Genomic DNA, 144,179 nt, shown 5'->3' with positions numbered 1-144,179 from the left:
AAACTCGCAACTCAGACATTCATCTCTATGATCACATCGTAGACATTTCATCCTCTTGTCACGACGGTCTCCAACTTCACTCTGAAATTACTTGAACCTTTCAACAATTCAGACTTGTGTTTCATCAAGTAAATATACTAGTATCTACTCAAATCATCTGTGAACAAAGAACATAATGATATCCATTGTGCCTCATCACTCATTGGATTGCATACATCAAAATGTATTACTTCCAATAAGTTACTTTCTTGTTCCATGTCACTCGAAAAACGAGGCCTTCAGTCATCTTGCCCATGTGGCATGATTTGCATGTCTCACGTGATTCAAAATCAAGTGAGTCCAAATGATCCATCTGAATGGAGTTTTTTCATGCGTTTACACCAATAAACATGGTTCACATGTCTCAAACGTTTCAAAAACGAGTCAGTCCAAATATCCATCAATATGGAGCTTCTTCATGCGTTTTACACAAATATGACTCAAGCATCAGTGCCACAAGTAAGTGGTACTATCATTACTACTTTGTATCTTTTGGCATCAATATTATGAACAGGTGTATCACTACGATTGAGATTCAACAAACCATTGAAGGTATTTATTCAAGCAAATGGAATAACCTTTATTCTCTTTAAATGAATAATCGTATTGCAATAAACACGATCTAATCATGTTCATGCTAAACGCAAACACAAAATAACATTTATTTAGGTTCAACACTAAGCTGGATGGTGGAGGGAGTGTGTGATGTTTGATCACATCAACCTTGAAATTTCTTACAACACACATCATCACCTCACTTTTAGATAGTCTCCGTTTATTCCGTAGCTTTTATTTCGAGTTACTAACACTTAGCACCCGAACCGGTATCAATTACCCTGGTGCTACTAGGGGTACTAGTAAAGTACACATCAATATCATGTATATCTAATATACTTTTGTCGACTTTGCCAGCCTTCTCATCTACCAAGTATCTAGGATCGTTTCGCTTTAGTGACCGTTCCCCTCATTACAGAAGCACTTACTCTCGGGTTTGGGTCAACCTTGGGTTTCTTCACTAGAGCAGCAACTGGTTTGCCGTTTCATGAAGTATCCCTTCTTGAAACTGGTGGTTTTACCAACCATCAACAATTGATGCTCCTACTAGATTTCTACCTTTGCGGTGACTAACATCGCAATTAGGTCAAGGATCATCTTCTCTATCCCTGATATGTTATAGTTCATCACGAAGTTCCGTAGCTTGGTGGAAGTGACTTTGGATAACTATGTCAATCACTATCTTACCTGGAAGATGAACTCTCACTCGATTCAAGCGATTGTAGTACTCAGACAATCTGAGCACATGCTCAACGATTGAGCTTTTCTCCCTTACTTTGTATATAAATAATCTTGTAGGACGTCTTATACCTCTCAACATGGGCAAGAGCATGAAATACGAATTTCATCTCGTGGAACATCTCATACTTCCCATAACGTTCAAAACGTCTTCGACGCCTCAATTCTAAGACGCTAAGAATTACGCACTGAAATATCACGTAGTCATCAAAAACGCGTATGTCAGATGTTCGGAACATCCACACACGACGTTCGGGGTTTAGCACACCGAGCGGTGCATTAAGGACATAAGACTTCTGTGCAGCAATGGAAACAATCCTTTGTTTATGGACCTAGTCGAATAATTTCTACTATCATCTTTGAACTAAGTTTTCTCTAGGAACATATCAAAAACAGTAGAGCTACAGCGCAAGCTACAACATTATTTGCAAAGACCTTTTAACTATGTTCACGATAATGAGTTCAATTAATCATATTGCTTAAAAATTCCCACTCAAATTGACATCCCTCTAGTCATTCGAGTGTTGCATGATCCAAATTCACTAACTCAAGTCCTATCATCACGTGAGTTGAGTTTAGCTTCAATGGTGAACATCTCCATGTTGATCATATCAACTATAAGATTCATGCTCGAACATTCGGTCTCTTGTGTTCTGAGGTCATCTCTTTACATGTTAGGCTCATCAAGTTTAACCCGAGTGTTCCGCGTGCAACTGTTTTGCACCCGTTGTATATGAACGTTGAGTATATCACACCCGATCATCACGTGGTGTCTCGAAACGACGAACTGTCACAATGGTGCACAGTCGGGGAGAACACAATTTTATTTTGAAATTTTAGTGAGGGATCACCTTATAATGCTACCGTCGTCCTCAGCAAAACAAGGTGCATAAAATGATCAACATCGCATGCAAATCATAAGTGACATGATATGGCCATGAACTTGTGCTTCTTGATCTCCATCATCAAAGCATTGGCATGATCTCCCTTGTCACCGGCGCCACACCATGATCTCCATCATTGTGCTGCCATCGAGGTTGTTGCGCTAACTATGTTGTTAGTACTAAGGCTACTACTAGAAACAAAGCAAAGCATCTCCAAGCGCAAAACTAATTAAAGACAACCCTATGGCTCCTGCCGATTGCCGTAGCATTGACGGTGCAAATCAATATTTAAGTATTACAAGATGATCATCTCATACATCCAATCTGTCATATCAATTGTTTGGCCATATCACATCACATGCATACTCTGCAAAAACAAGTTAGGCGTCCTCTAATTTGTTGTTGCATGTTTTACGTGGTTTCTATGGGTACCTAGTATGACCATGTCTTACTTACGCAAAGCCACAACGGGGATATGCAAATTGCCATTTAACCTTCTCCAAGGACCGCCTCGGTCAAATGCGATTCAACTAAAGTTGAAGAAGCTGACACCCGCCATTCATATTTATGCAACAAGATGCATGTTAGTCGATGAAACCGCTCTCTCGTAAGCTTACGAATAAAGTTGGTATGGCCCGCTTCAATCCAACAATACCGCCGAATCAAGAAAAGACTAAGGAGGGGAGCAAATTGAACATCAACGCCCACAAACTCTTTTGTGTTCTACTCGAGTTTTCATCTATGCATGAACCTAGTTGTGATAACACTGAAGGGGAACGTTACATGGGAAACAAAAAAATTCGTACGCATACACAATACCTACCCATGGTGATGATCATCTATGAGAGGGGGGGTTGAATCTACATACACTTGTAGATCGCTAAGCGAAAGCGTATATAACGCGGTTGATGTAGTGGAACATCATCGCGATCCAAATCACAGCCCGTCCCGCGATCTCATCACGATCCATCGCGCGATCCCATCACGATCCATCCCGATCTAGTGTCGAACAGACGGCACCTCTGCATTCAGCACACATACAGCTCGCTAAGATCATCGCCTTCTTGATCCAGCAAGAGGGGCAGAGTTTGCACCAACTCTCAAGATGAGAAAGGGCAATGCACTATACCGAAGAGGCTAGAAAAATATGGATGGTGGAAGTGCCAACAATCGAATACTCGAATTAGTATGAAGAACTCATGCACTTATTATCGGTAACTATCTATCTAGTCAGAATATTCACAAAGAGACAAGTACCCCGACGAGCAGTGTTGGGGGTTTGGCTATCCTTGCGCATCCTCGACCCAGGATAACGTGAGGGTACTCTATATATTCCAAACCCTCGAGAGGTTAGCGATCCGTCTAGTAGCTAGAGTTCTCAACTAATTTTTTTTAGTTTTGAAAACACACACGAATTTCCCAAAATAGGACACCTATCACTAATAGGCTCAAACTCTTAGCACCAATAGTCCAAATATTACACAAATCAATACCTCAAAACTATTGCAAGTTACTACTATACTTAAATAGCAACCTGAGTTACCTACTCATGAAAGACACACAACTCAGTGCAACAAGCCAACTCTCTAAACAAGATAAGCGTTATTACTCAAGAGAGTTCCAAAATAAACCTAAATAAAAGCTTTTAAAAAGATAAAGCATGAAAACTAAGAGCTAAGCATGACAGCAGCTATGAAAATATAAAGAACACGCATAAAAGATAAGCATGAAAACCTATGTTGTGTTCTAGAGTGGAGTGGAGCGTGTTTCTCTCCCAAACAAACAAGACCAATTTCCGACTTGTTATGAAAAGCAAGCAAAACTAAAACAAACTAAAAAGTAATGAGCGGGACGCTCCAAGCATAACACATAACATATGAAGTGATAAAAATATAGCATGGAGATGGACGAACTGATGATTGTTGATAGATAAGGGGATGCACGGGGGCATACCCAAGCTTAGACACTTGAGTATCCTTGAATATTTCTTGGGGGTGCATGGGGGAATCCACAAGCTTCATACCTTGACACTCCTGGATCTTCTTTCATCATCTTCCACCGCATACATGAAAACTCCCTTCATACGATACTCATCATAAGCTGATTAGAGTGGTTAGTGCCAATGATAAAATAATTTAATCCCTACTGGAAATAAAGATTTTCATGAAAAGCTACTGTTTCTCATGATTGACAAAACATTTTTCAAAGGAAAAGCAAGCTTACCATTTGCAAAACGATGAAAACGCAAAACATGGGAGAATCTATGAAAAACAGAACAACATGTAGTAAATATTTTTTTCGGGCAATTCTGCAACTCAAATAAAAAAACTCAAAACTGACGCGAGAAAGACAATTATATAGATCATGCTGTGAAAAACATTCAGATGAAAAATATAATCTAGTGATTTTTGGCGAATTTTTCCGTCAAGCATACAGAATCTGTTTCTGGACAGCATGTCACAACTTTTGAACTTTCTTGCAAACGGAGGCTAAAACTTGGCACAAATCTTGAAAATAAAGATACAATGATGTTGCTACAGTAGTAACAAGCATCAAGACCATGAAAACTGAAAGTAAAAACAAATTGGGTTGCCTCCCAACATGCGCTTTCTTTTATGCCTTTGAGCTAGGCATGATGCAAAAAGATCATGTATTATCAACTCCATAAGAATAACTTGCCAGAATAATGGACTCATAAGGTAACTTAATCTTCTTTCGAGGGAAGTGTTCCATTACCTTTTTAAGGGGAAATTGGAATCTAATGGTCCCTTCTTTCATGTCAATGATAGCACCAACGGTGCATAGAAAAGGATGTCCCAAAATAATTGGACATGAGGGATCACACTCAATGTCCATAATAAGAAAATCAACAGGCACATAATTATCATTGACAACAATAAGAACATCATCAATTCTCCCTAAAGATTTCTTTATGGAAGAATCAACAAGATGAACACCAAAAGAACATTGATCAAAAGGTTTCATATCAAGCATATCATACATTCTTTTGGGCATAACGGAGGCACTAGCTCCAACATCACATAAAGCAAAGCAAGAGATATTATTGAAATTAATCTTGACCATAGGATCCCAACAATGTTCTAGTTTCTAGGAATAGAAGTCTCTAGCTTGAGCTTCTCCTCCCTAGCTTTGATAAGAGCATTGGTAATATGCTTGGTGAAGGCAATATTGATTGTACTAGTGTGGGGGTCTTTAACCATTCTTTGCAAAAAAGTGATAACTTCGGAAAGACTAGGATTGTCAAAATCAAGATTACTACCATTAATTAAAGTGGTAGTGATGTAATCTAAGCTCATTCTTTTGGTAGTCTCTAAATTCAAAGCACCTTCTTGTCCTACAATTGAGGTATTAGCAACACCATTAATGGGTCTATTGGGACTAGGGGTGTGATGGGTGCTAAAAGTTTTGAGATCCTCAACAACTTGTATACTAACAATGGCAGTATGTGTAGGAAGGCTCTTAATCCTATCTTCCACTTTTTTTTCTCTAGCCCATCTATCCTTAAGTTTGGCTAGCATTCTAATGTTCTCATTAATTTGGACTTGGATAGCATTCATGGGTGTAGTGTTCCTTTCCTCAAGGGGGCAAGTTCTAATTTTAAGCATCTCTACATCATGAGCTATGTTGTCCACCTTCAAAGAGAGACCATCTAATTTTTCTAATTTCTCTTCTACACTTTTGTTGAAGGATTTTTGAGAAGTGATAAAGTCTTTAAGCATGCTCTGTAATTCAGAAGTGGAGTTTTTGGTGCTAGGATAAGTGTTGTTGTTCCCAAAGTTGTTGGATGGGGATGGTCTAGGATTGCTACCAAAATTACTCCTATAAGCATTATTAAAGTTGTTCCTAGAGATAAAATTAACATCAACTTGCTCTCTTTCTTGAGCAACCAAACAATTTAAAGGAACATCATGAGGATCAACAGGAGCTTGCTTAGTGAGTAAAGTCATGATCATGTCAACCTTATCTTTAAGGGAGGATATCTCCTCAACAGAGTTTACCGTCCTACGTGTTGGAGCTCTCTCGGTGTGCCATTAAGAATAATTTTTCATCATCTCATCCAATAGCTTCGTGGCAGCACCAGGTGTAGTTGACATAATGGTTCCTCCCGCGGCCGAGTCTAACAGATTCCGCAAGGTAAGGTTTAATCCTACATAGAAAGTTTGGATAACCATCCAAGTAGTCAAACCATGCGTAGGGCAATTCTTAACAAGAGATTTCATACGTTCCCAAGCTTGAGCAACGTGTTCATTATTTCGTTGCCTAAAATTCATAATGTTACTTCTTAATTGAATAATCTTAGCAGGCGGGTAATACTTCCCAATAAAAGCATATTTGCACTTATCCCAAGAATCTATGCTATTCCTAGGCAAAGATTGAAGCCACACTTTAGCTCCTCCTCTCAAGGAGAAAGGAAAAAAAGCTTAAGTTTAACAATATCACCATCTACTTCTTTATGTTTTTGCATATCACAAAGCTCAACAAAAAAATTCAAGTGCAAAGCAGCAACATCTCCAGCATCGGAGAATTGATCTTTCATAACAAGGTCCAGTAAAGGAGGTTTAATCTCATAGGAAGTAGCCCTAGTGGCGGGAGCAGCAATAGGAGTGCAGATAAAGTCAATGTTGTTGTGACTAGTGAAGTCACACAACTTGGTGTATTTAGTGCAACCCATAGCAGCAGCAACAAGCAAGAACAAAGAAACTAATTTTCTTGTGGTTTTTGTTATAAGACTCTAAAGAAAAAACTAGGAAGCAAACTAACAAGACTAAAAAGAAAAGGTAAAAGATAGCGTGTAACTCCCCTATCTTGAATACTGGAGTCCCCGGCAATGGCGCCAGAAATTTTCTTGATGACGAGTTGATGGATATACTTCTCGGCCCTCGTTGGTTACCCCAAGTGTAAGGTGGAGATGTAGTCAGCAGCAGATTCCCCTTACACGAGGACTGTAAGGTTTATCGAACCAGGAGGACTCCAAGGATCAACAAGTAGGTGTCCGCTGCTCTGGCGCTAGCAGAAGATGTGGACCAGCACACAGAACTAATAACTTCGATGCCAACGAGTACAGAGCGGTTTTCAATATCTGTGTCCTTGTAGTTTGTAAAGGATCAAAACACAAGTGGGAATAGTGATAGTGATGGCAATGGAAAAGTAAATAGAAACAGTAAATGGTGGATGTGTAAGCAATGGTGGTGATATGGACCTGAGTCACATGATGTTCACTAGTGATGTCTCTCTCCCAAAAGACGATAAACAACTATGCATGGGTAAACAAATTACAGCTGGGCAATTGACAGAATTATAAGCGCACCACAATGCTAGTTATGCTACTTGAAAGTTAGAGGCTCAATAGTAATGGGATGTACGCAAAGACAAGTAGTCCGTTTATTCATCAACATCTACGTACTAATCATCCACCTTGAGATATCTATCAAGAACATATCGATGGTATTAAGTTGCGAGCCCCACCGAAAGTGTAAACTCAAAGCAACGGGCACCTCCATTAACGGACTTTGCGTAAGGTAAATAATCCTTGCAACCGTGGTCACAAGCACTGTTGTTTTCTTCCTGGTGGCAACATCACATCCCCTAGTCTCATGTTTTTGTCACTCAAGCTAGACATCAGGGGGCATGAACCCACAATCATGCAGAACGCTCCCTCTTGGAGTTACAATCTACTACCACTACTGAAATTCAGAAATTTGTCGTCTGCCAAGGCGGACGGCAAAGGGTGCAACCACGGACGGCAAAGGCTTTGCCGTCGGTCAGCTGACGGCAAAGTAGACGGCAAAAAAAATCCGGTGAAGAGGTTCTTTGCCGTCTGCTTTCCCAAAGCGGACGACAAAGAATCTTTGCCATGAGGGGGCAGACGGCAAAATAAATGGGACGACACATATTGCAATGTCCCCGTTAAGTGTTAACGGCAGGCCTCCTCCCTTTGTCGTCTGCCTTCCCCCTTTGCCATGTGGGGGCAGACGGCAAAGAGGGGAGAAAGAGGGGGCAGATTCCCCCTTTGTCGTCTGCCTTCCCCCCTTTGCCATGTGGGGGCAGACGGCAAAGAGGGGAGAAAGAGGGGGCAGATTCCCCCCTTTGCCGTCTGCCTTCCCCCCTTTGCCATGTGGGGGCAGACGGCAAAGAGGGGAGAGAGAGGGGGCAGATTCCCCCCTTTGCCGTCTGCCTTCCCCCCTTTGCCTTGTGGGGGCAGACGGCAAAGAGGGGAGTGAGAGGGGGCAGATTCCCCCCTTTGATGTCTGCCTTCCCCCCTTTGCCATGTGGGGGCAGACGGCAAAGAGGGGAACCAGCCCCTTTTTTATTTATTTTTTGTTATATCCAGCATTTTTAACAATAATCAGGATATATATATATATATACATAAATAAATTTCTTTCCGTACTCATAACCATATTAAAATAACCTCTTATATCCAGCTTTCAAGTTGCATCCGTACCAAACCATATATTACACCAGTTTCATCCACGTGCATACAAAGTTTCATATATTCTTATACTACAATAGTTTCAATACAACGCATGGTACAAGAAATCATCTTCAAGCATTCCATCAATATTTTCCAAGCTTCCCGTGAAGTGAAGGTAATCTGCAAAATGACAAATAATAAAGTTAGAAGAATAATACTAGATGAAGTAGTGTATATATAGGTTATTTCGGAGAGAAATTAGCTAAGTATAGACCATTTAGGAGCTAACTAAGCTAATTATGTCATTTAGGTGGAACCCTAGCTAACTATAGGTCGTTCTGGAGCTAACGTGGGTAAAATAGGTCATTCCGGAGCAAACTATGCTTATTAAGCCATTTTTGATCTAGCTAGGCTAATTATAGGCCATTTAATACCTAAGTTAGGGGGAATAGGTCATGTTGTAGCTACGTAAGCCTTATTATGTCATTTAGGGGATAACTTAGCTAAGTATAAGTCATGTTTTATTAAATAGACCATTTAGGAGCTAACTAAGCTAATTATGTCATTTCGTAGGATAATTAGCCAATTTAGCCTTTCTTGGATGAGTCTAAGCTACGTAGAAGAAGATAAAGAGAAGAAGAAGTAAAGGAAGGAGGAGGATGAGGAGGAGGAGAAGGAGAAGGAAGAGGAGAAGAAGAAGAAAAGAAGAAGGAGAAGGAGAAGGAGGAAGAAGGAGGAAGAAGAAGGAGAGGAAGAAGGAGGAAGAAGAAGGAGAAGGAGGAGCTCCTTCTCCTTCTTATCCTCCTTCTTCTCCTTCTTCTTATCCTCCTCCCTCTCCTTCTTCTTCTCCTCTTCTTCTTCCTTCCTTTCATGTTTCCTCTTTCTTCTCGTCTTGTCCCCTTCTTCGAGCTAAATTGGCTAAGAATGCCTTTTTGGAGCTAATTATGTCATTTCGAGGATAATTAGCTAAGTATAGGTCATTTTTATTAAATAGGTCATCTTGGAGCTAACTAAGCTAATTATGTCATTTAGATGGATAATTAGCCAAATTAGCCTTTCTTGGATGAGTCTAAGCTACGTAGAAGAATAGAAACATAAGAAGAAGTAAAGGAAGGAGGAGGAGGAGGAGGAGGAGGAGGAGAAGGAGAAGGAAGAGGAGAAGAAGAAGAAAAGAAGAAGGAGAATGAAAAGGAGGTAGGAGGAAGAAGAAGGAGAAGGAGGAGCTCCTTCTCCTTCTTCTCGTCCTTCTTCTCCTTCTTCTTATCCTCCTCCCTCTCCTTCTGCTTCTTCTCCTCTTCTTCTTCTTCCTTCCTTTCATTTTTCCTCTTTCTTCTCGTCTTGTCCCCTTCTTCGGGCTAAATTGGCTAAGAATGCCTTTTTGGAGCTAATTATGTCATTTCGAGGATAATAAGCTAAGTATAGGTCATTTTGGAGCTAACTAAGCTAATTATGTCATTTAGATGGATAATTAGCCAATTTAGCCTTTCCTGGATGATTCTAAGCAACGTAGAAGAAGAGAAAGATAAGAAGAAATAAAAGAAGGAGGAGGAGGAGGAGGAGGAGATGGAGAAGGAAGAGGAGAAGAACAAGAAAAGAAGAAGGAGAAGGAGAAGGAGGAAGAAGATGGAGAAGGAGGAGCTCCTTCTCCTTCTTCTCCTCCTTCTTCTCCTTCTTCTTATCCTCCTCCCTCTCCTTCTTCTTCTTCTTCCTTCCTTTCATTTTTCCTCTTTCTTCTCCTCTTGTCCCCTTCTTCGGGCTAAATTGGCTAAGAATGCCTTTTTGGAGCTAATTACGTCATTTCGAGGATAATTAGCTAAGTATAGGTCATTTTTTATTAAATAGGTCATTTTGGAGCTAACTAAGCTAATTATGTCATTTGGATGGATAATTAGCCAATTTAGCCTTTCTTGGATGAGTCTAAGCTACTAGAAGAAGAGAAAGAGAAGAAGAAGTAAAAGAAGGAGGAGGAGGAGGAGGAGGAGAAGGAGAAGGAAGAGGAGAAGAAGAAGAAAAGAAGAAGGCGAAGGAGAAGGAGGGAGAAGGAGGAAGAAGAAGGAGAAGGAGGAGCTCCTTCTCCTTCTTCTCCTCCTTCTTCTCCTTCTTCTTATCCTCCTCCCTCTCCTTCTTCTTCTTCTCCTCTTCTTCTTCTTCCTTCCTTTCAGTTTTCCTCTTTCTTCTCCTCTTGTCCCCTTCTTCGGGCTAAATTGGCTAAGAATGCCTTTTTGGAGCTAATTATGTCATTTCGAGGATAATTAGCTAAGTATAAGTCATTTTTTATTAAATAGGTCATTTTGGAGCTAACTAAGCTAATTCTGTCATTTAGATGGATAATTAGCCAATATAGCCTTTCTTGGATGAGTCTAAGCTACATAGAAGAAGAGAAAGAGAAGAAGAAGTAAAAGAAGGAGGAGGAGGAGGAGGATGAGGAGAAGGAGAAGGAGAGGAGAAGAAGAAGAAAAGAAGAAGGAGAATGAGAAGGAGAAGCAGGAGCTCCTTCTCCTTCTTCTCCTCCTTCTCCTTCTTCTTATCCTCCTCCCTCTCCTTCTTCTTCTTCTCCTCTTCTTCTTCTTCTTCCTTCCTTTCATTTTTCCTCTTTCTTCTCCTCTTGTCCCCTTCTTCGGGCTAAATTGGCTAAGAATGCCTTTTTGGAGCTAATTACGTCATTTCGAGGATAATTAGCTAAGTATAGGTCATTTTTTATTAAATAGGTCATTTTGGAGCTAACTAAGCTAATTATGTCATCTAGCTATCTTTTATTAAAACACTAGAAATAACATACCTAAGTTAGGGTCAAGCACGGTGGCTCTGGCTTGTTTCACCTGGAGAAGGCTGCCCTGGAGAAGGCTCGACTGTAGAAGGGTCGTGCGATGCGTTTCGGGAGATATTCTGCACCAAACATCGTTTGCAATGTGTAGTTAGCATGAGGACACTCTTAAGATCAGTCCACTGAAATGAAACTCACCGTCCCCGCCACGTTAATGGCTGGCATCGGCGGAGGGACTTGGCCATTCTTCTCGCACATAGACTATACATTTGGTTTCGACAAGTCAAACTTTTTATTTATTAATGAAACGGACATTCAAATGCAAGATTTGAAATAACATGAAGAAGAAACTTACCACGAAGAGCTCGTATATGGCCCTGGTAGACGCATCATTTCGTGCCCTCTCCGCCTCCACCAATGCAGTCGTCCTCTCCTCCAGCTCCCTAATTTCCTTATCCTTCTCCGCCATAGCCGTCTGCATTGCCTCTCTCTCTTTCTGAATAGCAGCCTACAACACAACTCATTGTTAGCAATGTAATCATATTGGTTCCAACGCACAACATAATGCGGAAAGATAGTTGAGTCCATTAAACTAACCTCGATGGCGAGCTCGACTGGCCGTGGACGACGTGTTATCTCTGAACAAGAGCTCGTTTGGCGTGCCTTTATCTGCCGGAGAGTGCTAGGACAACGTATAAGGCCGTCTCCAATGGCGATCGAGCCATGGGGCCTCCCGTTGCCAGCTATCATCACCAGCTCTGGATCAATAGGCCCCTCGCTCGGGTTAAAGTCCTCCCCTTTCCTCGCCTTCCCGTGATCTCTGTACTTCACGAGCTTGTCGTGGGAGGAGATGTTGGTGAAGTTTTCTGGATGCTCGAGGTCAGACTCAGAGAATGCCTTGACCTTCTTGTACGAGGTAGTATGGGTCATCGCATACAGGTCGTACATCTGTGGCACCTCCGTCTTATTGTGACGCGCCTAAAAGAGAGAGAGAGGAAAATTGTATTGGTAAATGGCTCAAGATAGCATTAAGAATGAATTGCATGAGGCATGAAGCAAACCACATACCCAGTTCTCGCCAAATTGGATTAAATTGACACTCCCTTGATGGTGTGGCCCCTCGCTCGGGTTATGACCCCGTGGGCCTCTAGAAGGTCGAAAAGCACCTTCTCGTTCAACAGAAGGCAGAAGAGGTGTCGAGGGTCGGGGCTTAGTGGCGTCGGGAGTCAGTGCCGTCGAGGGTCGGTGATGTCGGGTGTCGGTGGTCGGTAGTCGGGTTAAATGCGTCGATGGTCGGGGGTCAGTGTCATCGGGGGTCGAGGGTCACTAGCGTCGGGGCTTGGGGTCTTTTCGATCAACAAGAGGCCAAAGAGGTGTCGGGGGCCCGGGGTTGGGGCTTAGTGGCGTCGGGGGTCGGGGGTAGGGGTCGGGGTCGAGGGTCAGTGGCGTCGGGGGTCGGGGGTCGGGGGTCGGGAGTCGAGGGTTGGAGGTCGGGGGTCGGGGACCAGTGGTGCCGGGCGTCAGGAGTTGGGGGTCGGGGGGCAGTGGTGTCGGGCGTCGGGGGTCGAGAGCCGGGTGTCAGTGGCGTCGGGGGTCGGGAGTCGAGGGTCGGGGGTTGGTGGCGTCGGGCGTCGGGGGTCGGGGGTCGAGAGTCGGGTGTCGGGGGTCAGTGGTGTCGGGTGTCGAGGGTCGGGGGTCAGTGGTGTCGGATGGCGTCGGAGGTAGGGGGTCGAGGGTCGGGGGTTGGTGGCGTCGGGCGCCGGTGGTCGGGGGTCGCGGGTCGGGGGTCAGGGTCCTCTTCTTTCTTCTTCTCCTCTCTCCTCTTTTTCTTCTTCTTCTTCTTGATCATCTTATTATTATTATTATTATTCGTCTTTTTTCTCCTCCTCCTCCTCCTCTTCTTCTTCTTCTTCTTCTTCTTCTTTCTTTTATCTTTCTCCTCCTCTCCTCTTTCTTCTTCTTCTTCTTCTTCTTCTTCTTTCTTCTAGTTTATTATTCTCTTATTTTCTTCTAAGTTTTTTTTCTATCTATTTTTTTCTTTTCTATCTATTTTTTTCTTTTCTATCTACTTTTTCTACCTAATAAACTAACTATATAATTTAACATAAAAACAGAAAAAAAACTAAACCTAGCACTAAACTACATATTCTTCTTCTACTTTTTCTACTTTTTCTATCTAATAAACTAACTATCTAATTTAACATAAAAACAGAAAAAAAAAACTAAACCTAGCACTAAACTAACTATCTAAGTTTCTTTCTATTTAGAGCAAATTATTCGGATAAAACCTAAGAACACTAACCTAATATTATCTACACTACATACATAATTTAATCTATCAATTAAACAGCAAAAAAAGAAGAAATAGGGACAAAAACAAAAAAATAGAAAAACACTAACCGAAGATGCGGGCGCTGGTGTCGCCGGCACACGGGAGGTTTGGCTGGGGCGGCGACCGGGAGGGAGGTGGGAGGGGGCGGCGGCCGGGAGGGTGGTGGGAGGGGGGCGGGAGGTAGGTGGGAGGGGGAGGCGGCCGGGAGGGAGGTGGGAGGGGGGAGGCGGCTGGGAGGGAGGTGGTAGGGGGCGGCGGCGGACGGGAGGGAGGTGGGATGGGGCGGCGGTCGGGAGGGAGGTGAGATGGGGGTCGGCCGGGAGGGAAGGTGGGAGGCGGCGGTGGCGGACGGGAGGGAGGTGGTGGGGGGCGGCGGCTGGGAGGGAGGCTAGAGGGGGGCAGCGGTTGGAAAGGAGGTGGGAGAGCGCGGCGGCCGGGAGAGTGGCGGCGCGTGTGGCTGGGGAGGGGAGCTACGGCGGCGGCGGGTCGCTGGGGAGGGCGGCGGCGCGCGAGAGAGAGAAGGTTAGGGGAGGCTGTCGGTGGGAGCCGTTAGGGAGGGTCGTGGGGTGGGGGTGAGCCGTCAGGGGCATGTCCCCTTTGCCGTCTGCAAGGGGAGGGTGGCGGACGGCAAAGGGGCGGGGTGGGTGGGGGTGGGGTTTCGGCCGTGTGTGGGGATGCTTTGCCGTCCGGCCGTCCTTTGCCGTCCGCATAGGGCTTCTTTGTCGTCCGCCAGCACACGGCAAAGAGGTGGCCGACGGCAAATAAAACCTTTGCCATCAGCCACCTCTTTGCCGTTAGCACTGTGCCAACTGAAGGCAAAGAGTACCTTTGCCATGCGTCAGCAGACGGCAAAGGCAAGGCAGACGGCAAAATTCTCAATTCCAGTAGTGTACTCGGCCAAAGCAATAAAGAGCAACGATGAACATGCATGAATCACTAAAGAACATAATATAAAAGGATAATGGAACATATAAATCATCACAATCTGAACATAATCTCATAATCCATGGATCCCAACAAACCAATCATAGCAATAGCAGGAATATTACATAGGTGTCTTGATCATGTACGGCAGCTACATGGCACGTCTGGGAAGCGTCCATGGCGGTGAAGAAGCTCTTGGAGGTCAATCCTCCCTACCACATGGTGTCGGGAAGAGGTCTCCTGACGCTCCCGATCTCGGAAGTGCTGCGGCGGCGGAACGATGGAGAAAATCGAAATTCTGGATATTGTGAAAGGGTTTCCGATCGGAGGGGTAAATATAGGCCAAAGGAGGACGTCAGAGGAGGTGGGCCCCACCCAAGCGACCTGTGGGCGCGGCCAGGGGTCGGGCCTTGCAGGGAGGCTGCCTGGGTAGCCCCTGGCTCCCCTCTGGCCCATCTTTGGTGCTCCGGAAGCTTTAGTCATGCTGATTTTTATATATTTTTCTCGGGATTTTTGGGACTCAATAAATTTGGGTAAAAATCCATACAAAAAAGACATCACCAGACAGAAACTGCCACTAGGTCCACTGAGTAATAGGTTAGTCCAAATATGTGTAGAAAGGTATGAAAGTGTAGCAAAACATATAACAATGTCACCCAAAATATCATGGAACAAGCAGAAATTATGGATACGTTTGGGACATATCATCCACTCACGTACTTGACCAGTCAAATCGGAAGTACAACCATAGTGGTTCTCCCTTTTCACACCTAGCCGAACAAAGTGGAAGTAGGAGGCAATCACAGGAGCCGAGCAACCGAACTATTGGCCGAAGACACAATTTGAAACTAATGCATATAAATAAAATCTGAGAAACCGAATTGCATGTCGGCAGGGAAGATGCCGAAATGTGGGACGGTAAATATTTCCTCAGCTGAATTATTACGTAGGTCACCTCGGTGAAGAGGATGTTCCTTCTCTTAAAAACATCAAGAGGTGAAAGTTCCATAAGCTCGAGAAACCAAAAGCTTATGTACGGACCTGATGTCTTTAGTTAAATCGATTTTTTTGGTGTTAATCCCAAATAGGTCTTTTTTAAAATTAATATGTGCTTCGGTTGTGCTTTAATAGGATACATCCTATCTCCAGACTTCAAGTGGCTCAGCCTTTGGCTTAAACATCCATATCCCGAAGGCGGCGTGTTTCTCCGAGGCTTGTTTACCGAACTAAACTTGAGTGGCTTAATAAAGAAACCAGGTTATCTGGCTATTGACCACACACTAGTGTTAGAAAAAGGAGTACTAAAAAGGGACTTTGCAACGACCAAGAAGAAAAAACATTTATTTATAGAACAGCTCACAAAATTTAAGATCCCCCACTTAACACGAGCAAAGGAAGTGTCTGAAACAAACAACACTTTAAAAAAGCTAATGTTTTATCAAACAGCTTTTCTAGTTAACACAAATATAATGCTTGGTTGAATAGCACAAAAAATAAAATTGAAAAAAGTTGAGCATGAAATCAACTTATCTGGTTAATGTGCTCAGTGTGACGTGGTCCGAGATTGCAGCGGTCCAAGGTCGCAGCTCCCAAGCCTGTAAAGAGGTAGACGATGAATAGTCTAGCTTGATGAAGCGACATCACAATACTTAAGAAAGGCTGAGGAGAAACCCCCAATCCAGCAGAGGAGACAGAGTAGTTTGACAGTGTGACCGCAAATCCCCCACGTTAATCGACCATGTCGACGACGCAATTCGGTTGACGAAGGCTTGCTGACGACGTCAACGCGCCGAGGTGATTGTCTAACACGATCAGAGACAATCACCTATGCACATAAAATAGTGCAAGCCAAAAGTAATATCTAATAGTAATTAAAATCCTCTACTTAATGAACTTAAGTGAAGTTAATATTTAGAAAAATATTCCTTGAGCATTGAGGTGCGCGAGCAAAGAGTTTGTCTTGGTGTAGTCGCTATGCGGCACGACCGATGTGGCGAGGCGAAGACCTTGGTCCAGCCGAGGTGACGAAGTTGTTCGGCTAGTGACACTGAAGTCCTCGGAACAGGTTGATGAAGAGGTGGTGAGGCCCCCAGTCTAGCCAAGGTGACGAAGTAGTTAGGTAAGCTGGCGCTAGAGTCCCCATGCGAGCCGATGTGTCGAAGCAGGTCGGCGTGTTAAACGTTGGTTTGAAGAAAGCAACGGTGGGGCTATGCCAACGCAGGTCGGAATTTGTGACGCAAACAATGGTGGCTTAATGAAGCAACGGCGTGCGTGACCCGTGCAACCTGTGGGAGACAAGATTCTCCAGAGATTATTCGTCCCTCGCAATGCCGAACTCTTGGTTGGATTGCCTAGGTGTTGATCCGATGAGGTTGACCTCGGCTCGACGAAGCAATGTTGTATCGAGTGCAGAACAACCGTGGAGCAACGTTATCGAGCCGGTTTGACACCAATGTAATGATGAAGATTGCCTTGAAAAAGGCTCAAAATTTATGGACGTTTGTTTTAGAACAACACATAATACCTTTTTTAAAATAATTCCTTCAAAAAGGATGTCCAAAACCCCGTTCATGGAGAAAGATGAACTCGGGCAGGATTAGTTTCGTATTGAAAACAGACCCAAACTTTGTAATACTCATCGGATGTTTCCCGGAGTTTGGACGGTCGGATCAGGATGATATTTGCACAGGGGATCGATATAGGAATTCCACAGCCTATGAATGGTGGGGTTTTCCAATGGATCTCCGAGCTGGATAGTCGTCCCCTTCCCTAAACTATCCTGATTCCCGTCCAGATTTGACAAGGCTCCAGTATATCGGAGATCGTCGGAGATTCCTCCATCCTAACACAACGAAATTTTTCAGGATTGTTGTAGATACAATTCCGCACAATTCCACTGAAGCAATCATCAAAGAGGTGCTCGAGAAAACGGGGAAAATGAACACAAATTTTTTTTCCAGAAAAAATTATTATCAATCTGCACACGAGCCATCAATCCTATTGTCGATCACATAGCAAATCTCTCAATGAAAGCACTAATGTCGGTGTCAAAATCGGTGGATCTCTAGGTAGTACAAACTATGGATCTTGCATTGATTGGTAACAAGAGATGGTGGAGACAATGTTTTACCCAAGTTCAAGCCCTCTTCATGGAGGTAAAACCCTACGTCCCGCTCTTATTGTATTGATGATGAAGTATAGAATACATTGTTGATCTACCTCGAGCTCGTATGTTGTGATCTAAATGCTAATGATGTTGACTTTGTGTCTAATGAATATCTATCAATGACCCTGGCCTCAGCTTATATAACACACCGGAGGCCTAGGATAACAAGAGTCCTAGTCGGCTACGTCGGTGGGGATGAGTCCTTGTCTTGATCAACAAGTCTTATGAAATCTTCCTCGTATATGTCATCGGCTGCCCAAAATAGCCCAGCAGTCCGGCTCGTAGAGATAGGCCGGCGACCCGAGGAACCCTTAGTTTCGGACTCCCTTAAGGGGGTTGGCTTGCTCACCCATGGGCCATTCGGGCCAGCTTAGGGCTGGGCTGGCATGGGGGCTCGGCCGCAGGGGACTAGCCTGGCCGACACAGCGCATCCGCTGCTGGGCTGGAGGTGACCTGGGCCGGCGCGAATGCGGAGCCCTCACGCTGCTAGCGAGTGCCAATCGTGCTTCTCCTGATCCCGCCTCGATCGAGGGAGCCACGCTGACAACGGCATGGTCAACAACAACGGGGCAGACGACGCGGCGAGCCTCGACAGCAGGGACGTGCTGATCCGTGCGGCGGAGGCCGTGGGCGACGGTTCTCGGTCGGATCCCGCCGGATCCAGGCTGAAGTTCGATGACAGCACAAAGTCGAGGCCAAGTGGTGCTCCATCGTATCTACTTTTCCAAACTCTTTTGCCCTTGTTTTGGACTCTAATTTGCATGATTTGAATGGAACTAACCCGGACTGATGCTGTTTTTAGCAGAATTGCCATGGTGTTGTATTTGTACACAAATAAAAGTTCTTGGAATGACCTGGAAACTTACGAGGATTTTTTGTGGAATATATAAAAATACTGGCACAAGAATTACACGAAGACACGGAGCTAGGGGCCCACTAGCCCAGGCTGGCTCGTGGGGCCCACGTGGCTCCACAGCCTCCAACTCCAACTCTATATAGTCTCTATCGCCCGGAAAGAAATCAAGGGAGAGCTTTCTGGAAGAAACGCCGCCGCCACAAGGCGGAACTTGAGCAGAACCAATCTAGAGCTCCGGCAGGGCCATCGTGCCGGGGAAACTTCCCTCCCGAAGGGGGAAATCGTCGCCATCGTCATCACCAACACTCCTCTCATCGGAGGGGACTCATCTCCATCAACATCTCCATCAGCACCATCTCATCTCCAAACCCTAGTTCAGCTCTTGTAACCAATCTCCGTCTCGCGACTCCAATTGGTACCTGTAAGGTTGCTAGTACTGTTAATTACTCCTTGTAGTTGATGCTAGTTGGATTACTCGGTGGAAGATCGTATGTTCACATCTTTAATGCTATCCAATACCTCTCTGATCATGAACATAATTATGCTTTGTGAGTAGTTATGTTTGTTCCTGAGGACATGGCATAAGTCTTTCTATAAGTAGTCATGTGAATTTGGTATTTGTTCGATATTTTGATGCGGTGTATGTTGTCTTTCCTCTAGTGGCATTATGTGAACGTTGACTACATAGCACTTCACCATTATTTGGGCCTAGAGGAAGGCATAGGGAAGTAATAAGTAGATGATGGGTTGCTTGAGTGACAGAAGCTTAAACCCTAGTTTATGTGTTGCTTCATAAGGGGCTGATTTGGATCCACTAGTTTAATGCTATGGTTAGACTTTGTCTTAATTCTTCTTTCGTAGTTGCGGATGCTTGCATGAGGGCTTAATCATAAGTGGGATGTTTTTCCAAGTAAGGACAGCACCCAAGCACCGGTCCACCCATATCAAATTATCAAAGTAGCGAACGCGAATCATATGAACATGATGAAAACTAGCTTGACAGAAATTCCCATGTGTCCTCAGGAGCGATTTACCTTATATAAGAGTTCGTCCAGGCTTGTCCCTTGCTACAAAAGGGATTGGGCCATCTTTCTGCACCTTTATTACTATTGTTACTTGTTACCCGTTACGAATTATCTGATCACACAACTATCTGTTACCGATAATTTCAATGCTTGCAAAGAATACCTTGCTCAAAACCACTTGTCATTTCCTTCTGCTCCTCGTTGGGTTCGACACTCTTACTTATCGAAAGGACTACGATAGATCCCCTACACTTGTGGGTCATCAAGACTTTTTTCTGGCGCCATTGCCGGGGAGTGAAGCGCATTTGGTGAGTGGAATTTGGTAAGAAAACATTTATATAGTGTGCTGAAATTTATTGTCACTTGTCACTATGGAAACTAATCCTTTGAGGAGCTTGTTTGAGGTATCTTCACCTCGACTGGAAGCACAAAGATTTTCTCCTCAACCTACTGCACCAACTTAAAATATTTATTAGAAAATTCCTTCGGGTATGCTACAGAAACTGTTGGCTAATCCTTTTACACGAGATGGAACATCACATCCCGACTTGCATCTAATCTATGTAGATGAAGTTTGTGGTTTATTTAAGCTTGCAGGTTTGCCCAAGGATGAGGTCAATAAGAAGGTCTTTCCCTTATCTTTGAGGGATAAAGCATTGACATGGTATAGGCTATGTGATGATACTGGATCATGGAACTACAACAGATTGAAATTGGAATTTCATCAAAAGTTCTATCCTATGCATTTGGTACATCGTGATCGGAATTATATCTATAATTTCTGGCCTCGTGATAGAGAAAGTATCACTCAAGCTTGGGGGATGCTTAAGTCAATGTTATATTCATGCCCCAACCATGAGCTCCCTAGAGAAATTATTATTATGATCTTTTATGCTCGGCTTTCTCATGACAATCGCACCATGCTAGACACTTCTTGTATCGGTTCTTTTATGAAGAGAGATATTGATTTCAAATGGGATTTATTGGAAAGAATTAAACGCAACTCTGAAGGTTGGGAGTTTGATGAAGGTAAGGAGTCAGGTATGAATCTTAAGTTCGATTGCGTTAAATCCTTCGCTGAAACAAATACTTTTCGTGATTTTAGTGCTAAACATGGACTTGACTCTCAGATAGTTGCTTCATTATGTGAATCATTTGCTGCTCAAATTAATCTCCCTAAGGAGAAGTGGTTTAAATATCATCCTCCCATTGAAGTCAATGTAGTAGAACCCAATCCAGTTGAAGAGAAAGTTATTGCTTATAATGATTCTATTGTTCCTAGTGCTTACATTGAGAAACCACCTTTCCCTATTAGAATAAAGGATCATGCTAAAGCTTCAACTGTGATACATAAGGGCTACATTAGAACACCTACACCCCCTGAGAAAATTAAATTTGAACCTAGCATTGCTATTATTAAAGATCTCTTGGCCGATATTTTTGATGGGCATGTTATTCAATTCTATGAAGATGCTGCTAGAATTGCTAAACCTCATGCTAGAGACCAACATAAACCTGTTGTTGGCATGCTTGTTGTTTCTGTTAAGATAGGAGATCATTGTTTTCATGGTTTATGTGGCATGGGTGCTAGTGTTAGTGAAATACCTCGATCTTTATATAATGAAATTAAAGATGAGATTGCACCTGTTGAGATGGAATTTATTGGTGTTACTATTAAACTTGCTAATAGAGATACTATCTGCCGTGTGGGAATTATTAGAGATGTTGAAGTCTTGTGTGGTAAAACTAAGTATCCTGCTGATTTTCTCGTTCTTGCTACCACACAAGATAGCTTTTGTCCCATCATATTTGGTAGACCTTTCCTCAATATTGTTAATGCTCAGATTAATTGCGAGAGACGAACTATTACTGTTGGCTTTGAAGGTGTGTCACATGAATTTAATTTTTCTAAGTTTGGTAGACAACCTCATGAAAAAGAATTGTCTAGTAAGGACGAAATTATTGTTCTTGCTTCTATTGTTGTGCCTCCTACTGATCCTTTAGAGAAATACTTGCTTGAACATGAAAATGATATGCATAAGGATGAAAGGAATGAGATAGATAGAGTTATCTTTGAACAACATCCTATCCTTAAGAATAATTTGCCTGTTGAATTACTTGGAGATCCACCTCCACCAAAGGGTGATCCAGTGTTTGAGCTTAAACAATTACCTGATACTCTTAAGTATTCTTATCTTGATGAAAAAGAGATATATCATGTTATTATTAGTGCTAACCTTTCAGAGCATGAAGAAAAGAAATTATTGAAAACTCTGAGGAAGCACCATGCTGCTATTGGATATACTCTTGATGATCTTAAGGGCATTAGTCCCACTCTATGCCAACATAAAATTAAAACTAGTCCTGATTCCAAACCAGTTGCCGATCATCAGCGAAGATTAAATCCTAAGATGAAAGAGGTGGTAAGAAAAGAAATACTAAAGCTCCTGGAAGCAGGTATTATTTATCCTGTTGCTCATAGTGATTGGGTAAGTCTGGTACATTGTGGCCCTAAGAAGGGAGGTATTACCGTTGTCCCTAATGATAAAGATGAATTGATCCCACAGAGAATTGTTACTGGCTATAGGATGGTAATTTATTTTAGGAAACTAAATAAAGCTACTAAGAAAGATCATTACCCTTTGCCTTTTATAGATCAAATGCTAGAAAGATTGTCTAAACATACAAACTTTTTCTTTCTAGATGGTTATTCTGGTTTCTCCCAAATACCTGTTGCACAATCTGATCAGGAGAAAACCACTTTTACTTGCCCTTTCGGTAACTTTGCTTATAGACGTATGCGTGATAACCCACAAGTATAGGGGATCGCAACAGTTTTCGAGGGTAGAGTATTCAACCCAAATTTGTCGATTTGACACAAGGGGAAGCCAAAGAATATTCTCGAGTATTAGTAGTTGAGTTGTCAATTCAACCACACCTGAAAGACTTAGTATCTGCAGCAAAGTATCAGTAGCAAAGTAGTGTGATAGTAACAGTAGCAACGGTAACAGTAGCAGCAGTGACAGCAGTAGCGGTAACAGTAGCAGCAGTGACAGCAGTAGCGGTAACAGTAGCAGCAGTGACAGCAAAGTAACGTAGCAAGGATCAGTAGGAAAAACTCGTAGGCATTGGATTGGTCATGGATGATTATGCCGGATGACATTCATCATGCAACAATTATAACATGGAGAGAAATGTAACTAGCTCCAGTTCATCAATGTAATGTGGGCATGCATTCCGTATATAGTCATACGTGCTTAGGGAAAAGAACTTGTATGACATCTATTGTCCATCCCTCCCGTGGCAGCGGGTTCCTAACGGAAACTACGGGATATTAAGGTTCTCCTTTTAAAAAAGAATCGGAACAAAGCATTAGCACATAGTGAATACATGAACTCCTCATACTATGATCATCTCCGGGAGTGATTCCGGCTATTGTCACTCCGGGGTTGCCGGGTCATAACACAAAGTAGGTGACTACAACTTGCAAGATAGGATCAAGAACACACATATATTGACGACAACATAATAGGTTCAGATCTGAAATCATGGCACTCGGGCCCTAGTGACAAGCATTAAGCATGGCAAAGTAGTAGCAACATCAATCTCAGGACATAGTGTATACTAGGGATCAATCCCCATCAAAACTAACTCGATTACATGATAGATCTCATCCAACCCATCACGTCCAGCAAGCCTACGATGAGATTACTCACGAACGATGAAGAGCGTCATGGAATTGGCGATGAAAGAAGGTTGGTGATGACATTGGCGACGATCTCCCCTCTCCGAAGCCCAGAACGTACTCCAGATCTTCCCTCCAAAGGAAGAACGGGTGGTGGCGGCGCCTCCATATCGTAAAATGCGACAAACTCTCCTCCTTGGTTTTTTTCCGGACGAAAGGGACTAAATAGAGCTGGAGTTGGAGGCGGTGGAGCTCTGTGGGCCCCACAAGCATGCTAGGCGCGGCCAGGGGGGCCGCGCTTTGTGGGCTTGTGGGCTCCTCGCTCCACTCCTCCGGTTTATTCTTGCGCCAATATTTTTTATATATTCCACAAAAAATCCTCGTAAATTTCCAGGTCATTCCGAGAACTTTTATTTCTGCGCAAAACAACACCATGGCAATTCTGCTGAAAACAGCGTTAGTCCGGGTTAGTTCCATTCAAATCATGCAAGTTAGAGTCCAAAACAAGGGCAAAAGAGTTTGGAAAAGTAGATACGATGGAGACGTATCAATGCCTTTTGGTTTATGTAATGAACCTACTACCTTTCAAAGATGTATGATGGCCATATTCTCTGACTTTTGTGAAAAGATTGTTGAGGTTTTCATGGATGATTTCTCCGTTTACGGATCTTCTTTTGATGATTGCTTGAGCAACCTTGATCGAGTTTTTCACAGATGTAAAGATGCTAACCTTGTCTTGAATTGGGAGAAGTGCCACTTTATGGTTAATGAAGGCATCGTCTTAGGACATAAATTTTCTGAAAGAGGTATTGAAGTCGATAAGGCAAAATTTGATGCAATCAAGAAAATGCCATGCCCTACAGATATTAAAGGTATAAGAAGTTTCCTTGGTCATGATGGTTTCTATAGAAGGTTCATTAAAGACTTCTCTAAGATTTCTAGGCCTCTCACCAATCTCTTGCAAAAAGATATTCCATTTGTTTTTTACGATGATTGTGAAGAAGCATTTGAAATACTTAAGAAGGCCTTGATAACTGCACCTATTGTTCAACCACCTGATTGGAACCTACCTTTTGAAATTATGTGTGAAGCTAGTGATTATGATGTTGGTGCTGTTCTAGGACAAAGTGTTGATAAGAAATTAAATGTTACTCATTATGCTAGTAAAACTCTAGACAGTGCCCAAAGAAACTATGCTACCACTAAAAAAGAATTTTTAGCAGTTGTGTTTGCATGTGATAAGTTCAGATCTTATATTGTTGATTCCAAAGTTACTATTCACACTGATCATGCTGCTATTAAATGTCTCATGGAAAAGAAATGCTAAACCTAGACTTATTAGATGGGTTCTCTTGCTACAAGAATTTGATTTTCATATTGTTGATAGGAAGGGTGCTGAGAATCCCGTAGCAGATAACTTGTCTAGGTTAGAGAATGTTTTTGATGACCCACAACCTATTGATGATAGCTTCCCTGTTGAACAATTGAATGTCATCAATGCTTCACGTAGTACACCTTGGTATGCTGATTATGCTAATTATATTGTTCCTAAATATTTACCACCTATTTTCACATACCAACAAAAGAAAAAGTTCTTCTATGATTTGAGACATTACTTTTGGGATGATCCTCACCTTTACAAAGAAGGAGTAGATCGTGTTATTAGACGTTGTGTACCTGAGCATGAACAGGGACAGATCCTACAGAAGTGTCACTCCGAGGCTTATGGAGGACACCATGCGGGAGATAGAACTGTACACAAGGTATTGCAATCCGGTTTTTGTTGGCCCACTCTCTTCAAGGATGCTCGTAAGTTTGTCTTGTCTTGTGATGAATGTCAAAGAATAGGTAATATCAGTAAACGTCAAGAAATGCCTATGAATTATTCACTTGTTATTGAACCATTTGATGTTTGGGGTTTTGATTATATGGGACCTTTTCCAAAGTCCAACAGGTATACTCATATTCTAGTTGCCGTTGATTACGTTACTAAGTCGATAGAAGCTATTCCAACTAGTATTGTTGATCATAACACCTCTATTAAGATGATTAAAGAAGTTATTTTTCCTAGATTTGGAGTCCCTAGATATTTAATGACCGATGGTGGTTCACATTTTATTCATGGTGCTTTCCGTAAAATGCTTGCTAAGTATGATGTCAACCATAGAATTGCATCTCCTTATCATCCTCAGTCTAGTGGTCAAGTGGAGTTAAGTAATAGAGAAATTAAATTAATTCCACAAAAGACTGTTAATAGGTCTAGAAAGAATTGGTCTAAGAAGCTTGATGATGCACTATGGGCTTATAGAACTTCTTATAAGAATCCCATGGGCATGTCTCCTTACAAAATGGTTTACGGTAAAGCATGTCATTTACCTCTTGAGCTAGAGCATAAGGCTTATTGGGCAATCAAAGAGCTCAACTTTGATTTCAAACTTGCTGGTGAGAAGAGGTTATTTGACATTAGCTCACTTGATGAATGGAGAACTCAGGCATATGAAAATGCCAAGTTGTTTAAAGAAAAATTTAAGAGGTGGCATGATAAAAGGATACAAAAAGTGAGTTCAATGTAGGTGATTATGCCTTGCTATACAATTCCAGTTTAAGATTTTTTGCAGACAAGATTCTCTCTAAATGGGAAGGTCATTACATTGTTGAGGAAGTATATCGTTCCGGTGCCATAAAAATCAACAACGCGGAAGGTAATTTTCCGAGAGTTGTAAATGGGAAAAGAATCAAGCATTATATCTCATGTACTCCCATAAATGTTGAAAGCAATATTATTAATACCATAACTCCGGAGGAGTACTTAAGGGATATTTACCAGCTTGTTTCAGACTCCAAGAACGAAGAGGTATGTGATACGGTAAACCAACTCTAAAACTTTCCAGCATGCTTAGTGGTAATTAAAAAGAAAACCCAAAAAGTTTTCTCATTCTTATTTTGGTTGTTGGGAGCTTTCCCGTGTAAATAGTTTACTTTTTCTTTGGGTCGAGGTAGAAGAACATGATTAAAATGATTAGTGGCTCTCATATGCATTATTGTATATCCATCAAAGAGCCATATTACTTTGTATTCTCCTCTGAATTTGCTTGCACATTCCAGTTTAGTCCAATGCACAAACACTCTTATTATTATTCACATCATTCGGTCATGCAAGTGAAAGGCAATAATGATGATATATGATGAAGTGACTGAGCCTGGAAAAGCTGGTATGAACTCGACCTATTTTGTTTTTGTAAATATGACTAGCTCATCATTCCTAATTCAGCATTGTTATGTGAGAAACATGTTTGCAATGACAACTTAGAGATCATAGTTTCTGATGCCATGCTTAATTAGCTAGCAGCTTATAATGGTTTGTCTTGGATGCCAACATGAATTTCAAAATGATTATGATGTAGTATGATAGGATGGTATCCTCCTTTGAATGATTCAAGTGGCTTGACTTGGCACATGTTCACGCATGTAGTTGAAACAAAATCAACATAGCCTCTACGATATTCATGTTTATGGTGATTTATATCCTACTCATGCTTGCAGTCAACATTGGTTAATTTCAATGCATATTGAAAACTATTGTCGCTCTCTAGTTGGTCGCTTCCCAGTCTTTTCCTAGCCTTCTCTTGTACTAAGCGGGAATACTGCTTGTGCATCCATTCCCATAAACCCAAAGTTGTTCCATATGAGTCCACCATACCTACCTATATGCGGTATATACCTGTCGTTCCAAGTAAATTTGCATGCGCCACTCTCTAAATCTTCAAATAATAATCCGTTTTGTATACCCGAACCGCTCATGTGGTGACAAGGGGCGGTCAGTATCTTCCATGCTAGGCGTGTTATCCTCGATACGTGTTTATTCACTATCACTCACGAGAAAGGGGTCGGTAATCGGAATGCCCAGTTTCATGCTCAAATCAAATTGAAAATATAATGGCAAACAAAACTCCCCTCGATTGTTGTTGGTATGGACAGCACCCGAGGATTCGGCTCGTCGTGGAGTGTGATTGATCGGTGGTGAGGGAGTCAAAAATTTACTATTCTGTTTGGGAACCGCCTATAATATGTGTAGCATGGAAGATGGTGAAAACTCTTGGTCATCGCGTTGACAATGAAAGCATGCCACCCAAAATTATTTATCTCTGTTTTAAAAGCTTGAGCTCTGGCACCTCTGCAAATCAATGCTTACCTCTGCGAAGGGCCTATCTATTTACATTATTGTTGAGTCATCCTCTTCTTATAAAAGGTACCAATTAGAGAGCACCTCCATCATTTTTATGCTTTGCTATTAATTGATATTGAGTATGACTGTGACTGGATCTTCTTTGCCATGAATTACAATGTTCAGTCAACCCTTGGTATTTGAAGGTGCTCTGCATTTATGTTTTGCGGTCTCAGAAAGGGCTAGCGAGATACCATATGTTCATATTGTATCATGATTATTTTGATTGAAGTGTTTACGTTTGAAACTCATTATTATTGCTCGCTAGTTGATTATGCCATTGATATGAGTACACCATGAGATCTAAATATTATTGCTTATGTGGTTAGCTTATGATCTTGCTGAAAATACGAATATGAGTTAGACATAATTACAACAACAAGATCAAACAGAGTTCGTAAAAGTTTTATTTTGTCTCTTTTAGTTTGTCAACTGAATTGCTTGAGGACAAGCAAGGCTTTAAGCTTGGGGGAGTTGATACGTCTCCATCGTATCTACTTTTCCAAACTCTTTTGCCCTTGTTTTGGACTCTAATTTGCATGATTTGAATGGAACTAACCCGGACTGACGATGTTTTCAGCAGAATTGCCATGGTGTTGTTTTTGTGGAGAAATTAAAGTTCTCGGAATGACCTGGAAACATACGAGGATTTTTTGTGGAATATATAAAAAATACTGGCGCAAGAATTACCCAAAGACACGGAGCTAGGGGCCCACGAGCCCACGAGGCGCCCCTCCTAGGGCGCGCCTGGTAGGCTCGTGGGGCCCACGTGGCTCCGCAGGCTCCAACTCCAACTCTATATAGTCTCTCTCACCTAGAAAAAATCAAGGGAGGGCTTTCGGGAAGAAACGCCCTTCGCCACGAGGCGGAACTTGAGCAGAACCAATCTAGAGCTCCGACAGGGCCGTCCTGCCGAGGAAACTTCCCTCCCGAAGGGGGAAATCGTCGCCATCGTCATCACCAATAGTCCTCTCATTGGAGGGAACACATCTTCATCAGCACCATCTCATCTCCAAACCCTAGTTCATCTCTTGTAACAACCTCCGTCTCACGACTCCGATTGGTACTTGTAAGGTTGCTAGTAGTGTTAATTACTCCTTGTAGTTGATGCTAGTTGGATTACTCGGTGGAAGATCATATGTTCAGATCTTTAATGCTATTCAATAACTCTCTGATCATCAACATAATTATGCTTTGTGAGTAGTTATGTTTGTTCCCGAGGACATGGGATAAGTATTGCTATAAGTAGTCATGTGGATTTGGTATTCGTTCGATATTTGGATGTGTTGTATGTTGCCTTTCCTCTAATGGTGTTATGTGAACGTCGACTACTTAACACTTCACCATTATTTGGGCCTAGAGGAAGGCATTGAGAAGTAATAAGTAGATGACAGGTTTCTAAAGTGACAGAAGCTTAAACCCTAGTTTATGTGTTGCTTCGTAAGGGGCTGATTTGGATCCACTAGTTTAATGTTATGGTTAGACTTTGTCTTAATTCTTCTTTCATAGTTGAGGATGCTTGCATGAGGGGTTAATCATAAGTGGGATGTTTGTGCAAGTAAGGACAGCACCCAAGCACCGGTCCACCCACATATCAAATTATCAAAGTAGCGAACGCGAATCATATGAACATGATGAAAACTAGCTTGACGGAAATTCCCATGTGTCCTCGGGAGCGCTTTACCTTATATAAGAGTTCGTCCAGGCTTGTCCCTTGCTACAAAATGGATTGGGCCATCTTACTGCACCTTTGTTACTATTGTTACTTTTTACCCGTTACGAATTATCTTATCACACAACTATCTGTTACTGATAATTTCAGTGCTTGCAGAGAATACCTTGCTGAAAACCACTTGTCATTTCCTTTTGCTCCTCGTTGGGTTCGACACTCTTACTTATCGAAAGGACTACGATAGATCCCCTACACTTGTGGGTCATCAGGGCGCCATGGTGGTTCGAGGCAGCGGGGAATCGGGAGATGTGGCGCATCGGGTGCTCGGAGCACGCGGACATGGTCGCAGCGGAACAAAGTGGGCCGATGGTGCGCGGTGACTACGTCCAGCGAGAAGGCACGGAGAGAACGGCGGGGATGATGGGCTCCGACGATGCTATAGTTTCGGGAGCAGCAGGCGGCAGAACGCATGCGGGCGGCGGCGGCTCCCCTCGAGCCCGGTTCGGCCTGGGGCAGGCCTGCTTCGGGCCCTAGCGGGCCACGACAGCTGAGTGGTGGGAGGAGGAGACAAGTGGCAGCTAGGGTTAGGGTAGGCAATGAAAATGATGTAGGGGTAGGGTTTATCTGATTTAGACAAGAAGGTTGTGTATTTTTAAGCAGGGAGGGCTAGCTGGGGTAGTGGGATGTGTAGGTGGGTGTTGTGCTTAGAAGAGAGGGAGTTTGTGACCCGTGAACAAAAAATATAACCAAAAATGTCTAACAATTTGACCTGGCTATAGTGTCGCTATATGTTTAACAGTTCGGGTATCAAACCACCTCCGAATGAGACGAAATTTGGCAGGCGGTCTACCTACAATGAAATTAGACTACACGCCAACTTCCAACCCATTCCTAGAAAGTTTTATACACACTCTTAAAAACAATATTTTAATGATGCCTCGGGCACGCGCGTGTGTGGTTGGTCCCAAAACGGTCATCGACGAGAACTGAAAGAAATGACAACTAATAACGGATGCAAGTTTGAAAAAACTGACAACAACGGAGTGTCGATGCTATGCAGATGATGCACATGATGCGATGATGAATGCGACAACCAATTAAATCACACGGCGACAACCAATTAAAAAGGGAATCTTCTGGAGCGGCAGTCACGGGCTGTAATGTTACTATTGTTGTATATGCTCTCACACGTGCTACTCAATTGCTACCATTACTACTATTAACAAGTTGCTGCTATCACTTCTACTCTTACTACTATCATTTGTTGTGCTACTAAAACCTTGCTGCAGAATGATATTCCAGGTGCAGTTGGATTGACAACTCAACTATCAAGGACAATAAATATTCTTTGGCTCCCCTTGTATCGAATCAATAAATTAGGGTGAAATACTACACGTGAAGACTGTTGCGGTCCCCTATACTTGTGGGTTATCAAGACCATTTTCTGGCACCGTTGTCGGGGAGCATAGCTTTATTTATTGTGCTGACTTGAGGATATCCAATTGCCACTATGAGGAATCTGAATGATAATCGAGCTAAGATCATGCCCTCTCGCACAAGAGGAGGTAAGGAACTGTCTTCTAGCTCCGCTTTTGATTCACCTACTGTTTTGAATCAGATTTTTACACCACCACCTATTGAACTTCCTGATATGTCATAGAAAATTGATGATGCTACTTCTGAAACTAATCATGATACTATTGCTACACATGTTGAAACTAAAACTGTGTCGCTGAGTGAATTACTTTATGCTCATATTTCTACACCTAGTGAACATGAAAATGTTGAAACTGATGAAATCTTTGCATCACCTATTACACCTCGTCCTCCAAATATATATTTACTGCCTTATGTACCTGAATGTTATGTTATGGATGGTGAAGTAGCTAAGTGTTTTCTTGCTTGTGAAAATGGAGATGATGTGAAGAGATTACTATGCAAACTAAAAGAAAAATTTATGATGGAGAAAATGAAACATGATCCTAAATTTTCTACTTCTCATATATTCGTAACTCATAAGGACTATGAATTTGCTATAGACCCTAAACTAATTCCTACAGTAGACTGTGATCCTTTCCTTGGCTATGAAAATTAAATTGTGGTTGAACACCTTATGAAACTTAATGATATTGCTGACTTCTTTACCAATTATGAAAAGATATGCTACTATTATATCGTTAAGATTTTTCATTTCTCGCTGAAAGGCGGGCCAAGGAATGGTTCCTTTCTCTTGCACCTGGTTGTATGCGTAGTCCCGAGGATATGATTTATAACTTCTTTGAAAAATATTTTCCCGCTCACAAGAAACAAGCTGCTTTATAGGAAATATTTAACTTTGTGCAAATTAAATAAGAGAATCTCCCTCAAGCTTGGGGGAGGCTTCTCTGCTTACTTAGAGCTTTGCCTAATTGTCCTCTTGTGAATAATGAAATTCTTGATATCTTTCATAATGGACTAATAGATGCTTCTAGGGATTTTCTAGATAGTTGTGCGGGATGTGTTTTCAGGTAAAGAACCGTTGTCCAAGCAGAAGAGTTATTAAATAATATATTGCAAAATGTCGATGATTGGACACTTCATGAACCACCACCGGAACCTATTCAAAAGAAGAGAGGCATTCTATTCCTCAGGCCTGAAGATATGCAAGAAGCAAAAAGATCTAGCAAAGATAAAGGTATTAAAATTGAGGATGTGAAGAAATTACCACCGATTGAAAAATACATGGACTTGATACTCCAACACAGGTAGTAGAGGTAAACTCTCTGTGTCCCATTATTGAAAATTATAGACCTTATGCTAAGACTCCTGATCAATGCATGGACTAATTTGATAATTACATTGTTAAACAAGAACACTTCAATAACTATGTTAAGGATCAATAGAAAAATAATGCCATGATGATAGACCGCTTAAGTGACTTGATGTTTAGAATTACTAATGATGTCAAAGGTCTATGTAAACATGCCACTATGGTTCACATCCAACTAGATTTAGTAGCTAAGTCGCAAAATGATTTGCTTGCTGAAATGAATAATAATATTAATGATCATGATGTTAGAGTAATGACTAGAGGAGGTAGAATGAGTCACGAACCCCTTTACCTTGAAGGTCACCCTAAAAGAATAGAACAAGATCCTCACAGAATACATGTTGATACACCTAGTCCCACTAACAAGAAAAATAAAATAAAAATGATAGGGCTTTCCATGCACCTAGTGAACCTGATATTGAGCAACCTAATGAGAATCACAATGATGTTTGTATTTCTGATGTTGAGACACAATCTGGTAGTGAACATGATGTTCATGTGGAAGGTTCAATAGGTAGTAATAAGGAACCTAATAATGATGTGGAGATAGAACCTGTTGAGGGTCTCGATAACCCACCTCCTAAAAATAAACGTTATGATATGAGAGACTTTGTTGCTAGAAACATGGAAGGGAAAGAGAACCATGGGTACAAAAACCCATGCCATTTCCTCAAAAGCCTTCTAAAAGTAGGGACGATGAAGATTTTGAACCCTTTGTTGAAATGATTAGACGTGTCTTTTTGCGCACTCGCTTGCGTGATATATTGAAAATTCCTCTCAATGCTCAGAATATGAAGGATATTATTACCAATAAAATAAAAATACCCAAAATATTTGCATGGCATGTTTACGTAATTGAAACTGCAGATGGCATGAGAAACCTACTAATAGCAACTAGACATAGCATACTACAAATCACTCCATTGCAAACATTTAAAAAAGGCATAGTTTTCTTAATTCGGGCTTCGCAAAATGGAACTTTATGAAAACAGATTATATATTTTATGATGATAGCACTTTTCGAGAAACATATGAACATGATAGAGATTATTTATATGGAAACTAGAGTCATGGCATCAAAGTAGACATCACATTGAGCAATCCCAAAAAGGAATCACATGCAAAAGACCTACGGATTAGTTGCAATCATCCACCAAGATTGAATAAAATAATAGTTTAGACGTATTAATGAAGCACTTGCAACAAAGACTTGAGCATTTAGATGCAACCTATTATGAATGCAAATGCCACAATCATGTAGAGCACATCAACCACAACATTTTTATATAAAGTTCATTTAAATCAGAGGTCGGTTATTTAGTTAGGAAATAAATCATTTTAACATGACATTCACGCAAATCAATGCAAACAATAGGTTTAACCATGTTTATCATGCATGAAAGTAGGATATTGTGAATCTAAACTAATTTGTAAGCATTTAATATATATATAGTATTGTAAACGGACGCACGGTTATTTAAATATGAGGGATGCAAATTAATGGGTTTTTAAAATTATGAAATTCACTCGTTAATTAGCAAAATTTGTAGAGAGTAAAAAAATGAACTCGGCCGAATCTAAAACACGCCATGAGTGCAGGATAGCTATATATCACACTGAGCGTCACATAACAGAGAGAGGGGCTGGCTTGCTCATCCATGGGCCATTTGTTGGGGAACGTCGCACGAGAAACAAAAAATCTCTTACGCTCACGAAGATCAATCTATGGATATCAACAACTACAAGAGGGGGAGTGCATCTACATACCCTTGTGCATCACTAAGCAGAAGCATTGATAATTGCAGTTGACGTAGTCAAACGTCTTCATGATCCAATCATGATCCGTCCCTAGATCCAATCACGAACATCCTGATCAAGTGTCGAATGGACGACACCTCCGTGTTCAGCACACTTTGTCACAGCCCGAGACCGACGCTCCTCAAGATTCCCCTTTTATTCTGTTGTCACCGTATGATCTATTTGTTTGCCGCATTTATCATCGCATCATCCGCATTGTATCGGCACTTTATTGCCGTCAGTTTTCAAAACTTGCATCCGTAATTAGTTGTGGTTCTCTCTGTGTTCGTCGTTGACCGTTTCGGGACTAACCACGCACACACGCGCCCGCGGCATCATTAAAATATTGTTTTTAAAGTTGTGTGAAAAACATTCTCGGATTGGGTTGAGACTTGGCGTGCGGTTTTGTTTTAATATAGGTAGGCCTCCTGCCAAGTTTCGTCGCGATCGGAGGTTGTCTGATGCCTGGACCGTTATAGGTATAACGGCACTATACCCGGTTAAATCGTCGGATATTTTTGGTATTTTAAAATCTTGCCACGAGCCTCAAACCCATCTCTCATCTCAGCCCAACCTATTCTACACGGCCACTAACCCACCTAGCACCCCTTGAAATCGGGACCGTCGGATCGCAATCCAACACTCCAAGATCAGACTGAAATTCCCTATCCCTAGCCCTCTCGCCATATATTGTTGGGAAACCCTAAATTTTAGGAGAAAATCGGCTATTTGCCACTTTCAATACCGGGCTTCGCAAATTTGCCACTTTCAAGATCGACTTTGTACAAATGCCATTCAACTTGTGTACACTTTGATTATCATGCCATTTTTTATTTTTATATTGTTTTTATTTTTATTTTCCATTATTTGGCAACTGAAAGGACCAAAGTACCCTGGTACTATCTATATTTATTTGGGATCAGATCAGGCACTTGAAGTGGACGACTGCCATCCTTGAATATCTTGCTTGCGACATTCCTGACGGTCGCCATCAGGCCGTTGGTGCTGATACGCCTCACTACTAGGGCACTTATCTAGCATGTCAATGGGCGAGCTGCTCCAACACGGGGCAGGGAAGTGTGAGCTGGGTTGTCGAGCACAGGGGAGGCCGAGCGCGCAGGTGTGGGCGAGCACCGGCGGCGAGGTGCGGGGGCTCGCGCAGGCATCTGCGAGGCGAGCTGAACTGCGCCGGTGCGTGCAGACGTGGAAGAGCAGCAGTGGCGGCCTGAAATGGCTCAGGCAGGCATCACCAAGGCGAGGCCAAACTGCGTCGGGGGGGGGGGGGACTCGTTGCTCATACATGTGTGGGCAAGCTAGGACTAAGAGCTGCGGTGACTCGTGTAAACATCCGCAACGTACGACGGCGAGCAGCCGTGATGGCAAGAACGAGCTAGTTTCAGGGCAATCAGATGCAACCTATCCATAAACGCATCAGATTAGTTAGATTAGTTAGATTGCATTAAGGGTACTTTGGTCCTTTCAAGTGTCAAATAATGAAAAAGAAAAGGAAAAGCAATGAAAAAAAAGGAAAAATGGCATAGTAATCAAAATTTACACGAGCTGGGTGGCATTTTTACAAAGCCAATCTTGAAAGTGGTAATTTTACTAAGCCTCATGTTGAAAGTGGCAAATAACCGATTTTCTCAAATTTTAGGGATCTTGTCCCATCCATCCTTGCTGCGCGGCCGCCCTCTCCATTTCCTCCTCGTGTTCTGCACCACGCCAACCAGAGAGGATCCTCCCAGATCCCATCTGCCCAACCAGTGTCGGTCCCTCCCAGCCAACCACTGAGCTCCCATGTGCCGAGCCAACCCAATCGCGCAGCCGGATCCGTTCGTGGCTTCTGGAGCACCAGCAACAGCACAGCCTGCCCGAGCTGCTTCTCGAGCGTGCCTGTCGCCGTGCGCCCGCCAGAAGCAGCAGCCGCACCAGCGCGTCACCCTAGCCCCTCATTGGAGCTCGCCTCGTTGGAGCAGCCCGAGGCCACCGTTGGTGACTACCTGGGCCGACCTTTAGACTCGCGCTCTGCTCTCCTTCCTCCCATCTCTCTCCTTCATATCATCCCTCTCTCTGTCTTGGGGCATCGGCATCGCAGGAGCGCCCAAGCCAGTGCCTCTCCTTCATCTCCATCGACTTCCCCTGCAGCCACAACCGCCGGATGCGTCGCCTCCGACCATCCCCATAGACCGCGCATGCAGCTTCGGCGACCAGCAGTTGGGCACCACCTCGCCGAAGCACCTGCAGGTCCATGGCCATGCCCTGCTCCTCTCTTCTCCTTCCTCCCATAGTTCGTCTCTCCCTCAACATCAGGTCTGTCCTGTTTTCTTCAGGTAAACACAGAGATGTCTTGCTGCCATGGGGATGAGCTCCTCAAATGGCGCCGCCAGGCCCTGCCATCGCCGGGAACGGGATGCCCGCCCTGGATCCAGCCTCCCCAAGGTCTGTCGTGACCTTCCCTGGCCTCTGCGCCCACTATTGTTGCCGGAGCAGTGCCAAGGCTGCAAGTCTCTGTCCCCGATGTGAGCATTCCTCGTTCTGAAACTATTGTTTCTTAGATCCATTCTGGCACATGAGTTAATTAGTGGAGCCACTGTTTTCCTCCATGATCGCATAGCCAGCTGAGCTGGATAGCACCAATTGGTTCCATTCGATGTGTGTGGGGTTTGAATCCCACACACCCCTATTTTCATTTTTGTTATGCTATTGGTTTAGGTTGGCTTCTTAGCAGATTCATGTTGAGCAAATCCCATATTTTGTGAGTGGGTTTGTAGCCCAACTGGTCAGTGAGAAGCACTAGCACTAGGAGGTCTTTGGTTCAAATCCCACAGGTCTCCATTCAAGCTCATGTATATTCTTTTCCCGTGCTGCGATTTTTTTATTTTTAAGGCATGCACTATAGCAGTTTTTGTCACTGTTTTAAAATGCCTTTAGCTAAATAACCGTGCGTCGGATCGTGAAAAGTTAGATATGTAAAACGTGTAGAATTTTGCGTATAATAATTTTTCCAACTTTCATGTATATTTAGAACTTTTGGTTATGCATTTTGCATTGGTTTGCGTGTCGATGGGTTAAAACGGTTTAATTCGTACCTAGTGATCCGTAGCTCCGTTGGAGATGAACCATATATGTAAATGGACTAGAACGACGATATATGTAAATGGACTAAAACGACGAGTAGAATCATTTGAACCACTTTGTTTTTTCATTTAACAAACATAAAATGTGATTAGGACAGATCTGAACAGATTGCAAAGTTAACGTGCGGGGCCGTTTCGGGAATGCTATATGTCGTTTCTGGCCATATTTAAAATGCCTAGATAGGTAGTTTAATTATGCTTCATCCGTTACCATGTTTAACAACATTTAATATTTCCGTGTTAATAAACGGAAGTGAGCTAAATAATTAAATATGGAGTTTCGTCAATATGCAACTCGTTGCATATTGAGCTTCATTTAATGTGTAGTATTTGCGTGATGTGAATTTCCATGTCATATCTTGCACATTTGAAATGGGCATGCATCATATTAGGGTGTGCATCATGTCGTACATTTTTCGTGGTGAATATCATGTGTTGATTCTTGTTTCTGGTTTGCTTCGCCTCGATAGGGTTCCGCAAGCGTGTCGGAATGTGAGGATCCGTTCGACTACGTCGGTTCGTGTGCTTCATGGATTCGTTCTTCTTCCAAGCGGGAACTCAGGCAAGATGACCATTTTTCTAGATACCATTACTATCATTGCCATGCTAGTATTCGTTTCTATCGCTATGTATCGTTGCCTATCACATGTTACAATGTCTAGATCGTGAATGACGCGTATTGTCGTGCCCGTTTATTAGGAATCTTAAATAAAAAAGGGTTGCAATGTTACAAACATGGAGTTGGTTTTATTTCTTGACATAATAAAGGTGACATTGTTTCAGTTTGGCTGGCATGGGTCTTTTTGTGCGCTGCACATGCAACCAGCCCAATCGAAAGCAGTGCTTCAAATTGAATAAATTCGTTCTGGACAAGTGAATTGATAATCCTTTATCTACAGGTAAATTTTAGTACATGAATTATTTGTTGATTCCTTTTGCACTATCCCTCAGTTTGCCTACAGGTACTACTTGGCTATAGACCAATTATAAATTTAAATCTTTGACGAACATCTATACTGAATCTGTCCACATGATTGATTTTCCGTTAATCCGATGACTTTATTTTATCTTCCCTATTGACATGGACGTTGCACACATAGATAGAACACTTGTCATGGCCAGCTGATGCATGAAACAAAAATGATAAAATAGTAAGAGAGTGTAGGTTGAAGATCCTAACACGTGCACCTGGGTACATAAACAATTCAATTAGGGATTCAAATTTACATTATGTCGGAGAACAAGAAAGAAAACATACGTTACATTTAGAATACACATGGCCCGATAAAAGTAAAAAAAGAAGAAGGAAAAGGTAGCTAGGTAAGACAAATGATCATCCCGAGTACCACATTACATGCACGAGCCTTTTTGTTGGATGAAGAAACTTGGATTTTTTTTCTACACCTGAAGAAAGTGAAATATGCATAAAGTTAGTGAGAAAATAATTTTAAGCAATGTTGGTGAACGCCTACATAATTTCTAATCAAATGAAGGTAATAAAACTGAAACACACTCTCACACACACACAAAGTTAGAGAGCTTGCCTTCAAACTCACATATATAGTCATTGATCCAACAAAAGGAAATCATGATGTGCTTTGGCCACATAACAACGTTACTGACAAATAGGAACCAAAGTTGCGATCCAGCAAAGCATGGTGTGAACCACACATAGACGATAGCATAAAATTTAACTAACTAAATCCATTCACGCACTGAGAGATCTTGAAGTAGGAAGATGACATATTGCAGTGGATACATACTAACCTGGTTCGACAACCATTGCAATTCCCGAGTCAATCCACCTGAATCAGGCTCCAACACCATAGATGAGGTCTGTGGATTACAATGAACATGAACAAAGAGGAAATTGTGTTGTACAAGTTTACCAACATAAATACCATTAACAAGTGCTTGGCTCTATGTTTTTTCTATTCCCTCGTTTTGACCGCTGGGCTTATCCTTTAGTTCTGATGAGTAATTCAATTTTAAAAATCACTCTACAAGCAATCCAAATACGTGCACCAAATGAGAACTAAGTTAAAACAACTTTGCATCCATAGAAAGTGAGGTGTGGCGAAATACAGAGTGGACTTGAAAATTACAGGACAAATAAGAGTATATCTATGTATAAGAAGTACCTTCAAATAGAAGACGCTGATATGCACCGTCCTCATGTCGTTTATTTAGAATAGAAAAACTGAATAGAACAGGGTTACTCAAAGTCAACTATGCACTGTGTGAAAGAATATTGGACCCGAACAAAAACTCTCACACTGTAACAATTAGCACTATGAGCAATTGGAAGATGTTGTGTTTAAGCATATTAATCTCACGCAAGAAATCATTGAATATGAAAGCAGGGACTCACCTTGCAATGCAGTAGAATCAGCCAACCTATTGGAACCGAGGTCTGATTGACCAAGAAAGAGAACCTGCATTTATTTGACAGCACAAAGAACAATATCCATAAAAAACCTATAACTCGATGCAGAATTGCGGGAATTGTGGAGAGACCATTGGCACAAGAGGAAAGACGAATCAGCGACCAGAGTGAACTGTCCACCATGGTTATCGTATAAAATGTTTTGCGGGAGCGAGGAGGGGAATGTGGAAGGAAAGCAAAGATGATGGAGATTATATGGATGCGAGATTAAAGGAACAACGTGAATCGACAGCGTAACTGACCCGAACACATCGATTTCCATTAACTGGCCTCTTGTAACCGTGATTCAATTACTGAATCGACGGAATCGAATCGACAACGGACGGTCTGCTCCCCTGGGCCCTAAATCGAGACCCTTTCGGCTAGATCTGGAAGACCGAGCAACGACTTTCTCCACCAGCATCCTGCGCCTCCATTGATCCCCCTCGTGCAACTCGGGTGACTAGGCCCGGAACCTGCTCCTCCGGCCTATCCCCTTCACCAAACTGAATGGGCGCCTTGCCTCGATCCCGCACCTCCTCCGGTCGATCCAATCGACCTCCTCGCAGCGGGACTTGAGAGATGAATGCTCACGGTCACTCCTCTCTATCCCTCCCTAGTCGATGGATAGAGAACCGCACCACTCGACCTCATTCACCGAACAACATGCCTGGAATGGGTTGTCTTACGACCTAGTTAACCACAGGGGACTGTTTCGGCCCCTGGAGCAGCAGCCCACAAGACAGACGGGCTAAATAAAAAAGACCGCGCGGATCAGCTTCAGGAAGGACGTAATCCAACGGCTAAAACTCCTAATTAGCGAAATCAAACGGTCAAAAACGTCTAATCGCTGAAAGGGGAGGGATTAGGTGCAGTTTTACTGTCCTTAATATCAGCGTCTCAACATTGTCATATAAACCTTCAACCTGTTCACAACCTAGCAAACCACTGATTGGCTATGTTACCGCTTGCTTAACCATATGTTAGCGTTGCTAGTTGTAGGTGCAGTTGCTTCCATGTGATAACATGGGTTCCTTGTTATATCACCATATTAATGCTATTTAAATTAATGCACCTATATACTTGGTAAAAGGTGGAAGTCTTCGCCTTTCTAGCCTGGTGTTTTGTTCCACCTTTGCCCCCTTAGTTTCGGCTACCGGTGTTATATTCCATAATTGAGCGCTCCTAACACGATCGGGGTTGTTATGGGAACCCCCTTGATAATTCGTTTTAGACTAAGACTGGTCTGGCAAGGCCCAACTTTGATACTACATTTGCCTAATTAACTAATGAACCACATAGGGAGTAATTAACCCGAGGAAACTTTATCAACCCCCGGGCCAGTGCTCCTCATGAGTGGTGGTCCGGAACGGGTTGCCTGCGGGGCCACCGCGAGGAAACTCGAGGATTGGTTTTACTCGTAGCTAGTCCCATCCGGTCATGTTTTGAGAACGCGATACGCGGCTCCTATCGGGTTCGTCGACACGTCGGGCGGCCTTGCTAGATTAGTTTTACCTTTGACGAAATATCTTGTGCATCGGGATTCCGGTGAAGCATTGGGATTTCTCAGAGTTGAGATTTTCCACTAAGAAATCCGACGAAGTCACGAGTTTCATGATCAAGGCTTTCTATGCGGCTTGTGGTAATTTGTGATGGACTAGTTGGAGCACCCCTGCAGGGTTTAATCTTTCGGAAAGTCGTGCCCGCGGTTATGTGGCAACGTGGAAACTTTGTTTAACATCTGGTTCTAGATAACTTGAAGTAACTTAATAAATAACTTGCCAACTGTGTCGAGCTCCTTCTCCGATCGAGGACACGGTGGGGTATGTGTGACGTAATTAGGTGATCAGGACCATTCTTTTGATCATCAGTATTTCACGTCTGCTATGCATAGATATTCCCCCTCTTATTCTTGTACTCGTAAGTTAGCCACCTCATATAAATTCTTAGTCGCTTGCAGTAGCGTCACCACTTAACCTTACCTCACCTATTAAGCTTTGCTAGTCTTGATACCTTTGGAAATGAGATTGCTGAGTCCCTATGGCTCACAGATTGCTACAACGCCGGTTGCAGCTACATGTAAAGTGATATTAAGACGTGAGCGCGATGATTGTGCATTTGGAGTTTCTTCTTCTTGTTCTTCGATCTAGGATGGGTTCAAGGCCGGCATGCTGGGATAGCAAGGATGGACGTCGTTCTTTTATCGTTTGTTTTCGTCCGTAGTCGGACCCTGCTTTTCTTCATGATGTTTATGTACTGTACTGATGTGACTGATGTTGCTTGGGCGAGTGTAAGCCAATTCCATATACTCATATTTTCAGTACATGTACTTGTAACAATATCCATTCTTGCAAAATGACGAGATACACTTCTATCCCTATCGAGGCCCTCGTGCCAAAATAAGGATAGATTCGCATCTTGGGCGTTACAACTTGGTATCAGAGCAGTACCGACCTAGGAGCCCCCTTGATTGATCGAACTTGGCCGAGTTGTGTCTAGTGAAAAACTGATCTGAGTCTAGTTATATATCGGAGAGTAGGATTATTTTGTTTCTCCTCTTCTATGCTCTGGTGAGGAATCTTGACGTAATAATTTTATTCTACTCCTCTTCTCACTCAAATTTTTTTTAGGATCACGCGGATACTTTTGGTATCTATATGATGCCGATGTGATGGAGTTCTGTCTTGGTGCTCCTGTCTGACTTGATTTCTTCCGAGAAGTTGAGCTCGAGGGAATTCTCGAGCACATCGTTATCATTCAGATTTCTTAGTATCTCAGGATGAAGGATGTTCGAAATTGCTTCAATACTAGTAGTGGCGAGAGGAGTTCGGCTTCCTCGGTACTGGTGCAGATAGGTCCGGATATATTACCATACTTTGTAGCGTTGTGATTACGAGTGTCTGAGATAGATGAGGTTCCGAGATTCTGGTGATGTGTTGACGGATGTGATACACTTTACGGGTTAAATGCTAGGAGTTGTGTGCAATTTCTCTTTGTATCCGTGAACCAGATTTCATGACCAGAAATTTTGGGAGTTCTTAGGTGGGAATTCAAGTAGTCACTTATAGGACAATTTTCCAACAAATGCATGATGTGAGGTTGGGGTTCGACATCTAGTGGATTCGTTTGTTCACACTCGTTTTACAGCGGTTCGCGTTGTGTCATAAAGAGTCCTTGTAGCTTGCTATGACTCGGGGACGCTTCGTATGTCGTGTGCACTGCCTTGCACATGATGGCTACTGTAGGATAGATCATGTGCGAGCCTCATCCATGAAAATATCGGACGGAATCTCTCTCATAAATTTGTTCTGGCTAATTTGCTAGCCTCATCCTTTGTTTAGTTGGAGTATGGTAATTCGAGTTGCTTCGATCTTAAGTGGCGAATTCACATCTTTCCCAGAGGTCTTCTCATATTTCAATGAGAGTGCTAATTCTTTTGCTTAATAAATGGTCATATCAATTCTTTTCAGCCGATGCGCTTCTCTTCAAGTTATTCAATCTTCACCAATTTTGCAAGATAAATATCTCATTGCTTTCCGGAGCTTGTCTCATCTGTCCCAAGTTGTGTTTGTTTCCCCACCCTCCCACCCTTTTCTTCTCTGATTTAATCATGATCCAAGTGTCTTTATTTCATTGATGCTTCCGCAATCTTTTCTTCCGCGTCCTATCCAGTGTGTCATTGTGAAAATTCTCAGGAGTTGCTAGTTCATCATTCTTCATTCTAGTTTTTCTCTCCGGTGAATTCAATTCAAGCTCTCCATGTTCATCATATCATTTTCATCCTTTAAATTATTTTCCATGTTGGAATTCTCATCAAGTCTCTCTTGTTTATTCATCGATCTCTTTCTTCCTGGAGTGTTGAAGATATCTCAAAAGTTTTTTGTTTTCAATCCTTTTACTTATCTCGAGGCTCTCATCTATTCAAGTTTTCATTTATACCGGTGCAATCAATCCATATTACCAATTGTTTCAACGGTGGTTTCTTTTGAGTGGGCCCATAACCCACAGGTTCTTTCCTCGGACTATCCTGGCTAATCTTTTCCAGGGATCTTTAATTCTTTTCAATTATGAGGTAAGGATGGATTCCATCAGTCACATTCCTTCTTCAAGATCAATCTGAATTAATTTTCATCGTTGGCTCAATCTGTTCCTTTTCATCATTCTCGGGTACCTCAGTAATTTTTGATGGTGTTTCTCGTCATCATTCTCAGCTCGAAGTCCGAAGGAGTGTTTCTCTCGAGTCTTGTCCGTTCTTTTCAAGATTGTAATTTCAGCTTTGTGCTATCTTCTCAATTATTCCAATCATGAGTAATCATTTTCATATATATCCGGTGCAGTTCGGTGTTGTTATCATTTCTCGATCCTGCGAAGGCCATCATTTCTGAAGATTTCTTCGTTCTCAGCTTCAGCTTCATTCTCAAATTCTTCTCAATTGTTGTCTCTTCGTTCGTCTCTCAATTATTCCGGTGCCTGGTTCAAGTTTCTTCTATGTGGATCATGATCTCTTCGTTCTTAGGGATATTCATTCATTCATGGTTGTCTCATTCGTTTCAATTCTTACCGGTGGTTTTGTTCAAGACTTATTCAGTTTATGCTCTATCTATCTCTCTCTTCAATCTTTTCAAGGAGAATAAGTGGTATGCTAAATCCGTTGCTTGTCATCAATTTAACTTGGTGAAGGACGCGCATAACATAATTCTTATTCCTGTTTCATCAAGTGATTTCAATTCTTCTTCCAGAGTAGCTCATGATATCAAATCCTTATCCCAAGTGTTCTTATCTTTTCTTTTCCGGAGCTCCAACTTTTCTCAAGTATCTCTCCGTGAAGCTTCATCTAAGTCATGAAGGGCCTGAATCTTATCCTTTTAATTCTTCATATATTTGCATCATTCTTTTGTAGACGAAGGTTCGTCATGGTGGTTCTTCAAGATTTCATTCTTTATCAAGGTGTTCTTCAAGATTCTTGTTGGAGAGGCTCAAATATCCTGGGTTTTGCATTCCAAGTGCAATTCTCCCTCCTTTATCATTTGAGGTGGTGTTATAGCGTTCTTGTTAGTAGAGGAGTCTCGAAGAGAATTTGTTTCAAGAATGAGATATTTAAAAGCGCTAATTCTATGATCATGAGTTATTTTCAACCCGGGATTTCTTCCATTGAGCTATCTTGGTTTAGGTTTCACCTAAAGTTTTTCCTATGGATTGTTGCTATCGTGGTGCTTGTCATTAATCCAAGTTCTTAATGTATTCTCTTGGTGTAAGAAGTTTTGCCTTTCTTGTTGCTCTCAATGAATCCTTGTTTCTGTTAGTGGCTGCTTGTCACCTCATTATTTTGAGATGGTTGTTATAAGTCCACAACAAGCTTGTTCTTTCGTGTTGGGTTTCCAACAACTCCGTTCAATACTTCTTCCCAATGATCTAGCTTATTTTCTCTTGTTCCAGTGTTGTTGTGATGTTGCTCTCTTTCATTCATGATCTCGTCTTTTCAAGATCATATTCTTTCCTTGCTTATCAATTTTGTTGGTTTGTTGTGAATCTTGTCAAGATTTATCCATCTTATCGATTTTCTCCTCTTTTCCTACCGAAGTGCTGCCGAAATTTTGTGTGAATTCTTAATTGTTCTCATGTCATTCTCTATCTCTTTGCAACCTTCAAGATTCATTGGTTTCACACGTTTTTCAATGAAGCAACTCAGTTTTTACCTCTTGCTTTCTCTTTCTCTTCCCTTTTCATTCTTAGATCTCGGGGCGAGATCTCTTGTTAGTGTAGGAGAGTTGTGACAGCCCGAGACCGACGCTCCTAAAGATTCCCCTTTTATTCTGTTGCATCCGTGTGATCTATTTGTTTGCCGCATTCATCATCGCATCATCCACATTGTATTGGCACTTCGTTGCCGCCAGTTTTCAAAACTTGCATCCGTAATTAGTTGTCGGTTCTCTCCGTGTTCGTCGTTGGCCGTTTCGGGACCAACCACGCACGCACGCGTCTTCGGCATCATCAAAGTATTGTTTTTAAACGTGTGTGTAAAACATTCTCGGATTGGGTTGAGACTTGGCGTGCGGTCTTGTTTTAATATAGGTAGGCCGCCTGCCAAATTCCGTCGCAGTCGGAGGTCGTTTGATGCCCGAACCGTTATAGGTATAACGGCACTATACCCGGTTAAATCGTCGGATGTTTTCGGTATTTTAAATCTTGCCATGAGCCACAAACCCATCTCTCATCTCAGTACAACCTATTCTACACGGCCCACTAACCCACCTAGCACCCCTTGAAATCGGGGTCGTCAGATCGCAATCCAACGGTCCAAGATCGGACTGAAATTCCCTATCCCTAGCCCCTCTTGCCATATATTGTTGGGAAACCTTAATTTTAGGGATCTTGTCCCATCCATCCTTGCAGCGCCGCCGCCCTCTCCATTTCCTTCTCGTGTTCAGCACCGCGCCAATCAGAGAGGATCCTCCCAGATCCCATCTGCCCAACCAGTGTAGGTCCCGCCCAACCAACCACCAAGCTCCCCTGTGCCGAGCCAACCCAATCGCACAGCCAGATCCATTTGTGTCTTCTAGAGCACCAGCATGAGCACAGCCTACCTGAGCTGTTTCTCGAGCGCGCCTCTCACTCTGCGCCCGCCAGCAGCAGCAGCCGCACCACCGCGTCGTCCGAGCGCCTCACCGGAGCTCTCCTCGTCGGAGCAGCCTGGGACCACCGTTGGTGACTACCTGGGCCGACTGAAAAGGACGTGGATGTCGCCTAGAGGGGGGGGGGGTGAATAGGCGCTTTAAAATAGTTAAGGTTTAGGCTTGAACAAATGCGGAATAAAACTAACGTTTAATATGTCAAGCACAAAACCTACAAACAACTAGGCTCACCTATGTGCACCAACAATTTATGCTAAGCAAGATAAACAACTAAGTGATAGCAAGATATATTACAATAAACAATATGTCTATCACAAAGTAAAGTGCATAAGTAAAGGGTTCGGGTAAGAGATAACCGAGGCACGGGGAGACGATGATGTATCCCGAAGTTCACACCCTTGCGGATGCTAATCTCCGTTAAAGCGGTGTGGAGGCACAATGCTCCCCAAGATGCCACTAAGGCCACCGTAATCTCCTCACGCCCTCGCACAATGCAAGATGTCGTGATTCCACTAAGGGACCCTTGAGGGCGGTCACCGAACCCGTACAAATGGCAACCCTTGGGGGCGGTCACCGAACCCGTACACGTGGCAACCCTTGGGGGCGGTTACCGGTACCCGTACAAATTGCTCGAGGCAATCTCCACAACCTAATTGAAGACCTCGACACTTCCCGGAGCTTCACACCACAATGATTGAGCTCCGAGACACCACCAAGCTTCTAGGACGCCAAAGCATCCACGAAGAACAATATCAAGGGTACTAAGTACCAAAGGTAGTAAGCTTCTCAACTTCTCACTTCCACGTATCACCGTGGAGAACTCAAACCGATGCAACTAACGCAATGGCAAGAACACACAAAGTGGTCAAGTCCCTCACACTCAAATCCCTCCACAACAACAAAAGCTCTGGAGAAATATGAGAGGAAGAACAAGGAGCTCACAAAGAACTCCAAGATCAAGATCCAAGGGGTTCCCCTCACATAGAGGAGAAAGTGATTGGTGGAGATGTGGATCTAGATCTCCTCTCTCTTTTCCCTCAAGAACAAGCAAGAATCATTGGAGGGATTGAGAGTAAGCAAGCTCTAAGAATGTCAACAATGGAGGTAGAACAAGAGCTCAACGGATGGGTCAGGCCAAGGGGGAAGAAGACCCCCTTTATATAGTGGGGGAAGGAATCAGACCGTTACCCCCACTCTTTGCCCGAGCTCCAGCGGTACTACCGCTGGCTGCAGCGGTACTACCGCTGGCACTCCAGCGGTACTACCGCTGGGTCCCTGGTAGTGCAACGGCACTACCACCGCCAAGAAAGTCTTCGCAAAAAGGTCCGTCCACGAACAACCGCTAGGCAGGCGGTACTAAGCTCCTGGAGCGGTACTACCGCTGACCAGGGGCGGTACTACCGCCAGCCAGCGGTACTACCGCTAGGGCCAGCGGTACTACCGCCAACTCCAGCGGTACTACCGCTAGGTCCAGCGGTACTACCGCTCGCCACTGAAACAACCATAACTTTCGCATACGAGCTCCGAATCGAGCAAACCCAAGCTTGTTGGATTCAGGATGACAAGGGCTATCCAAGGGAAATCTTAAGACCATGCGGTTATGAATATGCCAAAGATATAAAGATGTGAGTCCTCTAAGAATGAAGAACCGGCAAACACTCCAACATCGAAAACATCATAGTAGTTGCATATGGACTCCGTTTTCGATGAACTCGAGCTTGTCATGAAGATGACCATAAGCTCTAAAACTCACAAAACAATAATGCATGCGTGCAAGATGTAAATGCTTACGCAATAAAAGCAAACCCCTCTAAACATATCCAAAGTAAACTAAACTCTCTAAACTTCTCCCCCATTGGCATCGATTGCCAAAATGGACGAAAAGTTTAGAAAGCCAATATATTTGGTGGTCCTCCAAAAAGTGTGTACTTCTGAGCAAATGAGTGCAAAGAAATACACAAATACAATGATAAGTAGTTGGAGGAAAACAAACTATATTGAGGACCCAAAGATTGCAAATAAAGGAATCGTATGCCATAAGGACATACCAAAATAGAGGCAAGCAATCAAAAGATACCGGATGGAACTAACAATCATATGGTCCTTCGAACCACATGAATAAAAGATATTATGATAAAAGCAACGGAGTGTTTTATCAAAACTAGAGAAGCTCCCCATGATTTGTGCACTAATAAGAGATTTTTGTATATGATACAAGTGCACAAAATAGGATCGTTGCTCCCCCAAAATTAATAAAAACACACAACGGGTGCAAGAAGAAAGATGAGACAATAAGCAAATCTCTTGCACAAAAAAAGTGGTTGAGCAACATGTAAAAGAAGCAACTTAAGATTAGGCTCAACCAAAATAATGTGTGTGAGTCATGGCAAGGCACTTGAGAAGACTAAGATAAGGATGAACATTACTCATCAACATAGTCTTGATGAAATGAGACACAAAGTGCAAGACATATCATTCCCACACACACATACTAGAAAATGGGTTCACAAGCTTACTAATAAACAAAACAAGAACTAACGTTTGTGACAACCCATGGTGACGATAGGAAATAATAACCTTGTCAAGAGAGGAGGGATACCAATCGAAATGGCAAAACCCTCATGAAGACGGGCATGAGGAAAAATAATCTTCACGGCCAAAGAGTGCATCAAGATGTAGGAAAATAAGATACGCACTCAAGACAAATCCTTTCACGAAGCCACCAAAAACTGAAAAAGGAAATGCAACGGTGGACGTAAAAGAAAAGAGGATATCAATTAGAGATGTAACTTCTCTCATGTGTAAAAGATTCTAAGTAGAAGACAATCATGATGATATATATCCACAAAGAAGAATGTACACACGAAATGGTTACAAGAAGGAACAAACTAGATATCTAGAAGGATGTCATAAATATATTAATAAGATCTTTTGCTTGGAAGCATAGCACATGGCCTAATGTTTTCTTATTGTACAATATGAACTTCCAACATACGAACATCAAAGACATCCCAACTAGTAATAAGACATCATCGTTAGGATGCTTTGAGAAAGGAAACAAGTACTACAAGAACGAATCAAGAGATTCATGCCATGATGCACCCTGTAAAGAAAAGACAGGGGCCTTTGCAAGAAAAGAATGCATGAAGTAGATACTTGTTACCGAGACAACATTGGATTGATGTAGTAGATAGTTGTTCTTTGATCATCCTAACTTGGCTCCAATAATAACATAGTCTCAACATCTTCCTTATAGGTGAGCGGAGCATCCAATGCATCTCCAATTGTTCCTGGAACAACAAAACAAACAAAATGGTGCCCAAACTCATTGGGACCAAAGAGTTAGAAACCAACAATACATAGGACAAACTCCACATACATATGTGCATATAGATATGGACAAATCCTACAAATGTAACTTAAGGCAACCATTAGTCCATAGGAATTGTCATCAAGTACCAAAACCACATATGGAGATATATGCTCCAACACCGACCTTTAGACTCGCGCTCTGCTCTCCTTCCTCCCATATCTCTCCCTCATATCATCCCTCTCTCTATCTTGCGGCAGAGACATCGCAGGAGCACCCGAGCCAGTGCCTCTCCTTCATCTCCGTCGCCTTCCCCTGCAACCACAACCGTCGGATGCCTCGCCTCCAACCATCCGCATAGACCGCGCCTGTAGCTTCGGCGACCAGCAGTTGGGCACCAGCTCGCCGGAGCACCTGGAGGTCCATGGCCATGCCCCACTCCTCGCTTTTCCTTCCTCCCATAGTTCGTCTCTCCCTCAACATCCGGTATGTCCTATTTTCTTCAGGTAAACACAGAGATGGCTCGCTGCCATGGGGATGAGCTCCTCCAATGGTGCCGCCAGGCCCTGCCATCGCCGGGAACGGGATGCCCGCCCTGGATCCGGCCTCCCCAAGGTCTGTCCTGACCTTCCCTGGTCTTTGCGCCCACTATCATTGCAGGAGCAGTGCCAAGGCTGCAAGTCTCTGTCCCCGATGTGAGCATTCCTCGTTCTAATACTATTGTTTCTTAGATCCATTCTGGCACATGAGTTAATTAGTGTAGCTACTATTTTCATCCACAATCACATAGCTAGCTGAGCTGGATATCACCACTTGGTTCCATTTGATGTGTCTGGGGTTCGAATCCCATGCACCGCTATTTTCATTTTTGTTATGCTATTAGTTTAGGTTGGCTTCTTAGCTGATTCATGTTGAGCAAATCCCATATTTTGTCATAGTGGCTTTGTAGCCCAACTGGTCAGTGAGAAGCTCTAGCACTAGGATGTCTTGGATTCAAATCCCAAAGGTCTCAATTCAAGCACATGTATATTCTTTTCCCCTGCTGTGATTTTTATTATTTTTAAGGCATGCACTATAGTAGTTTTTGTCATTGTTTTGGAATGCCTTTGGCTAATTAATCGTGAGTCGGATCGCGAAAAGTTAGATATGTTAAACGTGTAGAATTTTGCGTAGAATAATATTTTCCAACTTTCATGCCTATTTAGAACTATTGGCTATGCCTTTTGCATTGGTGATGGGGTCATAGTCCTAGGGTAGGGTCATAGGCCTGCCATACACGTCCTATCAAAGGACTACCCCACACAAAGGACAGGTCCCTAAGTCTACCCCGACTGAATCAAGGTATCCCCGTCATCCAGTCGGTAACAGGCCCTGAATCATCCAGTCGGTAACTAGCATTCGGAGGACACCAGGCTCACCGACTAGATACACTCGGTACGTCGTAACCTCTCCGGAGGGAAACTGTCGTACGTTTCCGGGTGCATCTATTAGCATTTGGAGCATACGTTACCTGTAACGTCCGCATTCAATTGCCACTACTCCACCCCTGAGTCAGAACCGTTGTGGGGGGCAGCGCACTCTATATAAGCCGCCCTCCCCCACTGGTAAAGGGATTAGCAAATCTGTGTACTCCATATCACACTCGGTAACAAGCTCCGAGAGCACTGAGACGTAGGGCTGTTACCTCCACCGCAGAGGGGCCTGAACTCATACAACCTCGCCGTAGCTAGGACTCTGCCCATCTCATTCGTACCCTACACATCTACTGTCAGGCTTATACCCACGACAGTTGGCGCCCACCGTGGGGCAGGCGTCTAAGCGACTTCCGGCGAGTTTGCGACTACTTCCTTTCGTCATGTCGTCCGGTGGAGGTTCGAGCATGGGTCACCAGATCCTCTTCGGTGCTCTCTCCTTCGTCGTCGACGATTCGGCGTGGCTTCGGGAGGCACCTCTCGACGTTGAGGCGCTTCCCCGTCGCGGGGCCACACACTTCCGTGCCGGTGCTCGCGGCGTTCTTCTTCTCCAACAACCGGCTCCATTGCCGGCCTGCACCTTCGTCACGCGTCGCAGCAAGCGATCTCGCAGTCCGCGTCTGCAACGTTGGGTGCAGCATGCCCGAGCGCGTCAGTTCGCGTCCTCTCAAGTGGCGGTTCTGGAGTCTGTTGTGGTCGCCCCGCATCCCCAGTGCTCGGGCTCGGTTCCGACTGAGCTCCCTTCTGAGTACGTGAGCTTCGGGCCTGCAGCAGAAGTTCACATGGCCAACTCCCATGAAGATCCCCATCGGGCTGGCCGGAACGAACGCGAAGCCGGTGAAGCATCCGGTGCACGCCGTGCGCCTCGCCGTTCTGCCAGTCGGCACACCCGGCAGAGCAACGTAGAGTTGTTCCGCACACCTCTCCTCAACTTGGCTGCGGCAGCCAAGATCGCCGATTCCCTCCAACCGACTGATTCAGAGGCAGGAAGAGGAATCGAGCAGATCCGTGCTCTGTTGCACACCGCGCAGCAGCAGAATTCTGCAGTTTCCCTCCAACGCATGTCCCCACTCCAGGAAGACAGGCTCTGGTCGTCGACCCGGTGGTGGAGGGAGTCCGTCTGCGCAAAGTCCTCATGGACGGCGGTAGCGGACTGAACATCATGTACGCCGACACCCTCAAGGGAATGGGCATTCCGATGTCCAGACTCAGCGAGAGCAATATGCAGTTCCACGGAGTCGTCCCCGGGCGGAAGGCCAAGTCACTCGGCTAGATCGCGCTGGACGTCACTTTCGGCTCTGAAAAAAACTTTCGCAAGGAGAAGCTCACATTCGAGGTGGTGGATTTCCAGAGCGCTTACCATGCGATTCTGGGCTGCCCGGCGTACATGAGTTTCATGGCACGCCCGTGCTATGTGTACTTGAAGCTGAAGATGCCGGGCCCAAAAGGCGTTATCACCATCACCGGCAACCGCCAGCGAGCCGAGGAGTGTCTGCAAGAGGGATCAAGAATCGTCGACCATCAGATGGCGGTGCTCGAGCTCGACGGATACAAGAAGACAGTCGACCCTGCCGACTTGATGCGCTCGAAGAAACCAACTTCTGAGTCCGCGTTCCAGTCGGCGGGAGAGGCGAAGAAAATCAGCATCCATCCGACGGACGAGTCTGCCGCCCCGACGAACATCTCCACCACCCTCGATCCTAAATAGGAAGCCGAGCTCACCCAATTCCTCCGTGAGAACCGGGACATCTTCGCATGGAAACCTTCTGACATGCCGGGTGTACCCACGGAGTTGGCTGAGCACCGACTGCATGTGGATCCTGTCGCTCGACCCGTCCGAGAGCGCCTGCATCAGTCCGCCGCGCACAAGAGGAAGGCAATCGGAGAAGAGGTGGCCAAGCTGCTGGCTGCCAACTTCATTCGCGAGGTTCACCACTCCGAGTGGCTCGCCAATGTCGTCATGGTGCCCAAGAAGGACAAGTCACTCCGAATGTGCATTGACTTCAAGCACCTCAATAAGGTCTGCCCGAAAGACCATTTTCCGCTCCCCCGCATAGATCAAATTGTCGATTCGACTGCGGGATGCGAGCGTTTGTCATTCCTTGATGCCTACTCGGGTTATCATCAGATCCGTCTGTATGGTCCCGATGAGTTGAAAACAGCCTTCATCACCCCGTTTGGGTGCTTCTGCTACATCACCATGCCTTTCGGTTTGAAGAATGCAGGAGCTACCTTTATGCGCATGATCCAAAAATGCCTCCTCGACCAGATCGGTCGCAATGTGGAGGCATATATGGATGATATCGTAGTCAAGTCACGCAAAGGTTCCGACCTGCTGACTGACTTGGCAGAAACATTCGCCAACCTTCGTAGGTACGATATCAAGCTAAACCCAGCCAAATGTTCATTCGGCGTTCCCAGCGGAAAGTTACTCGGTTTCTTCGTTTTCGAACGAGGGATCGATGTTAACCCCGAAAAAGATCGGGACCATCGTCCGAATGGATAGGCCGGTCAGAATACACGATGTTCAACGGCTCACAGGTTGCCTAGCGGCTTTGAGCAGGTTTATCGGTCGACTCAGTGAAAAAGCACTTTCTCCGTACCGACTCATGAAGAAGTCAGATACCTTCGAGTGGACAGACGAAGCCCAAATCGCATTCGACGACCTCAAAGTCCTACTTTCCACCCAGCCGGTTCTTACTGCTCCGCTCAGTAAAGAGCCCCTTCTTCTATATATCGCGACCACAAATCAAGTGGTTAGTACTGTTCTTACAGTCGAGCGAGAGGAGGAAGGCAAAGCTTACAAAGTTCAGCGGCCAGTGTACTACGTCTCCGAGGTCCTGACCCCTTCCAAGCAGAGGTATCCCCATTATCAGAAGCTTATCTATGGGATCTATTTGACTGCGAAGAAGGTTGCCCATTATTTCCAAGACCACTCGGTATCTGTCGTTTCTGATGCTCCTTTGTCGGAAATTCTCCACAATCGAGACGCGTCAGGCCGAGTGGCGAAGTGGGCGATGGAGATGCTGTATTGTGACATCAAGTTCGAGGCCAAGAAAGCTATTAAGTCTCAAGCCCTGGCTGACTTTATAGCAGAATGGGTAGAACAACAGCAACCGACTCACATCTACTCGGCTCATTGGACAATGTTCTTCGATGGGTCTAAGATGTTGAATGGATCCGGCGCTCGTGTTGTGATCTCAAATACGTGCTTCAGATACACTTTGATTCCTCCAACAACGAGGCAGAGTATGAAGCTCTCCTCTACGGATTGCGCATGGCCATCTCACTCGGCGTCCGTCGCCTGATGGTCTACGGCGATTCGGATTTGGTGGTCAATCAAGTGATGAAAGAGTGGGACGTAAGGAACCCCACCATGACGACATACTGCAATGCAGTCAGGAAGCTGGAGAAGAAGTTTGAGGGTCTAGAACTTCATCATGTTCCAAGACTGAAGAACCAAGCAGCTGACGAGTTGGCAAAACTCGGATCCACTCGGAGGCCAGTCCCGAGCGATGTCTGTCTCGAGCACCTCCATCTTCCTTCAGTTAAAGAAGATCCCTTCACGGAAGAACCAGTACAACCTAAGAGCACAACAGATCCGACTGAAGTCGATGTGCCTGCTGTGGTTGATCTAGTCACAGAGATTGTGGTATTCATTCCCGATTGGACTGTGCCGATCATGGCATATATCCTGAGACAGGAACTTCCAGAAGATGAAGTCCAAGCCCGGCAAATAGTTCGCAGGTCGAAGGCATTCACTGTCATAGACGGTCAATTGTACAAGGAGAGTGTTTCAGGCGTTCTTCAACGTTGCATTTCCCCAGAGGAAGGACAGTTGATCCTAGAGGATATTCACTCGGGAACCTGCGGCCATCACGCTTCTTCGAGAGCAATCGTCGCCAAGGCGTTCAGAGCTGGGTTCTTCTGGCTGCAGGCCAACGAGATGGCCAAAGCTATGGTCGACCGATGTGAAGGCTGTCAGTTCTACTCCAATATGTCCCACAAGCCAACATCTGCACTAAAGACAATCCCACTTGTGTGGCCATTTGCAGTTTGGGGATTAGACACAGTCGGACCATTCAAGACAGGCCAAGGAGGCTATACACATCTGTTGGTGGCAGTCGACAAGTTTACAAAATGGATAGAAGCAAAGCCCATCAAGAAACTCGACGCCTCCACAACCGTTAAGTTTGTCAGGGACATCATCTCCAGATTCGGAGTGCCTCACAGCATAATCACGGACAACGGGACAAACTTCGACTCGGACAGGTTCAAAGGTTTCTGCACGAGTCAGGGTATCCGAGTGGATTTTGCTTCTGTAGCACATCTGCAATCCAATGGACAAGCTGAGCGTGCGAATGGACTTGTCCTTCAAGGTTTGAAGCCCCGACTCTTGCACGAGGTAGGACATGCTGCAGGTGCATGGGTCACCGAGTTATCTTCAGTGCTTTGGGGCCTCCGTACCACTCCGAACAGATCAACGGGGCGTTCACCGTTCTTCCTCGTTTATGGAGCAGAAGCGGTCCTTCCGAGTGACCTGCTTCACAACGCCCCGAGAGTTGAACTCTTCTCCGAAACCGAAGCTGAACAAGCAAGGCAAGACGGAGTCGATCTTCTAGAGGAGGAACGCGAGATGGCACTCACTCGTTCGGCAATTTACCAGCAAGATTTGCGACGCTTCCACGCACGTCACGTCAGGAGTCGCACGTTTCAAGCTGGCGATTTGGTGCTCCGAGTGGATCAGCAAAGACCACACAAGTTGGCTCCGGCCTGGGAAGGGCCTTTCATCATTTCCAAGGTGCTGAACAACGGAGCATACAGACTCTACAATATTCAGAGGGAGATAGATGAGCCGCGCGCATGGAACGGAGATCTCCTCAAGCGTTTTTACACGTGATCGTCGACTGAAGCAGTGTAACGAACAAGTTTGAAGAAATAATATATTCAGCAGATTCAGTTTTGTGCAGATTCAGAGTGCTCACACACAAAAAAAAAACTTAGCTGCGATCCTGAATCGCCTAAGTAGTAACCTCCTCCGAGTGTGCACTATACGTTACATTCGGGGACTTAGCTGCGATCCTGAATCGCCTAAGTAGTAACCTCCTCCGAGTGTGCACTATACGTTACACTCGGGGACTTAGCTGCGATCCTGAATCGCCTAAGTATTAAGTTCCTCCGAGTGTGCACTATACGTCACACTCGGGGACTTAGCTGCGATCCTGAATCGCCTAAGTATTAACTTCCTCCGAGTGTGCACTATACGTCACACTCGGGGACTTAGCTGCGATCCTGAATCGCCTAAGTATTAACTTCCTCCGAGTGTGCACTATACGTCACACTCGGGGACTTAGCTGCGATCCTGAATCGCTTAAGTATTAACTTCCTCCGAGTGTGCACTATACGTCACATTCGGGGACTTAGCTGCGATCCTGAATCGCCTAAGTATTAACTTCCTCCGAGTGTGCACTATACGTCACACTCGAGGACTTAGATGCGATCCTGAATCGCCTAAGTATTAACTTCCTCCGAGTGTGCACTATACGTCACAGTCGGGGACTTAGCTGCGATCCTGAATCGCCTAAGTATTAACTTCCTCCGAGTGTGCACTATACGTCACACTCCGAGCCTTAGCTGCGATCCTTAATCGCCTAAGTATTAACTTCCTCCGAGTGTGCACTATACGTCACACTCGGGGACTTAGCTGCGATCCTGAATCGCCTAAGTATTAACTTCCTCCGAGTGTGCACTATACGTCACACTCGGGGACTTAGCTGTGATCCTGAATCGCCTAAGTATTAACTTCCTCCGAGTGTGCACTATACGTCACACTCGGAGACTTAGCTGCGATCCTGAATCGCCTAAATATTAACTTCCTCCGAGTGTGCACTATACGTCACACTCGGGGACTTAGTTGCGATCCTGAATCGCCTAAGTATTCACCTCCTCCGAGTGTGCACTATACGTCACACTCGGGGACTTAGCTGCGATCCTGAATCGCCTAAGTATTAACTTCCTCTGAGTGTGCACTATATGTCACACTCCGAGACTTAGCTGCGATCCTGAATCGCCTAAGTATTAACTTCCTCCGAGTGTGCACTATACGTCACACTCGGAGACTTAGTTGCGATCCTGAATCGCCTAAGTATTAACCTCCTCCGAGTGTGCACTATACGTCACACTCGGGGACTTAGCTGCGATCCTGAATCGCCTAAGTATTAACCTCCTCCGAGTGTGCACTATACGTCACACTCGGGGACTTAGCTGCGATCCTGAATCGCGTAAGTATTAACTTCCTCCGAGTGTGCACTATATGTCACACTCGGGGACTTAGCGGCGATCCTGAATCGTCTAAGTATTAACTTCCTCCGAATGTGCACTCTACGTCACACTCGGGGACTTAGCTGCGATTCTGAATCGTCTAAGTATTAACTTCCTTCGAGTGTGCACTATACGTCACACTCGGGGACTTAGCTACGATCCTGAATCGCCTAAATATTAACCTCCTCCGAGTGTGCACTCTACGTCACACTCGGGGACTTAGCTGCGATCCTGAATCGCCTAAGTATTAACTTCCTCCGAGTGTGCACTATACGTCAACCCTCGGGGACTTAGCTGCGATCCTGAATCGCCTAAGTATTAACTTCCTCCGAGTGTGCACTATACGTCACACTCGGAGACTTAGCTGCGATTCTGAATCGCCTAAGTATTAACCTCCTCCGAGTGTGCACTATACGTTGCAGTCGGGGACTTAGACGTGACCAAGAATCACCTAAGTCTTAATCTTCTCCGAGTATGCACTAAGTGTTGCACTCGAAATAGCATTCAAACAAAAGAATAAATGTTTTCATTCCGACAACATAAGTTCAAAAATGATAGCTGACTCGGTGCGGATCAAGCTTACCCACACCGATTTAAAAGTACGACCGCCAACAGAAGTGGCCACAGTATATTACAGGTAAACACTCGGCATACCGAGGATAAAGTTCGATCATGCGTCAGCTGGGCCGGCGTCAGGACTGGAGGGCTCCACAAAAGTGTCCAAGTCGATTCCATCTGCGATGCGGGTAGCAGTCTCAAGGAACGTCTCCATGAAGTCTTCGAATTGAAGCTTCTTCGTGTTGGCGACCTTCAATGCTTTCAACTTATCTTCCCGCACCTCCTTGCAATGGACTCGGACCAAAGGCAGCGCAACGTCAGCACCGCAACGTGCTGCCGATTTCTTCCAGGATTGCACTCGGGCCGAAATCTCATCCAGTCGCCCCAACAGACTCCCCATCTCTGCCGCGACTCGTCTTCCGGCCAAAGCTCATTCTCAATGCGGCCGAAGACTTCTCTCAATCGGCTGATGAAAGGACCCACTTTGCCTACGCGGATATGCGCACGGAGCAGATCCCGGTTGGCGTCCTCGCTGAGTGGCACTTTGTCCTTCATGGACCGCTCCACAGCCGTTGCTTTAGCTTCGGCATCAGTACAAAAATCTGCACCAAACGAGCAAATAGACAGTAAAAACCGACTGTTGGTCACACGGTACAACCACTCGACAAAGCATAAGACTTACCTTCCAGACGAGACATCATCTGGACAACCCAGTCGTTGACATACTTCTCCTGAGCTGTCCATCATTTGTTCCGAACAGCCATTTGATTGTGCAGTTCGGTCCTCTGTTTCTTCAGCCTTTCCACCTCCGCCACCAACACCCTGTTTGCCTCCAGCGCCTCCTCCAAGGACTTCTCTCGTACTTCCAGCGCACTCTTCATGCCGGCCATGGCGAGCATTGCAGCTTCTAGTTCACCAGCGTACTGGTTCCTCTCCGCTCCCAAGGCTTCATAAGCAGTTCCCATTTCACAAGTTTTCTGCATCAAGAAACAAAGGGTAATCAGCAAGTTTATCAGTTCACAGGCTAAGTTCTTAAGACCCCTGCCGACGCAAGCAGTCGACAGCGGTCTCGAGGACTACACCCAGTGGGTTCACTGAGAGTGACCCCACTGGCATGCACCTCACGCAGGTCCGCCCTGTTGAGATGCATGTTTTCCTACGCCTCAAAGGCTAATTCTACTCCCCCTACGTGCAAATTACTCTCGGCGACTCTTAACGCAAGAGCGCTCCGACTGCAATAAGTACTCGCACTCGGAAATATTGTCTACGGACACAACCAAAATAAAGACCAAATATATAAAGACAACTGTCGGTGCAAGCACTCGACAGAAGTCTCGGGGACTACACCCACTGGGTTCACTCGGAGTGAACCCATTGCAACAACAATACCACCCAGTGGGCTATAGAAGAAAAGTAAGTACTTACTAGGCTACTTACTCGGATGTCATCGCGCAGCTCCAAGCTCTACCGATACAAGGCCGCAACGGAGTCATAAGCCCTCTTGGCCTCTCCGGCCATCAGCTCCACCTGGATCATGGCCCCCTTGGCCGCCCCCACCTGCTCCTCCGGGACACGCCGAATGCTGAATTCAGCATTCGACGAACCGGGAATCGTGGAAAGTTCATGGGGCATCCCAAGGTTCGCCCCAGTAGGTTCTTCACCCACCGGCACCGGTTCAGTCGGTGGAGGCACTTCAGTCGGGGGAGGCATTTCGGTCGGGGGAGCGTTGGCGGCGGGGGCGGCAGCAGGAAGAGCGGCCTCAAGGACAGGGTCCAGGACAGGCTCTTGGGCAGGCTCCACGACAGGGTCAGCTCTCCCCTGGTCACCCTCGTCCAGGCTGATCGCCCCTGACAAGCCAAATAACACAACGCCTTAGAAAAAGAAAAGGATGACGCAGTCTACAGAAATAAAATACCGGACTCTCCCACAGCATACCTGGTTGAGACGAAACGACGTCGTCCGTGTCCATGGGGTCGTCCCCTTGGCGGGCCGGCGAGGTCGCAGAAGTGGCAACCCTGTCGAGTGAAGTCCCTTCGACTTGTAAAACAGGAGTTCACTCGGTCAACAAAAAGAGCCGAAAGCTAGATTCACTTACGTAGAGGTGACGGGGACGGCCATCCTCATCCGCGGCAGAGCCTTCTTAGGTTTGGGCCCACTCGGCTTGGACGCCCTTGAGGACTGACCTGCAAGTTCAATGGCTGCGTCCCTGACCCTCTTGGTGCCTCTAACATTCAGTACCGCCGGAGCAGCAGGCGGAGCACTCGACGACGTAGGAGGGGCTGAAGGGACGGCAGGCTCATGCCGACGCTTACTCCGATGCTCTGGCCGCGGAGGTGGCGAATCTGACTCTTCGTCCTCTTCCTCTTCCTCGCTGTTTTCCTCCTCCGACTCCCCGCTGTCGGAGACGTATTCGGCGCTCTCCACGCTCCCCTCCTGGCTGCCTTCTTCCTCCTCCGGATCCCCGTTCGAGACGGGGGAAAACCAGTTGGTCCACTCCTGCATGAGGTTCAGTCGGAAACATTAAGCATCACACGGAGATATAAATAAACGACTGAAATCAAGACAGTTCAATGCACTCGGCTAATGCTGCTCACCTGATTCGGTGGAGGGTTGTCCGCGCTGTAAGGCGTCACTCGGCGGGCTCCTTTGGGGTTCTCACAGGGACCCGTGATTTGGAGCACCCATGAGGTCACCTTCTCCTCGAGAATGCCCTCCACGTTGGTCCGAGTGGAATCCTCGGGCCCTGTGTAGTGCCACATAGCGTGGTGGCGGGCCTGCAGAGGCTGGATTCGCCGACCGATGAAGACTTCCAACAGGTCAATACCGGTGACCCCCCTCCTGACAACATCCACGAGTGCCTCGACCAAAGGCTGGATGTCGTTCTTCTCGGCTTTCGAGAGGGCGAGTTGCTTGGGTGGAGCAAGGCGGTCTAGACTAAATGGAGGCAGCCCAGTCGATGCGTTCGGACAGGCTATGTCCTGGCAGTAGACCCACGTCGACTGCCAGTTCCTAACCGACTCGCTCAACTTGAGAGCAGGGTAGCTACTCCGACTCTTTTTCTGAAACCCTAAACCCCCGCACAGCTCGAGGAGATGCGTCTTGTCATCCGACTGACTAAGACGTTTGATGGTTTGAGAACGGGCGGAGAAGATATGTTTGAATAAACCCCAATGGGGGGCAACCGATAAAGCACTCGCACAAAACAATGAAGGCAGAAAGGTGGGCGATGGCATTCGGAGGGAAGTGATGGAGTTGAGCACCAAAATGATTCATGATACCTTTGAAGAAAGGATGCGGGGGCAGAGAGAAACCTCTGTGAACATGGCTGAGGAGCAAGACGCGCTCCCCCTCCCGTGGTGCCGGCTCGACCTCGTCGTCCGCCGGCAGCCTCCAGGACTTATGCACGAGCTGACCATGCTCTACCAGCTCCAGCAGGTCCCCCTCCGTCACCGTGGAGGGTAGAAAGTCTCCCTGGATCCACCCCGCCGGCAACGGCCGCAGCCGCCGCGGAGCAGCCGCCGCCTTGTTCTTCTTCTTCCTTGCCTCCATCTTGCTGGTCTGACCTTTGGTCATGGCGGCGACGGCGAGCTCTCGAGAAAGAGGGGAAGGGAAGGGCGTACAGGCGCAGGAGGTGGCGAGGAAGACGGAGCAAGCAAGAGCAATGGATTCGGCGATTGTAACCGAAAGGTCTCGTGGCCCAGAGTTAAATAGAACACCGACTGGGTCGCTAGCGAGCGGGCCCGAAATCTTATCCACCCAACCAACCGCGGCGATATCGGTGGAGGAGTTAAAGGCGCGAAGATCGAGGAGTCAGGCGCTACTCGAGCGCGCCGACGTCGCCCCCGCTGAGCGCACAGAACCCGAAATTTGAGATCCCGGAAAATCCGCCGCTGTCAGTTGACCGGTCGCGTCAAAAGATGCCGTGGAAGCACTCGGTTCCTGACTGTCTGTTTCGCAAGCACTTCCACTCGAAGCGTTGGTCGAGTGACATAAAATGGATAGAGGCAAGCAACGCCCAAGCCGAACCTAGTTCAGTCGGATCTGAACCTCAAGCACCGCTTCTACGTTTCAACCCCAATCCATTCGGGGACTAATGATGGGGTCATAGTCCTAGGGTAGGGTCATAGGCCTGCCGTACACGTCCTATCAAAGGACTACCCCACACAAAGGACAAGTCCCTAAGTCTACCCCGACTGAATCAAGGTATCCCCGTCATCCAGTCGGTAACAGGCCCTGAATCATCCAGTCGGTAACTAGCATTCGGAGGACACCAGGCTCACCGACTGGATACACTCGGTACGTCGTAACCTCTCCGGAGGGAAACTGCCGTACGTTTACGGGTGCATCTATTAGCATTTAGAGCATACGTTACCTGTAACGTCCGCATTCAATTGCCACTACTCCACCCCTGAGTCAGAAACGTTGTGGGGGGCAGCGCACTCTATATAAGCCGCCCTCCCCCACTGGTAAAGGGGTTAGCAAATCTTTGTACTCCATATCACACTCGGTAACAAGCTCCGAGAGCACTGAGACGTAGGGCTGCTACCTCCACCGTAGAGGGGCCTGAACTCATACAACCTCGCCGTAGCTAGGACTCTGCCCATCTCATTCGTACCCTAAACATCTACTGTCAGGCTTATACCCACGACAATTGGTTTGCGTGTCGACGGGTTAAAATGGTTTAATTCGTAGTTAGTGATCCGTAGCTCCGTTGAAGATGAGCCATATATGTAAATGGACTAGAACAACGAGTAGAATCACGTGAACCACTTTGTTTTGCCGTTTAACAAACATAAAATGTGATTAGGACAGATCTGAACAGATTGCAAAGTTAACGTGTGGGGCTGTTTCGGGAATGCTATATGTCGTTTACGGCCACATTTAAAATGCCTAGATCGGTAGTTTAATTGTGCTTCACCCGTTACCATGTTTACAAATATTTAATATTCCCATGTTAATAAACGGGAGTGAACTAAATAATTAAAGGTGGAGTTTCGTCAAGCTTGACTTAATGTGTAGTGTTTGCGTGATGTGAATTGCCATGCCATGCCTTACACATTTGAAATGGACATGCATCATATTAGGGTGTGCATCATGTCATGCATTTGTCGTGGTGAATATCATGTGTTGATTCTTGTTTCCGGTTTGCTTCGTCTCGATAGAGTTCCGCAAGCGTGTCGGAATGTGAGGATCCCTTCGACTACATCGGTTCGTCTGCCTCACGGATTCATTCTTCATTCAAGAGGGATATCAGGCAAGATGACCATTTTCCTAGATACCATTACTATCATTGTCATGCTAGTGTTTCGTTTCTATCGCTAGGTGATGGGGTCATAGTCCTAGGGTAGGGTCATAGGCCTGCCGTATACGTCCTATCCAAGGACTACCCCACACAAAGGACAGGACCCTAAGTCTGCCCCGACTGAATCAAGGTATCCCCGTCATCCAGTCGGTAACAGGCCCTGAATCATCCAGTCGGTAACTAGCATTCGGAGGACACCAGGCTCACCGACTGGATACACTCGGTACGTCGTAACCTCTCCGGAGGGAAACTGCCGTACGTTTCCGGGTGCATCTATTAGCATTTAGAGCATACGTTACCTGTAACGTCCGCATTCAATCACCACTACTCCACCCCTGAGTCAGAACCGTTGTGGGGGGCAGCGCACTCTATATAAGCCGCCCTCCCCCACTGGTAAAGGGGTTAGCAAATCTTTGTACTCCATATCACACTTGGGAACAAGCTCCGAGAGCACTGAGACGTAGGGTTGTTACCTCCACCGCAGAGGGGCCTGAACTCATACAACCTCGCCGTAGCTAGGACTCTGCCCATCTCATTCGTACCCTACACATCTACTGTCAGGCTTATACCCACGACACTAGGTCTCGGTGCCTACCGCGCATGTTACATATCAGCCTCTGAACATTGTCATAAAAACCTTCAACCTCTTCACAACCTAGCAAACCACTGATTGGCTATGTTACCGCTTGCTTAACCATATGTTAGCGTTGCTAGTTGCAGGTGCAGTTGCTTCCATGTGATAACATGTGTTCCTTGTTATATCACCATATTAATGCTATTTAAATTAATGCACCTATATACTTGGTAAAAGGTGGAAGGCTTGGCCTTTCTATCCTGGTGTTTTGTTCCACATTTGCCCCCTTAGTTTCGGCTACCGGTGTTATATTCCATAACTGAGCGCTCCTAACACGATCGGGGTTGTTAGGGGAACCCCCTTGATAATTCGTTTTAGACTAAGACTATTCTGGCAAGGCCCAACTTTGGTACTACATTTGCCTAATTAACTAATGAACCACATAGGGAGTAATTAACCCGAGGAAACTTAATCAACCCCCGGGCCAGTGCTCCTCATGAGTGTTGGTCCAAAATGGGCTGCCTGTGGGGCCACCGCAAGGAAACTCGAGGATTGGTTTTACTCGTAGCTAGTCCCATCCGGTCGTATTCTGAAAACGAGATACGCGGCTCCTATCGGGTTCGTCGACACGTCGGGCGGCCTTGCTGGATTAGTTTTACCTTATGAAATATCTTGTGCATCGGGATTCCGGTGAAGCTTTGGAATTTCTCAGAGTTGAGGTTTTCCACTAAGGAATCCGACGAAGTCACGAGTTTCGTGATCGAGGATTTCTATGCAGCTTGTGGTAATTTGTGATGGACTAGTTGGAGCACCCCTGCAGGGTTAGATCTTTCGGAAAGTCGTGCCCGCGCTTATGTGGAAACGTGGAAACTTTGTTTAACATCCAGTTCTAGATAACTTGAAGTAACTTAATAAATAACTTGACAACTGTGTGCGTAACCGTGACTGTCTCTTTCGTGAGCCCCTTCCGCGATCGAGGACACGGTGGGGTATGTTTGACGTAAGTAGGTGATCAGGATCATTCTTTTGATCATTAGTATTTCACGTTCGCTATGCGTATATCTTCCCCCTCTTATTCTTGTACTCGTAAGTTAGCCATCTCATATAAATGCTTAGTCGCTAGCTGCAGCCTCACCACTTAACCATACCTCACCTATTAAGCTTTGCTAGTCTTGATACCTTTGGAAATGAGATTGATGAGTCCCTATGGCTCACAGATTACTACAACACCAGTTGTAGGTACACGTAATATGATATTAAAACGTGAGCGAGATAATTGTGCATTTGGAGTTTCTTCTTCTTCTTCTTCGATCTTGGATGGGTTCTAGGACGACAGCCTCGGATAGCAAGGATGGACGTCGTTATTTTATTGTTTGTTTTCGTCCGTAGTCGGACCCTGCTTTTCTTCATGATGTTCATGTATTGTACTGATGTGACTGATGTAGCTTGTGGCGAGTCTAAGCCAATTCCATAGACTCATCTTTTGAGTACATGTACTTGTAACGATGTCCATTCTTGTGAAACGACGAGATACACTTATATCCCTGTCGAGGCCCTCGTGCCAAAATAAGGATATAATTGCATCTTGGGCGTTACACACGTACAACTCGATGACGCCTTCACCACCTTGATCCAGCAAGCATGGGTGAAGTAGCAATTGAGTTCTCCAGAAACACGATGGCATGGCGGCGGCGGTGGTGGTGCTATTCTGGCATGGCTACGCCGAGCGCTACCGAAACCGCAAACGAAGTTGAAAATGATATAGGGAGAGGGGGCATCAATGGCATGGTGTGTCCTTTTGGGGTGTACCCTGCCCTCTATATATAGGTGGAGGGGAGTGGGGAACAACCCCTCCAAGCCCTAGGGCGCATCCAATGTGGGAAGAGGTGGAATCCTAGTCCTCCTCCTTCCCTTGCATACAAATGTGGTCTTTCCACCTTTCCCAACTCCATGGGCCTTGAGGGAGTTGTGCGCCTAGCCCAATAAGAACAAGGCGCCTCCCCTCAGCCCATGCAAACCCTTGGAACATGGTGGAATCCTTGGTGGACTGACGGACTCCTCCGGAAGTTTCTAGAACCTTCTAGAAGCTTCGTGGTACAATACCGGAAAAACCTGAAACTTTTCTGGTAGCAAAAATATGACTTCCAGATATAAATATTTACCTCCCAACCATTTCGGAGCTCCCCTTGATGTCCCAGATATCATCTGGGACTCCGAAGAACATTCGGTCACCAACACAATAACTCAACTATGTCTATATCATCACCAAATGTTAAGTGTGCACACCCTGTGGGTTCGAGAACTATGCACACATGACCGAGACACCTCTACGGTCAATAACCAATAGCGGGACCTGGATGCCCATATTGGTTCCCACACATTCTATGAAGATCTATATCGGTCGAACCAATGATGACAAGGATTCATTTAATCTCGTATGTAGTTCCCTTTGTCCATCGGTATATTACTTGCTTGAGATTTGATCATCGATATCTACATACCTAGTTCAGTATTGTTGCCGACAAGTCTATTTACTCATTCTGTAATACAAGATCCAGTTACTAACTCCTTAGCCATATTTCTTACAAGCTTATTGTGATGTTGTATTACCGAGTGGGCCCCTAGATACCTCTCCGTCAATACGGATTGATAAATCCCAGTCTTGATCCATGCCAACTCCACAAACACCCTCAGAGATACCTTTAGAGCATCTTTATAGTCACCCAGTTATGTTGTGACGTTTGATACACAATACATTCCTCTGGTGTCGGTGAGTTTTATGATCTCATGGTCATAGGAACAGATACATTGACATGCAAAACACAATAGCAGTAAACTAGATACGATAAAACGCTATGCTTAAGGTTTGTCTCCTGTCCATCACATCATTCTCCTAATGATGTGATCCCGTTATCAAATGAAAAGCATGTCTATGGCTAGGAACCTTAGCCATCTTTGATCAACAAGCTAGTCGAGTAGAGGCTCACTAGGGACACAGTGTTGTCTATGTATCCACACATGTACTTGAGTTTCCAATCAATACAATTATAGCATGGATAATAAATGATTATCATTAACAAGGAAATATGACAATAGCTAATTTATTATTGCCTCTAGGGCATATTTCCAACAGTCTCCCACTTGCACTAGTTTCAATAGTCTAGTTCACATCACCATGTGATTAACACCCAATGAGTTATCGGGTTTGATTATGTTTTGCTTGTGAGAGAGGTTTTAGTCAATGGGTCTACAACATTCAAATTCGTGTGTACTTTACATATATCTAAGTCATACTGTAGATGCTTCCACCATGCTCCACTTGGAACTATTCCAAATGATTTCTCCACTATATGAATCCGGTTTTCTACTCAGAGTCATCCGGATTGGTGCCAAAGCTTGCATCAACGTAACCCTTTACAACAAACTCTTTTATCACCTCCATAATCGAGAAACATTTCCTTAGTCCTCTAGTTACCAAGGTTAATTTTGACCGTTGCCTAGTGATCCACTCCAGGATTACTCCTGTACCCCTTAACAAACTCATGGCAAGGCACACATCAGGTGCGGTACACAGCATGCCATACTATATATCCTATGACCAAGCCATAGGGGACGACCTTCTCCTTTCTCTTTGTTCTGTCGTGGTTGGGATTTGAGTCTTACTCAACCTCATACCTTACAATATAGTCAAGAAATCCTTCTTTGACTGATCCATTTTGAACTCCTTCAAAATCTTGTCAAGCTATTTCTTTATTGAAAGATTTATCAAGCGTCCTCATCTATTTCTATAGATCATGATGCTTAATATTTTCAGTAGCTTTATCCAGGTTTTCCTTTGAAAAACTCCTTTCAAACAACCCTTTATGCCTTCCGTAAATTCTACATCATTTCTGATCAACTCCTTTCCACATATTCTTACCAGAAATTCTATAGTGATCGCACTCACATTCTTGAAAATACAAGTTTCTTCATAAAATAGAGATAAACCAAAAGCTTTGATCACTCATCAAAGTACTTATTCCAACTCCGAGATGCTTGCACTAGTCCATAAATGGATCGCTGGAGCTTGCATGCCTTTTAGCATCCTTAGGATCGACAAAACCTTCTGGTTGTATCACATACAACCTTTCCTCAAGGAAGTCATTAAGGAAACAATGTTTTGACATCCATCTCCCAGATTTCATAATTGAAAAATGCACTAACTGCTAACATAATTCCAAAAAACTTTTGCATCGCTACACATGATAAATTGAAACGCCCAAGATGCGATCCTATACTTATTTAGGCTCGAGGGCCTCAACAAGGATAGAAGCACATCTCATCTTTTGCAAGAATGGATATAGTTGCAAGTACATGTATAGAAGAGATGGGTATATGGAATTGGCTTACACTCGCCACAAGCTACAACATGAACAACACAATACAACAATATATTCAATCACCATGTACAAGAGCAGGGTCCGACTACGGACGAAAACAAACAATAAAAGAATGATGTCCATCCTTGCTATCCCAGGCTGCCGGCCTAGAACCCATCCTAGATCTATGAAGAAAAAGAGGAAGAAACTCCACATGGAACAATCATCGTGCTCACATCAAAGTATTGCTTTACATGTACCTACAATTGTTTTTGTAGTAATATGTGAGACACAGAGACTCGACAATCTCATTTCCAAAGGTAGCAAGAGTAGCAAAGCTTAATAGGCGTGGCATGGTTTAGTGGTGTGGGTGCAACAACCGACTAAGCATTTGTTTGAGTGGCTAACTTACGAGTACAATAAATAGAGGGGGATCATCTACACAACAGACGTGAACTAATAATGATCTTGAAGTGATCCTGAACACTTACCTACATCAGACATAACCCCACCGTGTCCTCTCTCGGATACAAAGCTCACGAGAAGAGACAGTCACGATTATGAACACCGTTGGCATATTTTAATTAAGTTTACTTCAAGTTTACTATGACCTGGTGTTAAACAAAGTTTCCAAGTTTCCACATAACCACTAACATGTCTCTCAGAAAGATTTAACCCTGCAGGGTTGCTCCAACTAGTCCATCACAAACTACCACAAGTTGCATCAAAAACCTCGACCATGGCAAACCCGTGATCTCCTCGGATTCCTGGTGGAAAACCTCAACCTCGAGATAGCTCAAAGTATCCTTGGAATTCCTCGCACAAGAAATTCAAGAAAGGTAAAAAAAATCCAGCAAGGCCGCCCGACATGTCGACGATCGTGATAGGAGCCGTGTATCATGTTCTCGAGACACGATGGATCAACGATGGTTACCACACCAAACACCGAGTTGCCCCGGGTAGTCTTAATAAGCTGCTCTGGGTTGGACCAAAACTCATGAGGACACTGGCCCGGGGGGTTGATAAATTATCCACGGGGGTCGACGGGTCCCTATGCAAGTTTATTAGTTGTTAGGCAAATATAGTACCAATGTTGATCCTTGCCAGAAGAGTTTTATCCCAAAACAAAAGTCGAGGGGGTCCCCGTAACAACCCGAAGCCTATAAGGAGTGCTCAATTATGGAACATAACACCGGTACACAAGTAACTAGAGCGGCAAAGTTGGAACAAAATATCGAGCTATAAGGCCAAGCCTTCCACCTTTTACCAAGTATATAGGTGCATTAAATTAAATAGCAATAATGTGGTGATATATATCAAGAAACACATGTTTTCACATGGAAAGCAACTACACCTGCACCTAGCAATGCCATAAGAAGGCTGAGAAAGTGGTAACATAGCCAAACAAAGGTTTGCTGGGATGTGGAGGGGTTAGAGGCTTTTCATGGCAATGTTGGGAGGATGACATTAACAGGTGGTAGGCAGCGAGACATAGCATAAGAAACAAGACAACTAGCATGGCAATGACCGTAATGTTATCTAGGGAAATGATCATCTTGCGTGTGATCCAGCTTGGAAGAAGACGAATCCGAGAAAAAGATGAACCAACATAGTCGAACGACTCCTCACACTTTGACATGCTTGAGGAACTCTACCGAGAAGAAGCAATCCGGAAACAACAATCAACGCATAATAAACACCACGGCATATGCATGACATGATGCGCAAACATATATGATGCATGTCCATATAATAATGCATGACATGACAAAGCAAAATAATCAAATACTACACATTAAGTGAAGCTCAATATGCAAAGAGTTGCATATTGACGAAACTCCATGTTCAAATATATTTTTCACTCTCGTTTAGGTCCACGACAATGTTCAATGTTGTTAAACATGGCAAGAGGTGAAGCATAAAGGAACTATGCTAACTAGGAATTTTTAAATGTGGTCGGAAACAACATATAGCATTTCCGAAATGACCCCATATGTTAATTTCAAAATTGGTCCAGATCTGTACTAAACACATTTTATATTTATTAAACAGCAAAATAAAGTGGACTATGTGATTCTACACGTCATTCTAGTTGATTTACAGATGTGCTCATTTAAAACAGAGCTACAGTCTAAAAGATATGACCAACACAAAATAATATGATATGGATGCAAAATGCATGCAAACGACAAAAAAATATGTTAAAGCATGGATGCAACAAGATATTACGGAACTACATGAAATTCTAGGCAAATTTAAATGAGGTCGGAACAACGAATAACAATTCCAGAAAGTCGCCATATGCAAATTAAGATTCAGCGTTGTTCTGCCTATACATAGTTTTAGAGTTCTTCAATAGAAAAATAAATATCACCATGGTATTCTACACATTTTCTAGTCAAGTTACATATGTGGATCATTTTCTAGTCAAGTTACATATGTGGATCATTTTCCAGCGGGCTGAGAGGAGGCGAGGTCGTGGGCCACCTGTGAGCGCTGGAGCAAGCGAAACGACACTCTGGTCGTCGTCTTCGTGATCGTACACAGAGAAGGCACGCGGCAGCCATGGCCATGGAGCACGGTCACAATGGCGGGGAGGCGCGGGTCTAACACATGGAAGCAAGGAAGGACGGATTTGGGCTGGATCTCATCCGATCCGGTGGTGGCGAAGAACATCGGGGTCGACCATGGGGGCTCCTGTCCAACAGATCAAAGAGGGGGAGGGGGTTAGAGAGAGGAGGAGGAACACGAGGAGGAGGAGAGGTCGCATGAGGGAGAGCTCGCCTGGTTCGGGGTCGTCAGCGGCGGCGGCTCGCTTCGTTGGCTCGCCGATCAGCATGGAGGAGGCGGAGCATCGGCGACAAGGACGAGAGCTCGGAAGGAACTCTTGTGGGAGCTCGAGGCGAATGGGCTCGGACGGCTTGCGGTGTACGGGCGGGGGCGGTCGGATCCAGGCCCGAGACGGGCCTGATCTGGGCCTGGCGGGGTCGTGCGGTGGAGGGGTGAAGCTTGCGGCTGTTGCGATGGCGAGTGGCTAGGGCTCACTCGGATCCCGAGGTGGGAGGCTGGGACATCCAAATTAGGCAGGGGGTGTTTATATAGGTAAAGGGGGGCTAGGTTTAGGGATTTTGCCCGTTTTCGGACCCTTCGATCTGGATCGAACGACTCCGGAAGCTGAGCGGGGGCTAGCGGGGTTAGTGGGTTGTGTAGGGGGTGTTTGGCTGAGATGAGAAGGAGAAATGAGCAGCCCAGCAACAATTTTGAAACACCAAACATCCCACAAATAAACCGTATATAGTGTCGCCATGCATTCAACGGTTCGGGTATCAAACGGACTCCGATTGCGACGAAATTTTGCACCTGGCCTACCTACACTATAATAAGATAGCACGCCATCTTTTGACCAAATCTAAGAGCATTTTCTCCCACTTTAAAAAAATTATTTAAATTATGTTGCGGGCGCGTGCATGTGTGGTTGGTCTCGAAACGGTTGACGACAAAAACGAAGAGAACCGACAATTAACAACGGATGCAAGTTTTGACAAATGACAACAATGGAGTGCCGATGCAATGTGTATGATGCACGTGATGTGCTGTTTAATGCGACCACCAAATAAATCACATGGAAACAATGGAATAAAAGGAGAATCTTCTGGAGCATCGGTTCCGGGCTGTTATAGAAATTCTCATTGTAGTTAACTCCTTGAACTTGTCGGAAACCTCTTTGTGAAAAGTCGAGCTTTCTAAATGGTGACACTTACCATCATTGTATGTCTTCCTTTTAAATATCCGTTTGTACTTAATAGCCTTACGACCATCAAGTAGTTCTTCCAAAGTGCACACTTTGTTTTCATTCATGTATCATATCTCGGATTTCATGGCCTCCAGCCATTTGTTGAAATCCGGGACCACCATCGCTTCTCCATAGCTCATAGGTTCATTGTTGTCCAACAATATGACCTCCAACGCAGGATTACCGTACCATTCTTGAGTGGTACGTGTCCTTGTCAACCTACGAGGTTTGGTAGTTTCTTGATCTGAAGCTTCATGATCGCCATCATTAGCTTCCTCTTCAAGTGGTGTAGGCGCCACAGGAACATCTTCATACGCCCTACTACTCTCTGGTAGAAGTGACGGTTCAAAACCCTCATCAAGTTCCACCATCCTCCCACTCAATTCTTTCGAGAGAAACTCTTTCTCGAGAAATGACATGTTCTTAGCAACAAACACTTTGCCTTTGGGTATGAGATAGGAGGTATACCCTACTTTTTCCTTTGGGTATCGTATGAGGATGCATTTATCTGTTTTGGGTTTGAGCTTACTAGGCCGAAACCTTTTGACATAAGCATCGTAGCCCCAAACTTAAAGAAATGACAATTTAGGTTTCTTGCCAAACCATAGTCCATATGGTCTCATCTCAACGGAATTATATGGTCCATATTTAAAGTGAATGTGGTTGTATCTAATGCACAACCCCAAAACAATAGTGACAAATCGGTGAGAGACATCATAGTAGGCACCATATGTAATAGAGCATGGCTACGACGTAGGACACACCATCACTCTATGGTGTTCCAAGCGGCATGAGTTGTGAAACAATTTCCACATTGTCTTAAGTGTATACCAAACTCGTAACTCAGATATTCACTTCTACAATTACATCGTAGACATTTTATCCTCTTGTCATGATGATCTTAAACTTCACTCTGAAATTGCTTGAACTTTTGAACATTTTAGACTTGTGATTCATCAACTAAGTATACTCGTATCTACTCAAATCATCTCTCAAGTAAGAAACTAACAACATCCATTGCGTCCTTAAGTACTCATTGGACTGTATACATCAAAATGTATTATTTCCAATAAGTCACTTGCCCATTCCATCTCATTGGAAAACGAGGTCTTCAATCATCTTCTCCAAGAGGCATGGTCCGCATGTCTCAAGCGATTCAAAATTGAGTGAGTCCCAAGATCCATCAGCATGAAGTTTCTTCATGCGTTTTACACCAATAGGCATGGTACGCATGTCTCAAGCGATTCAAAATTGAGTGAGTCCAAAGATCCCTTAATATGGAGTTTCTTCATGCATTTTTACACCAATATAACCTAAGTGGAAGTGCCACAAGTAAGTGGTACTATCATTACTAACTTTACATCTTTTGGCATCAATACTATGAACATGTGTATCACTACGATCGAGATTCAACAAACCATTCATCTTGGGTGCATGATCATATAAGATATTATTCATGTAAATAGGATAATCCATTATTCTCTAACTTAAATAAATAATCGTCTCACAATAAACAACATCAACATAATGTTCATGCTCAACGCAGGCACCAAAATATTTATTTAGGTTTAGCACTAATCCGGAAGGTAGATGCGGCGTGGGATGGTGATCACATCAACCTTGGAAACACTTCCAACATACATCTACACCTCATCCTTAGCTAGTCTCTGTTTTATTCCATAACTCTTGTTTTGAGTTACTTAATATTAGCAACTTAACTGGTATCAAATACCCACGGGCTACAAAGAGCACTAGTAAGGCACACGTCAATAACATGTATATCAAATATACTTTTGTTGACATTGTCATCCTTCATATCTGGCAAGTATTTGGGGAAGTTCTGCTTCCAGTGACCACTGCTCTCATAAAAAAAGCACTCAGCCTCAGGTTTGGGTTCAACCTTGGGTTTCTTCACTGCAGTGACAACTAGCTTATCATCCTCGAAGTTTCCCTTCTTGCCCGTACCCTTCTCGAAACTAGTGGTTTTACTAACCATCAGCACTTGATGATCCTTATTGATTTCTACCTTCGTGGTGTCAAACATCGCAAATAACTCAGGGATCACGTTCTCCATCCGTGATATGCTATAATTCATCATGAAGCTCCAGTAGACTGGTGGCAGTGACTTTCGAGAACTATGTCAATCACTATCTTATCTGGAAGATCAACCCCCACTTGATTCAAGCAATTGTAGTACCCAGACAATCTGAGCACATGCTCACCGATTGAGGTATTCTCGTTCATCTTGTAGGCAGAGAACTCATCGGAGGTCTCATTCCTATCAACAAGGGGATGATCCTGAAATCCTAATTTCATCTCTTGGAACATTGCATATGCTTCGTGACATTCAAAATGTATTTGGAGCCACAATTCTAAGCCTTAAAGCATAGCGCACTGATCTATCAAGTAGTCATAAAAAACGTGTATGTAAGATGTTCACAACACCCACATACGATGCTTGAGGGGGTGGCACACCAAGCGATGCATCAAGGACACAAGAGTTCTGTGCAACAATGATGAAAATCCTCGGTTTATGGACCCACACCGCATAATTGCTACTAGCATCTTTCAACTTAGTTTTCTCTAGTAATGCATTTAAAATACTGGGGAGGTACAGTACGAGCTATTGTTCTACAACATACTTTGCAAATACAACTTAGACTATGTTCACTATAATGAGTTCAATTAATCATATTACTTAAGAACTCCCACTCTATTTAACATCCCTCGGGTTGTTCAAGTGTTACATGATCCAAATCCACCAACCCAAGTCCGATCATCATGTGAGGTGAGGTGGTTTCAATGGTGAACATCTCCATGTTGATCATATCTACTATATGGCTCATTTTTGACCTTTCGGTCTCCTTTGTTCCGAGTCCACGTCTGTACATGCTAGGCTCATCAAGTTTAACCCAAGTATTCTGCATGTACAAAACTGGCTTACACCCGTTGTATGCGAATGTAGAGTCTATCGCGCCCGATCAACACATGGTGCCTCAAAACGACGAACCTTCAAAACGGTGCACACTTGGGAAGAACACAAATTTATCTTGAAATTTTAGTGAGGGGTCATCTTATAATGCTACCGTTGCCCTAAGCAAAATAAGATGCATAAAAGGATTAACATCCCATGCAAATGAAAATAGTGACATGATATGGCCATCATCTGGTGCTTTTCAGCTCCATCTCCAAATCATGGCATGATCTCCATCATCACCGGCATGACACCATGATCTCCATAATTGTGTCTCCATTGAGGTTGTCTCGCCAAGTATGCTTCTACCACTATTGCTAACTCATAGCGATCAAGTAAAGCAAAGAGGCACAAATAGTTAAAGACAACCCTATGGCTCCTACCGGTTGTCGTACTCATCGGCATGCAAATCATGATAATCTAGAAAAAACATGATCATCTCATACATCACATATATCTCATCATGTCCTTGGACATATCATATCACAACATACCCTGCAAAAACAATTTAGACGTCCTCTACTTTGTTGTTGCATGTTTTACGTGGCTGCTATGGGTAACTGGCAAGAATGGTAGTATTCAAGTTGATATTTAACCTTCTACAAAGACCGCCTCTGTCAAATCCGATTCAACTAAAGTGGGAGAGACAAACACCCGCCATCCATCTTTATGCAACAAGTTGCATGTCAGTCGATGGAACCGGTGTCTCGTGCGTGGACGAGTAAGGTTGGTCTGGGCCGCTTCATCCCACAATACTGTCGAATCAAAATAAGACTAAGGAAGTAAGTAATATGTAAATCAACGCCCACAAACTCTTTTTTGTTCTACTCGTGTATGTTATCTACGCATAGACCTTGCATGCGAATCATGATGCCACTGTTGGGGAACCTCGGATGGGAAACAAAATAATTCCTAGGATCACAAAGATCAATCTATGGAGATAAACAACCACGAGAGGGAGAGTTCATCTACATATCCTTGTTGATTGCTAAGAGGAAGCTAGGTTGATGTAGTCGAACGTCTTCGCGATCCAATCACTATTTGTCCCGCGATCCAATCACGAACATAGTGATCAAGTGTCGAATGGCCGACACCTTCGTGTTCAGCACACGTACAGCTCGATGACGCCTTCACCACCTCAATCCAACGAGCATGGGTGAATTACTAGTTGAGTTCTCTGGCAACACGATGGCGTGGTGGCGGCGGTGGTGGTGCTATTCCGGCACGTCTACGCCAAGCGCTACCGAAACCACAAACGAAGGAGAAAATGATCTAGGGAGAGAGAGAGGCACCAAGGTCTTGGGGTGTCCTCTTTGGGCGCCCCTCCCCTCCATATATAGGTGGAGGGGCATGGGGAATAGCCCCTCCAAGCCCTAGGGCGCAGCCAAGGAGGGAGGAGGTGGAATCCTAGTCCTCCTCCTTCCCTTCCATACAAAGTTGGACTTTCCACCTTTCCCAACTGCATGGGCCTTGAGGGAGTTGTGCACCTAGCCCAATAAGACTAGGGCACCTCCCCTCATCCCATGCAAACCCTTGGGATGTGGTGAAACCCGTGGTGGACTTCCGGATTCCTCCCGAAGTTTCCAGAACCTTCTAGAAGGTTCCCGGTACAATACGAGAAACACCTAAAACTTTTCTCGTAGCCAAAATATGACTTCACATATATAAATATTTACCTCCGGACTATTCAGGAGCTCCTCGTTATGTCCGGGATCTCATCCGGGACTCTGGATAACATTCGGTCACTAACACAATAACTCAACTATGTATATATCGTCACCGAACGATAAGTGTGCAGACCCTGTGGGTTCGAGAACTATGCAGACATGACCGAGACACCTCCATGGTCAATAACCAATAGAGGGACCTAGATACCCATATTGGTTCCCACACATTCTTCGAAGATCTATATTGGTCGAACCAATGATGTCAAGGATTCAGCTAATCCCGTAATCGGTTCCCTTTGTCCATCGGTATATTACTTGCTCGAGATTCCATCGTCGGTATCTCCATATGACATGAATCAAGACTAGGATTTGTCACTCCGTATGACCAAGAGGTATCTCTAGGGACCACTCGGTAATACAACTAGGTATGGAGATACCGAGAATCAATTCTCGGGCAAGTAACATACCGATGGACAAAGGGAACATCATAGGATTAAGTGAATCCTTGACATAGAGGTTCAATTGATAGAGATCTTCGTAGAATATCTGGAAACCAATATGGGCATCCAGGTCCTGCTATTGTTTATTGACCGGAGAATGTCTGGGTTATGTATACATAGTTCTCGAACCCGCATGGTCTGTACACTTAAGGTTCAATGGCGTTTTGGTATAGTTGAATTATGTATGTTGGTGACCAAAGGTTGTTCAGTGTCCGGAATAAGATCCCGAACGTCACGAGGAGTTCCGAAGTGGTCCGGAAACGAAGATCGATATACAGGGAAGAGGTATACTGGTTCCGCAAAGGTTTCAGGCACTGCTGGTAAAGTACTGGGAGTGACGAATGGGTTCTGGAGGTTCACCAGGAGGGGCTACCCACCCCGGGGGGGCACATAGGCCTAAGAGGTGGCACACCAGCCCCTGGTGGGATGGGCGGCCAACCCCTATGTGCCGAAGTGTGAGGAGGGGAGGGAGTCCAAACTGGAGGAGGACTCCTCCTTGCGCCTCCACCTCCCTAATCGGAGGAGGACTCCTCCTCTTGGGCCGCCGCTGACCAACCCTAGAGATTTTCCCTAAGGAGCCACTTCTTCCCTCCCTCCTATATATAGTGGAGAGGAGAGAGGCAGCTGACCCTAAGCCACGACGCAACTCTCTCTCGCTCCACTAGTTCGTTCCACCTCTAGATCGATACGGTAGCGCACGGCGAAGCCTTGCCAGATCAGCTCCACCGAACACTGTCGCCACACCGTCGTGGTGTCGGAGAATTCATCTACCTCTCTGCTCCCTCTTGCTGGATGAAGAAGCGGAGATCGTCATCGAGTTGTACGTGTGCTGAACGCAGAAGTGTCGTCCGTTCGACGCTAGATCGTGGTTGGATTACGGGATGACTTTCCATTTGGATCGAGAAGACGTTTGACTAAATCAAACGCGTTTCTTAACTCTTCTCGGTTAGCGATCTACAAGGGTATGTGGATCCAATCTCTCCTCTCGTAGATGGCCATCGCCATGGATAGATCTTGTATGTGCGCAGGATTTTTTTTTCCAATTCAACATTCCCCAACAGTGGCATCACGAGATGGGACTATGAGTAGATGACATGTCGAGTAGAACACAAAGGAGTTTGTGGGCGTTGATATTCAGATTGCTTCCCTCCTTAGTTTTTGCTTGATTCAGCGATACTTTTGGATGAAGCGGCCTGGACTAACCTTACTCATTCACGTACGAGAGACCGGTTCCATCACTAACATGCAACTTGTTGCATAAAGATGGTTAGCTGGTGTTTGTCTCTCCTATTTTAGTTGAATTGGATTCGACAGAGGCAGTCCTTGTAGAAGGTTAAATAGAAACTTGCATATCACCATTGTGGTTTTTGCGTAGGTAAGAAGCGTTCTTGCTAGATACCCATAGCACCCACATAAAACATGCAACAACAAATTAGAGGTCGTCTAACTTGTTTTTACAGGGTATGTTGTGATATGATATGGCCAAAGACATGATCATATATTTTTTATGTATGATATGATCATGTTGTAATAGTTAATATCGACTTGCATGTCAATGCTACGGCAACTGGCAGGACCCATAGGGTTGTCTTTAATTACTACATGACCTTTGTGTCACTCATTAAGCGCTAGGCAATGCTTTACTTTATAGCTAAACGGTAGCAATAGTAGTACAAGCATGATTGGTGCGACAACCTCGATGGAAACACAATGATGGATATCATGATGATGGAGATCACGACGTGGCGCCGGTGATGATGGAGATCATGCTGGTGCTTTGGAGATGGAGATCAAAAGAACAATATCATGGCCATATCATGTCACTTGTGATTTGCATGCGATGTTAATCCTTTTTGTGCACCTTGTTTTGCTTAGGATGATGGTTGCATTATAAGGTGATCCCTCACTAAAATTTGAAGATAAAATTTTGTTCTCCCAAGTGTGCACCATTGCGAAAGTTCATCGTTTCGAGACACCACGTGATGATCGGGTGTGATAGACTCTACGTTCACATACAACGGGAGCAAGACAGTTTTGCACATGCCGAACACCTGGGTTAAACATGCTGAGCCTAGCATCTACAGACATGGCCTCGGGACACAAGAGACCGAAACGTCGACCATGAGTCATAGAGTTGATATGATCAACATCAAGATGTTCATCATTGAAACCAGCTCACCTCACGTGATGATCAGACTTGGGTTGATGGATTTGGATCATGTATCACTCGAATGATTAAAGGGATGTCAATTTGAGTGGGAGTTTTTTAAAATGATTAACTAAACTCATTATCTTGAACAATAGTCTAAGTAATCTTTGCAAATTTCATGGTGTAGATCAATGGTTGGCGCAGTAGCACCCCTGAATTTTAATGCGTTCCTAGAGAAAGCTAAGCTTAAAGATGATGGGAGGAACTTTGTAGACTGGGCCCGTAATATGAGGCTTGTCCTCATGGTTTCCCAAAAGAGTAAGATCCTTGATGCACCGCTTGGTGATGCGCCCCCCTTCCCGGCGGCTGAAGACGTTATGAACGTCTCGCAGTCGTGTCTGGATGACTACTCAGTAGTTCAGTGTGCGGTCTTGTATGGCTTAGAACTGGGACTTCAAAGACGTTTTGAACGTCATTGATCATATAAGATGTTCTAGGAGTTTAAGTTTATCTTTGAGAAGAATGCCCGGATCGAGAGGTATGAGACCCCTGATAAGTTCTATGCTTGCAAGATGGAGGAGAACGGGTTTGTCAGTGAGTATGTACTGAGAATGTGTTGGTATGCCAACCGTCTGGCTGAGTTGCGAATTGTTCTCCCGCCAGAGGCAATCACTCACAGAGTTCTTTGTGATGCTAAAAGTTGCTGAGTCGGAAATCCAGAAGGAACATCAAGTGTTGATGGTAAAAAAATCCAAAAGTTTCAAAAAACATGGCAAGGGCAAGAAAGGTAACTTCAAGAAGAGTGGCAAAGCTATTGCCCCTCGCATGAAGAAAACCAAGGCTGGACCCAAGCCAGAAACTAAGTGTTATCATTGCAAGGGGAGTGGTCACTGGAAGCGGAACTTCCCCAAGTATCTAGCTGACATGAAGGCGGCCAACGCCAAACAAGGAATATATGATATACATGTTATTGATGTGTACCTCACCAGCTCTCGTTGTAGTGTGTGGGTATTAGATACTGGTTCGGTTGCTCACATTTGCAACTCAAAGTATGAACTACGGAACAGACGAACGTTGGTGAAGGACGAAGTGACGATGCGCGTGGGAAATGGTTCCAAGGTTGATATGATCGTCGTCGGCACACACTCACTTCAATTACCACCGGGATTAGTGATGAACCTGAATAATTGTTATTTCTTCCCTGCATTAAGCATGAACATTGTATCTGGATCTTGTTTATTGTGAGATGGTTACTCATTTAAATCAGAGAATAATGGTCGTTCTATTTATATGAGTAATATCTTTTATGGTCATGCACCCAATGTGAGGGGTATATTATTCTTGAATCTCGATAGTAATGACACACATGTTCATAACATCGATGCCAAAAGATGTATAGTTGATAATGATAGTACCACTTTCTTGTGGCACTGCCGCTTAGGTAATATTGGTGTAAAGTGCATGAAGAAACTCCATGCTGATGGACTTTTGGAGTCACTTGATATTGAATAACTTGACACATGTGAACCAACCCTCATGGGCAAGATGATCAAAACTCCGTTTTCAGGAACAATGGAGCGAGCAAGTGACTTGTTGGAAATCATACATTCTAATGTGTATGGCCTGATGAGCATTGAGACGCGCGGTGGATATCGTTATTTTCTCACCTTCACCAATGACTTAGGTAGATATGGTTATATTTACTTAATGACACACAAGTGTGAAATGTTTGAAAACTACAAGCATTTTCAGAGTGAAGTGGAGAATCGTCGTAACAAGAAGATCAAATTCCTACGATCTGGTCGAGGAGGAGAATATTTGAGTTATGAGTTTGGGACTCACTTAAGATAATATGGAACTATTTCACAGTTTACGCCACCTGGAACACCACAGTGAAATGGTGTGTCTGAACGTTGTAATCGTATTTATTAGATATGGTGCGTTCTATGATGTCTCGTGCTGATTTGGTGTTATCATTTTGGGGTTATGCATTAGAGACAATTGCATTCACTTTAAAAAGGGCACCATCAAAATCCGTAGGGACAACGCAATATGAGCTATGGTTTGGTAAGAAACCAAAGTTGTCCTTTCTTAAGGTTTGGGGATGTCATGCTTATGTAAAAATGCTTCAGCCTGAAAAGCTGGAACCCAAAGCGGAGAAATGCGTCTTCATAGGATACCGGAAAGAGACAGTTGGGTATACCTTCTATCTTAGATCTGAAGGCAAAATGTTTCTCGCCAAAAATGAAACATTTCTTGAGAAAGAGTTTCTCTGGAAAGAATTGAGTGGGAGGAAGATAGAACTTGATGAGGTTATTGAACCTTTACTTCAACCGGAGAGTAGCGCAAAACACAAAGTTGTTTCTGTGGAACCTACATCAATTGAAGAGGAAGCTAATGATGATGATCATGAAGCTTCGAATGAAGTTACTATTGAACCTCATAGGTCGACAAGGGATCGTTCTGCTCCTGAGTGGTATGGTAACCATGTCTTATTAATCATGTTGTTGGACAACGATGAACCTACGAACTATGGAGAAGCAATGGTGAGTCTGGATTCCAACAAATGGTTAGAGGCCATGAAATCCGAGATAGGATCCATGTATGAACACAAAGTGTAGACTCTGGAAGTATTACCTGAAGGGCGAAAGGCTATTTAGAATAAATGGATCTTTAAGAAGAAGACGGACGCGGACGGCAATGTCACCGTCTATAAAGCTCGACTTGTGGCAAAGGGTTTTTCACGAGTTGAAGTAGTTGACTACAATGAGACTTTCTCACCCGTAGCGATGCTTAAGTCCGTCAGAATCATGTTAGCAATAGCTGCATTTCCGATTATGAAATTTGGTAGATGGATGTCAAAACATTGTTCCTTAACGGTTTCCTTAAGGAAGAGTTGTATATGATGCAACCGGAAGCTTTTGTCGATCGAAAGAATGCTAACAAAGTGTGCAAGCTCTAGCGATCCATTTATGGACTGGTGCAAGCATCTCGGAGTTGGAATCAGTGTTTTGATGAGGTGATCAAGGCATTTCGGTTTATACAAGTTTATGGAGAAGCTTGTATTTACAAGAACGTGAGTGGGAGCTCTATAGTGTTTCTAATATTATATGTGGATGACATATTGCTGATTGGAAACAATATATAATGTTCGGGAGGCATAAAGGATTATTTGAATAAGAGTTTTTCAATGAAGGGCCTAGGGGAAGCTGCTTACATATTAGGCATCAAGATCTATAGAGATAGATCAAGACGCTTAATAGGACTTTCACAGAGCACATAACTTCACAAAGTTTTGAAGAAGTTCAAAATGGATCAATCCAAGAAAGGGTTCTTGCATGTATTGCAAGGTGTGAAGTTGAGTAAGACCCAATGCCCAGTGACTGCAAAAGATAGAGAAAAGATGAGTGTCGTCCCTTATGCTTCATCCATAGGCTCTATCATCTATGCAATGATGTGCACAAGACCTGATGTCAGCCTTGCCATAAGTATGGCAGGAAGGTTTCAGAGTGATCCAGAAATGCAACACTGGACGGCGGTCAAGAATATTCGGAAGTACCTGAAAAGGACTAAGGAAATGTTTCTCGTGTATGGAGGTGATCAAGATCTCATCGTAAAGGGTTACGTCGATGCAATCTTTGACACTGATCCGGATGACTCTAAGTCACAAACCTGATAGGTTTATATTCTCAATGGGGGCGGTAAGTTAGTGCATTTCCAAGCAAAGCGTGGTAGCTGATTCTACATGCGAAGCGGGGAACATAGCTGCCTCGGAGACGGCTAAAGAAGGTGTCTCGATGAAGGAGTTCATGACAGATCTTGGAATTGTTCCTAGTGCACTGGATCAAATGACTCTGTTCTGTGACAACACTGGTGCCATTGCTTTGGCCAAGGAACCAAGGTTTCACAAGACCAGACATATAAAGCGACACTTCAATTCCATCCGCGATTACATCAAGGAGGAGGTCATAAATATTTTCAAAGTGCACACGGATCTAAATGTTGTAGATCCGTTGACTAAGCATCTTCCACGAGCGGAACATGATAAACAATAGAACTATATGGGTGTTAGATTCATTACAATGTAGATCACATAGTGATGTGAGATAGATTATTGACTCTAGTGCAAGTGGGAGACTATTGGAAATATGCCTTAGAGGTAATAATAAAATATTTATTATTATATTTTTTTGTTCAATATAATTTTTTATTATCCATGCTAGAATTTTATTGATTGGAAACTCAAATACATGTGCAGATACATAGACATCACACTGTCCCTAGTAAGCCTCTAATGGACTAGCTTGTTGATTAAAGATGGTCAAGGTTTCCTGGCCATATACAAGAGTTGTCATTTGATAATGGGGTCACATCATTAGGAGAATCATGTGATGGACAATACCCAAACTATGAATTTAGCATATCATCGTGTTAGTTTATTGCTATTGTTTTCTGCATGTCAAGTATCTGTTCCTATGACCATGAGATCATGCAACTACCGGACACCAGAGGAATGCCTTCTATGCATCAAACGCCAAAATCTAACTAGGTCACTATAAAGGTGCTCTACAAGTATCTCGGAGGGTGTCTGTTGGGTTAGCATGAATCGAGACTGGGATTTGTCACTCTGTATGATAGAAAGGTATCTCTAGGGCCCACTCGATAATACAACATCACAAGAAGCTTGCAAACAATGTGACTAAGAAGTTAGTTGCGGGATCTTGTATTACAGAACGAGTAAAAGAGACTTGCTGGTAACGAGATTGAACTAGGTATGGAGATACCGATGATCGAATCTCGGGCAAGTAACATATCGATGGACAAAGGGAACATCGTACGAGATTAACTGAATCCTTGACATAGAGGTTCAACCGATAGATATCTTCATATAATATGTGGCAATCCATATGGGCATCCAGGTCCCGCTATTGGTTATTGACCGGAGAGTGTCTCGGTTATGTCTACATAGTTCTCGAACCCGCAGGGTCTGCACAGTTAAGGATCGGTGATGTTTTGTATAGTTGAATTATGTAAGTTGGTGACCGAAGGTTGTTTGGAGTCCGAGATAAAATCTCGTACGTCACGAGGAGTTCCAAATTGGTCCGGAGACGAAGATCGATATATAGGAAAGAGGTATACGGGTTCCGGAAAGGTTTCGTGCACTTCTGGTAAAGTACTGGGAGTGACGAATGGGTTCCAGGTGTTCACTGGGAGGGGCCACTCACTCTGGGGGGCACATAGACCTAAGAAGTGGTGCACCAGCCCCTCGTGGGCTCGGCGGCCATCCCTTATGGGCCTATGCGACCAAGAGTGAGGAGGGAAGGGAGTCCGAATTGGAGGAGGACTCCTCCTAGCGCCTTCACCTCCCCAATTGGAGGAGGACTCCTCCTCTTGGGCCACCGCCATCCAACCCTAGGGATTTTCCCTAGGGAACCACCTCTTCCCTCCCTCCTACATACAGTGGAGAGGAGAGAGGCATACGACCCTAAGCCACGTCACAACTCTCTCTCTCCCTCCACTAGTTCGTCCCACCTTTAGATTGATTCGGTAACACACGGCGAAGTCCTGCTGGACCATCTCCCCCAAACACCGCCACCACGCCATCATGTTGTTGGAGAATTCATCTACCTCTCCGTTCCCTCTTGCTGGATCAAGAAGTTGGAGATCGTCATCGAGTTGTACATGTGCTGAACATGGAGGTGACGTCCGTTCGGCGCTAGATCGTGATTGGATCGCGTGACGGCTTGCAATTTGGATCAGGAAGACGTTCGACTACATCAACTGCATTTCTTAACGATTCCTGCTTAGCAATCTACAAGGGTATGTGGATCTGATCTCTCCACTCGTAGATGGCCATCACTATGGATAGATCTTGTATGTGCGTAGGAAGTTTTTTTATTTCCCATGCAACGTTCCGCAACACCGGCAACTAATATAGGATGCACGTTTGAAAAAAATGGTGGCAACAGAGTGCCAATGCTATGCAGATGATGCACATGATGCGATGATGAATGCGACAACCAATTAAATCACATGGTGAGAACAGAATAAAAAGGGAACCTTCTGGAGCATCGGTTCCGCTCTGTTAAATTACTATTGTTGCTGGTGCTCCGACATGTGCTACTCAATTGCTACCGTCACTACTATTACCAAATTGCTGCTATCACTTCTACTATTACTACTATCATTTAGTGTGCTACTAAATCCTTGCTACAAAAGATATTCGAGGTGCGGTTGAATTGGCAACTCAACTCCCAAGAAAAATAAATATTCCTTGGATCCCCTTGTGTCGAATCAATAAATTAGGGTGAAATACTACACGTGAAGACTATCGCGATCCCCTACACTTGTGGGTTATCAAGACCATTTTCTCGCGGCGTTTCCCGGGAGCATAGCTTTATTAATTGTGTTGACTTGAAGATATCCAATTGCCATTATGAGGAATCTGAAAGATAATCTAGCTAAGATCGTCCCCTCTCGCATGAGAGGAGGTAAGGAGCTGCCATCTTGCTCTGCTTTTGATTCAGCTATTGTTTTGAATCGGCTTGTTACACCACCACGTGTTGATCGTCCTGATATGTAACATGAACTTCATGATGCTACTTCTTAAGTAAATCATGATACTATTTCTACACATGTTGAAACTTAAACTGTGCCGCTGAGTGAATTACTTGATGCTCATATTCCTTATGTACTTGAAGGTTATGTTATGGATGGAGAGGTAGCTAGGGATTTTCTTGCTTGTGAAAATAGAGATGATGTGAAGATATCACTATGCAAACTAAAAGAAAAAACTATGATGGAGAAAATGAAACATGATCCTAAATTTGCTACTTCTCCTATATTTTTCACTGATAAGGACTATGAATTCGCTATAGACCCTTAACTAATTCCTATAGTAGAGTTTGATCCTTTCCATGGCTATGATAATAAAATTGTGGTCGAACACCTTATGAAACTGAATGATATTGCTCCCTTGTTTACCAATGATGAAAGATACGCTACTATTATATCCTTAAGCTTTTTCCTTTCTCGCTGAAAGGCGAGGCCAAGGAATTGTTCCTTTCTCTTGCTCTTGGTTGTATGCTAGTCCACGGCATATGCTTTATTACTTATTTGAAAATTATTTTGTTGCTCACGAGAAACAAGCTGCTTTATAGGAAATATTTAAATTTGTGCAAATTAAAGAAGAGAATCTCCCTCAAGCTTGGGGGAGGCTTCTCCTGTTACTTAGAGCTTTGTGTGATTGTACTCTCGAGAAGAATGAAATTATTGATATGTTTTATAATGGACTAATAGATTCTTATAGGGATTTCCTAGATAGTTGTGCGGGTTGTCTTTCCACGGAAAAAATCGTTATACAAGCACAAGAGTTATTAAATAATATATTGCAAAATGCCAATGATTGGACACTTCCTGAACCAATGCCTGAACTTATTCAAAACAGGAGAGGCATTCTATTCCTCAGCCCTAAAGATATGCAAGAAGCATAAAAGATCAATCAAAGAGAAAGGTATTAAAATTGAGGATGTGAAAAAATTACCACCGATTGAATAAATACATGCACTTGATACTCCGACACAGGTAGTAGAGGTAAACTCTCTCTGTTATTATTGTAAATGATATACATTATGCTAAGGCTCATGCTCAATGCATGGACGAATTTGATAATTACATTGTCAAACAAGAACACTTCAATAACTGTGTGAAGGATCAATTGCAACATAATGCCATGATTATAGATCGCTTAAGTGACTTGATGTTTAGAATTACTAATGATGTGAAAGGTCTAGGTAAACATGCCTCTATGGTTCACATCCAACTAGGTCGAGTAGCTAAGTCGCAAACTGATTTGCTTGCTAACATGAATAATAATATTAATGATTATGTTGTTAGAGTAATGGGTAGAGGAGGTAGAATGACTCAAGAACTTCTTTACCCTCAAGGTCACCCTAAAAGAACAGAATTGTATTCTTAGAGAATTCATGATAATACACCTAGTCCCACCAAGAAGAAAAAGAAAAAGAAAAATGATAGGGCTTTGCATGCACCTAGTGAACCTGATATTGAGAAACTTGCTGAAAATCATAATGATGTTTCTATTTCTGATGCTGAGACACAATCTGGTAGTGAACATAAACTTAATGACAATGATAATGATAATAATGATGTTCATGTAGAAGGTCCACTACGTAGTAATAAGGAAATGTAATAATTATGTTGAGGGTCTTGATAACCCACCTCCCAAAAATAAACTTTATGATAAGATAGAATTTGTTGCTAGGAAACATGGAAGGGAAAGGGAACCATGTGGGTACAAAAACCCATGCCATTTCCTCAAAAGCCTTCTAAAAGTAGGGACGATGAATATTTTGAACGCTTTGCTGAAATGATTAGACCTGTCTTTTTGTGCATTCGCTTGACTCGTAGATTGGAAATGCCTCTGGATGCTAAGTATATGAAGGATATTATAACCAATAAAACAAAAATACCCAAAACATTTTCATGGCATGTTTACATGATGAAAACTACAGATAATCATGACATACATGGCATGAGAAACCTACTATCAGCAACTAGACATATCATACTACAAATCACTCCATTGCACACATTCAAAAGAGGCATGGTTTTTTAATTCCAGCTTCGCAAAATGGAACTTTACGAAAACAAACTAGCAGTTTTATCATGATAGCACTTTTAGAGATACATATGAACATGATAGAGATTATTTATATGGCATCCAGAGGAATGGAATCAAAGTATACATCACATGGAGCAATACGAAAAAGGAATCACATGCAAAAGACCTACGGATTAGTTGCAATCATCCACGCAAGATTGAATAAAATAAGAGTTTAGACATATTAATGAAGCACCTGCAATAGAGATTTGAGCATGTAGATGCAACCTATTATGCATGCAAATGCCACAATCATGTAGAGCACATCAAGCACAACATTTTTCATATAAACTTTATTTAAATCGGAGCTATGGTTATTTAGTTATAAACTTTCATATATAAATGTTCAATGCAAACAACAGGTTTGAACATTTTTATCATGCATGAAAGTGGGTATTGTGAAACTACACGAAATTCGAAACATTTTTCAAATATAGTCTTTTAAAGGGATGCACGGTTATTTAATTATGAGCGATGCAAATTAATGGGTTTTTATGATTATGAAATTCAAAGGTTAATAACCAAAATTCGCATAGAGCGAAAAAAAATGACCCTCACCGAATCTAAAACATGAGCATAGGATAGCTATCTAGCACACTGAACGTCACATAACAGAGTGAGGGGGCTCGCTTCCTCACCCATGGGCCATTCGGATGGGCACGAGGTTGGGTTGGCATGGTGGCTAGGCCGCGGGGGACTGTCCTAGCCTATACGGCGGATCTGCTGCTGGGCCGGAGACGACCTGGGCCGGCGAGGCTACCGGGCCCTTGCACTGCCGGCAAGCGTCAATCGTGCTCCTCCCGATCCCGCGTGGATCGAGGGAGCCAGGCTGGCGGCGGCATGCCTTCTAAAGCCCAAACTTCCATTTCTCCTACTCGTTGTCCCCCTTGCTTGGTTCTTCCTCTAACCGGTTGTTGTGTAACAAGAGGGCCTTTCCTGTGCAGCTCAGGTGGAAGGCGAAGAAGGCATGTTGGGGAACGTCGCATGCGAAACAAAATTTTCCTATGCTCACAAAGATCTATATATGGAGACTAACATCTACGAGAGGGGAGTGCATCTACATACCCTTGTAGATCGCTAAGCGGAGGCATATATAACGCGGTTGATGTAGTCGAACGTCTTTGCGATCCAATCATGATTTGTCCCACGGTCTCGTCATGATCCGTCTCACAATCCCATCACGATCCATCCGATCTAGTGCCGAACAGACGGCACCTTCGCGTTCAGCAAAAGTACAACTCGTTGATGATCTCCGCCTTCTTGATCCATCAAGAGGGGGCAGAGAGGTAACTAAGTTCTCCGACAGCCTAACGGCGTAGCTGTGATGGGCGGAGCTGATCCCCCAGGGCTTCGCCATGCACTGCCGAACCTAATCTAGAGGCAGAACTAACTAGAGGGAGGGAGAGCGGTTGCGCCTTAGATTGTGTGTTGGTTGCCCTCTCTCCCCTCTAGTATATATAGGAGGCAGGGGGAGGTTTGACGCCCTGGGGTTTCCCCTAGGGCTGGCCGGCCGCATCCAAAGAGGGGGAATCCTGCTTCACTAAGGGAGGTGGAGTCCTACTCCTAGTAGGATTCCCTCCCACTTGGCCTCCTCCCACCTCCTTGGCGCAAGGGCCTTTAGGGGCTGGCTGCCCAGCCCACTAAGGGCTGGTGCGACACCTCTTAGGCCCAAGTGGCCCCTGGGGTGGGTGGACTTATCCCGATGGACCCCCGGAATGGTACACTACCAGAAATGCCTAAAACTATTCCGGAGCCCAAATACCCTCTTCATATATATATATATATCAGTCTTCGTCTCCATACCATTCTGGAAGTCCTCATGATGTCCGAGATTTCATCCGGGACTCCAAACAACCTTCGGTCACCAACATACATAACTCAACTATACCGAAACGTCACCGAACCTTAAATGTGCAGACCCTGCGGGTTCGAGAACTATGCAGACATGACTGAGACACTCTTCGGTCAATAACCAATAGCGGCACCTGGATGGCCATATTGGTTCCCACATATTCTACAAAGATCCTTATTGGTCGAACCTCTAAGTCCAGGATTCAGTTAAGCCTGTATACTATTCCCTTTGTCCATCGATATGTTACTTGCCCGAGATTCTATCGTCGGTATCTCCATACCTAGTTCAATCTCGTTACCGGCAAGTCTCTTTACTCATTCTGTAATACAAAATCCTGTGACTAACTCCTTAGTCACATTTATTGCAAGGCTTTCTATGATGTTGTATTACCGAACGGGCCCTAGAGCTACCTCTCCATCATACAGAGTGACAAATCCCACTCTTGATCCATGACAACACAACAGACACCTTCGAAGATACCTGTAGAGCACCTTTATAGTCACCCAGTTACGTTGTGCCATTTGATACACACTAGGCATTCCTCCAGTGCCCGGGAGTTTCATGATCTCATGGTCATAGAAACACATACTTGACATGCAGAAAATAGTAGCAATAAACTGACACGATCATATGCTACGTTCATAATTTGGGTCTTGTCCATCACAGCATTCTCCTAATGATGTGATCCCGTTATAAAATGACAACTCATATCTATGGCCAGGAAAACTTGACCATCTTTGATCAACGAGCTAGTCCACTAGAGGCTCACTAGGGACAAAGTGTTGTCTATGTATCCACACATGTATTAGAGTTTCCAATCAATACAATTCTAGAATGGATAATAAACGATTATCATGAACAAGGAAATATAATAACAACTAATTTATTATTTCCTCTAGGGCATATTTCCAACAGTCTCCCATTTGTACTAGAGTCACTAATCTAGTTCAATTCACTATGTGATTTACACCCAATAAGTTCTGGGTTTAATCATGTTTGCTTGTGAGAGAGGTTTTTAGTCAACGGGTCTCAACCTTTCAGATCCGTGTGTGCTTTACAAATCTTAATGCCATCGTGTAGATGCTACTACCACAAGCTATTTGGAACTATTCCAAAATGACAACTCCACTATACGAATCCGGTTTGCTACTCAGAGTCATCCGGATTGGTGTCAAATCTTGCATTGATGTAACCCTTTACAACGAACTCTTTTATCACGTCCATAATCGAGAAACATTTTCTTAGTCGTCAAGTTACTAAGGATAATTTTTTACCGCTGTCTAGTGATCCATTCCTGGATCACTCTTGTACACTTGGACAGATTCATGGCAAGGCACACATCAGGTGCGGTACACAACACGGCATACAATAGAGCCTATGGCTAAAGCATAGGGGACGACCTTCGTCCTTTCTCCTTTTTCAGTCGTGCTCGAGATTTGAGTATTACTCAAATTCATACTTACAACACAGCCAAAAACTCCTTTGACCAATCTATTTTGAACTCCTTCAAAAACTTTTCAAGGTATGTATTCATTGAAAGTTTTATCAAGCGTCTTGATCTATCTTCATAGATCTTGATGCCCAATATTCAAGCAGCTTAATTTAGGTTTTCGTTTGAAAAAGTCCTTTCAAACAACCCTATATGCTTTCCAGAAATATTTTATCATTCTCGATCAACAATATGTCAACCACATATACTTATCAAAAATTCTATAGTGCTCCCACTCACTTTCTTGTAAATACAAGTTTCTCATAAAGTTTGTATAAACCCATTAACTTTGATCATCTCATCTAAGGGGATATTCCAACTCCGAGATGTTTGCTCCTGTCCATAAAAGGATCGATGGAGCTTGCATACTTGTCAACATCCTTAGGATCGACAAAACCTTCTGGTTGTATCACATACAACCTTTCCTCAAGAAAAACGTCGAGGAAACAATGTATTGATATATATCTCCAAGATTTCATAAAAAATGCAGAAACTGCTAACATAATTCCAACAGACTTTTAGCATCTCTATGGGTGAGAAAGTCTCATCATAGTCAACTCCTTCAACTTGTTGAAAACCTCTTTGCGATAATGCGAGCTTTCTAAATGGTGACCTTCACCTTCATCGTCTTTCTTGCTTTTAAAGATCCACTTGTACTTAATAGCCTTACGTCCATCAAGTAGTTCTTCCAAAGTATACACTTTGTTTTCATACATGGATCTTATCTCGGATTTCATGGCACCCAACCATTCGTCGAAATCCAGGCCCACCATCGCTTCTCCATAGCTCGTAGGTTCATTGTTGTCCAACAACATGACCTCCAAGACAGGATTACTATACCACTCTGGAGTAGTGCGTGTCCTTGTCAACCTGCGAGGTTTGGTAGTAACTTGATCTAAAGCTTCATGATCACCATTGTTGGCTTCCTCTTAAATTTGATGTAGGCGCCACACGAACAACTTCTTGCGCCCTGCTACACTCTATTTCAAGTCACGGTTCAACAACCTCATCAAGTTCCACCATCCTCCCACTCAATTCTTTCGAGAGAAACTCTTTCTCGAGAAAGGACCCGTTTTTTAGCAACAAACACTTTGCTTTCTGATCTGAGATAGGAGGTGAACCCAACTGTTTTGGGTATCCTATGAATATGCATTTATCCGCTTTGGGTTCAAGCTTACCTGGCTAAAGCCTTTTGACATAAGCATCATAGCCTCAAACTCTAAGAAACGACAACTTAGGTTTCTTCAAACCATAGTTCATATCGTGTTATCTCAACGGAACTACGTGGTGCCTTATCAAAGTGAATGTGGTTATCTCTAATGCCTAACCCCAAAACAATAGTGGTAATTCGATAAGAGACATCATAGTATGCACCATATCCAATAGGGCACGACTATGATGTACGGACACACCATCACACTATGTTGTTCTACGTGGCATGAGTAGCGAAACAATTTCCACATTGTTTTAAATATATAACAAACTCGCAACTCAGATATTCATATCCATGATCACATCGTAGACATTTCATCCTCTTGTCACGACGATCTTCAACTTCACTCTGAAACTGCTTGAACTTTTCAATAATTTAGACTCGTGATTCGTCAAGTAAATACACATGTATCTACTCAAATCATGTGTGAAGTAAGAACATAACAATATCCACTGCGTGCCTCAGCACTCATTGGAATTCACACATCAAAATGTGTTATTTCCAATAAGTCACTTTCTCGGTACATCTCATTGGAAAACAAGGCCTTCAGTCATCTTGGCCATGTGGCATGATTTGCATGTCTCAAGTGATTCAAAATCAGGTGAATCCAAAAGATCCATCTACATGGAGTTTTTTCATGCATTTACACCAATAGGCATGGTTCGCATGTCTCAATCGATTCAAAATGAGTGAGTCAAAAGATCCATCAGCATGGAGCTTATTAATGCTTTTATACCAATATGATTCAAGCGTTAGTGCCACAAGTAAGTGGTACTATCATTACTACTTTGTATCTTTTGGCATCAATATTATGAACATGTGTACCACTACAATCGAGATTCAATAAGCCATTCATATTAGGTGCATGACCATTGAAGGTTTTATTCAAGTAAATAGAGTAACCATTATTCTCTTTAAATGAATAACCGTATTGCAATAAACACGATCCAATCATGTTCATGCTCAATTCTAACACCAATCAATATTTAGCTTTAACACTAATCCCTAAGGTAGAGAGAGTGTGCGATGGTGATCACATCAACCTTGGAAATACTTCCAACATACATCGTCACCTCGCTTTTAGCTAGTCTCCGATTATTTCCTAGCTTTTATTTCGAGTTACTAACATTTAGCAACTGAACGGGTATCTAATACCCATGTGCTACTAGGAGTACTAGTGAAGTACACTTCAATAGCACGTATATCCAATATACTTTTGTTGACATTGCCAGCCTTCTTATCTACCAAGTGTCTAGGGCAGTTCCGCCATATTGATTATTCCCCTCATCACATAAGCACTTAGTCTCGGGTTTGGGTTCAACCTTGGGTTTCTTCATTGAGTGGCAACAAACTTGTCATTCTCCAAGGTTCCCTTCATTCCCTTTGCCCATCTTGAAACTAGTGGTTTTACTAACCATCAACACTTGATGCTCCTACCTGATTTCTACCTTCGCGGTGTTGAACTTCGCGAATAGCTCAGGGATCATCATCTCTATCCGCAATATGTTAGAGTTCATCACGAAGCTCAGTGGCTTGGTTGCAGTGACTTTGGAGAACTATGTCAATCACTATCTTATTTGGAAGATCAACTCCCACTCGATTCAAGCGATTGTAGCACCCAGACAATCTGAACACATGGTCAACGATTGAGATTTTCTCCCTTTGGAGGGAAAGAATATTGTCGGAGATCTCATACCTCTCAACACAGGCACAAGCCTGAAATTCTAGTTTCAGCTCTTCGAACATATCATATGTTCCATGACATTCAAAACGTCTTGGGTGCCTCAATTCGAAGCCATAAAGCATGACGCACTGAACTATCACGTAGTCATCAGACACATGTATGTCAGATGTTTGCAACATCCACAAACGAAGCTCGGGGGGTAGCACACCGAGCGGTGCATTAAGGACATAAGCCTTCTGTGCAGCAGTGAGGACAATCCTCAGTTTAGGGAGCCATTCCGCATAATTGCTACTATCATCTTTCAACTTAGTTTTCTCTAGGAACATATAAAAAATAGGGGAGCCACAGCGCAAGACGCACTGAATTATCTACAACATAATTTGCAAAGACACTTTGAATATGTTCATGATAATGAGTTCAATTAATCACATTACTTAAGAACTCCCACTCAAATTGACATCCCTCTGGTTATTCGAGTGGTACATGATCCAAATCCACCAACTCAGGTCTGGTCATCTTGTGAGTTGAGTTGGCTTCAATGGTGAACATCTCTATGTTGATCATATCTACTATATGACTCATGTTTGACCTTTCGGTCTCTTCTGTTTGGAGGCCATGTCTGTACATGCTAGGCTCGTCAAGTTTAACCCGAGTGTTCCACGTGTGCAAAACTGTCTTACACCTCTTGTATGTGAACGTAGTGTCTATCACACCAGATTATCACGGGTGTCTCGAAACGACGAACTTTCACAACGGTGCACACTCGGGGAGAACACAATTCTATCTGGAAATTTTAGTGAGGGATCACCTTACAATGCTACCATCGTCCTAAGCAAAACAAGGTGCATAAAAGGATTAACATCACATGCAAATCATAAGTGACATGATATGGCCATGATCTTGTGCTTTTGATCTCCATCTCCAAAGCACTGATATGATCTTCATCGTCACCGGCACTACACCATGATCTCCATCATTGTGCTGCCATCGAGGTTGTAGCGCCAACTATGTTGTAACTACTAAACCTACTGAACTAGCGATAAAGTAAAGCGTCACCAAGCACCAAAATAAATTAAAGACAACCCTATGGCTCTTGTCGGTTGCCGTAGTATCGACATGCAAGTAGATATTTAACTATTAAAACATGATCATCTCATACATCAAATATATCGCATCATGTCATTGGCTATATCACATCACATGCATACCCTGCAGAAACAAGTTAGATGTCCTCTAATTTGTTGCTACATGTTTTACGTGGCTGCTATGGGTATCTAGCAATAACGGTTCTTACCTACTTAAAACCACAATGGTGATACACAAGTTGCTATCTAACCTTCTCCAAGGACCACCTTTGTCAAATCCGATTCAACTAAAGTAGGAGAAACAGACACCCGCCAGCCATCTTTATGCAACAAGTTGCATGTGAGACGATGGAACCGGTCTCTCGTAAGCGTACGAGTAAGGTTAGTCTGGGACGCTTCATCCAACAATAACGCCGAATCAAGAAAAGACTAAGGAGGAAAGCAATCTGAATATCAACACTCACAAACTCCTTTGTGTTCTACTCGAGGTCTCATATACGTATAGACCTAGCTCATGATGCCACTTTTGAGGAACATCGCATGGGAGACAAAAAAAATTCCTACGCTCACCAAGATCAATCTATGTAGACTAACATCTACGAGAGGGGGAGTGCATCTACATACCATTGTATCGCTAAGCGAAGTGTATATAACGCGGTTGAAGTATTCGAACGTCTTCGTGATCCAATCACAATCCTTCCCACGATCTCGTCATGATCTGTCCCGCGATCCCATCACGATACATCCCAATCTAGTGCCGAACGGATGGAACCTCCGCGTTCAGCACATGTACAGCGTGATGAAGATCTCCGCCTTCTTGATCCACCAAGAGGGGGAAGAGAGGTAACTGAGTTCTCCGACAGCCTAACGGCGTGGCGGTGATGGTGGTGGAGCTGATCCAGCAGGGCTTCGCCATGCATCGCCGAACCTAATCTAGAGGAAGAACGAACTAGAGGGGGGAAGAGGGGTTGCGCCTTAGATTGTGTGTTGGCTGCCCTCTCTCCCCTCTAGTATATATAGGAGGGAGGGGGAAGGGGTGGCGCCCTAGGGTTTCCCCTAGAGTTGGCCGGCCGCACCAAAAGAGGAGGAATCCTCCTCCACTAAGGGAGGTGGAGTCTTACTCCTAATAGGATTCCCTTCCACTTGGCCTCCTCCCACATCCTTGGCGCAAGAGACTTTAGGGGATGCCGTCCCAGCCCACTAAGGGTTGGTGCGCCACCTCTTAGCCCCATGCAGCCCCTCGGTGGGTGGACTTCTCCCGATAGACCCCCGGGACCCATTCGTCATTCCCGGTACACTAGCGGAAATGCCCTAAACCATTCCGGAGCCCAAATACCCTCTTCCTGTATATCAATCTTCTTCTTCAGACCATTCCAGAACTCCACATGATGTATGGTATCTCATTCGAGACTCCGAACAACCTTCAGTCACCAACATACATAACTCAACTATACCGAAACGTCACCGAACCTTAAATGTGCACACCTTCAGGGTTCGAGAACTATGCAGACATGACCGAGACACTCTCCGGTTAATCACCAATAGTAGGACCTGGATGCCCATGTTGGTTCCTACATATTCTATGAAGATATTTATCGGTTGAACCACTATGTCAAGGATTCAGCTAATCTTGTATAATATTCCCTTTGTCCATCGGTATGTTACTTGCCCGAGATTCGATCGTCGATATCTCCATTCCTTGTTCAATATCGTTACCGAAAAGTTTGTTTGCTCATGCCATAATACAAAATCCCGTGACTAACTCCTTAGTCACATTGCTTGCAAGGCTTGTTGTGATGTTGTATTACAAAGTGGGCCCTAGAGATACCTCTTCGTCACAGGGAGTGACAAATCCAAGTCTTGATCCATGCCAACCCAACAAACACCTTCGGAGATACTTGGAGAGCACCTTTATAGTCACCTAGTTACATTGTGGAGTTTGATACACACAAGGCATTCCTCCGGTGCCCGGGAGTTGCATGATCTCATGGTCATAGAAACAGATACTTGACATGCAGAAAACAGTAGCAATAAACTGACATGATCATATGCTACGTTCATAGTTTGGGTCTTGTCCATCAAATCATTCTCCTAATGATGGGATCCCGTTATCAAATGACAACTCATGTCTATGGCCAAGAAACCTTTACCATCTTTGATCAACGAGCTAGTCCATTAGAGGCTCACTAGGGACGGAGTGTGGTCTATGTATCCACGCATGTATTAGAGTTTCCAATCAATACAATTCTAGCATGGACAATAAACGATTATCATGAACAAGGAAATATAATAATAACTAATTTATTATTGCCTCTAGGGAATATTTCCAACAGGTCAACCACGGTGGGGTAGACGGTGCGGCAAGCATGGGCAGCGGGAATAGGCTTATGTGAGTGGTATGGGCCGTGGGCGACGGTTCTCGGCCCGATCCTACCGGATCCATGTAGAAGATGGGTGCAGCGCAAGTCGAGGCCCGGTGATGCGGCTCCACGGAGGGGCGACCTCGGGCGCCATGGTAGCTTGAGGTAGCGGGAAATCAGACGGTGTGGCGCACGGGGTGCTCGGAGCATGGGGACGCGACATTGATGGAGCAGAGTGGGGTGGCGGCACACGGTGATAGCGGTCCGGCGAGCGGGCGTGGGCAGGACGGCAGCGATGATGGGCTCTAACGATGCTAGGATTTCGGGAGCAGCGGGCGGTAGAACGAATGTGGGCGACGGCGGCTCCCCATGGGCCCGGTTCGAGCCCTAGCAGGCCACGGCGGATGAGAGGTGGGAGGAGGAGGAGACAACTCGCGGCTAGGGTTTGGGTAGGCACTAAAAATGACGCAGGGGTAGGGTTTACCCAATTTGGACAAGGAGGTTGTCTATTTATAGGCAGGGACAGCTAGAAGAGGGATTTTTAGGGCGTCTTCAGAGTGTTGATCTCGATCGGATGGTCCGTAAGCGAGGGGGGGATGGTTGGGCTAGCAGGATGTGTAGGGGTGTCGGGCAAAGAAGAGAGGGAGTTTGTGGCCCGTTACAAAACTTTTAAAACTGAAAAGGTCTCACAATTCGATTGTCTATAATGTCACTATATTTTTAACGGTTCGGGTATCAAACGACCTCTAAATACGACCAAATATAGCATGCGGTCTACCTATAATAAAATAAGACCACACGCAAACTTCCAACCCATTACGGGGAAGTTTTATGCACACTCTTTAAAAAATATTTTAATGATGCCACGGGCACGTGCGTGCGTGGTTGGTCCCGAAACATTCGTCGACGAGAATGGAGAGAACTGGCAACTAATAACGGATGCAAGTTTGAAACAAAATATGGCAATGTAGCACCGATGTTATGCATATGATGCGCATGATGCGATGATGAATGCGACAACCAATTAAATCACACGGGGACAACGGAATAAATAGAGACTCTTCTGGAGCGTTGGTTCCGGGTTGTTATATTACTATTGTTGTTGCTGTTGTCACACCTGCTACTCAACTGCTACCATTTCTATTGTTACCAAATTGCTACTATCACTTCTACTGTCACTACTATCATTTGTTCTGCTACTAAATCCTTGATGCAGAGAGATATTCCAAGTGTGTTTGAATTCACAACTCAATTGTCAAGGCCACTAAATGTTCTTTGTCTCTCCTTGTGTCGAATCAATAAATTAGGGTGAAATACTAGACGGGAAGATTGTCACGATCATGTATACTTATGGGTTAGCAAGACCTTTTTCTAGCACTGTTTCCAGGGAGCATAGCTTTATTTATTGTGTTGACTTAAGGATATCCAATTGCCACTATGATGAATCTAGAAGATAATCCAGCTAAGAGCGTCCCCTCTCGCACGAGAGAAGGTAAGGAACTACCATCTAGATCTGCTTTTGATTCACCTACTGTTTTGAATCAACTTGTTACACCACCACCTGTTGATCGTCCTAATATGTCACATGAACTGGATGATGCTACTTCTTAAATTAATCATGATAGAATTGCTACACATGTTGAAACTAAAACTATGCCACTGAGTGAATTACTTGATGCTCATATTGCTAGAGCTAGCGAACTTGAAAATGTTGAAACTAATGAAAACTTTGGATCACCTGTTACACCTCGTCCTCCTAATAGATATGTATTGCCTTATGTACTTGAAGGTTATGTTATGGATGGTGAGAGGTAGCTATTGCTTGTGAAAGATAGATTTGATGTGAAGAGATTACTATGCAAACTAAAAGAAAAATCTATGATTGAGAAAATGAAATAGTATCCTAAATCTGCTACTTCTCCTATATTTGTCATTGATAATGACTATGAATTCGCTATAGGCCCTGAACTAATTCCAATAGTAGAGTATGATCCTTTCCATGGCTACGAAAATGAAAATGTGGTCGAACACCTTATTAAATTTAATGATATTGTTGCCTTGTTTACCAATGATGAGAAGATACGCTACTATTATACCCTTCAGCCTTTTCCTTTCTCGCTCAAAGGTGATGCCAAGGAATGGTTCCTTTCTCTTGATCTTGGTTGTATGCTTAGTCCCCAGGATATGCTTTCTTACTTGTCTGAAAAATATTATCCTGTTCACAAGAAACAAGCTTCTTTATAGGAAATATTTAACTTTGTGCAAATTAAAGAAGAGAATCTCCCTCAATCTTGGGGGAGACTTCTCCGATTACTTAGAGCTTTGCCTAGTTGTCCTCTTGAGAAGAATGAAATTCTTGATATCTTTTATAATGGAGTAACACATGCTTCTAGGTATTTCCTAGATAGTTGTGCGGGTTGTGTTTTCAGGGAAAGAATCGTTGTACAAGCAGAAGAGTTATTAAATAATATATTACAAAATACCAATGATTAGACACTTCTTGAACTACCGCAGGAACCTATTCGAAAGAAGATAGATATTCCATTCCTCGGCCCTAAAGATGTGCAAGAAGCAAAAAAGATCTATCAAAGAGAAAGGTATTAAAATTGATTGAGGATGTGAAGAAAATTACCACCGATTGAAGAAATACATGGACTTGATACTCCAACACAGGTAGTAGAGGTAAACTCCCTCTGTTACATTATTGAAAATGATATACATTATGCTAAGACTCCTGATTAATGCATGGATGAATTTGATAATTACATTGTTAAACAAGAACACTTCAATAACTATGTTAAGGATCAATTGAAAAATAATGACATGATGGTAGACCGCATAAGTGACTTGATGTTTTAGAATTACTAATGATATGAAAGGTCTAGGTAAACATGCCTCTATGGTTCACACCCAACTAGATCGAGTAGCTAAGTCACAAAATGATATGCTTGCTGAAATGAATAATAATATTAATGATCATGCTGTTAGAGTAATGACTATAGGAGGTAGAATGACTCGGGAACCTCTTTACCCTGAATGTCACCCTAAAATAATAGAATAGGATTCTTAGAGAATTCATGATGATACACCTAGTCCCATTAATAAGAAAAAGAAAAAGAAAAATGATAGGACTTTGCATGCACCTAGTGAACCTGATATTGAGAAAACTGCCGAGAATCATAATGATGTTTCTATTTCTGATGTTGAGACACAATCTCGTAATGAACATGAACTTAGTGATAATGATAATGATTATAATGACGTTCTTGTAGAAGTTCCACCGGGTACTAATAAGGAACCTAATAATTATGTGGAGATAAAACATGTTCAGGCTCTTGATAACCCACCTATTAAAAATAAATGTTATGAAAAGAGGCTAATTTTCTTAATATTGCATTTTTTATTCTTTTTGAAAAATAATGCACCAATTTGAATATTTTCAAAAATAGGCCTGCCTCGGCCCTGGTGTGGCCGACAGGAGGCTGTCGGCTCTGGCGTGGCCGACAGGAGGCCAGTCGGCCTAGGCCCGGCCGATCAGTGGCTATCGGCCATGTGGCGGTGGACTAGTGGCCAGGCCACGTCGATTCCCTGTCGGCTCTGCCTGTCGGCCCTGGCGAAGCCAATAAGGCTATCGGCCTGGGGGAGGCCGATTAGTGGCCACTAGCCAGCCGAGGCAACCCCTTCCCCCTCTCTTCCTCCTTCCTCCTTTCTTCCTCCTTCCTCTTTCTTCTTTCTCCCTTCTCCCATTCTACCTTATCTCCTTTCTCTCTTTCTCCTCCTACCTTCTCCCCCCACACAAAAATTCTTCCATTTCCACGTTTTGAACCGTACATTTGTTGTGTAAGGAGGAGGGCATCCGAACTATCCGTCTCACTCACGATGGGGTAGTTTGTGGTGCTTGTTTTGAAGCTATTTTTGGTGGTGGTGGTGGAGGTTGAGGTGGAGGTTGTAGTGGTGGTGGTGGTGGTGGTGTGGGTGAAGTTGGTTGTTTTGGTGGAGTTGGAGGTGGTGGTGTGGGATTATTCTCGGTGTTCGTCAAGAGTCGTTCGTCGTTCATCGTTTCTGTGCACGCTTCAAGGGTAAAATATTTTTGTAGATTAGTGTATGAAGTAGTTTCTAAAATTTTACGTGCTCTAGTAGATTAGTATAAATTTAGTTGTTTAACTAGTTTTAGGTGCTCCGGTAGATTAGTATAATTTAGTTTTTTAACTAGTTTTAGGTGCTCCGGTAGATTAGTATAAATTTAGTTGTTTAACTAGTTTTAGGTGCTCCGGTAGATTAGTATAAATTTAGTTTAGTAAATGAAGTAGTTTAATTATTTTTAGGTTCTCCGATAGATTTGGAAAATATATTTCGGTTTGTCGTTCTTCTAGTTTTTTTCCTTGTTGAATAATAAGTTAGGTCAACAGAGATGTCTTATTTAGTGACGTTATGTTTGCACTATGGTCGTGGTACCGTTCAAACAATGAGATGGGAGCTCATCTTAATGAATTTCAGTACACACAGGTGCAGGTGTCCTCCCCTAAAACATGGTCTGTTAGTCAGTTGACAGAATGGCTTGTGCTATGTTTAGGGTTCAATACTGAAACACACACCATCGGTGTTCATGCATTATGGACCCGGTCCACTGGTAATATTTTCTGGTATCTGAAGCATATAGAGCGGGACGACCAGTGGGTGCGCTTGTTACAATCCTGCGAGCGTAGGGGATGTCATCATGTGGCCTTACTTCTCCCCGTGCTAAAGTCGGTGACTGAACCTGAAGTGGAACGTAGCTATGAATATGGTGAGAGCAGTGTAGGGATGCATGATTGACAGTCAATTCATGCGTCCCATGCTGGGGATGATTTTTACGAAGCAGGCCAGAGTAGTCAGGAAGAAGTGGGAGATGCAGATGATTATCTCAGCGGTGAGGCGGATGCCGACGAGATAGATGGGCACATGCAAAACGAGATGCATGAAGAAGATATAGCGGGTGATATTTCCGATGAATCCGCCGAACCAGATGGAGAAGAGCAGGCACATGAAGTGCCTATTCCTACATCATGGAATTAGGACTTCTCATCTGCAATGTTGGTGAACGACGGTCATGATTCTGCCTGGCGGTATCACCAGAACAACATTGCAACAGGTGCCCTCTACCCGAACAAACAAGCTCTAAAGGATGCCATCCTTAATTGGGCAATTTCCACTCAAAGGGTATTTGTAGCTCAAGTTTCTTGTCCGGATAAGTTGACAATGGTTTGTAGAAATCAGGGCTGTCCCGCAAGGGTGCATGGATATCTCCCTAAGTACGCACAAGCTGGGTCATAAATGACTTAGTTAGTCATAATTGTGTTATTCCATGCATCCCTCAAGATCATCCCAACCTTACTTCCACTGTGATAGCTCGCTTGCTTTACAGCGAGATTGTGGAGTGCAAGGCGATAGAAGTGAAGGCTATCCAGAAAAAATTCTTCGTCAGGTTAAAGTACAACATATCATATGGCAAGGCTTGGAGGGCTAAGCAGAAGGCATTGGAGACCAGATTTGGTTCATATTTTGATGCATATGACTCTGTTGTTCGGCTCGTGCAGACACTGCAGAACCGGAATCCTGGCACGTATGTTGACATCCAAGAGTTGTACCTGCCAGAGTTCCCAACAGTTAGGGTGTTGCATTGGTTGTTCTTCTCTTTCGGTGCCTGCATTGAAGCTTTCAGACATTGTCGACCGGTGATATGTGTTGATGGCACATTTCTCACTGGCAAGTACAAGGGTCAGATCCTCACAGCCATAGGTCAAGATGGGGAAAATCAAGTCGCCCACTGGCATTTTCTTTTGTGGAGAGCGAGAACATCGAGAGTTGGACATGGTTCTTCAGGCAGTTGAAAATAGATGTTGTGCAAGATAAGCAGAATGTGTGCATCCTTCATGATAGGCATGCAGGTATACTCAGCGCGATCAAGACATTGTCAAACCCTGCTCCCGGTGAACAAACTCCTTGGCAGGACATTCAGAGTCGTTGGTGCATGCGCCATCTAGGGGCAAATTTCTTCTCGCGGTTTAGAAATAAGAACCTCATGAAACTATTCAAGAAACTCTACAAGCATAACCAACAATGGAAATATGAGCTGATACGTAACAGACTAAATGTTTGCACACAGAGACATGTTAGGGACAGGAGAGCTGCAAGAGATGCTGCTGTCAGGGCACATGTTCAAGCAGTAGCTGCACAATTAGCAACTGGAGTTGTTACCGTGGAGGAAGAGCCGGTTGGGCTTTGTGACTTGCCAGGATTTGACCCTCCTGGTACAAGGAGAAGGCTAGCGAGGACGATTAAAACCTTCGATCAGTGGATAGAGCATGAGCCAGTGGAGAGGTGGTCTCTCTTGCATGACACACATGGAGCCAAGTACGGTGTCATGACTACCAACCTGGGTGAAACATATAATTTTGTCCTAAGAGGAAATAGAGCTTTGCCACTTACAGCGATCGTTGAGGGCATTTTCTATGGCACAGTGAAGTATTTCAGGGAAAGACGTCAAATTGATGCGGAGCATATGACAAACAATCCGAACACACGTTACTGTGAAAGGGTTATTAAGTACATGGATGAAAAGATGAAGAAAGCCCGGTCACACAGTGTTGTCGCCATTGGAAATCTAGAGCGAAGGTTCGAGGTTTGCTTAGCTAACAACAAATTCGGATGTGCAAATGAGATGAGAACACACGAGGTGAAAATTGGAAATGAATTGTGGCCAATGTGTGAATGCACATGCAACAAACCAAAGTTGCTTCACCTACCTTGCTCGCATGTACTTGCTGCTTGTGGGCTCATAGGTCTTGACGCAATCTCTTTTGTGTCTCCGTATTTTCTGAAAGAGGCTGTCCTCTATACCTGGACAGGTGAGTTGATGGGTTTCCGATCAATGGGTAACTTCAACACTGTTGAGCCTGCTCAAAGGCGATACATTCCACATCCTGCGCATATGCGTACAAGTAGAGGGAGGCGGCAGAGTCAGCGCATCCGGAATGACATGGATGAATCTGAGGCCGGTGGGCGCACTGTGCAATGCATTCTATGTAATGAATTTGGGCATAGGGATCCTGATTGTCCCACCTTCGTCACTGCAAGGGGCACTAGGCGTGGACGAGGCAACCGAGGAAGATGAGGAGGAAGAGGGAGGCAAGAGGAGGAGGAAGAGTTTAAAATTTGTACTATCACTATGTTTTAATTTTGGACTAGCTCTATGTTTTAAGTTTGTACTATCACTATGTTTTAAGTTTGTACTATCACTATGTTTTAAGTTTGTACTATCACTATGTTTTAAGTTTGTACTAGCACTACGTTTTAATTTTATACTATGTGTTGCACTACGTTTTGTATTGTATAGCAATGGAGGGAATGTATCTTCTTAATCCGGACGTTGATAGTAAGCATCGTGCTTCGCTATTAACTGAGCACAAGCTCGTACCACTTGTCACTCGTACTGCTAAGGTGGACTGGAGTATACATCCGCTGTGGGTTGAAAGGTAACTGTTTTTATCTTAAACTTTAATCATTGTATTAAATATGCATTGTAAGTAACATAAATTTTATGATTGGTGGATATGCAGACTCAAATGGGCTGGGCTTTTACCGTTCGCACGTCTAGTTGAGGCCACTGAGACGTCGCGGCACCTCAGCATTGACTCTTCTTTGCTCACTTGCTTAGTGGACCGATGGAGGCCTGAGACTCACACGTTCCGCTTCAGGTGGGGTGAGATGGCTCCTACTCTAGAAGATGTCTCAATGTTGCTCGGACTTCCGTTGGCGGGAAATGCGGTAGGACTGTTGGAGGACCCGCCAGATTGGCAACAAACTTTGGCAGCACGTTTCTTCAATATATATGATGGGGCTCCAATACTGGCGTCAGAGGCGCACGGACCTAAGTATGACTGGTTACAACATTTCAGGGTTAGTTCCTACCTCGCATATCTATCAAAGGTAAATGTTTCAAGTTGCAATATTTCCAGGTTATTCACAAGTCCCTTTCTCCTTACATGATTGCAGATCGAGAGATTTCCAGGTTATTCACAAGTCCCTTTGAGTGCTATACAGATTACTCGTAGCCTGGAGGCATACCTATTGTGGCTTCTCGGGAAGGTGATGTTCACAGAGAACCATGTCACTACTTTGAGTGCGCGTTACATCCCCATTGCACTGGAAATCGCGACTGCTGAGTTAGCTGAACAGATCACACCGAGGAGTTGGGGATCCGCGGTATTAGCTGCTACGTACCGAGGTATGTGCAACAGTTGTCATCTTTCCACGTCCAAGTCGGCCATTCTTGGTTGCCCGCTGTTTTTACAACTGTGGTCCTGGGAGAGGTTCTCTATTGGACGACCAAACATAGATGTGGACCACAGTTATCATGTGGGCAACATGCTTGATGGTGATGACATCGACTTGCCAACTTTCGGCCTGTGTTGGACGTGTCGCAAGGTATGTCCCCTGGTATAATGTTATCCACCTTCTTAGTTTACACTATGGTTGAAACTAACTTATGTCTTGCGCAGAGACGGTATGCTAGTGAACAGACTAGGCGAGCCTACACTACACTAAATGAGCAGTCTGATACGTACACGGGAGTTATTTGGCAACCGTACACGGAAGTAGTCAGAATTTTTAGATATCCCGGTGGTATTTCTGTGCTATGCACGAGAGATCGGGGTTACTGGATGACAAAATCGAAGATTATCTTCGATGTCTTTGTTGAGGAGATGGCGCAGCAGCGCATTATGAGACAGTTCGGTCTTCGGCAGTTGACTCCTCCACCCAACACAGACAACCTGCTCTCAGTAGTAGTCCACAGGTATGTTATACTAACTATATATTACATTTTGTTTCTCTATGGCCTATGGTTAAACATCATCATAAATTACAGGATGACAAGGAAGGGAACCAATAGGACACGGGCTCAGTGGCTACAAAGGCTTGAAGAGTATGTTTTAGAATGGGAAATTGCCACTAAACGTAGGTGGCATGAACAACAAGCATTTGATCTCGCTGAATACAATGCATATTTGGAGGGGTACATGAGAGGAACACGATTACGCATTGTTCAGCACTCCAATACAGATGAGATTCCGGACCCGCATACGTGTGATACGTACCCGACGTATGATACTTCTGGCTCCAGGCAGTATGCGGTAATATTTATTCTCTTTACGTCATTTAAGTTGTTGTTACTTGCTTCATCATCGGTACTTATTATTCTTAATGACAATTTCAGGGTGAGTTGGCATACAGTCTTCATACTGACGTGATGAACTTTGATCGACAATTGTCATCTGCATCTCTTATGGTACCTCGGTCTCAGATTCAACCATGGCTCAAGAGGCTCGAGCAGAGGATAAGAGATATCTATAAAGCTATCACGTGCACGCGCACTTCGGATGTTGTGCATCACCAGCCGCAGCCTACGCCGGTGCCGCGTCACTCCGTGCATCGACATCAGCCACGTCCACGTCTACAAGGAGTGGAACCGACGCCACATCCACCCCCACCTGACCAGCCTGGCAGTTCAGCGTGGCATCAGCCACAGCACCACGCTTCATCATCGAGCTTCATGTTTCAGCCAACTCCGCAACATCACAATCCTACTCCTGGTTTCATGTATCATCCACATCCAACAGGTATGGTCCCTCCTGCATATCATGGTGTGTCGGCGTCCGGATCTGGGTTAGGGAGTGAACCAGATGAGCTACCATCGCACCAAAACATGTGGTTGGACATGTTTTCTACTCCTCCACCGTGGCCCACACAGGATACACAGTATGACCAGGGTGGATCCGAGATTCCTCCTTGTAACATTAGCCCCCCCCCCCACATGTGGGGATGGAGTACACCCCCCACACCCCCAGAGCGCCAACCGAGACGTCGTGAGTGAAGCAAACTCTTTGCCCTGCTATGTATCACTTCAGACTTATGTCTATTTTATGTAAGAAACTTATGTGTATTTTATGTATGAGACTTATGTGTATTTTATCTATGAGACTTATGTGTATTTTATCTATGAGACATATTCCTATCTATTTCTATGCTCAGTTGGTTCATCGTGGATAACACATATACTACCAATAACTTGAGATTACAAACAAAGTAAGATTCCGGAGATACATAAAATAAGATACATGAAATAAGATACATAAAATAAGATACATTAAGATGCAGAGTTCATACAAAAACTACATAAAGTCGTCGTCATCCTTCGATGATGCTGAGCTCTGGCCCTTCGACGAAGCGGTACTCTTGGCACTCGTTGATGTTGCCCTCTTGTCCTTGCTACTCGGCATGAAGATATCGTCTTCATCCTCGCTATCATCAATCCATAAAAAGGGATGTTTTACTCCACCTCCACCGCGTATGTGCTGGCCTTTCTTCTTCCATCTTTCATTCAACCGCAGAAGTTCCTTCTGAATCTCCTCATATGTCCTTGCAGGCCACCCCTTCCTAGCTAATGCATGAGCAATCTCATTCAGTAGCGTGTCACTACTAATGAGTTCGTCCCGTGAAACTATTCTATTGTCTATCTTGAAATTGCTAGCCAAGCGTAGAAGACACTCAGACATACCACTGTGAAAACTACAATCGAAAGGATAATGAGACATTTTGAGCACACTCCTTACCAACCTTGTTGTGGAGAGGGTTTTATAGGTGCCGAAGAGCGGGAAATAAATGGCGGGAAAGCGAGGCGGGAACAAAATGGCAGGAAAGCAAGGCGGGAACAAAATGGCGGGAAAGCAAGGCGAGAACAAAAATGCTCAGTTGGTTCTTCGTGGATAACACATATACTACCAATAACTTGATATTACAGACAAACTAAGATACACCTTGCCGGAATTAAAATACAACTTGCTGAAATTAAGATACAATGTGCTCACACAACTTGCTGAAATTAAGATACAACTTGCTGAAATTAAGATACAACTTGCTGAAATTAAAATAAATCAACTCAGTCCAGCGTGGATATTTGCCTTTTCCATCACCGGCTTCTTCTGCTGCTTTGGCCGCACGAGCCCTTTCTCTCTTTCTCTCCCTCTCAGCTTCACGGGCCTGTTCCCGTTGTCTGTAAACCTCCTCCAACCAAAGTTTCTCTTCTTGGTTCTTCCTTTTCATCTCATCAATAAAAGCCCTCTGCTCCACACAGTAATCTTCCCACTCTTTCTTCTGCTCTGCTTTCTCCTCTGCTTCAGCCTTCCCGCGGCGCTCTTCCAAGTCCAAGCTAGCCCATGCACGGCGACCTCTTTCACGAATCTCGGTCACCGCCCAGTCCGGCATTTCCATGTGAATCCAACGATAGTACATGCAGAGAGGAGGAGGAGACTACAAAAAATATATATAAATATCAAGTAAACAATAATATCAACAACATATTTACTCTGGATAACTTGAGCATACCGGAGGCCTGAGGTACGCAGAAATAGATTCGGGCGGATCAGATTCAGCCTTGGCGCACATGGAAAACTTCATGCCCAACCAATCTGAAAAACCTGTCACCTCCTTCACCTTGCAGAGATCACCGCACCAACATCGAACTGCTTCCACACCCCGAGGCAAACTCGCACTCTGCATTTTCTTAGGCCTGATGCTCTGAGCCGAGCAAGGCAAACTCATATTGACTAGATGATGGAGGAAGGCAGTGCTAATGTTCTCAAGTGAGGCTGGATGATGGAGGAAGGCAGTCCAATGCCTCCTTTTATAGACTTAGATGACCAGGAAGATGGCGGGAAGACAAGGAGGGAAATGAGGCAGGAAAGATTTGGCGGGAAATAAGAGGGTAAATAGTTGGTGCGAAAGGTGACGGGAAAAGAAAAGGGCAAAATTTGGCGGGAAAGGTGGTGCGAAAAATTAGGCGGGAATGGAGACGTGGAAATATTTGCGGCAACGGAGGAGGGAACAAAATGGCATGGTCGATTGGGGGAATATGGGCGGGAAATGGAGTCGGGAAAATAGCTAACGTTCAAAATACACATAAGTTTCTTACATAAAATATCATCGCGAGTTAGACGGATAGTTTGGATGTCCTCCTCCTTACACAACAAATTTACGGTTCAAAACGTGGAAATGGAAGACTTTTTGTGTGGGGGGAGAAAGAAGGAGAAGAAATAGAGAAAGGAGATAAGGTAGAATGGGAGAAGGAGGGAGATAAGAAATAGAGAAAGGAGAAGGAAGGAGGAACAAGGAGAGGGGGGAAGGGCCGGGCTGGTGCTGCCTCGTGGCCACTAGTCGGCCACGGCTAGGCCGATTGCCCTATCGGCTTCCCCAAGGCCGACAGGCAGTGGCCTGGCCACTGGTCGGCTCCCACGTGGCCGAGAGCGGATAGTCGGCCTAGGCCCGGCCGACTGCCTCGTGTCGGCCGCACCAAAGCCGACAGCCTCCAGTCGGCTAGAGGGTGGCCGAGGCAGGCTTAGTTTTGGAAATTTTCAATTCGGTGCATTATTTTTCAAAAGAATAAAAAAAATGCAATATAAAAAAATTAGCTGATAAGAGAGACATTGTTTCTAGAAAACATGGAAGGGAAAGATAACCATGGGTATAAAAACCCATGACATTCCCTCGAAAGCCTTCTAAAAGTAGGGACTATGATGATTTTGAACGCTTTGCTGAAATGATTATGCATGTCTTTTGGTGCACTTGCTTTACTGGTATGTTGAAAATGCCTCTATATTCTAAGTATATGAAGGATATTATTACCAATAAAATAAAAATACCCGAATCCAAAATTGCTACGTTCTTTGCTAATTACTATTTTGATGCGGGTGTACCCACAATACCTTGCTCTATTAAAAGAAAATATGTTAAAACTGCTTATGTGATTTTGGAGCCGGTGTTAGTGTTATGCATTTCTCCCTTGATAAAAGACTTGAATTGGATAAGCTTACACCCATTGAGATATCTTTGCAAATGGTTGATAAATCCACTGCTTTACCAATAATAATTTGTGAGGACGTTCACGTTGTGGTTGCAAATGTTACTATCTTCACAAACTTTTTTATTCTTGATATGCCCGAGGACAACAATATATTGATCATCCTTGGTATACCATTTAAAAATACTACACGGGTTGTTATTGATTGCAATAAAAGCAAGTTCACTTTTCATGTTAATGGCAAGCAACATACTATGCATTTTCTAAAGAAGAAAACTTTGATTAACAATATTAATGCCGTTGAGCCTATTCCCATAGTCATCATTGGAGATTTTACAAACCCTCTACCTATTTCCAAGAGAAAAGAAATACTATAATCTTATTGTTGGGGATATGCAAATCCCCACTGAGGTAACCTAGTGATATACAAAAACTCTTTGGTTTCATGTAATTGGAAACAGTTATTAACATGACTCGATCAACCTTATTAATGGATCCTTTTCAAAAGACATTAAATCCCCACTGAGGTAACCTAGTGAGGTACCCTGTTTTCTGAGTTTTCCGTCCCATAAAAAATGACCCAAAAAATTCCTTAGATCTCTCTCTCTCTCTCTCTCGTGTTCTTCCTCTATAAACTAAAAATTTTGATCTTTCAGATTGGAACTCCGTTTTTGAAACTATTTTGAGGAAATTGTTCCTTGGTATGTGACTCATCCATCCCTCCAATTTGATTTTGCTTTAGTGTTTTATATTTTGCATAAATTTCTTCACTTAGTGCTACAGAAAATGAGCTTGCATGTTGAATTCTTTGAGTTCCAAGTAGTACGAATGCTTGATATAGCCTCTAAGTATTCCTTAAGAGTAGTTGCGATCATTCTCATAAAGTTTTATTGACATCAATTTGTGGCTCAAAAAATTCAGAAAATTTTGTTTAGGGAGATGAGTTTATTTAGGAGGAGCTCCTCGAGAAAGCATACTTCGGGTGAATCATCGAGTGAGGGCTCGATACGATATGCTTAGATTGAGCCTCCGGCCAATCAGATATTGATGCCTCATGCCAAATCATGTCGATGGTCAAGCAAGGAATTCATGAATGGCACATGTGTCAAGGAGGAATTTGATCATTTGATTCACAACACCGGCCATACCGACTTCCTTGCAGATAAGTGTGTTCAACATTATAATCTCACCCGTACATTCAAGCAAGGATTTCATTATCATTCTAGTACTTCTAGAGCGTTATTTAATCTCTATTATAAAGCCTTTAGCATGAGTTTACAAGAATTTTCTGTAGCATGCAAGCTCCCACTTTGGGGTTCACTTGAGAAACCATCAAGAACTTATTATAATATGTTCCTCGAGAGACTCTGTGTTCGAGAAGATAGAGGAGTGACGCGGGCCAGAACTAAAAGCATTCACTTTCCCTCTATTGTTTACTTTGCACTATTTAATGGAAAATGCATAGTAGGGAAACAAGATTGTAGTGTGTTATGTGCCCCTCACTTGAGCCTTATTCACATTGTTGTGACTAGTGAACAAGGACGTAACCTTGGTGCATTTGTTGCCCTAAAGTGGCATTCCAACTCTAGCAACGGAGATTTGTATGGAGGAATTTATGCCTCTCGCATAGCTGCACAATTGGGAGTGTCACCCCAACCAAGTGATCTTGTTTTGCTTGATAGATATTTAGATTTTGAAGTTCTGTGTTATCTTGAATTTATTGTAAATTGTGCTAGAGGTTATGATTATAACTTAATATTTGAAAAATATACGCCTATACCTGTTACTTTGCCTGCACCGGCCCTCTTTAATTTTCAGGCTGGCCAGAGATACAACGTTCTTGAGAACGAGGTGCTGCAGTACAATGTTGAAGTGGAGGCTACTCGCTTGGCAGAAGAGGCAGCCAGGAATCCCTACTGGAAACAACTACTTTGTCGGCAGTTATGTTCTTTGTTGTCAGCTTTTTATCGAGGCGGACAACAAAGACATATTTTGCCATCAGCGGTTGACGGCAAACACCAACTGACGATGAATATTTGCTTTACCGTATGTTTGGACTTTAGCTAGCGGCAAAGACCCAATATAGTTGATGGCAAAGATTGGCCCACAACAAAGATTGGCCATGGACCTCGACCTGGCCCGGTCATACATGTTTTTCCATTTGTTTGGACTTTAGTTGATGGCAAAGACCCATGAGAGCTGACGGCAAAGACCGGCTCACGGCAAATGTGTGTCATTTCACGGTGGGATAAACGGGAGCTAATTTTGATGTGTCTCGTACTTGGGCTGACGGCAAAGAAACTCTCCCGCCCCTACATATCGTCCATGTTCTCACTCAAGTCCACACACACACACAACACTCTCCCCTCCTACACCGCATCGCCACCGGCCGCTCCTCCATTGCACCACCACCGGCGCCTCCTCCACCATGCCGCTACCGGCCCCTGTCCACCGTGCTGCCACCAGCTCCTCCTTCATTGCACCTCCACCGCACTGTCGTCGGGCCTCTACCATGCCCCCACCCTCATCCACCGCCCCAGCCCCCCTCCCACTAGTGCTAGGCCGTTGTTGGCTGCCCCTCCCGTCAGCCATCCCTGAATCTTCCCCACGCCATCGTCGTGTCGTCCATAACCCGTCCCCGCGCCATCGCTATGCCGTCCCCAAGGTCCTCCCTTCCGGTTCCTCCTTGGTGAGGATACCCTTCTCATCCCTCCCACTTTTTCATCTCCTCCATGGCCGCAGCACCTATGTCCAGCTCTTCCATGGCTACCGGAAGAGCCCTCGGAGCCGCCTCCTCCCGGCCCTATCCACCACGAGATCCACGCTCCCTCTGCGTCATGGGTTAGCCATGGCCATCAGTTGTCTAGTTAATTTTGATGTTTTTCAGATTATGTTGTACATTGTAGTAATTATGTTTGAGAAAATTTATTGTTGGTGCGCACAAACTACTTCATATTTCATATGAAGTTCATCTATGGTCAGATCTTTGGAAGTGAAGCTTTCTCAGCTGATCACATATAATTCCTTTTGGCATATATGTTGGGCTCTTGTGTTAATTTTGCTAGTCTAATTGATGACACCATGCCGAACCTTCAATTACAAGTATGACCTAACGCCACAAGGTGTTTTATTCTGATGAGAAGCTCCTATTTTTATTTTTTTGAATTATGCAAGTTATCTATTTCCGACCACACATTAAATAAACTAGCATCTGGTGCTTTTAATTAAGTCGTGCTTTCTTAGCGCATGGATGTGAGTAATTTAGACAGTCATATAAAGTTGTTTGCTTTGAAGATAGACAAGATATCGACATGAACTCTGAAACATCCAGACTGAAAGAGCAAACTCTCAAAACTTATGTATATCACTGTGTGACTAGAAGTGCTTAAATGTTAGAGGAAACAAGACAAAGTAACCTAAATATGTGGGCATCCCATTAAACCCACTTATCTCACATAATCATATGTGGGCAATTGTGGACCTCCTGCTTAAAATATGTGTCAATTGACGGGTGGAGGCGGGAATCCCGCTAATCGTCCCACTTACAGCCTGGTCCACTACCGTTGTTGTTGCTCTGCTGCTTGGCGCTGCTACTGGATAGGGTGGGTGTTGCTGGTGTGGAGTGTGTTGCTGGCTACTGGTATTGTTGTTGGCTGCTGCTGCTGGATGCTATGGCTGCACTCCAAGATGATGTTGATTAGATGCACTCGTAGCAATAATGAAAGGATAAAAATGTGAATGTATAAATAGGCAATCCAGCTCTACATTTAGTTTCATATTTTTTTTCTTTAGATTTGATTGTGAACTCCAAGATGATGTTGATTAGATGCACTCGTAGATGTTGTTCATTAGATTGTTGTGTGAGTGCATATGTTGGTCGTGTCGGTGCTTTACATATGCACGGATCTTCCCTTCACCTCTAGGAGGATGGTTAGTCCCCTTGTCGTTGCCCTCGTTGTTCGACTAGGGCTGAGATCGGCTGTCATCTCCTTCCCCTCCCATATTTTTCTTTGTTCGAATTGTCATTCCGATGCGACTAGATTTTACTTTCATGTAAAGCCACGTAACCTAGGCGTCTGTCGTTTGAAAGAGCGGCATCTATAAATATGTATTTCTTTGCATATTTAAAACTGCCATCCTCTCGAACTGTCCACATTATCAATGGAGAGCCCATGTACATGTACATTCAGTTTCGTTTCTCATGCTCTACTTCGGTCTAAGGCAAAATTTCATCAGCACCACCCTATTGTACTCCGAGTACACATTCTCTCAGCTTGTTGTTGTGACATGTATCTAGAGAACAGCAGGGAGGTGATGTCGAAATTTTGCCTCGGACTGGAGTAGAGCACGGGGAACGAACCCAATCTACATGTACTCGGGTGGGCTAGCAGACGACAAAGATGGAGCACAAGCGATGTGCAACCACATGACTGCTCACATCAAAGGGCACATGGCAAAGGCATAGATGGAGCACGCAAACGACAAAGTCTGCTATTAGCCCCCTACAGGGGCGGAGCCAGCTCATTAGCATTGGGTTCAAGTGAACCAATGAAATTTGACATGTCCCTTATTGATTTACATTAGCTTAAGACTAAGCAAAGAACCGAACTCACTCTTTAGTAGAGCTGAACCCAATGGTTGATAATCGTGGCTATGCCCCTGGCCACCTAATGGGGCTAACAGCTATACTCTATCGTCTATTACCTTTGTCGCTAGCTTAGGTAGGTAGACCGATGGAAAACGTCTTTGTCGTCCGCTTTGGTTTTGCCGGCAAAGAAGCTGATTACCGTGACTTACAGTGCTCCAAGTGGGGCCGTCTGCTAGCAGACGACAAAGTTGTTTGACGTCTGTGACCTTATACTTTGCCTGTGGTATGGCAGACGACAAAGAAGTTGATTCCTGTAGTGAATACCCAACAAGCTAGCATCTCAACCACTTTCCGGATTAATAGTGGTTATTACCAAGCTAGGCAGAACCTAAGCTTGGGGGAGTTAGAATTTCTCACCAACATTTCATTCATGTTCACACACTTCATACAAATTATCGGTGTTCATCCTTTTTCATTGTATATCCATGTTAGCTTTATTTTTACGATTTCTTCTTATGTGTTTCAAAAACTTTAGAAAATCCAACAATATGTCTCGTTTCTTTCTTGTTTTTCTTTCCCATTTATTAGTTGTAGTATTAAAACAAAACCCAAAAAGATTTCCTCTTGCTTGTTGGGAGATTTCCCGTGTAAGTAGTTTTTCTCATTCTTCTTTTCCCTTAATTTATTTTCCTTGCTTAAGAAAAACAAAAACTCCAAAAATATTTCATTGTGTTTCTCTAAATTTCTTTTCCTTTTTGTTGAGTTTTGAAAGGAGAAGACCACGATGAAAATGATGAGTGGCTCTCATATGCTTTGTTGTTTATCTAACGAAGAGCCAATATTACCATGTCTTCTCCTTTTATTAAAACTGCTCTGCAAATTCTAGCTTAGTCCATAGCACTCTTGCACTTTTACTATTATCACATTATTCGACCGTGCAAGTGAAAGGCAGTAATGATGATATTTGATGAAGTGATCATGGCAAAGGAAACGGGTATGACCTCTTCTTGTTTTTTGTTTTTGTAAATATGTTGGCTTGTTCGATCTTGATTTAGTATATCATTAGTGAACATGTTTATGATGACAATTAGAGATCATAGTTTTTCATGCCATTCTTAAATAGCTAGGAGTTCATAATGATTTACCTTGTGTGTCAACATGCATTAAAATAGTTATGATGTGATATGGTAGTATGGTATTTCCCTCTGAGTAATTCGAGTGGTTTAACTGGGCCCATGTGCAAACATGTAGTTGATTCAAAACCAATGCAACCCTCATGATATTTAAATTCAGAGTGTTTATATCCTACTCATGCCTTGTTCAAAGTTGATTATCTTCAATGCATGCTCATGACCGTTGTTGCTCTCTAGTTGGTCGCTTCACAATCTTTCGTTATCCTTCACCTGTATTAAGCGGGAATGCTTCTTGTGCATCCAACATCCTTAAAACAAACTTATTCCACATGAATCCACCATACCTACCTATATACGGTATTAACCTGTCGTTCCAAGTAAATTTGCATGTGCCACCTCTAAATATTGAAACAAACATCTCCTTTGTGCACTCATACCGCTCATGGAGCGACGAGGCAATCAGCATCTTCCATGCTAAGTAAGTTATTCTGAGGACGGGCGTTTATTCTCCGTCATTGCACGAGAGAGGTTGGTAAAAAGGATGCCCAGTCCTGCCTAATCAAAATTAAATTAAATCTAAAACTCGTTGGGAAAGTTGATCCGTTGGAGGGCACCCATGAATTGGGCTAGCCACGGTTGTGTATGGATGGTGGATAGGAGTAAAACTTTACAATTTTGTTTGGGAACCACCAATATTGAGTTTAGCATGGAAGATACTGAAAACATTTTATATAACATTGACAATAAAGAACACGAATCAAAAACTATATTTCCAATCCTGCTTTAAAACTTGAGCTCTAGCACCTCTGCAAATTTTTGCTTCCCCCTGCGAAGGGCTTATCTATTTACTTTTATGTTGAGTCATCACCCTCTTACCTATAGCACCAGACTGGAGAGCATTATTGTCATTTTTAGGCATTAAGCATAGTCAATGTTGGATATGAATATGACTATGGTCTTTTCTATTCTGAATTATAATATTTAGTCACTTCTTGAATCTCACAGGCGCTCTCCATTTATATTTTGCGGACTGTGGAAGGGCTAGCGAGATACCATGTCACCATATTATATCGTGATTGTTTTGACAAATTGTTGGCATGTGAGATATCTTATTATTGCTTGCTAGTTGGTTATGTATTGCCAAGATTGAATAAGATGCTTAATTGTTATCATGGATGTGGTTATTTATAATTTATGCTTAAAACTTGAACACAAGCTAAGCATGTGTATAACGACAAGAACAAAAGAATTTGCAAAAGTTTTCTTTATCACTTTCAACTTATCAACTGAATTGCTTGAGGACAAGCAATGAGTTAAGCTTGGGGACTTGATACGTCTCCAATGCATCTACTTTTCCAAACACTTTTGTTTTGGTTTTGACCTTTAATTTGCATGATTTGAATGAAACTAATGTGGACAGGTGCTATTTTCTACAGAACTACCTTGGTCTTACTTTTTTGCAGAAATAAAAGTTCTTGGAATTGGATGAAAGTTTTTATGAATTATTTCTGAGATTTATGATGAATTATGGAGTAAAGACTATAGGATCCGAAGTATGTCTAGAGGGGGTGATTAGACTACTTGACCAAATAAAAACATAGCCTTTTCCCAATTTTAGTTGTGGGACAGTTTTAGCAATTTGTGACTAGTCAAGTACACCCTACACATGCATATCTAGGAGTATAGCATCGAAAAGTAAAGACATGCAAATGTAAGTAGATGGTAGGGAAAGGAAGATCAAATGCAAAGGTTGACACGATGATTTTTGGCGTCGTTGTGATAGGTGGTGCTATCGTACGTCCACGTTCATGGAGACTTCAATCCACTGAGGGTAACAGTCGCGAGAGTCCATGGAGGTCTCTACCCAAAAGGGGTCCACAAAGAAGCGTCCTTGTCTATTCCACCATGGCTTACGTCTACATAGGACTAGCCTCACTGAGGGTAGATCTTCACAAAGTAGGTGATCTCCTTCTCCTTACAAACTTCTTGGTTCAACTCCACAACGCTAAGTAGGAAGCTCCAAGCAACACCTAAGCAATCTAGGAGGCACCACCCTCCAAAAGGTAATAGATGTGGAACAATGAACTCCTAGCTCTTGTGCTTCAAAAGATAGTCTCTTCAACACTCAATCACTCTCTCACAGATTTGGCATGGATAGAAGAGATTGATTGGGTGGAAAGAAACTTAGGGAGGCTAGAGATCAAGTTTCTAATGGATGGATTGGAATCTCTTGATCTCAACACATGAGTAGGTTGCTCTCTCTGGGAAAAATGAATATAGCAAGCGTTTGTGTGTTCTGAATGCTTCCTTTGCGAGTGAGAGGCGGTGAAGGGGTATATATAGGCATCTCCCAAAATCCAACTATTACAACATTATTGCTCAACTCGGTGACACCGACATGAATCTTGATGGTACTGAGTTGCACTAAATGTGGCAACTTTTGAAATCTCGATGATACCTATAAGGAATCTCGGTGGTACCGATATGGTGGCCTAGGGAAGTTTCCAAATCTTGGTGAGGCCGATTTCAAAACTCGGAAATTCTGATTCTTGAAATCAAAAAACTAGAAAGTTGTCCATTGACTTTGGGTGGCACTAAATTAAAAGTTGGTGGTACCATCAAAGGTTCTGTTTGTGGAAAATAGATAGGGCCGAAATGGAATTCTTGGTGGCACCGGTTTTTTATGTATAGGCTTTGGAAAGAGATTTTATGAGACAATTGGTGAGTATTTTTGGTCGCTATCTCTAAACACTTCAGCAACCAATTCATCATAAATACCTCACCCCCTTTTAAAAGTGTGTGCTTCCCTATGGACTGAAAAATGATTTCTCACAAATATAAAATATGGAGTCCTCTTGCTTGAAGCTTGGCCAATCCTATTCCTTTCCCTGCATCAATGGGTTTCTCCTCACAATCATTTAGCCAATGCATCTTTGAACTTTTCCGAAATATACTTGGATAGAATAATTAGTTCAATGATAGATATGTTGTTATTAATTACCAAAACCACCTTAGGGAGCAATTGTGCTTTCAATCTCCCCCTTTTTAGTAATTGATGACAACATATAGATCAATGCTTCAACAAAAGATATAATCGATGATTAGCATCGTCACTTTGAGAAGTATGTGAAAAGCAAGAGCTCCCCCTAAATTTGTGCATTATTTTGAATTTGTGTTTGAATTCAAATGCACAATCAATTAGTATCATGGGTCCCTCTTCCATGTCACATACGTCTTGGTGGTGCGCATAAATGATATGACTGAATAGTAATGCACATAACACAAAACAAAAAGTGAATAATCATCATGTAGATAGCACAAAGGTATAATGTAGTAGCATCAACAATCAAAGTGTATGATCAAACACAATGAAGAACAAAGTTTAAGACAGATATCCAAAATACCAATAAAAGGCAAAACTCTCTCCCTCGAATCCCTAAATGATCTATAAAGTTCTCCCCCTTTGGCAACAAGTAACCAAAGAGTTCAAAAGTCTAGAACTAATCGTCGTGTGGGCTCGATCTCCTGCGGTAGCAATTCATGGAGTCTACAGGAGAGCGTCGGCAGAGGCTTCAACGGTTGTCCTCGGAGGTGGAGGCGTTGTCACTAGAGGTGCATGAGCTGGTGGAGATGAAGGAGCTGAAGGTAGTGATGCTTGAGTTGATGAAGTTGGTCTTGCTTCCGGTACTAGCATAGGTGCAGACCTAGACTAGGTCCTGGACTCAGTAGTCGTTGGAAGAGGCGAATCTTCATCATCACTGCAAGAGCGAGATATATGCACTGCATCAACTTCATGCTGGAGATACTCAACAGTTGTAGCCAACTGTGTCACTTTGACATTCAAGTCATGGAATTAGTCTCCACGATCCTCTCAAGGATCTTATGGTTCAGCAGAATCTCTGAAATACTCTTCTGCATCCCTTGTATGGTGCTGACAAGAAATGACATATGCTCCTCTCTGGATCTCAGATGTGGTGCTGGAGCATCTCTGGCTGCCTGTGCCTGCTGACGAGCTGTAGCTGAGCTAGGATGGCTGGGGTCGATTACAACTTCATTGTGCAGAACTATGGTTGAAGTGGCATTTGTGGATGATCAAGTTGATATGCATGCTTTCCAACCTTGGCATTGATGAGCATCTGAATGTATGGTCCATACCCATAGGATCTCTTGTGATCAGCAGCTATCCTCCTGACTGTCTCAACAATCAGATCCATTACTTTGATCCTAGTGTTGTTGTCTAAGTGGTGCAGCATGTTGATGGGATACCCTCTGATCATCCTATCATCTCGTTATTTGGGCATCAGGGTGTATCTCATAATGGTGTTATTTGTTGGTATTCCTTCTTGTAGAAAATAGACAGGACCAAACTTATGTGTCTTCTGATACTGATGGGGCACAAGATTGTACAAGTTAGCCATAGTTTTATGATTCATATTGGACTCTGAGTACACATCCAAGTCAATGTCTTGAATCTCAAGGGCACCAATGATAGTGGCCCACTCCTCTACGGTATACTCATGCCTTTGACCTTCAGTCATCCACACTATCCTTCCATCTCGATATGAAGTAGAATTGCATAATCATTTCATCATTCTAAGCTGTCATGTGTGTGCCAACAAAATCTTCAATGTCAATCAGCTTGTAGTTTTCTCTCACATGAGGGAATAAGTCCTCGTGTTTCTTGTTGTAGTCCCAGTCAACATATCTCATGTCACTGACTGCAGGACTCTTGTCCAACAGCATTATCTCATAAGAACCTTGTTGCTCCTTAGTGTGAAACTGAGTATCAATAGGAGTTCTCCTCCTGACAGCATATGGATATGCAGTCCTCCACTACCTCATACCTTGATCCCTTCTCTTCTTCATATCCTCAACAACACGATGAACATCATTGTGCAATGGCAGGTGAGCTCTCAATTTCCTGAGCACATATGCATATTCTTCCTCCTTTGCAGCAACATCTCTGGATGCAGAGCTCTTGTTCTTCTCTGCTGCAGGTATATCCCTAGTAGTATTCTTGGGATCTACTGGCTTCTTGGGATTAGGAATTGAAGGTTTAGGTGGAGACCTGCTTGGCATAGCATCTGCCATGAGCTTCTTCTTCTTAGAAGGAGGTGCATTAGCAGGAACCTCTTCTTCCTCTTCCTTAGCACCTTCTGTTGGATCTTCATACATAGATGTTGGCCTTCCAACAACATGCACTACTCTCTTCCTGGCTCTCTTCTGCCCAGGCTTCTTAGCCTAAGTATTTTTCCTTCCAGTCCCACTGGGTTGCTCAAAGGATTGAGCCAACCCTCTCTTAGCTGCAACAGACTCTAAGATCTTTCTCACTGTGACTCTCTCCTTTTGCTTCTGGGGAATGCTTTCTAGGTCAGAAGCAGTCCTCTCAGGACTAGTGCCAGAGTCCATCTCAACAAATTGGGCTCCCTGAAGCCATTCTAGGTATCCTTTGAACCTAACATACTAACAAGCAAACAAAGTGACCCTGTGAATAGAAATAGAAGAGCAGGAGTGGATGAGCATCACAAAAATTCAGAAGTTTTTGCAAATGTTTGAAGTCAGAAAATCTCAAGTTTAACTTTCTGCAAAAAAGGATTTCAATTCCACCAAAATAAAAAGTTCAGAGCCACCGAGAATCACAATCTCCTTAAAAGAAACTTGGCACACTTTTCGGTTCCATCGAAAAGAGTAACTCGGTCTCACCGAGATTGATTCTCATAGGCAGCAAGGACTCGTGCATAGAGGAAGCATTGGAGACAATGGCGATGTCCTGGAGACTAGGGCACAACAGCGAGGGGGTGCGAGGAGGCGAGGATTGAGGAGTTATTTCAAACGTCGGCTCCGCGGAGTTATATACCCCCTGGCCGTCGTTGACATCTAGTTGGATTTTTTGGTGCCAATGAGTTCCATAATTGTCATATGAGAGTGAAACTCGGTGAACCCCGAAACTTCCTATCGGGGGTACCGAGATGGAAAAACCAAATCAACCAGATGAGAGTGAAACTCGGTGAAGTCGAAAACTTCCTATCGGTGGTACCGAGATGGAAAAACCAGATCAACCCTAGGCATTGGTAGGACCAAGATTTTGAAGTTGGTCACACCGAAATGCACTTGGGAGGTTTTGGTTGTTAGCCCTTGTCGAGATGGATCTCCAAGTGCACTTCACACAGAGTGTCCCTAAAGTGCTTGCTCAAATTTTCTGATTCAACATGAATAGAATATGAGATGAGAAAGCATAGATAGCTAAAGATAGGTACTTAGGCATTCTTGTATATCCAATTGGCCAAATAAAAATAGAAAGCCAAATATCAACAATTGGATATCCTCGAATGAGCAAAAATATGCATACCAACATGCTCACACAATAAGTTGTCAAATAAAACGTGGTGAAACGTGCACAAACACTCTAGTATCTACCAAGAACTTTGGTAATGACGAAGTCATTTATATATGAGTATATTGATATAGGAGCCAAGCCAGAATACTTGATCATAGGTCATAGTCATCGTTTAAGCACAAGTGGGTTTACCACTTTTACATAAAGCTTTCAATGTGTTCACAGCTTAAGAGATTCTTATGCTCAAGTCTTAGAGTAAAGCTAAGAGGATAAACTATCCTTTGGTTTTGTCGTAGAAGACTTAATGTCGGTGTAGTAGTGGTGCACGCTCATTGTTGATGAAGATCATCTTGAGTTGGGAGAAATCCTTATTGTTTCTTACTCTTCTCACCTACATGGGTTAGTCCCAAACACATGTAACAAATACAAGGATATTTATGGACATGGAGTGAAGTACATGTGAGAGGATGTCCAATGATGCATTAATTACCTTGTCCCTTGCTTAACTTTGAGGGAATGTGCAACTCCTTGAACTAATGTATATGGTTGGAGTTGAATGCATATAGTTCTTGCCAAAATGAATAAGAGTGAATTTCATTGGCAGAGTCACCCCTCAAGAACTTATCTAGTTCTTCTTCTTGGGACCGGCATCTACTTGATGGGGATCCTTGAAGTTGTGGTAGCACTAGATGAAATAGAGATAGTAATGTCCTTGAGAATCCACTTGACCTTGGCTTCGAGTTCTTCCTCAAACGATTCAATCTCCTGTTGAAGCTTGGCCTTGGCCTTGTGGTCTTGTGGTGGAAGGTCATCTTGAGATCTTGTTCGCTTGGGGAGAGTAGGATCATACTTCTCCTTCTGGGGAACAAACTTCAGGATTGGGTTGTGACCTCATTTCCATTCAACTTTGTTGGCCTTGAAGTAGCCAAAACCATACTTCTTTCGGTGTTCTCCTTGCTTGCGTACAATTTCTCCGAATTGCTTACTCCTTGCAAGACTCTTAAAGACACCTCTCTCTATAATTGATTTCAATAAAACATTTTCTTGCTCAACTGTAACTTGGCTAAGAGAATCGTAGTTGAATCAAGAGAGCTACTAGCAACAACATCATTTGATTTATCAGAATCGTTGTTATTAGATGAAGAAACTTTCTTGCCTTTGTTACTAGTGTGCTTAGGTTTAACTTGTAGAACAAAAGAAGACAAGAATAATAGTTTGGCTAGATAAGAAGAACTCTTCTTTCGAAGATCATCATTGATTGCTTTTAGAAACTCATGCTCTTGCTCTAAATTTAGCTTCTCAAAGCGTAGCTTCTCATGAGTTCTTGCAATCTCTCAATGATCTTCTAGAGTAGTTTCATGAGCTAACTTAAGAATGCTTAATTCTTTAGTTAGTCATTCGATTTCTTTCTTATCATCATCATTCGACTGCACTTGACTAGCATGAGTATTATCAAGTTCATCTTTATCATTGTCACTAGTTTTATCAAAGAGCAAGTCATCTTCCCCTAACAAGTCATCCTCATCACTATCAAAGTGAAAGTACTCGGGGTGTGATAACTTGGGGCCTTTGGCCATGAAGCAGCTTCCAATCCCTTCATTTGGTGAATCAAATATGTCGTGCGAGTTGGAGGATATGAGTGCAAGACCGGCAACACCTTCTTTACTATAGTCGGAATTGGAGTGATAGCTTCTCTCGGATTGGTTGTCAGAGTCAGAGCTAGACACCCATTCACCAACATGAGCTTGATGTCTTCTTCTAGAGTGGATCTTGGTGTACTTGTCCTTCTTATCTGATTCCTTGCTTCTACGGGAGTGTCTTCATTCATAATGATCTTCTATACTCCTTCTCTCTCTACGAGATGACTCTTCTCTTGAGCTTTGTCTTCTTGGTGACTCTTCTATTTGTTTGTGGGGAGACGAGCACTCATTGGAACAATGACCAGGCTTTCCACAACTGTAGCAGTTTTTGTCACAACTAGATGAACGCTTCTCTTCATATATTAAGCTAGAGCTTCTCTCTTTACCTCTACTCTTGTAAAACTTGTTGAATTTCCTCACCATGAGGCTTATCTCTTCACTGGTAAAAAGGTTATCATGTGAAGTAGCAGGAGTATCACTTAAAACTCTATAAGCACCGCTTGACTTGTTGTGTAGCTCATCTTTGTCCTTGAGTCACATTTCATGAGCGACAATCCTTCGAGTGCTTCTGTGTGCTTGAGATCCTTGTAGTTTGGCATCATTTGGATCAATGTGCATGCGGTGTCTTACTTTTCATACAAGGCTCTAAGTATCTTCTTGATGATGAATTTGTCGGTCATCTCTTCGCTTCCTAAGCCGGCACTCTCATTTGTGATGAGAGCTAGGCTAGAGTGCATCTCAGCGACTCCTTCACCATCCTTCATCTTGAACTTGTCAAGCTAACTTTGTAGCACATCCAACTTAGACTCCCTCAAGGATTTTGTACCTTCGTGCATATCAACCAAAGTATCTGATACATCTCCATCGTATCTACTTTTCCAAACTCTTTTGCCCTTGTTTTGGACTCTAATTTGCATGGTTTGAATGGAACTAACCTGGACTGACGATGTTTTCAGCAGAATTGCCTTGGTGTTATTTTTGTGCAGAAATCAAAGTTCTCCAAACGTCTTGAAAATCAACGGGGAGCAGTTTTGGAAAATATAAAAAATATCTGCGCCAAGTTCCACCTGAGGGGGTGGGCTAGTGGGCCACAAGCCCTGGCTCCGCCACCACCCCCCTGGTGGCGGTGGGCAGGCTTGTGGGGCCCACACGGCTCTGCCGCCCCCAATCTCAGGTCTATAAGATCCCTTTCGTCCTAGAAAAAAAAGAGAAGTTTTCGTCGCGTTTACGATACGGAGCCGCCGCCACCACCTGTTCTTCATCTGGAGGCCAGATCTGGAGTCCGTCTTGGGCTCCGAAGAGGGGAAATCGTCGCCATCGTCATCATCAACCTTCTTCCCTCTCCAATTCCATGAAGCTCTTCGTCGTTCGTGAGTAATCTATTCGTAGGCTCGCTGGGCGGTGATGAGTAGGATGAGATCTACCATGTAATCGAGTTAGTTTTGATGGGGATTGATCCCTAGTATCCACTATGTTCTGAGATTGATGTTGCTACTACTTTGCCATGCTTAATGCTTGTCACTAGGGCCCGAGTGCCATGATTTCAGATCTGAAATTATTATGTTGTCACCAATATATGTGTGTTTTAGATCCGATCTTGCAAGTTGTAGTTACCTACTATGTGTTATGATCCGGCGACCCCGGAGTGACAATAACCGGAACCACTCCCGGTGATGACCATAGTTTGAGGAGTTCATGTGTTCACCAAGTGCTAATGCGTTGGTCCGGTTCTTTATTAAAAGGAGAACCTTAATATCCCGTAGTTTCCTTTTGGACCTCGCTGCCACGGGAGGGATGGACAATAGATGTCATGCAAGTTCTTTTCCCTAAGCACGTATGACGACACACGGAATGCATGTCTACATCACATTGACGAATGGGAGCTAGCCACATATCTCTCCGTGTTATAGCTGTTGCATGATGAATATCATCCAAACAAATCACCGACCCATTGCCTACGAGTTTGTCCTACTGTTGCTACTGTTGTTACTTGTCTTGCTCTGCTGCTAGTGTTGCTACTACTGTCGCTTGCTACTGTTGCTACTTGCTACTGTTGTCACTACCGTTGTTCCTTGCCACTACCATTACTCGCTACTTTGTTGTTATTACTTTGCTTGCAGATATTAATCTTTCAGGTGTGGTTGAATCTGACAATTCAACTGCTAATACTTGAGAGTAATCTCTCACCTCCTGTCGTGCGAATCAACAAAATTGGGTCGAATACTCTGCCCTCGAAAACTGCTACGATCCCATGCGCTTGTGGGCCGTCAACAACATTCTTCTAGTTTCAATTGCCGAAAAGTGCTAACAGCATTCTTCTGGTGCCGTTGCAAAGGGGAAGAATAGTTGGCATCAAGCATTTTTCCGGCGCTGTTGCCGGGGAGGTATTGCTATAATCTCTGAGTCACTTGGGATTTATATCTGCTGATCACTATGAAGAATATGAAGGATCCGAAGACCAAAGTCTTGCCCTCAACTACAAGGGGAGGTAAGGAATTGCCATCTAGCTCTGCACTTGATTCACCTTCAGTTATGAGTAAGTTTTCGACATCACCTCCTACTAGAAATCTTGATTTGTCGCCTGTGGTTGATGATGCTTATGATGCTACTGCTAGAGATGCTATGCTTGATACTATGCCTGAAACTATGCCTGATGATGCTATGCTTGATACTGCTAGAGATGCTATGCCTGATGATGTTATGCTTGATACTGCTAGAGATAATATGCTTGATACTGCTTTGCCTGATGATGCTAGAGATGTTATTTTTCCTGATGATGATATGCTTGATACTGCTAGAGATGCTACTTTGCCAGATGTTCCACTAGGAGTGTTCCTTGATGCTCATATTGCTAGAGTTACTGCCAATGCTCGTGATGCTTCTCATACTGTCAATACTATTGAGATAGAACCTGCTTTTGCTCCTGCTAGATCTAGCTCTCCTAGATATGAGTTGCCTGATATACCTGAGGGTTACGTTATGGAGGGAGAGATAGCTGAAGATTTTCTTGCGTGTAAGGATGCCTATTACGCTGAGAATTACTTCTCAAGTGGAAGGAAAAAATCTCAGGAAGCTAGGATGAAATATGACCCGAAGTTTGCCACTTCACCTATCTTTATCACCGATAAGGATTATGAATTCTCTGTCGACCCTGAGATAATCTCTCTAGTCCAATATGATCCTTTTAACGGTTATGAGTCTGAGACAGTCGTAGCCCATCTTGCCAAACTACAGGATATAGCCAACCTTTTCACTAATGAGGAGAAGATCCGCCACTACTATATCCTTAAGTTGTTTCCTTTCTCTCTAAAGGATGACGCTAAAGTCTGGTTCACCTCTCTTGCTCCTGGATGTGTGCGTAGTCCCCAGGAGATGGTCTATTACTTCTGTGAGAAATATTTCCCTGCCCATAAGAAGCAAGCTGCCTTGCAGGAAATATACAACTTTGCTCAACTCCAAGAAGAGAGTCTTCCACAAGCTTGGGGGAGGCTCGTCCAGCTACAGAATGCTTTGCCTGATCACCCTCTTAAGAAGAACGAGATACTTGATATCTTCTATAACGGACTTACCGATGCCTCTAGAGACCACCTAGATAGTTGTGCCAGTTGTGTTTTTAGGGAACGAACTGTAGAACAAGCTGAGAGTCTACTGAATAACATGTTGATCAACGATAATGCTTGGACTATTACCGAACCACCTCCTAAGCCAACTCGAAAGAAAAGAGGTATTCTATTCCTCAGTCCCGAAGATATGCAAGAAGCCAAGAAATCTATGCAAGACAAAGGCATTAGATCTGAAGATGTCAAAAATCTACCACCTATCGAAGAGATCCATGGTCTCGATAACCCGATACAAGTAGTAGAAGTGAATTCTCTGCGTAGGTTTGATGAGAGTGATATTCCTTTTGATAAACCTGCTAGCCTATGCATTGATGAATTTGACAACTTTGTTGCCAAACAACAGAGTTTCAATGATTATGTTAGCAGACATTTGGAACAAAGTACTCGTATGCTTAGCCATTTAAGTGCTTGTGTAGACAGAAATGTCAATGATCTGAAGCTTCTGAGTAAACATGCCTCTATGATTACTACTCAGGTAGAACAAGTACTTAAAGCTCAGAATGACTTGCTCAATGAATTAAATGACAACTCTGTCGGAGTCATTACTAGAGGAGGCAAAATGACTCGGGAACCTTTGTATCCTGAAGGTCATCCTAAGAGAATTGACCAAAATTCTCAAGGAATCAATGTTGATCCACCTAGTCATCCTAAGGAGAAGAAGAAGGATGATAGAAGCCTGCATGCCAGTTCACCAAATACTGTCACACCTGAAGAACCTAATGATATTTCTGCGTCTAATGTAGAAACACAATCTGGTGATGAACATAATATGGACAGTGATGTTCGTAATAATGCTCAACCTAGCAATGATGAGGATGTGGAGATTGAACCTACGGTTAATCCTGATAACCCACAACCTAAGAAATATGATAAGAATGACTTCACTTCTAGGAAGCATGGTAAAGAAGAGAGCCATGGGTTCAGAGACCTATGCCCTTTCCTCCTAAGCCATCCAAGAAAAAGGATGATGAGGATTTTGAGCGCTTCATTCAGATGATAAGACCCGTCATTCTGCAGACACGATTAACTGACATGCTCAAGATGTCTCCGTATGCCAAGTACATGAAAGATATCGTCACTAATAAACGGAAGATACCAGATCTTGAGATCTCCACCATGCTTGCCAATTATACTTTTAAAGGTGGAACTCCTAAGAAACTTGGTGATCTCGGAGTGCCCACTATACCTTGCTCTATTAAAGGAAACTACGTAAGAACTGCCTTATGTGACCTTGGAGCCGGTGTTAGTGTTATGCCTCTCTCTCTTTATCGTAGACTTGAATTGGATAAGTTGACACCCACTGAGATTTCTCTGCAAATGGCCGACAAATCAACTGCTTTCCCTATCGGCATTTGCGAGGATGTGTCTGTTGTGGTTGCTAACACCACTATCTTAAAAGACTTTGTTATCTTGGATATTCCCGAGGACGATGCCATGGCTGTCATCCTCGGAAGACCCTTTTTAAACACTGCAGGGGCTGTTATAGATTTCAACAAAGGCAATGTCACTTTCCACGTCAACGGTAATGAGCACACAATGCACTTTCCGAAGAAACGATATCAAGTACATTGCATCAATGCTATCAAAAAGACTTCATCGATTCTCATTGGGAGCTTTGAATGCCCTATTCCTCGTGTCAAGATGAAGTGTGATTTGCTTGTTGGGGAGATACATATCCCCATTGAGGTGACTTAGTGGCTATTCGAAAATTATACGTTCTCTCTTGCGATTCGAGAAGGTTTTGTCATAAGGACTTGATCAATCCCATTGACGGATTTCTTTTGATCGCCATGAAACGTACGAATCAAAGAGTCACATACCTCTGTTTTGAGCTTTCATTTTCTTTTGCTTAGAAGAAAAATGATAGAATTAGTTTAGTTTTTCCTGTTTTCTGTTTTAGCGCCCCGGAGAAAAATACCTCGAAAATAAAAGTTCTCCGATGGTCTTGAAAATTTAGTATGATTTTTTCTGGAATTTTTGAAAATTTCTGGGCCTCAGACCTGGCCTCGGGGCCAGACCAGTGGGCCACAAGCCCTACCACCGCCACCTACGCCCTTAGTGGCAGGGTGCAAGCTTGTGGGGCCGATAGGCACCCCCTCCACTCATTCCAGCTCTCAGCCTCTTCTTCCACCTCCAGAAAAAATTGTTTTGCAGCTCAAACCCGCGTTATTGCTCATTTGGCTGTGATTTTCGATCTCCTTGCTCAAAGCACCATTCTCCAAACCGTTTTGGGGAAATTACTCCTTGGTAAGTGACTCCTCCATTGGTCCAATTAGTTTTTGCTCTAGTGCTTTATCCTTCGTGTATTCTTGCTACCTTGGTGACCCTGTTCTTGAGCTAGAAATGTTGATTTTAGCTGGTTCCAAGTAGTTTTAGCGCGTGATACGGTCTCTAGGCACTAGTAGGAGTAGTTGCTACAAGGTCTGGTGGGTCTTTATTCACTTTTCTCTTGAACTTCAAAAATTTCAGCAAAAAGAAATTATGTTCAGGAGGAAGTTTCATGGTTGTTCCTCAAGTAAGAAGGGTCCTCGTCTTTCCTTTCGGGAGCCCGAACCTTTTCAACTAAGGGACGCACCGGTACCACCATGTGAATGGCCTTCCGATGAGTTCATGATCGAAGCAGGTTTCAAGGATGAGTTTGATACACTTGTCCGCAATGCCGGGTTAGAAGAATTCCTCTCAGATAAATGTGAACAGTATGCTATGCTCACTGCCTCTTTCATGCGTAGATTTAAATTTTCAGTTGGCCGTGACTCATCCATACTGTTTGATCTGCATGATAAATTCTACACCGTGGATTTGGAGGATTTCAATAGGATTTGCAAGATACCCAATGGGGGTAGTGTTAATGATCCTTCTAAGTCTTCGGTCAGAGACTTTGTCTCCAGTATAACTGTTGGAGAAACCAGAGATATCACGCAAGCCACCATAGGAAGCATCCATTTCCCTGCCTTGCACTACCTTGCCCTCTTCATAGGTAGGTGCATTAACGGCAAGGGTGCACATTGTCACCTATGCGCTTCCGACCTTAGTATCCTTAAGAGCGCGGTAACAGGTGACAGGAGCTTCAATATGGTAGCTATAATAGCAAGGAGGCTGAATAAAAATGCCAGTGAGGGGGATTTCTTTGGTGGAGTTTATGCTACACGCTTAGCAAATTTTCTTGGAGTATCCATCAGTCCAGAAGACCCTCCTCTCCGTACAACCTACCTTGATCATGTCGCTCTAACACGCTACCAGTTCCTTGAGAGAGATCATGGATCCCTCCTATACCGCTTGATATTTAACCGGCAGCGTGTTTTCCATATTACCCTTCCTGCTCCTGCTTTCTTTGACTTTCAAGTAAAACGAAGATACTACATAACCATAGGAGAGGCAGAGGAGTATGAGAGGGAGGCGAATGCTGCTCGACTTCGTGAGGCGGCTATTCAGGCAGTGCCTGCAGCGATCCTGTATAACACCCATTATGATTTTGGGTTTCTCCAGACCATCCATGGGAGTAGACCAAGCTAGGCCAAAAGCCTAAGCTTGGGGGAGTACGTGTTCTCACCGACTTTACATTCATGCTTATGCTTTCACTTTGTTAGCCGGTGTTTACACTTTGCCACTGTATTATCCATGCTAGTTTATTTTTGTTTTCTTGTTTTCTTGTTTTGTGTCCTTTTGAGAAAATCCAAGAAGATTTTCTTTCTTCTTTTGCTTGTTGGGAGCTTTCCCGTGTAAATAGTTTTGTTTTTCTTTGTGTCAAGGTAGAATATATTGGTTACAATGTTTATTGGTTCTTACATGCTTACCTGCTTAGCTTTCAAAAGTGCCATATTACTTTGTCTTCTCCTTTGTGTTTGCCTGCATATTCAGCTTAGTCCAATGCGCTTATTATTGTTCACGTCGTTCGATCGTGCAAATGAAAGGCAACAATGATGATATATATGAAGTGACTGAGACTAAAAAGCTGGTATGAACTCTATCTATTTTGTTTTTGTGAATATGACTAGCTTGTCGACCCAGATTTAGCTTTGTTGTGAGAGAACCATGTTTGCAATGACAACTTAGAGATCATAGTTTCTCATGCCATGCTTATTTAGCTGAGAGCTTATGATGGTTTGTCTTGAATGCCAACATAGATTTTGAGGTGACTATGATGTAGTATGATAGGATGGTATTCTCCTTTGAATGTTCCAAGTGGCTTGACTTGGCGCATGTTCATGCATGTAGTTGAAACAAAATCAACATAGCCTCTATGATGTTCATGTTCATGGTGATTTATATCATGTTCATGCTTGCATTCAATGTTAGTCAAACTCATTGCATCTTGATGACTGTTGTCGCTCTCTAGTTGGTCGCTTCCCAGTCTTTTGCTAGCCTTCACTTGTACTTAGCGGAATACTGCTTGTGCATCCACTTCCATAAGCCCAAAAGTTTTTCCATGAGAGTCCACCATACCTACCTATTTGCGGTATCTACCTGCCGTTCCAAGTAAATTTGCATGTGCCACTCTCTAAACCTTCAAGAAGTAATTTGTTTTGCATGCCCGAACCGCTCATGTGGTGATAGGGGGCTATTGGTATCTTCCATGCTAGGAGTGTTATCCTCGACATGTGTTTATTCACTGTCCTTCACGAGAAAGGGGTCGGTAATTGGAATGCCCAGTTCCACGCTTAAATTGAAAACATAACTGTAAAACAAGACTCCCCCCGGATTGATGTTAGTATGGACGGTACCCGAGGATTCGGCTAGCCGTGGAGTGTGATTTATTGGTGGTGGGGGAGTTAAAACTTTACTTTTCTGTTTGGGAACCGCCTATAGCACGAGTAGCATGGAAGATATTGAGAACTCTTGGTCATTGCGTTGACAATGAAAGCATGCCACCCAAAATTATTATCTCTGTTTTCAAAGCTTGAGCTCTAGCACCTCTACAAATCTATGCTTCCCTCTGCGAAGGGCATGTCTATTTATTTTCCTGTTGAGTCATCCTCCTCTTATATAAGCACCAATTAGAGAGCACCTCTGTCATTTTTATGCTTTGCTTTTGATTGATATTGAGTATGACTATGACTGGATCTTCGTTGCTATGAATTACAATGTTTAGTAAGCCCTTGATCTTTGAAAGTGCTCTGCATTTATGTTTTGCGGTCTCAGAAAGAGCTAGCAAGATACCATCTATTCATATTGCTGCATGTCTGTTTTGATTGAAGTGTTTGTATTTGAAACTTATTAGTATTTGCTCGTTAGCTGATTATGCCATTGATATTAGTTATCGTGAGACCTTTGTGTCATTTGCTTATGTGGTTAACTTGTGATCTTGCTGAAATTCTGGTTATGAGTTAGACATAGTTGCAACAACAAGATCAAAAAGAGTTTGTCAAAGTTTTTCTTTCTCTCTCAGTTTGTCAACTGAGTTGCTTGAGGACAAGCAAGGTTTTAAGCTTGGGGGAGTTGATACGTCTCCATCGTATCTACTTTTCCAAACTCTTTTGCCCTTGTTTTGGACTCTAATTTGCATGATTTGAATGGAACTAACCTGCCCTCACATTGTTTTCACCAGAATTGCCTTGGTGTTATTTTTGTGCAGAAATCAAAGTTCTCCAAACGTCCTGAAAATCTACGGGGAGCAGTTTTGGAAAATATAAAAAATATATGTGCCAAGTTCCACTTGAGGGGGTGGGCCAGTGGGCCACAAGCACTGGCTCCGCCACCACCCCCTGGTGGCGGTGGGCAGGCTTGTGGGGCCCACACGGCTCTGCCGCCGCCAATGTCAGGTCTATAAGATCCCTTTCGTCCCAGAAAAAATAAAAAGAGAAGTTTTCGTCGCGTTTACGATACGGAGGCGCCGCCACCACTTGTTCTTCATCTGGAGGGCAGATCTGGAGTCCGTCTTGGGCTCCGAAGAGGGGAAATCGTCGCCATCGTCATCATCAACCTTCTTCCCTCTCCAATTCCATGAAGCTCTTCATCGTTCCTGAGTAATCTATTTGTAGGCTCGCTGGGCGGTGATGAGTAGGATGAGATCTACCATGTAATCGAGTTAGTTTTGATGGGGATTGATCCCTAGTATCCACTATGTTCTGAGATTGATGTTGCTACTACTTTTCCATGCTTAATGCTTGTCACTAGGGCCCGAGTGCCATGATTTCAGATCTGAAATCATTATGTTGTCACCAATATATGTGTGTTTTAGATCCGATCTTGCAAGTTGTAGTTACCTACTATGTGTTATGATCCGGCAACCCCGGAGTGACAATAACCGGAACCACTCCCGGTGATGACCATAGTTTGAGGAGTTCATGTGTTCACCAAGTGCTAATGCGTTGGTCCGGTTCTTTATTAAAAGGAGAACCTTAATATCCCGTAGTTTCCTTTTGGACCCCGCTGCCACAGGAGGGATGGACAATAGATGTCATGCAAGTTCTTTTCCCTAAGCACGTATGACGACACACGGAATGCATGCCTACATCACATTGACGAACGGGAGCTAGCCACATATCTCTCCGTGTTATGGCTGTTGCATGATGAATATCATCCAAACAAATCACCGACCCATTGCCTACGAGTTTGTCCTACTGTTGCTACTGTTGTTACTTGTCTTGCTCTGCTGCTATTGCTGCTACTACTATCGCTTGCTACTGTTGCTACTTGCTACTGCTGTCACTACCGCTGTTCCTTGCCACTGCTGTTACTCGCTACTTTGCTGTTATTACTTTGCTTGCAGATACTAATCTTTCAGGTGTGGTTGAATCTAACAATTCAACTGCTAATACTTGAGAGTATTCTCTCACCTCCCGTCGTGCGAATCAACAAATTTGGGTCGAAAACTCTACCCTCGAAAACTACTACGATCCCATGCCCTTGTGGGCCGTCAACAACATTCTTCTAGTTTCGATTGCCGGAGAGTGCTAACAGCATTCTTCTGGTGTTGTTGCAAAGGGGAAGAACAGTTGGCATCAAGCATTTTTCTGGCGTCGTTGCCAGGGAGGTATTGCTATATTCTCTGAGTCACTTGGGATTTATATCTGCTGATCACTATGAAGAATCTGAAGGATCCAAAGACCAAAGTCTTTCCCTCAACTACAAGGGGAGGTAAGGAATTGCCATCTAGCTCTGCACTTGATTCACCTTCAGTTATGAGTAAGTTTGCGACATCACCTCCTGCTAGAAATCTTGATTTGTCGCATGTGCTCGATGATGCTTATGATGCTACTCCTAGAGATGCTATGCTTGATACTATGCCTGATACTATGCGTGATGATGCTATGCTTGATACTGCTAGAGATGCTATGCCTGATGATGCTATGCTTGATGCTGCTAGAGATGCTATGCTTGATACTGCTTTGCCTGATGATGCTAGAGATGCTATTTTGCCTGATGATGCTATTCTTGATACTACTCGAGATGCTGCTTTGCCTGATGTTCCACTAGGAGTGTTCCTTGATGATCATATTGCTAGAATTACTGCCAATGCTCGTGATGCTTCTAATATTGCCGATACTATTGAGATAGAACATGCTTTTGCTCCTGCTAGATCTAGCTCTCCTAGATATGAACTGCCTGATATACCTGAGGGTTACGTTATGGAGGGAGACATAGCTGAGGATTTTCTTGCGTGTAAGGATGCCTATGACGTTGAGAAATTACTTCTCAAGTGGAAGGAAAAATCTCGGGAAGCTAGGATGAAATATGACCCGAAGTTTGCCCTTCACCTATCTTTATCACCGATAAGGATTATGAATTCTATGTCGACCCGGAGATAATCTCTCTAGTCGAACCTGATCCTTTTCACGGTTATGAGTCTGAGACGGTCGTAGCCCATCTTGCCAAACTACACGATATAGCCAACCTTTTCACTAATGATGAGAAGATCCGGCACTACTATATCCTTAAGATGTTTCCTTTCTCTCTAAAGGATGACGCTAAAGTCTGGTTCACCTCTCTTGCTCGTGGATGTGAGCGTAGTCCCCACGAGATGGTCTATTACTTCCGTGAGAAATATTACCCTGCCCATAAGAAGCAAGTTGCCTTGCAGGAAATATACAACTTTGCTCAACTCCAAGAAGAGAGTCTTCCACAAGCTTGGGGGAGGCTCGTTCAGCTACAGAATGCTTTGCCTGATCACCCTCTTAAGAAGAACGAGATACTTGATATCTTCTATAACGGACTTACCGATGCCTCTAGAGACCACCTAGATAGTTGTGCCGATTGTGTTTTTAGGGAACTAACTGTAGAACAAGCTGAGACTCTACTGAATAACATGTTGATCAACGATAATGCTTGGACTATTCCCGAACCACCTCCTAAGCCAACTCCGAAGAAAAGAGGTATTCTATTCCTCAGTCCCGATGATATGCAAGAAGCCAAGAAATCTATGCAACAGAAAGGCATTAGATGTGAAGATGTCAAAAATCTACCATCTATCAAAGAGATCCATGGTCTCGATAACCCGATACAAGTAGTAGAAGTGAATTCTCTGCGTAGGTTTGATGAGAGTGATATTCCTTTTGATAAACGAGGCAATAACAAAGTATGGAACCAATGAGTACTTTGAATGTACTCGCAAGCAACCCATGATATGGAACAAGGCAATAACAAAGTATGACATAATACTAGTATGCTGATTTTGTGGAAAGCAGGTTTTTCCTAGTGCAACAACATGATCAAATCCTTGTGCAACATGCACCATAAGGCATTGCGGCAACCCAATGAACAGCTTACAGATATCAATATCACCTGAGAGTCGGACATCCCATGTCCACCCATGATGCCAAGTCACCTGACTTAGACCGAGTATCGTCTCTTCCCATGTCACCATCTTTTTCTTATATTAACTCACAAACACAAACACACACACACACACTTGGTTTATGCGAAAACAACTGGACGTAGTTTAAGGAGCACCACCCAACTGTCCTTGACCATGGACACGGCTATTTGAATAGTTTTACACTCTGTAGAGGTTGCGCACTGTACCCACAAGACTCGGGGAACTTCCGTGTCATCCACGACTCGTGGTATATATCATACCCGAGATAAGCACATGAACAATGCCTTTCCCATGGAAACACTAAACAAAGAGTCCACTTGTTTGGTACACAACCCACATGATGTACATCATACGAGCCTCTCTCTAGATCGTATCATCCATGCAGGCACCAATGATGTGCCCGAAACCTGTAAAAATAGCATAGTCATCCTACCCAGCACGACCCCGTCACGAGAGTGACCACGTCACTCCTGCCACTAGTATTGCGGGTTCTCTGCTAGTATCGACCAAGGTAATCAACGAAGTCCCGTCCATAAGGGGTATTGTGGTCGCACATGTAAGGTTGGGATGGTCGACAAATCTTAAATCTAATCCCACTCCCAAACCACGCACACAAATCCTTTCTCAATACACCACTTCTTTCTCAAGTGGTCATCCATCTCAACACCATCACCCTCGGGCATTAGTGGCGCCCGACAGTTTTTTGGAAAGTCTTTGTAACACACCCTTCATTGTCACCATGCATATACACATCCCTTCTTGTGTAGCAACTACTAGCATCTAACTACATCCCACATGCACAACCCTCATAGGTGGTAGATTCATGCCCAAATGCAAGTTTCAACAAGGTGTTCCTCACGGACAACCCAACAAGGGGGTGTCCGATCCAATAGGAATATATGCAGAAGTAAGGCATCGTATGACATGCAAGTAAAAGTTTCTTAGGCATGCTAAAAGGGTTGCTTGCCTTGGTGAGCAAAGTCGTCGGGGTCTTTGAAGTCTTTGGGTCCAACTCCTTCGTCAACCACGTGATCTATCATCGCGATAGTAATAGAACTAATAAGAATCACACAAAAACTGAGCAAAAAACACGCTCCTAAAATGTTAACCTATTCTGTAAAATAATAATTTCACATCTGAAAATATTTGCTTCTCGTTTTGGAGAAAAAGGGTTTTTTGAATTTATTTTAACACAGGCTAAAAATACTCTAAACTAGGTTTTAAAATAAAACTATGTATAAAAGTTTTTGTAACAAATACATAGGTAGTTTTATTAAATTCTACATATTTTACAAGATTTATGGTGGAAAACTAATTAAATTTGTTCACTTTATGGAATTTTGGCAAAAGCCAGAAAATAGGAAAAAGAAAAAGTCTTAGCACCCTGGGCCAAACTAGACGAGCCGCTCGGCCGGCCAGCCAGCCAACGAGCCGGCCCATGCACGTGCGTGCCATCAGGTTTGAAGCTGAAGCGCGGGGCCCTATGGCGAGTGACTCAGAGAGGCAGGGAGAGACTGACGTCGACTGGTGGGGTCCCCCTGTCAAGGTCATCTTCAGCCTCACGACAGGAAGGGGGAGGAGCTCACCAGCATTAGCTATGTTGATTGCGAGGGAAGATCAGCACATGAGTGGACTCCTTGCACTCGCGCCGTTCGGATGAGGGTCGAGGGAGTACATGACGTGGTCGGAGTCACCGGTGACGAGAAGGCCACGGCGCAGGGCGTCGGGAGGCTGTTGGTTGCAATGCTCAGCAAAGGGAAATGAGTGGGGAAGTGGTGGAGGAAAAGCTAGGGTTTGTTGTGGTCACGATGGAGGTGGAATGGAGCCCGGAGCGGGCATGTGTCCCAAGATCGACCCAGCCCCTACGCGGTGGCGCCTCGGTCGATCTCGAGCACTGGTGCTCCGAGAGCTCGAGTGGGGTGAATGGGTCATCGACTGAAGAGGGGTTCCAGAGGGGGAGAGAGATAGGTCGGGGCCTTTATATAGGTGGGGCACGGTCCACTAAAAGGTGGTGCGCCGATGAGGTCATGGAAAAGGCTAGAGGACACGAGAAGGCTCGGGAATGAGCCTGTCGTCTTCGTGGGTGAGGTCTACACCCGAATCAAGGACTGAGGAGGAGCGGGGCTAGATCTGTGGCGCGTTGTGGTGGCAAACACCACCTGATTGCTTCGGGCATGCGCGAGCACGCATTGCCAAGGGCAGGAGAAAGGGAGAGAGGAGGGGGCCGACGCGGCGCTAGCTCCAGTCGTTGAGGCAATCAAAGCCAGATAGCCTGTGGGGGCAAGGCCTAGCCAGGGCTGGCCTCCTTTGGCTCAGGCGTGCACTGTGGCACGTCCAGAGCAGAGTTTTGGCATGCCACAGCATGCTCGAACGCTCTGGCCTGAGTGCTTTGGAGATTCCCCTAGGATACTTTGGGGCCGATGGGAGACGTGGAGGTGAAAGCAAAAGTGAGAGGCAGTCTCTGTCAGTGATGAACCAGAAAAGGAATTATGGATTTTGTCTTTCTCCCATTGAATTAGAGATGGGGCTCTCAGCTGCAGATGTGGGGCTAACCTACAAACCTGTGATAAAAGTTTGGAGTGATGGAAGAAAGTAGAAGGGGTGAAGTAGTTGTTTAAGTAAATCACCAGAATGTGTTTGATGCTTTTTTGAGCAAGTTAAACCTTACCAAATGTACTAAGAATTAAGAGGATTAAAGGATAGGTAAAAATAGTAGGATTCACCAAGTTTGAGCTCATTTGAGCAAGGTTGACAATGTAGACATGGAAAACCCTAGAAATTGACAAAATCAGGTTTCTGTGAACCAAGGTGAGTAAACGAGCTCCCAAAAATGCACAAATTAGTGTGGCATCTTTATTTGGAGGTTGGATCACTCCTGCAATGTTTGACAGCAATTGAGAAAACTTGTCAATGTAGAGTTGTTCAAACTTGGTTTCGGACAAGAAGGGTTTTGGGTTTATTAGGTGAACCAAATCAACTTGGATGGGCGTGAAACTTTGCAGGGTCACCTCCTATAACCTGTGGGACATGCTAGAATTTTCCTAGGATTTATTGAGAATATTTCCTTTGGATATATTTCAAACGCTTAGAATAGGCAGAAAGGGTTCTGAGGGGTTTTTCTCATTATTTTGAACATGACCATGTGTTGAAACTCACATATATGGAAAATATATGTACTGTGAGTTTCCCTAAATTTTGTCAAATATTTTTAAAATTTCCCTAGGAAATATCATTTCTGGCCTCAGAAAAGGGTATTTGAATAAAATAGGAAAATAACTTTTAAAATAATTATTTTGTGGTTTTGGAAAGTTATCTTAATAATAGAATCAAGGGAAAGTATTTGGGGTAAAACATCTCTACTAAATTAGGGACTCGTAGTGCAAATCAATTCACGGGTTTTGAAGCTTTAAAGTAAATAAAAGACTTTTTGTTGAAATAATATTTTATTAAGAATAGTTTCCGATCCTATACACATGGCATGATCATTGGGCAAAGATTTGGGGTCAAGGATATAAGCTTTTAGAAGAAAGTTATTTTGCTGAGCTAAAACACAATCAAGCACACAAGCAAGTTGCAATCAAATAAATCACCTCAATCACTCAAAAAGTTTTAATTGGTTCCAAATTTTGTCAAATAGAAAGTGACAAAGTGGAAAAACACAGGGTGTGACAATTCGTCGGGGCACAGGCAGTTGAATGGAATGTCGCACGCTTGAGCGTTGTATTGCAACATCTTCAATTCTTCCTTTGTCGCAGCGCGATCCGGTTCCCTTCCATCACCGAAGAAATCACCTTGCACACCAACATGAACAACGGCCCAAATGGCAGGGTTATGACCAAGAATATGCATTTTCGTCTTATGCTTCCAACTAGCAAAGTTTGTACCATCAAAATATGGACCTCTATGGTGGTAATTTCCCTTGTTAGACGCCATACTCTCCCAGGTTGTGAAATCAATGCAATGGAGATCAAAGCTCTGATACCACTTGTAGGATCCAAAGTATGTCTCGAGGGGGTGATTATACTACTTGACCAAATAAAAACTTAGCCTTTTCCCAATTTTAGTTGTGGACCAGTTTTAGCAATTTGTGACTAGGCAAATACACCCTACACATGCATATCTAGGAATATAGCATCGAAAAGTAAAGACATGCAAATTTAAGTAGATGGTAGGGAAAAAAGATCAAACGCAAAGGTTGACACGATGATTTTTGGCATGGTTCTGATAGGTGGTGCTATCATACGTCCACGTTCATGGAGACTTCAACCCACTGAGGGTAACAGTCGCGAGAGTCCATGGACGGCTCCACCCACAAGGGGTCCACAAAGAAGCGGCCTTGTCTATTCCACCATGGATTACGTGCACATAGGACTATCCTCACTCAGGGTATATCTTCATGAAGTAGGTGATCTCCTTGCCCTTACAAACTTCTTGGTTCAACTCCACAACACTAAGTAGGAGGCTCCCAAGCGACACCTAACCAATCTAGGAGGCACCACCCTCCAAAAGTTAATAGTTGCGGTAGAACAATGAACTCCTTGTTCTTGTGCTTTAAAAGATAGTCTCCTCAACACTCAATCACTCTCTCATAGATTTGGCATGGATAGAAGAGATTGATTGGCTGGAAAGCAACTTAGGGAGGCTAGAGATCAAGTTTCTAATGGATGGATTGGAATCTCTTGATCTCAACACATGATTAGGTGGCTCTCTCTCGGAAAAATGGATATGGCAAGTGTGTGTGTGTGCTGATGCTTCCTGTGCGAATGAGAGGCGGTGGAGGGGTATATATAGGCATCTCCCAAAATCCAACCATTAAAACATTATTGCTCAACTTATTGACACCGACATGAATCTTGATGGTACCGAGTTGTACTAAATGTGGTAACTTTTGAAATCTTGGTGAGACCGGTAAGGAATCTCGATGGTACCGATATGGTGGCCTAGGGCAGTTTCCAAATCTTGGTGATGCCGATTTCGAAACTCAGAAATTCCGATTCTTGAAATCGACAAACTAGAAAGTTGGTCACTCACTTTGGATGGCACTAAAGTGAAAGTTGGTGGTACCAAGAGATTAGGGTTTGGCAAAGGTTCTATTTATGGAAAATCGATAGGGCCGAAATGGAATTTTTGGTGGCACCGATTTTTGATGTATAGGCTTTGTACAAAGATTTTGTGATAGAATTGTTGAGTATTTTTGGTGGCTATCTCTAATTACTTGAGCAACCAATTCATCATAAATACCTCACCCCTTTTAATAGTACTGGCTTTCGTATGGACTCAAAAGGGATTTCTCACAAATATAAAATGTAGAGTCCTCTTTCTTGAAGCTTGGCCAATCCTATTCCTTTCCTTGCATCAAGGGGTTTCTCCTCACAATCTTTTGACAAATGCATCTTTGAAATTTTCTGAAATATACTTGGATAGAATCATTAGTGCAATGATACATATGTTGTTATTAATTACCAAAACCACCTTAGGGAGCAATTGTGCTTTCAAAGACCTATGGGAGAAATGGTTCTAGGGGGCCACGAGCCAACACGCCCCCCCCCTCCCAGGCCGTGCCCTGATGGCTTGTGGGGCCCACATGGCTCCTCCTACCCAAATTCTAGTCCTATAAATCACATATACGGAGAAAAAATTAGAGAGAAGTTTGATAGGGCCTCATCCCTAGTATCCACTATGTTCTGAGATTGATGTTACTACAACTTTGCTATGCTTAATGCTTGTCACTAGGGCCCAAGTGCCATTATTTCAGATCTAAACTATTATCTTTTCTTGAATATAAGAGTGATTTGGATCTTATCTTGCAAGTTGTAGTTACCTATTATGTGTCTTGATACGCATACCCCAAGGTGACAATAATTGGGATTCTTTTTGGTGATTGTTGTAGTTTGAGGAGTTCGTGTATTCAGCATGTGTTAATGATTTGTTCTGGTTCTCTATTAAAAGGAGGCCTTAATATCCCTTAGTTTCCAATAGGAACCTGCTGCAACGGGAGGGTGGGACAAAAGATGGCAAGAAAATTCTTATCGCAAGCATGTATGACTACATATGGAACACGTGCCTACATTACATTGATGAATTGGAGCTAGTTCTGTATCGCCTTAGTGTGTAATTTTTACATGATCAATGTCATCTAAATCATTATCCATCATTGATCCACGTCCCTATGCTTTACATATACTGAATCTTGCTAAGTTACTATTGTTGCTGCTCATGTACACCTCCTACTCAATTGCTACCATTACAACTGTTGCCAAATTGCTGCTATCACTTCTACTATTACTACTATCATTTATTTTTCTACTAAACCCTTACTCGAGAGGGATATTCTAGGTAAAGTGGAATTGATAACTCAATTGTCAAGTCCAATAAATATTCTTTCGCTCCCCTTGTGTCGAATCAACAAATTAGGGTGAAATACTACCCATGAAGACTGTCGCGACCTCCTATACTTTTGGGTTATCTGTCCATGGGTGTGTCGCCCGTGAAATAGAGGAAATGGACTTTTGTTCAACCAACTATGACCGAAACAGGGTCTAGGAGTGTGCGTACCACAAAACTGAGGAAACGAACTGACTATGGTCAAAGAAATGGGTGCATGGGGTGTGGCGTACCGCAAAACGTGACTCCACGGGCTACTTTTCATCCACCGCCAACTTCACCCAACCTCCACGGGGTCCTGTTCATCCACTGCCAACTTCCTACAGCCTCCACGGGGGCATTCTCATCCACCCAACACTGGGTGGGGTGGGGTGTACCGCAACACGGACTCCTCGGTGTCATGTTCATCCACCCCAACATTAGCTATTGCTATCATGTGGGCATATCATCCAGCACTGAAAGCACATATGCTCCCTTGGTGATTTTGATAATTCATGACAACATACATTGTCTCTTGGACTAACACTTTTACCTAGTATATTTCAGGTATAGTCCACACAGAGCCTTGGCTGTAGGATTGTGAGGAGAATGTAACAGCCCAAGACCGACGCTCCAGAAGATTCCCCTTTTATTCCGTTGCCGCCCTGTGATTATTTGTTTGCCGCATTCATCATCGCATCATTCGCATCATCTACATTGCATCGGCACTCCGTTGCCGCCAGTTTCAAAACTTACATCCGTTATTAGTTGTCGGTTCTCTCTGTTTTTTGTCGTTGACCATTTTGAGACAAACCACACTCGCACACGCCCGAGGCATCATTAAAATATTTTTTTTAAAGTGTGTATAAAACTATCTTGGATTGGGATGAAACTTGGCGTGCGGTCTTAATATAGTGTAGGTAGGCCGCCTGTCAATTTTTGTCGCAATCGGAGTTTCTTTGATACACGAACCGTTATACCTATAGCGGCACTATAGTCGGCCCACCGTCGGACTTTTTTCGTTATTTTGAATTGTGTCGCCGGGTTGCCCATTTTCTATCTCATCTCCACCTAGCCCCTCTCACAGTGCACCGACCTTCCCGCAACCTAGCCCAAAACTCCCCCCCCCCGACCCGAAAGTACGGTCGTGACCGTTGGGTCCGGATCAACCCTGTTTCACCGCAAACCGTTATCGGCTTTTCAATAGGACCCCCTAGCTTATTTTCCGCGGCCGTCCGATTGAGATCGGAGGGCCAACTAGACCCCGTGTAGAAAATAGTGAATATTTATATACAAATGTAGTCTAATCCTACCCTAACCCTAGCGAACAAATTCCCTACCGACAGTGCTGCTGCCCCACCTAGTTTTCCCCATCAAGCCAACAGGAGACGTCTCCTCCTTCC

At 43.7% G+C, this 144,179-nt stretch overlaps 1 protein-coding gene and 1 long non-coding RNA gene across 3 annotated transcripts; both read left to right on the top strand.

Annotated features, from left to right (window-relative positions):
* The first annotated feature begins 35,622 nt into the window (after positions 1-35,622).
* Positions 35,623-37,554, top strand: LOC123448586. Its single transcript, XR_006631840.1, has 3 exons — positions 35,623-36,151; positions 36,238-36,426; positions 37,515-37,554. It is a non-coding gene; the product is annotated as an uncharacterized LOC123448586 (long non-coding RNA).
* Positions 37,555-37,612: 58 nt separating this feature from the next.
* LOC123448585 (serine/threonine-protein phosphatase 7 long form homolog) lies at positions 37,613-107,460 on the top strand. Of its 2 annotated transcripts, none has more exons than XM_045125539.1 (9): positions 37,613-37,943; positions 98,753-98,937; positions 99,960-100,118; positions 104,821-104,959; positions 105,044-105,383; positions 105,480-105,911; positions 105,986-106,281; positions 106,354-106,618; positions 106,702-107,460. In XM_045125539.1, exons 4-9 carry the CDS (start codon positions 104,823-104,825, stop codon positions 107,356-107,358), a joined length of 2,127 nt encoding a protein of 708 aa, XP_044981474.1. In that variant the 5' UTR covers positions 37,613-37,943; positions 98,753-98,937; positions 99,960-100,118; positions 104,821-104,822; the 3' UTR covers positions 107,359-107,460. The 2 variants fall into 2 exon arrangements, with proteins under 2 accessions (XP_044981474.1, XP_044981473.1); XM_045125538.1 differs by having other exon boundaries at positions 99,960-100,127.
* Positions 107,461-144,179: the final 36,719 nt, after the last annotated feature.

The sequence above is a fragment of the Hordeum vulgare genome, chromosome 4H, assembly GCF_904849725.1.
Source record: "Hordeum vulgare subsp. vulgare chromosome 4H, MorexV3_pseudomolecules_assembly, whole genome shotgun sequence".
Taxonomy (NCBI): Eukaryota; Viridiplantae; Streptophyta; class Magnoliopsida; order Poales; family Poaceae; genus Hordeum; species Hordeum vulgare.
The sequence above is the reverse complement of the archived record's forward strand: the minus strand, read 5'-3'. Positions and strand labels throughout refer to the sequence as shown.

Bases quoted from the DNA above. Each gene is read 5' to 3' on its own strand.
- LOC123448585 (XM_045125539.1), top strand. From the start codon at position 104,823: ATGGAGGGAATGTATCTTCTTAATCCGGACGTTGATAGTAAGCATCGT. The intron at 104,960-105,043 runs GTAACTGTTTTT...GTGGATATGCAG, and splicing joins CATCCGCTGTGGGTTGAAAG to ACTCAAATGGGCTGGGCTTT. The intron at 106,619-106,701 runs GTAATATTTATT...TGACAATTTCAG, and splicing joins CTGGCTCCAGGCAGTATGCG to GGTGAGTTGGCATACAGTCT.